Raw genomic sequence first — 129,606 nt, 5'->3', positions numbered from 1 at the left:
CTGTTTTCTGCAGAAGCTTAAAAAACATGATGCGTTTCATTAGTCACGTCGCGACAGAGCCGATCATCTCGTGTTAGGAAGCAATCATGGAACATTACGCTAAACATCCGGCTGATACTGAATCACTCATCACATCTGTCACTATTTCAGGAATCTTCTGTCTTTATGGACTGATCTGGACTAATCTGAAAGTTTATGTAAGTCACTGGACTGCAGTCAATTACAGGACAACTTGAGACTCCTGATGAAACTGTAATAAAGTATCATGAGACTATTATTTCAATTGAATTATTCATTCTGAAGAAGCCTATTGGTGAACTTTGATTATTAGAAATATATCCAAATGTGTTTGTCACTGTAAAGTGATCAAATTTACCTATAGATAGAGTTGATAGGCCTTTTTTCAAAATATAATTTCAGAGTTACTTTATGCATTACTAACCCATCTTACATATAGACCACTTCGGATGACGTAAACAACGCTGGTTCAATGCTGATCCAGAAAAACCTTGTTATAGTTCTTAAACACTACACAAACATTTAAACAAAATATGAATATTTATAACAAATTGTGAAAATGAATATCGGTAAGATTTAATTATATTTAAGATAAAAAGTCTTTAAAAAAACCTAAACCGGAAGTGCTATGACCCAGTGATAACATCTTGCGGAGGTCTTTCAAAATAAATGTATTTAAAAGCATGCTTTAAATAAATTAAAAAATATATTTAAAACTATAAACAATGATAGCCCTACAGATGTTGACGTGATAGTTCACACAAGAATGAAAATTCTGTCATCATTTACTCACCATCTTGTCATTTCAGACTATTATGACTTTCTTTCTTCCGCAAAACACAAAAGAAGATATTTTGAAGAAAGCTGGTTACCGAACAGCACTGGCTCCCATTCATTTCTATAGTGTGGACACAAAATCAAAGTGGGTGGGTGCCGGTAACATTCTTCAAAATATCTTCTTTTGTGTTCTGCAGAAGAAAAAACGAAAGTTAAAAGGAGTTAAAACACCCTAAAAAAATGCTGGGTTGTTTCAACTCACGATTGGGTCAAATATTGATTTTGATATTCTATGGTCATTTAAACAAGTGCTTGGGTTTGCCCATATTTTCACTTTTAGATGATCCTTTAAAACGACTTGAGTCAAAGCTTTCGGTCAATAGGTCTAACCAATAAGAAAAGTGCTGTTAAATTCATTATAACCAGCATGTAGATTCTTTATAAAAAGGGTTATGTTACAAAATTGATCTTACCCATCAGTTTTCATCTCAGTTGATAAAATGAACCTTATTCACTCATTCACTGAAAGAAGGGGTCCACCTCTCTCTGAGTAGTCTCCTGAAAACAGGACAGGTATAGGAGAGAGAGAGAGAGAGAGAGAGAGAGGTTCATTAGTGTTTGGAATGTTTTTTAATTGGCTCTGGCTGTATGTTGGACTGTATAATGTGATCTGATGGTCTCATGTGCCCTGGAGATGGTCTGAGGGGGCAGGAAGCTGTCACTGGATGATATGAGGACACCAGCTTTGATGGAGACCTCATAGAGACCTGCCGTTCACACACCGAATACAGAGCAACCTCATCTCTTATTTCTGAAACATTAATAATGGTTAATACTATTTGTTAATTTGTTGAAGATTCAACAGCATTCAAGGCTTTATTGAACCAGTGTGTAAATTAATAGAAATTGAATATGTCTGCCATTGAAAAATAAAACAGATTTTTTGCACAAAATGAAAATAAATAAAGCTAAATACTAAGAAAGGTCGAAATTAAATATAAATGAAACATTATAACATGGAAAGATTACATATAAGCAGCTCAACTGATAGAATCAAACAGATGTCAAATCGTCAAACAATGGCAATAGCTTTTAAGTTTTTGAGTGACACAACAATTGACCATTACAGCCTTTTTGTCTTCTATTTGTTTTTAATTACAGTGTAAAAAACATGCAGTGCTATCATACATTACATTATTATTTTAATAAGTCATTCAATTTGCATAATATCTGACTCATGACAAGACCTCCAATAGACAGTTTCACAGGCATGGACTGCTGTTTACTTCTGTGTTTGTTTATCGGTCTGGCTAGTATCTAATAATGTAACTATTTATATTTAATTTAAGTTAATATTCACTTATATTATGATTATACTGTGTATTAAATGTTGAATGTTCATTTTATTAAATACATCGTTGCAGTGTCCCTTTAAATAAACATATGCATCATTGATATCTAGCGGTAGAGCTTGGTATCGCAGTCTAAATTCAAAATATTTGCGAGGCAAGTTTAGCCAAATAACAGTACTTAATTACAAATAATCTACAGACACTTTGCGAATGTGTACTGGGAGTTAAGGGCAGTTCACGAACGCTTGCATGCGCAGTAACTTTTGTTTATGTTGTTGCTTTGAAACTGTCTACTATTTTTGCAATATGCATACTCTGCACAGTATGCGACCCAATGCATTTGCCAAAGGTTGCATTGTACAATAGACCAAACTGAACAATGCACTCACCTTTCTTCCAAAACATCCTGTGTACGACAGTACAGCATGCTAGAAATTGTTTGCAAATGTAAGATAAAAGTCATCTGCATGCAGGAAATGATATTGTATGTAGTGTGCAGTATGCCGTATAATGCAAGTCTGACATTCTTGGTCTGTTTTCTTTTTTTAATGGTGTCCTCTCCTGCTTTGTCTCTCCACCGAGGGTGAGCGCATGTTTTCGTGGGCATATGCAGACAGGTCCTAAAAGAGATGTACTATTATGAGCGGAGAAGTGCTCCGGCCACCACACCACACCCACCCCGAGCCCTGCAGGACTCATAAAAGAGACGCTCTGTGCTATTAAAGGGATAGTTCACCCAAAAAAAAAACATTTTGACATTATTTACACACCCTCGTGTCTTTCCAAACCCACAGAATCTCATGTGTTCCTCTGTTGAACATGAAAGGAGACGTTGGGCAGAATGTTAGAGATCTGATGACTCCATTCCCCATTCACTTCCATTGTATGGGAAACAGCAGCATTAACATTTTGTTCAATTTCATTTCTTGTGTTTCATGGATTCATATGTGTAAGACCATTTTGACAATCTATTTTGGCTGAACTATTACTTTAAAAGTAATCTTGGCCAACAAGCTTTTTCACACCTAATTTGTGTGAGGCGATTCACAAAACGTTTAAGTATTAGGTTTGTCAGATTCCTACCCAGAAAGCCTTTTTTGGACCCAATGAGCATCTGAAAGCCCGGCGTGTGAGATTTATACCTAAGAAAAGCACACCACATTGACACTGGTGACATTGTCTAACGAACGCACACTCATAATGATGGCAGGAAGGATTCAGTGCGAGAGGATTTTAGGTCTGGAGCAGGTGAGATGAAAGAGAGGTCTGTCTAACGTGTGTTATCAGCGCTGAGGAAAGATGGGAAAGATTTGTCTCTGTTAAAGGGACACGCGGCTCCTTTATTAAAGCCATTTATCACCCTTTGAATATTCTCATTTAATGGGCTCTCGGCCCTAATTACACAACTTTGTCAACAGAGGAACACAAGCGGACGGAGCAGAGCATCTCCCAGCTGCAAAACCTCCTGTCCTCCATTCACACACCTCTTTCATTCCCACAGGCTCTCTCTCTCTCTCTCTCTCTCTCTCTCTCTCTCTCTCTCTCTCTCTCTCTCTCTCTCTGGTGTCAAACAGGCGGCATTTTTTCACGTTGTTATGATTAATTCAGATCTTTATGTGCATGTGTGTATGTAATTTGCGTCAATTTAATTTCAGATCTTTTATTCTCAGTTTAGATTTTGTAATGTTTAAAAGCATCTCATCTCATCTCAAAAACTAAATACACAATATATTAACAATCTTATTTAATATAAATGTTGCTGGCATTGAAAGCAATGGTTAACCCCAAAAATGAATTTACTCACCCTCGTGCCACTGCAGATGTTTATGACTTCCTTTCTTTAGATGAACGTAACGTTTTTTATCTATACATATAAAGAGTTAATTTGCAATTTTACAATGCATTAAGTAATAATTAATTCATTAAGTAATAATAACAAAAGAAATACAGCAAACTAACACAATTAAACATGGTAACATAATTGAGTTTCTTAAAATATTTTTTAAAATATTTATTGAAATACACAATCAATATAAAATCATGACATTTGGATACATTTGATGGATTTATTCTTTTTGGAGATTCAACGTTTTGGGACCTAAATATGTATGAAAATGACAGGTATTTGTATTCAATTTTATAGTTTTGTTCAATTGAAGAAAAAAAATGTATATACAGTATGCTGATAACTTTTAATACAAAATCGTTGATTTATTGATTTATCAGTTCAGATAATCCGTAATAAAAAACGTCATTAAAAGGACTTCCTATGGATGACATCCCAAACCCATCTTACTTTTCATGGGACCCACATATTATTTAATATTTTACTTTATATCTAACCAGTTGTGAAAAGTCTGAGGTGGATTAGTGTTTGATTTACAGGTCATCTGTTATTGTGGGTCAAGTAATGTTCATGTGTGTGGCTTACGGCTGTCAGGGGGCTTTGAGGGTCTCTCGCTCACGGGCGTCCTGTGACAGCTCTTATTGTGTTTGCTGTCTAATTAAACCACTTAACAAGCTGACCTGAATGAAGCCTGCGCTGTAAAGAGTTTCCAAAGAGCTGAATAAGACCCACCAAAGCCGTTTGTTAGGCAATTACATGACACAAGAACAGACAAATACATTCACACGGAGAAGAAAATATTGGATTTGTTCTCTTTTTTAATTGCATGCATATTTTTTTAATTGAAAATCACACATGATATTTTAAACATTAACACCTCAGAGCGTTTTCCTAAAACAAAAAGATAAACTGTGATGTTTACTTAAAATTATTGTTTGACCAACAACTAAAATGAGTTAAATCATTCCAAACCTGCATCACTTTCTTATAGATATCTGAAAGAATGTTGGTAACCAAAACAACACAAACCCTCACTGACGTCCATTGTGTAGACACAAAACCACTGAGACATTTCTCAAAATGTCTTCTTTTGTGTTCCACAGAAGGTTTGAATGACATGAGGGTGAATAAATGATGACTGAATTCTGATTCCTTCAACTTTCATGCTTGTCTCTAGTTTCTCCTGGGGAAAAAGCCTTGAGTTTCATTCCAAATTTCAGGGATGTCTTAAACAATGATCCCATTCGCCATTGTTGTCAATCTGAACTCAACAACTGACTAATCTCTTTCAATTTTGAAAACATGTTGACAAAGATAACAGCAATAAATTCTGTTGAGAAACACAAAGCCTAATGTCCACATCAAACACAATCCTGTCTAAACCTCACGATACACAAACACACACACACACGCACACACGCACACACACACACACACACTGATTGTTACTGTTACTAGCAGTCATCACGTGTTATAAATGTGGATCCTTAAACTGTGTTTGAACAGTCGATCTGAGAGCCGTAAAGATCAGCTCCTGTGATGTCTGCAGCACAGGCGTTTACTTTATTTACCCGCCACGCACGCACACACACACACACACACACACACACGCACACTGATTGTTACTGTTACTAGCAGTCATCACGTGTTATAAATGTGGATCCTTAAACTGTGTTTGAACAGTCGATCTGAGAGCCGTAAAGATCAGCTCCTGTGATGTCTGCAGCACAGGCGTTTACTTTATTTACCCGCCACGCACGCACACACACACACACACACACGCACGCACACACACACACACACACACACACACACACACACACACGTGATATGAGACCATTTAGCACTGAGTAACAGCCAGTCATTTCTTTCACTTGAGACTTTAGTGTAACTTAAGTGTCTGGAAAGATTCCCCGGCGTGTGATGTACAAGTTCTACTTGTGTGTTTGTGTGTGTGTGTTAGCGCTATGTTCTGAGTACAGTTATTAACTCCTATTTAGAGACAAAACACAACACTGCTCCACTCCGCTTCAGCTCAATGCTGATTGGATAACGTGACCACAGAGAATGAATCAAATAGATTGATTAGAAATACACTTTATGCCTCCCTGAGCAATATCGAGATGTGAAGAATCAAAGATCTTGTTAACCTGGTGGTTAAACAGTGTTGGGGCCACACAGAGAAACTACGATTTTTAAACTAACGTGTCAATAATGACCGTTCGTCTCTTAAGCGGCTAATGAACCGGATTCATCTCATCCTGTGCGTGCGTGTGTGTGTTTCTTTCCATTGAGGACACAAAGATACAGTAAATGTGTGTTAATGAAAAGAATATAAATCATATCAAATCATCATTTGTCTAAATATAACTGCAATAGCAGATGATGTCCAACAGAGGCCAGCCTCTCTGTTTCACTGCAAATGAGGGTTACACATAGCACTATATTTAAATCAATGTTCATTTTTTTTAGTTTATTTGCACATAGTATGTTGTTAACATCTGCAGTATTGTACACAGTTACATATATTTACAATACAGGATGCTCAGGCAAAAAACAATAGAATACGCTTAAAATAGGTAAAAATAAAAGAATCACATACTGAACATCAAATAATCCCAAAGTGGAGACAATCAGCCGAAGTGTGATTTGTATAGGAAATATAATAGAAATCATCTATTAATGGTATTATTGTTAATTATATTATTCTTATTTATATTGTCACAATCAAAAATTTACATGTATTGTATATTATATTTTTATATCCATATATAGTTTTTTGTTTAATTCAGTAATCTCATTTTTTAGGGTATGCATATCTGAACATATAGGGCAAAATATATTAGACATTTAAGTCAGTTAAAATGTCAAATCTTAAAATACAAAGTAAAAATGAGCATAATATTACAATGGTACATAACATCTCAAAATAAGAAGTGTCCCACAGTGTGTTTTAAATCTGCATTATATCTAGTTTACATTTTCATTTTGCATGACCTATTTGAATAGGATTTAAGAGCTATAAACAAGTATACATAAATTCAAGCCAATGTTGCTGAACTGATCTCACTGATTTTCACCTAACATCTCTAAGATGTCATTTTCAGTATTGGCAGTAGATGGCAGGATCCATACATTGATTGAATGTGGTCATCTCATGTGAGAGCATGTGTCATTCTTACCAGCACACACACAGATCCTCCTAAACCTTTATGTGAAAGATTCTCTCATTTCTTTGGGTTCCTCACATCAGAATGTGCTTTCTAATAAAGTCTGAACTGAGCATCCGGAAAATAGAACCAATCATTTTTATTACGCAACAGCATTTGAGCCCTGCAACCTTTACAAATCTAAATTATGTGTTGTTATTAAAGTTAGCATACTTGAAATTTATTATCAAATTACTCAATAAATAGGATGCATAATATGACAGAAATGAAGAGCTGAAGTTGAAGCCACAGTCATGCATTGCTTAGAGGAAGCTTACATAAAAACATTATAATTTTGATTGATTTCAACAATAGTTCTGATCATTTTAACTGATTTCTGTAATTTTTTAAACAGAAGGGTTGAAAACGACACGCACAGCTAATGGCAGAAAACATCACAGAATGTTTAAAATCAACTGTTAATATTTAATGATGTTTGTGCTGTTGCTTTCCAACAACAGTGATGTCACTTCCAGGAAAATGACGTCATTGAGAAACTAAAGAATAATAGAAGCGAACTGTGATACTGAGGACGTAGATTGGATACAGATAAAAACAGATATTTTTGGTAACATTTTGATTCATTTTGAGAAAAATATTACGACACCGGACATTTTTTATTAAATAAAATTATATAAGTAAAAAGCAAAAAAAACAGAATAAATATTTTTCATATTAAGCACATCTGCTTATTATTAACAATTTCCGATTTTTAAGACTGTAAGATCAATGTTTTGTCTAATTTATCAAGATATATGGGGCAATAAAAAACTAATGACTCATTAGAGAATTACAAACTAAATAAATAACAAACTTTTCATTTTAAATACTAAATAACGACCAGCCAGCAGTCACACTTTTTTAAGTTGCTTTCTCATTATGATAACATTATTTATTTAATTGTTTTTAATGAATACAAATATTTATTTAAGATTATTGTGTATAATATTGCTCTCACAGTTGTTGATTAAAGTCAATTGAGGTCACGCGTTACAGAGATTTTATCAATTACAGTGGTTCTATTTGAATGGATCTGTATAAAAGAGGAATTGTGTTTGAGTTTGATCTAAAAGTTTTAACAGCCACAGTATCTGATTCTTTATCTCTATACTGACTGACAGTCATTAGCTGTATTAGAAAACACGAAAAGCACAGAATCTGTTGGGTGTGTATTTATATTTTCTTATTTGAGAATGTACTGTATATGTTAAACAAACTTTCATGCGAGTATCACGCAGCCTTTGAGCTCAGAAATGCAAAGCACCATTTGTTTAACAATACCACCATGAGCCATAATGAGATATGGATGACGCACAGAAGACATTCTTCTTGACAGAGTATTGGCGCCATATTTGTCCAATGGGTCTACGCAGAATCACAGACAACAGCTTTACAACACTAGAGCTTCTGTTATATGCGCATTTAAACTAAAGAGGCTGGTTCTGAGGTAAAACTTACGAGACATGAGTGTTGTCTGAAACACAGGCGCCATTGAGTTTGGCAAAGGATTCTGGGTAACTCAGCTGGCTTTTAGGAAACATATGATGAGTGACATCGGGTTTTGTTGTTAAGAATGGCAGGGTTAGTTTTAGAGTAATATATATATATTATATATATATTATTGAGCTTATAGATGGTTTCAGCGGCTAGAACATTAACAATATGCGGTCAAAGACTTAACTTAAACAAAGAATTAATAACTGTTGAGTAGTTTTAATGTAACTTAACACAATTTATATAGAATAGAATATTAATATAAATTAAATATAAAATAAATTGTTACATTACAGCCAAACACAGACCGGAAGTTACCTTCGGGCCAGGCACATGTATCTAATAAAAATTACGACACAAAATTGCATTTCATTTATTCATAGTGTTTTTTTACATGATATTGAATATATGATTTTTTTGTTATACTTTGAAAACTTTATATGATATTTTTTCTTTATGTTAAATTATTTTTCTAAGCATCTTTTATCCATATAATGGTATTTGGAAAAAATGTCACAACATTTATATTAATATACATATATTAGTTTTAAAAAATTTAAAGCTACTCCTAAAAGAGTAAATATGAGGATCCGAATAGTTGAAAGTTAAATAGATAAACTGTGAAAAGATAAATGGTGAAAAAGTCTTTATATATATATATATATATATATATATATATATATATAAATAAATAAATAACCTAAAAAGGTATTTAAATAGAAAACGTTTGGTAAAGTGTTCAATTAATGCATCCTTTAAACATTCTAATCAGTATCAAAAGTGTAAAACAAGTAATTATCTTTCATAAGATATACAAATAAAATGCTCAGCATTGTGCTACATGCAAATATCTGAACGTATTTTTATTTGTCCAGTCTTTGCATATCTTAGTGTGTTGTGTCTGAGGTCTGCGCAAGTGTCCCTAACACACTGAAATATTGAAAAGCTTTTGTTTTGCCTAGTTAACCATGAGCTGGTGTGACACAAACTGTGAACAATGCCACGCTGCACGCACAGGACTCCTCAACTCTATTATTCATGACGGCAGGCCAGCAATCCAAACACACAGAGAACAGCTTCAGCGCTCATTTGAATTAAACAGTGAACCATCTGATTCACTGAACCAGTGCTTCCTAACATCTTTTGATACTAGTTTTAAAATGTTTTTTTTATATATTCTTAAATTCAAAGTGGGTTTTAAGAAATGCATAGACATAACGAATTGTGTGACGATTACTATTCATTAATTACGTTATTAATAACATATAATATTAATATTAAATTAATATTTACTGGCAATTTAATTTAGTGGCGTAACACAGAGGACAAACACTGACCTAAATATTTGACTACTTTTAGCCACATTAGTGTTTGATTGGATGTGCGGCCTTTGATGTCATCAAGAAATATTTCTTTGATTGTTGGAAGCCCTTCTATTTTATTTCTGAATTGAACATCATTATTGTTGCTCAATTGGTAAAGCATTGTGCTACCTGCGAAAAGGTCACGGGTTCAAATCCCAAATACACAAACGGATCAAATGTGTTCATGAATGTATGGAACTTTGGATTAAAAACAAATGCATGAATGTATTGAAAATGTTAAAGGGTAAGTTGCATTGAGCACTGTTTCTCAAACCATTTGCATAAAATAAATTTAAGAACATTTTTTTTTTAGAAGACCAGTGCAGTGCACAACCCCTGCTCCAGTGCTGACCTAACTTTTGGCTACGTGTAAACTCAATCCGACTGGCGTGCAAAGCCAGTGGAAGCGTGTTGAGGAAAGAGGGATATCAGCAAATAAACCCCCGGAACACCCGTATTGCGCACTTTCCCAGCCACTAAGCTAAGCCATGAATTATAAATGCCTCCTGAGAATTTTCTCCTTTCGTTTCTCCTTCCATCTTTCCTTTTTAAAAGACAGAAAGGATAGAAAAAAATCAACAATACACAGATAAAACAAACACATACCCTACAAGCCTATTTGGACTGTTTTGCTAAAGTGCGACAAGCGACGGAAACCGTATCGGGATCGTTTGTGTGGTTTCAAGATCGAGTAAGATTTGTTAGTATTTACACACACAGGCAAGGTGGCGACATAATAATTCTCAGTGATCGTCATCGTTTATTTAAAAATAACCAAAAAACTGTCTGTTTCCAAACAGCCCTATTAAAAGCCACAAAAACAATAAGACAAAAGTGCCACTAAATCGTGAACATAGTGAGTGTGCGGTGATGTAATGCGCACGCCTTAATGAATAAATTATGCGCCTGAAATTTCATCGTCATAGTAACTGCCCCATTTCTGTTGACGGTACATGCTGATGCAGGTCACAGATAAAACCTAAAACATCTACATAAACATCATCGACTGATTTACATTTGCATTTTTGATAGCAAAATAAGTAAGATGTATGTTTGTGTGTGAAAGAGAGAGAGAGAGAGAGAGAGAGAGAGAGAGAAAGGGGATTGGTTTGAGTTCTCATCCATGCGTAAGAGGCTGTGTGTGTCTCTAAAGGACATAAAACAAAGCGATGAGGAGCCCTGGGGCCTGTCGCTCGTAATTGCGCAGGTGGCATTTTAGCCATTCTCGCCACACGGGGGTCAATTTTTCCCCAGGTCACTGACAGTGACATCATCAAACCGCTATTAACTCCACAAACAATTTCAACTCCAACCAGAGCCCATATCGACAACAGACTGTATCAAACACATGCACATACGCAGGAAACTGGTCAAAATCTGCCCTCAATCTAAACCCTTCACCTTATACACCATCACACACACACACACACACACACACAGCCAGGACTCAGTAGAGTTATAAGAAACAAATGTCTTCCTTTGTAAAAAGAGAGAGAGTAAAAGAAGAGAAAATGGAGGAACATCTTTAATTTGTTTATTAAGTAAACTTTATACCGGAAACGTTTAAGAATCTTGAACTGGTGTAAAGTAGGCTCAGGTACACAATTCTCAGGTAAAAAAGAGTATTCATGGTTACTTCGTTTTCTGAAGGGAAAGTTTTCAAATATAAGCAGTTGTCGACTATTTGCCTTTTGTTTCAGTCTCAGAAAATTACATTTATTATAATTATTATTATGTTAATATTTGGAAACTGTATATCGGCCAATATACAGTATCTATTATCGGCTTCCAATGTTAAAGAAATAACGGGTATCGTTATCGCCCAAAATGTATATATATCGTGCATCCCTATTGAAATGCAATATAAAACACATTTACATTAACTTTGACTTCAGAGGTGTATTAAGACCTACATAATAAAGAATGATGTTTTTATTACCTTAGAATGTAATAAAATGTTTTTTGAACCTTATGATTTATTATCTAGTGCTGTATACACCGCTGGTCCCCTAACATGGAATTCAACATGTTGTTTCTACAGTAGCTCTAAACGGACAAACTGAGCGCATTTCGTAGACACGTTATCTCCTTCGGCAAAGAAGCGAAAACATGACAATATCTTAGTGCCCTGCCAGCTAGTGTAATTCTTCGAAAGCTAAGGGTGGAGTGAGCCATTGGATGCAATTCACAACCTCACCACTAGATGCCGCTATATTTCTCACACTGGACCGTTAATAAAAATCTATAGGCACACATATCCAACACAATCTTATGACAATTTTTTATTTTGCTATTTTACAAAGTGGATAATTTGTATGAATTCATACATTCACATTTTTGTACGTTTTAGTACAATCTGCTTTGCTGTCAGTAGGGTTGGGGCTCTATTATTGCTTTTTTATAATAATCGTTTGTACAATTCACGTCGAACATCATAATTTGTCGATGTAACCACCCTGTAAAGTAGTGATATATTTAAGGATTGTAATGATATGGTTGTGATGGAAGTCTGCTGTCTTACTTTAAAGATATCACCTAGTTTAAAATGGTTATATAATATAATTTAAACAATTCCTTTGTCAATTTTCAGTGCATATGATTTCATTTACTCTTAAAAACACAAAAACCATGAACAGCCAAGACATTTCTTCAGTGAGGCAAAACATTAGAAGCCACATTATTTAACCTGAAAGGGTTTTTATTGCTTATATTCCATCAAGCCCTCTTCATGGGAAACACTACTCATTGCTGTCTGTAAATCTCAAACACTTTTAATGGAAATCATTTTTGATTTCTCCCTTCTCCTTGTTATTGTAATGTGAGCCAAAAAATATGATAATAAAATAATATCACTATTAGGATCACACTAAAAAACTGTTTTACTACATCTAAAGCGAGACGTTTGTCACAGGTTCGAGAACGCTCTGTTCTGGTCTTACTGGGTGAACTGTTCTCTATTGACTTACAAGCGGGAGGCATGTGTCCGAGCGCACTGCACTATTTTCTGAAATAATAGCCAGCAGCCATGCAGCTAAATTATTAATGGGCACTATTCAATACAAACAGGTAGACACGCGGCCTCCGCAGTCGCTCTGCTTCACTCCGGACGGGTTTTATTTCACGCCTTGTGAAGTTCCCACCCACACCTGCGCGCGTCACAGCAAACGCCAATAGACGTTTAACATGATGGTTCGACATGATACTGGACCGGCAGGTGATTTTAACTAGGAGAGAAAAAGATACTGTGAGGATGAGAGTAATATGACATCACTGTTGCCATTACAAAAGAATGTAAAATATATCAAGAAATGTTATTAACTTGACCAGCAACAAGGCCCTTTTGAACTAAACAAATCCTCACAAATATACGTCAAATTCTTTAAGATTCAAAGGTTTAGTTTCCCTCTGCAGAATTGACAAAATCAGGCAACGCGCATTACAGTCAGATGAGATTATGGGGTTAAGGGCCGTACCATTACGTGATCAATAACAGGGTACACAGGGAGCGCGTATACTGACCCGCCCCTTATGGTGGAGAACACATATACCATCAACCTCTCGACCCCTCCGCCCGGCGCTCACCCTCTCCACATCCTCCTCATCTCGATCAATTAGCTGCTAAGTAAAGAGATCTGTGCTGTACCGCCCGGGCCTCACTGTAAGAGATATGCCCCCCACCCCGGTCCCATCCGCAGAGAGAAATGAAATACTCCCTCGGTTACTGCGGGCTGCTGTGAGATAGAGGGTCTAAATAAAGAGCGCTTACATCATCAGCCATGGCATCACCCGTCACCAGCAACACCGGAGGAGGCAGGCCTAAATCTCACAAATCACTCTGCCTGAAGACGGTGGCGGCAAGCAAGACGCCTGATAAACCATCACTTGATCATTGAAGCACATGAAAATAAAGGACAGTTCTTCATAAAAACAAGTATTCCTCTTCAGAAGATTTGAAATATAGCACAGAAATACTGTATTCTAAAACTTGTGAACAAACATCACAACATGACTTTTTAAACTCATAAGTAGTAGTGGAACCTTGAGAATTGTCACTCAGGCTCAGCTATGATGTGAGAAAACGTATCAAACAAAGATGGGATGATTTCAAAAATGTCACTGAAACCCACTGAAGTCCTTTAAGGCATTCTACAGCTCGACCCCAACAGATGTGGACGTGTCGTGTCCTCTTAGAGCCACATGACGATTCTCACTGAAGACAACAGACATAGATCTCAATCATTTATCCAACAGCAGTTCCTCAGTGATGGATTATTCCTCATTCTGTGACACCTGCAAATCCCTGAATCACTCCACAGCTCCATGTCAAGTTGAATTGTATTAAAGGGGCTAAAGTATTAGCTCACAATTTGAGGCTCTGGTGGGATGAAATTAAGACATTTATCAAGCAAAATAAAGCATGAGCATTTATTGCTCGTAATTGAAAAAACGATCAATAATATTTTTAAGTTATTTAGCAAAATTTGCTCAATTAAACCCAAAGACGGTTAAATTCAAATCTGGAAATACTGATAACTTTGGATGTCTTTGGTTCTACTCAGAATACACTTCTGAACCAATTAGATTTGATGATATCAATGTCTTGACATATTTATATTCACAAAGCGACATAGACACCTATTTCTTCTGTTAGTGTTCCTTTTTTCTGCTTTGTCTTCTTATGCCATGGAAGCCCATAAAACCGGGAAAGTTGTGAAATGTGGCACACATATGGAGGACAGTCTGAATTTGAGGTCTGCATTCGCAGGACCCGATAAGGATTTTTGCGGCGCGGGATAACATTTTTTGGATAAAAGACGATAGCAGTCAGTACCTCTGGTACTATGGACGGGATCAGGTCTTTGGACGGGCGCCCACTCCCGACATCCTTCTAACTGACCACATGCAGAACCTGATCTGAGGACTGTGTTATGCATGTGCAGCGCCTGGACCAATTCTTACTCTGTTTTAATTTCATTTGCACGGATTAAAGCCCCAGACAGAGAAGCGAACGTTCATGTCTTTTAGAGCAAAGACATTTCTTGCATGGATGTTCATTTTGCACAAAGGAGCTATAAGCCAACGAGATTGTTTATTCATATTTTGCTTATAGTTTGAATGAAAGAAGTTTTTTTTTTCTCTGTGACACTTTGTCTACTGTATTGATGATAAAAGATGACTGATATGTTTTTGTATAGGGTATTTTGTATTTGTTATGGAGAAATTTAAATGTGAGATCAAAATGTGAGACCTGGAAACGTGATGTAAAGTTAGGGGGATCCGTCGGGTCGGGACGAAAATCATTCTAAGCAGATAGCGGGTGAACACAATTTTCAGAGGGAGTGTGCGGGTGCTCATATTTTTTTTGCGGGCGCGGGACAAACCTCGAGTCTGAATTGTTACCATGGCGAATATGGAGTCTAAAACCCAAAGTCGATATCGCCACCAACAGTCCAAACTTCCACATACATTTTTGCCTAATACCTTTGAACCCTACATCCTAGAAACAAAATTATGTTTTCCTCTGAACCCTTGGCTAATGCCTATTTTGAAATTTGGTATCCAACATCTGGTATACACACTGCAGACAAAAATCTTTTGAATATTTTTGATAGGCCAATCCGTTCTTGTGTAGCGCGTCTACAACTGTAGAGCACGCCAAAAAAAGATTTTATGCTGTATCTTCACCACACTTTTGTGTATCGACATGAAACTTGGTACATGTCATCACAGTCATGACTTGACATATCATGCATAGTTTCGGCACAGCACCACCTACGGGTCCAGAAATATTAAAAATTTCTGTTTTTGCTTATAACTTTTGAAAAAATTTATCTTTAAACCATGAGAGTGATCTCATTTGATTCCTCAAGTCATGTCAAGATGAACGGATAGCTAATGTTCTTGGGTCTGTCATTATGGCTATCGCCCATTTGAAATTTTGTTGTAAAATGCAGTATTTTACGAGTGCAGTGGCGAACGAATCTTGGTATGGTTCAAAAATGTCAAGTACAGAGAGGAACTGTAAAGTTATATGCCTGTGTTTCCTAGTGGTCAAAAGATATAATAGAGTTTATTGCAATTCTAAAAACATGTGAAAAAGTCATCATAATATAAATGTATTTACATTAGTATATTTTTCGACCCAAGTCGAATATTTTTTTATCAAACTTATCCATCATACTTCTTGTCCGCCATATTGAATTACATACAAAACATACTTTTTGGAACTCCTCCTACAAATTTTGTCAGATTTGCATAAAATTTGTTATGTAGAATCAGGACACAGTAAGAGAGACAAAAAAGAGTTCTTGTATCTTGAGGTCATGTGGCTGTATCTTCACGACACTTTTGTGTTTAATTGACACAGAACTTGGTAGATGTTATCACAGTCATGACTTGAGGTAATGTTCACAGTTTTGGCCCAGTTCCACCTAGTGGTCCAGAGATATATATATTTTATTTTTGATTTATCTTTTGAAAACAATGATCTAAAATTATGAGACTGGACTCATTTGATGCAATCTATATTCAGTGTTCCTTGGTATTCCATTGTGGGCGTTACCCATTTGGAATTTTGTTGTAAAATGCAGTTTTTCACAAACACAATGGCGAATCACAACGAAACTTGGTAAGTTTCATCAAGGTACAGTTCTGAGACGACCTGAAAAGTTATATTCCAGCAGCCCCTAATGGTCAAGATATATAACGAAATTTTATAAAAATGTTATAACATATGAAAACATCAACATAATATTATTTGATTTACATGGGTATCTTTGCTCAAGCCGAGTAAGCAGAGTTGTCGAATTCCACAATATTTCCTGTCCGCCATATAGATTTTTTTTTAAAACATACTTTTTCAAACTCCTCCTACAAAATTTGTCAGATTAAGTATTTCTCTCAGGACCGTGGTTAGAGCTTCACCCCATGACTGCTGCTCGCAGCTATATTTAAATTTATCACTCTTATGGGATTTTGCTAAACTAACCTTAAAATTTAAATTGTTTTCTCGGACACACCTATCATTTCTTTTTAGAATTTAAGACATTAACTCACTGGAGTAATTAAGTACTTTATGATGCATGTATGTGCTTTTTCGAGCTTCAAAAAGTTACATAGACATAAAGTTGGCCATACATATAAAGTGTAAAAAAGTATTTGTTTGTGTTTTACTAAAGAAAAGAACTCATACTAATTTAATTTAACTAACCTTACATCTTATAAAGACAGATTTAACTTAAAGTGATATTTCACCCCAAAAAAATTCTGTCATCATTTATTCACCCTCTTGTCATTTCAAATCTGTCTGACTTTCTTTCTTCACCAGAGCACAAAAGAGATATTTTGAAAAATGCTGTCAACTGGCTCTCATTCACTTGCAATGGTATTGTGTCAATACAACGAAGTGAATGGGGGCCAGTGCTACTCAGTTACCAACTTTCTTCAAAATATCTTCTTTTGTGCTCTGCGGAAGAAAGAAAGTCATAAAGGTTTGAAATGAGGTTTGTAAATTATGACAGAATTTGGTTGAACTATGACTTAATGAATAATCCATTTATATTTCATTAGTCATTATAGTTCCTTAAAATAAGAGCACAAACAAAGTGAAGTATTCACCCTTAACACATTAGGTTTCAAAAGGAAACTACTAAAAAATATACAGCAGCGGAAAGAATTAAGAGAACATTACAGAAATCTTTTCAGTTTTTCTGAATTTACTATTTATAGAGTTTAAAAAGATAATTTCTGTTTCATACTGTAAACTACCTACAATATTTCTCCCAAATATAAAAAAATATTTTGGTTTGCATTTATTTGCAATTTAAACTGGTGAAACAAAAGATGCTCTGTTCTTTTCATATTCAGTTTTAAGCAAATACAACAGCAATATTTGTACATGTATTTTATGAAAAGTTCAAAATTATTTCATTATGTGATATATATTATATATCATATTTTTATGACTTTATGTTACTTCTGAGGTCTGATTTTGTTGAAATTCAACAGGCACTGGACTGGAAGGGCCACAATACATCGATAAATGCTGATTAAATGAACATTTGAAATGTACATATGAGGTCCATTTCAGCCAGCATAAATAAAAAATATATTTTTCATATTTACTTTAATCTCTTGATGGCTACATTTCATTCTCAAAAACCATAATGATGAACACGAAAATGTTACGGATGAATGATTTCCCTTAACATTATCATAGCCTACTCCACCCCCCCAATGAAATGCAAAACAAGCACTAAATCTGTCTACAATTCCATATGTCATATTATCCGCTCTATTAATTTAATGCGATACCCGTTTGCCCGATCTAAACGCTATAAAATTTCACAGGTCTGGATCGCATTGCCACGGGGATTCTCATAGCACACATCTGTTCCTACCTGCTCGACACCACGAGCCGTAATTAAGACACGCTCTGAGGTGCAATGCGCTGGTTTGTCTTACAAGCGTCCGGTGAGAGTCTGAAGGACTAGTGCGGCCCTGCTCTGGGGCTGCTGGTCCTGGCCCCGGGCCACAACTCCTCACAGCAGTATAATCAGATTTGGGCCGGTGAGATGCTGAATGAGCCTCTCAGGGACGGTTGGCTGTTGCGGAGGGAGTGAAGGACCATAATCCTGCAGATTAATAGAGGGTTATATGATCAGAGAGTGAGTGTCAGCAGCAATCCGACTACCACGGCTTGCAAAGGAAATGTTGTTTTCCATAAATTAATTTTGTGAATTGACAGTTCTGCACCCAAGGTCCAGGTGGTTAGTAAAATTTCCATGTGATGTGCCCTGACACTCCTCCATCTGGACTGAATTATCATGAGCACTTATCGAATCACAGAATGACGGCTAGAAAGACTGAGCAAAATGTCAAGAGCAAAAGTGTTGACAACATTACAGACGGTTAGGATGTTGACTGTGTACTGCAGAGTACAAACATTAAAAACACAACAGCCAGCTGTGGCCTAGAAATGGACCAGATGACACTACCAAACACAGCCTAGAAAATGAAAACATTTTCTTAATTTATTCATGTCATTCCAAAACTCTGTGACTTATTTTCTTCTGCAGAACACGGATTGCATTTGACATATTGCCATAAAACCACTGAGACATTTCTCAAAAAATCTTCTTTCATGTTTTACAGAAGAAAGAGTCATATGCACGTTTTATGTGAATAAATAACAGATTTTTATTTTATTTTGAACTGTCTCTTTAAGATTAGGTCACATATGCTTTATTGACTGAGCTCGAACCGTACTGACCTGCGGTTTTATACGTTTCTGGTGCCTCTCTCTCTCTCTTCTCTCTCTCTCTCTCTCTCTCTCTCTCTCTCTATACATCTTTATAATGATGCTGACTTCATTAGCAAGTCTTATCAAAGATGCAGAATACAGACTCTTTCTTGATATGTATTTTGTTTACCCAATGGAGAAATCCCAGCCTGATTTCCTTGGTTATTACAATTTGTTAAGTCGAAAAGCATAACTGCAAACACATTATCACTGAACTGCTTTACTGAATTAACAATTAACATTAACTGCTGATACAAATTTGTTAGGATAACCACAATTCCACAGCAAAATATATGCAACTGTGTGCATGTAGGTACAATGGCTATATAATGCCATAATTATATTATATATAATTGTAACTTCCGGTAGACCTCCGCAGAGATTCAATAACCGTTAAGTAGTTTTCATTTAATTCAATCTAATAAATAAATATAAAAAAATGATATACATTAAATTTAAAATAAATTGCTATATTACAAGACACTAGCCATCCCAATATCCAAACACAGACCGGAAGTTTATTTCGTGCCAGGCGTGCGTGTCCGATGAAACCGTCCATTGCATGGGGATCTCAACTCTGTTGACTCCAAGGCCCCCCACTGTATTCAACAATATTCCAAGCTCCCCCTCCCGCTCGAAATTTCTACCCAATAAAATATTGCAGAGCTTCAAATTAACTGAAAAGGGGTTTATTTAATATAAAAATTGACAAATAATAAGAAACATCTTGGTTTTTAGATGTTTTAAAATGTATTGCAATTCACATTTTGTTTCATTTAAACTTAGTAGTCATCCTGAGGCCCCCTTGGAATCATGGCCCCCCTGTGGAGAACCACTGGTCTATTTGCATCACATCCTCTTCATCAACTCCAACACAAACCGAGGAAACGCTCTGGAAAAACCTCACTGCAACTTAAGTTCTGCAATAAAGTTCTGACAAAGTTACTCTAAAACTGTAGACAAGCTTTAATTTGAAAAAGTTTAAAGTGGTCATCTAGCAGGACAACTATGATATTGTATCATTTTAATGTTGTAGTAATCGTTTCTTTCTTGAGTGTGACGGCATCAGACATGAACAGACATGAACAGATGCATTTACCTAAGTACACCGAATTATAGTAAGAATAATATAATGCATTTAAAACTTTCACTGAAAATTTAGCTATAAAAGATGAAAAATGTTGCACAGGGACTTAAATCGTTTCATTTTGAAGCAGTTAATAAACACAACCTGTCTAAATGAATTTACAAAAAAGAATTTCACTAGAATAAAAATATAAGACAATTTCACTTGGCTCTTAAGCGCAATGTGATGAGAAAAGTCTGTTTCTACTGGTTGGATAAACTATTTTCACTTGAAAAGCCATTTGTTTAAAAAACACTGAGCGAATAACACACTACGGAAAAATGTGCAGTAGAAGAATTCATTCATTTAATTTTTTCTCATAATTTACTCACACTCATGGCATTCCTGATATTTAAGACGCCTAATTTACAACAAATTATTATTTAGAAAAAAAAAATACAATTATTATTGTTATTATTATATCATATCACAACTAGTCACAACATATAACCTATATAAATATATATATATATATATATTAGTGCCTTTATGTATTTGTTGTGGTACATGCTTTGCTAAGTAAGCTCAAAATATTATTTGTTTTCTCATACATATATCATTTCGCCTCAGATTTATTAATCCACTGAAATCTTTGACAATTATAAAAGAATTTGAGATAACCTATTACTTCAAAGGGATAGTTCATCCAAAAATAACATCCCGCCATCATCCTGTCAACATTCAACCACGTTTCTTCTGTGGAACACAAGAGTGAATATTTTGAGAAATGTCTCACTGGTTTTGTGTCCATACAATGCAAGTCAACTGGGTCCAGTGTTGTTTGGTTACCAACATTCTTCAAAATATCTTTTTGTGTGTTCGCCAGATGAAAGAAAGTCAAACATATATGGAAATGACATGAAAGTGAGTAAACAATAAAAAAAATCATTTTGGGGGTAAACTATCTTTTTATCTGGCTTTTGATATGGCATTACAACACTGTGGCACAGATGGCTAAAGACACTTTTTCATTCCAAAGCCTTGATTTTAATTTCAACATCCATGTGCAGGCCACGCGCATGGGGTCTCATCTAACATCCACGAGCTGCCTGGAGGCCACAGATTCTGATCGGACGAATTCATATCTCTCTTGGATATTGCCAGAGAGGCTGGAGTATTAACCCACTCAAGGGTATAACGCATGAATCAAAGTTAAAACAAAACAAAGAAAATGACACATTTTTCCAATTCTCCAAGTGAAATTCCGGTCTCGAGTCCATTCTGTTTGTTTAATATGAGAACGGTTACAGGATCCCAGAGGCTCATTAAAGGCGGCGAGTTAACAGATGAGAATGCAGAGTGATAGATTTCTGCAGCGATAATGGAAATCTCTCAGAACAAAGGCTGCTTATTAATGAATGTTCCTCTGATAGCATGAGCATTTGAAACAGAAAGCGTGAACTGTGCATGTAATTGTGGCAGACTGGGAAATTAATGCCTCTGAGATATAAAACAAGCAAGTGTGAGTTATTAGATTAATCATACAGAGAGGAAAAACGCTGGTGAGAGATTGTGGGTTTGTAGATATTCTATGCTGAGGCGTTCACAAAGAAAGAAAGTGAATATCTGATGAAAAATACTGTTTCTTGTGCAAATATTTGAAGTTTTAAAAATTCCCTGAACACAGTATAATAATAATTAGGATGATTGATTCTGGTTTATATGTCAAAATTGAAATGGAACGACAATTGAGAGTGTTGCATTGTGGGATACAGGGGAATTTCCTTGGTTATAAAGTAATATAACACTGTGCATACACATACCATATTCTAACAACAAAGCGATTATGAAAAATACAATCAATAAATATCACCTCTCTACCGCCATCTCTGTTTAATTGATAGAATTGCAGGTGATATTACCAGTAATATTTACATTTAATGACAATAAACGGACATTTCCCCACAAAATGGCACTTTCAGCTCGACTTAAAATCATTATTATATGATTAACATCCTAAAACGTGGTAAGAAGACAGTGAACATTGATATTTAAAGGGATAGTTCACCCAAAAATATTATTTTATTATTTTTCACACATTCGTGTCATTTTAAACCTGAATAACTTTCTTTGCTATGCAGAATAAAAAAGAAGATATTTTAAAGAACGTTGATAACCAAACAACCTTGGACCCCATTGACTTCCATTGTGTGTTCCACAAAATAAAGAGGTTTTGGACCACATGACTGTGAATAAATGAATACTTTATTATTTCAGTGATCTATCCTTTTAATGCATTTGCTCAATAACTGATTTATATTTTTAATTCAAAAAGTTACAGATTGCAGCCTTAAAATGTCAAGTTTGTTCATTCTGATCATTCAGTTGATTCAACACTACTCTACTTCGACTGAAACACACTTTGCAGTTTTCCTGGGCTGCTATTAGCACATCAGCACAAGGTCAGGACTCTATGTGTATCAGCTCATGGTAGACACCACTGCCCTTACCAGACTGATACACATCTCAAGGACCCGCCTTCGCCCCAGCCGACCGCCAGATCGATAACGTGAAAGAGAGACAGCATTTAAATGACCCGTTAGAAGACTGGATTTCCTGTGGATATGCCAGAAACAGCAGGGAAAAGACAGAAGAGAAAGAAGCGATTGCAAGAATAAAAGGGCAGGAAGAAAAAACGCTGTTGGTGTGATTATCTGCAGATTACAGACGTCAGTGGATATCTCTCATAAAGGGATACATGCAGGGGGTCTCACTTTATGTGACGGCAACTTGGGTGGATATACAGGCTGGAAAGTTAATTCTATTCAGGAATCATAAAATAGTTTTGGTACTGCATGATGATCTGTTGATACAGACACATTTGTATCACTACTAATATTGTGTATATAATTGTGCACAGTGTATATCACTTTTTATATTTGGTTACATTCGGGCAATTCCGTGAAAATGTCAAGTTTTTCCCAAAGTTTTTTACTAAACTAACAGCACAGATATCAACATTTGGTACAGTAGTTCAAATACCCATGTGAGGTCTCTTCGTATGATTTGAAAAGCATTTGTTTGTTTTTAGTGCTTGATTTTTCATAGTCAGGTAAGTGCCATTTTCAGGATTGTCACATCCATAACGCTACATATTCCTCATAAATGGGCACATTTTGGGCAAAACTTTGCCACAAATGGGCAAAGAAAGTAAATTTTTTTATATTCTATGAAGAGACATCCCTTCTCCATTTCAGGTTTTTGCATATTAAATCAGAAATCCTACAAAGTTGGTCATCTCCCAAAAATGTGTCCGTTTTGGTCAATTTTCCTTTTAGATAACTTGTGTGATATTTTTCTGATGTTTAGACTCTATCAAGAAGGGTTTAGTAAAATATAAACCGATGGTTCAGTACATTGGTAACAAATAAGTGATTTTATTTCATATCCATAATGCTGGAATTGCTCATTTGTGGGACAATGTCTTGTAGAGAAACGATGACACTTAATTAATTTGCATAATGAGATGTAAGTTAGTTAACATTTTTGTGTTATATATTTTGTTGAGCATCCGAAGATACATATGAACAAAAGAAATAAATTAAATTACTGTTATGGACTGGAACAAAGCTCTAATACTAAGTGTTACGTTTCTGTGCATAACTCTTCAACAACCCCCGACAAACTCACAAAATCCAACATAAGACCCTGACAACAACCTGAAAATCACTCACAACAACCAGAGAACAATCCACAGCGCCCAACCCTCTGAGTACCCCCCACAAGACCCTGCGATGCATCCACAACCCCCTGACAACCACCACCAACATTCCTTGCGTGTAAGCCTCTGAAAACCATCTACAACACCCTGACAACCAAAAACAACCCCCTCAACACCCTCGCAACCCCCCAACAACAACCGCACAACAAGCCTCTGACAACATAAACAATACACTGACAATCATTCACAAACCACTGACAACCACCAATGCAAGCCCCGGATATCATCAACAACATCCTGACAAATACAATCCCAACAGCCCCCTCACAAACACCCCCAACAACCACTGACAACCACCAATGCAAGCCCCTGACATCATCAACAACATCCTGACAACCATCCACAACCCCCTGACAACCACCAACAACAACCACATACAAGTCCCTGAAAATCATCAACAAAACCCAGACAAATTCAATCCACACAACCCCCTCACAAACACCCCCAACAACCACCAACAACAACAGCCGCACCCAAGCCAATGACATCATTAACAGGACAGTGACAACCATCCAGAACCCCCTTACAACCACCAACAACAACAGCCGCACCCAAGCCAATAACATCATTAACAGGACAGTGACAACCATCCACAACCCCCTTACAACCACCAACAACAACCGCATGCAGGATCCCTTGAAGATCACCAACAACACCCAGACAACCATAAACAACCCCCATAACACCCTCACAAACACTTAAGGGTTCTCCTGGCTCAAAATGATGTGGAGGTGGTGCCCTCCTGATCTTGTACATGCATGCATGTGTAGGCCTTGGATTAACCAAACACTTTACAAACAACATTGTAGCAAGATTCAAAGTAGGGAAGGAAGGAGGCGGGAACCGGCAACCATTTAAACATTTAATCTAACAAAATCAAAAGTAAAATGACAGTCGGACGCCCCTCATGGTTGACAAATAAAACATAAATACAAATACAAACGTAAAACATGTTCGGGTCCGGTCCTCTCTCTTCGACGGTCCGGTCGCTCGTTCTCTTATATGCTCCCGATATCCTAAGTGATTCGAGACCGGTGCGCGCACAGCTGGCGCTCTTTAACAATTACTCACCGGTCTCGAACCACGGTCTCGCCCCGCCTACTCCACTGCAAACATATACAAGTTAAAAAGATTAGATGAAAATGACAATTAGTCAGCAGTTTCAATAAATGAGCAAAGCTCATTCACATCCCGTGTTCTCTTGTAGTTCTCTGAGCTTTAAATGAATCACTGTTCTCTTATATTTGCTAGTGAATGAATAGTTTCAACTGTTCAAACAAATCGGTTCAAAGGAGTGAACTCGCTGTGTAGGATACAGTATAACGCTGATTCAACGAGCCGACTGCACAGCTCACAATAATGTACAGCAGGTTCATTTAAAGAGCACGTTGCCCGCGATCCCATTTTTCAACCTTTAGTTAGAGTGTAATGTTGCAATTAGAGCATAAATAATATCTGCAAAATTGTAAAGCTCAAAGTTCAGTGCCAAGCAGATTATTGTCTTTAGCAGAATTTGCTTTTCAAGGACTACATAGCACGGCTGGATCGGACTACAGCCCTCTACTTCCCCGGTACATGATGTCACCATTCTGAGTGCCTTTAATAACCTCTGCCCAAAGGAATATGTGGAGATGGTGGTCTAGTGGGTTAAACCACTGAACTGGTAAATCAAAGGTTGCTGATTCGATCCCAGCAGCCACCACCAGTGTGTCCTTGAGCAAGACACTTTACTCCATGTTGCTCCAGGGGGATTGTCCCTGTAATAAGTGCACTGTAAGTCGCTTTGGATAAAAAAATCTGCCAAATGACTAAATGTAAATGAATACGGCATACAATGGGCGAGGTCTTCCTTAGAGAAGAGGAAGAGCCCCTGGAGTAGTGTTCGGTTATCAGAGCTCTTAAACATTTGACTGAGCTACGCACTAAACTACTTTCACTTTCATCACAGTCCTACAGCTGGTAATAATAATTCAGCATTCTAAGATAACCAATGGTCAAATAACAGCTTCCATGACTTTAACATCGCCTGTGAAAGCTGTTCTGTGCAATACACTGATATTGGGTGTGTGTTCTTACCTCTTAAACACTTCTATGAAACGTCCTTTGAAGACCTGCTTGCAAATGTCTCCGGGTCAATCTGCTTGTTTTATTACCCAACTCGGGTCCAATATAAAAAGGCAAAACTAACGCTTCTGTTGTAAGTGTTAATTAATATAACTGGTCTGACACCATTCGGTCCGGTGTCATTCCCCTCGCTATATTAGGGGGGAAAAAATTGTTCACTAACACAGATTGACGTTTGCTCATTCACTAATAGACCTCCGTTACACTTCGATCGGGCAACATGTTTTTAACTAATAAAGTGAAGTTGACGCCATTGTTACCGTTTATTGCTAAAAGCCAAAGTTTATGAATACACGTGAAAGGGGCACAGACCAATCACAACAGACTGAGAAGCAGAAGCCAATCACGAAAGACCTGGTCAGCTTTACCAATCAGACAGTACGTAAGGAGGGACTTTATATAGACCGGAAGAAATACAGTTGTTTTGTGAGAAATGGGACAATAGACTTGAAGTATGTGAAATATAAAGCGTTTTTTTATTAGACACATGAACATCCATGGTTAAACATCCAAAAAACATAATCAAAGCCTCTAATACAGTCAAAGACTTGGTCCTTTAAGGAACCTTTCAAGAAATTGAACATACAGCTAATACAACGCCTAATAGCTCTTGTACTGCGACTCTTCAGTCCATTACTAGTGTTGATAACGAAACCACAACCTCCACCCGCAGTGCCCTGACAACCCCCCCCAGATGAACCTTATAAAAAGCTTCTAAACAATGTTTAAGTTACAGTTACACAGATATGAGATGACAAACTTCTCTGTTGCCCATTACATTAATGCAACACAGATTCACCATATCTGATACTGTTCTGGCCACACAGCACACAACGGGCAGTGTGATTAGTTCTTTACAGACAGCATGAACAAGACACTTGCCAGAGGCAGAGAGTGTGTGAGAGAGAGATGGACATGTTTTTTCTGCATTTTACTCTGGAAACATCTGGAAAATTGCCCCCAGGAAAGCCAAATGTCGTTCACAGCCATATGCTTACATCTTCACAATACAGGTATCCGTCCCCATGTTTTGTATGCGTGCATTGTGGGATTTACAGTTATTAGTGTTTAGCATCCAAAGAACGTAGCACATTCATAAGTGAGAAAACTCTTTCAAATGAATCTGTCATGTTCAGCCTTGAGCTCAGTGCGAGTCACTCCGCTGTCTCTTTAACAGCCCATTCATGTCCAGTGTTCTTCTCTCTTACAACATTACTGAATCAATAGCTTGAGATGTAGCTCCTGTAGTGCTTTTGTTTCAAACTGAGGCCTGTTACGGGAAGCAGGCTAGGCTGTCGTTGTATAAAAAGCCTGACGCTTTAAAAAGTCGCTCTTATCCCACTGCTAATAAACTGCAGGTGGAGGTATTGTGTGTACTATATGTTATTCAATGAGCAATAAGATTGAAAGATAGCGAATGAAAATGCTCACGATTCACAAATTGTTTTTCTAAAAAAGGTCTCTGTTATCTTTCACAATAGTTGTCAAAGAATCTGTGCTTAACTTTGCAAAGATACCAAAGTATCTTTTACTAAGAATTTATATATGTTTATATATATATATATTTATATGTTAAGATATGCAATTGAGCTTTTGCTGAATCATAGAATAATTTTAATTGAACGTGAATTAGAAACATTGTACATTTTGTTGAATTATATTACAAAATTACACATTATAACTTTAAGAGATTGTTTATTTATTAACTATATATTTGACTTTTTATTTAGATAGTATAAAGTTTGTTTTTTAATAAAAAATAGGCCAATACATTGTTGCGTTTCTATTTTACACCTCTACATTTACCTCAACAAATGTCTCTTAAAATGGTCTATTTTTAGTTTTCCTAAGGAATTCAAGTAGCCACATCTGAGACACCATATTAAATATATTGAATGATACGGAGCTTTGAAAGAGCGACCTCTCAACATAACATTTCCCCCCGGCGAGCTGTAATATATCTCAACAGGACAGAATTTCATCAAACGCTACCATTTCCTCACCGCGTGGAAGAAAAATCCCTTTCCTTGGACAGCTCAAATACACAAATCCCATGATTCAAGTAGTTAACAAGCAATCAATAACCAATCTCACTGTGACTGAGCTCTTCTATTGTGTTTAAATGGGACATTAACATTGTCACCTACATCTCAATATTCGCTGTCATCCTGCAACGTCATACAACACGAGAAAGGTTAGAGACCGACAGGAGACATCATTTCCAGGTCGTGACCTTCGGCGATATCAATAGGGCATGTTTGATTTAGTCTTCTTTAGTGGCTTTGTGCATCTGCTTTAAACGCTCTTAAAGTGGATTAGAAATGAACACACTTGACGCTAATTGCTTGTTGAAAATCCTCCTAGATACAAGTCCATTCGTCCTCTAAATCCACAGCTATGGCCAACATTTATATGGATAACAGATCAAGTAGCTGAAAAACATTTTAAATATATTAAATGATGAAGAAGCACCATCCAAAATGCTTTTTATGATATTGAGAAAAACAATATAACATTTTATGAATGTTATTTTTTGTTCATCACAATAACTTAATTTGATTCTTGTACAACCAAATGATTAGAAATGCAGCACACAAGTTATCTTAACTTTTTATGATGCTATTTTTGCGTGACATCTCCTCTATAAAGAAAGCAAGGATGCTCTTCAAAGATTCATCCTCGGTGTTCACCGAAGACAGCAAAATGAACTATTCCTTAAAGACCCGGCTGATGGATGCAGCTGAAGAGGCTAATAGAAACATATCGACAAGAAAACGTTGTGCTTATCTCGCTCCTGCTGTACGGCCGCAGCCAACAGTCCCAAAAGCAGATGGGAGACACTTTAGGGAGTGAAGAGGGGGGAGAAAGATGTGCGGTTACAAATGAACAGTTTTATAGCTTTATTGCTGCTAATTCACAGGGCATTAATACTCTTGGGAAAAGGGCAGCAGGCCAGTCTCCAGATGCAGCGCTGATCAATGGGACGCTCTGAAAATGATTAACTTTCACAAAGCAGGTGTCTGAAATTTGCTCATCTTAGTTTTCTTCACAATGTAGTCGTCCCGAGTGGAGCTTGAGCAGAACAACAAGAAAATTGTCAAATCTTTATTGTCACAGTTCATTTACTCATTAGTATATAATTGCGTATTCTGGCTGAGCATTATGTTAGTGGCTTAAGGTTATGGGTTCGATTCCCAGTGAACACAAATGCTAATAATAATAATTTGAATGGACTGTAAATCGCTTTGGATGAAAGTGTCAAATGCTTAAGTGTTCATTAAAGAGTTTGCTCATTTAAAAAGGACAAATGTTGTCATTATTTATTTGCCCTCATGTGATATAAACCCTAAATGGCTTTCTTTGTTCAGTTATTTTAACCAAATAAAAATGGTGTTTGGTGTTTTTTGTTTACAGCATGGTGACTGCCTCTTCAAACTTAAAACGACTCAACGAGACAAGTGCTGAATATTCCAGATTCCAGACATACAAACAGGTTTGGCAAAAAGCAGACTAAAATATAACCACATTTCTATGAAAGTTTGACCAGTTCCTTTCTGTACCTAAAGTGTGGTTTTAGGCCATTTTCTTTTCTTAAATGTGTTATAACCAGAACATAACAAACGCACAATGAGCAGATGACCAAACCAAAATATTGGATTCGTTTTTTTACCAAACCCACCGTCAGGACACCTGGAATATACAGAACCGACTGTTGAAACATAAAGGCAGTCATTATTCAATTATATTGTAAACAAAAGCTTTTTAACAAATCTCTGTTTTGGTTTCAAAGAAGAAAGTATGGTTCTGAGTGACATGAGAGTTAATATAATGACACATTTTTGCTTCTGGCCAAACTGTTGCTTCAAGGACCAAATTTGTTAACAATAAAAAGCATTTTTGATACTTGTGGTACAGACAAAAGGGGCAAAAGACAATAAGCCTAAATGTAAAAATAACCTGATATCTATTGGTAATTGATTTGATGAGAGAGGCTGAACATTTTAAGTGAATCATAATGTCACCCAAAAGCAAAGCGATTTCAGATGCGGAGGAAGTCAACTACGATACAAAATGTGCCTTAAAACTATCGTTTTAATTTTATCGATTCCGATTCTGCTTATTGATTCTGCTTCTTATCGATTCCCAGTTCCGTTTCCACACTTAAGTAAAACATTTAGATATCAACCTGTATGCATTTAGCCTGCATATTGACTGGTTTTGTGTATATATACAAGCAACCATGTTTTGTCTGATTTATTACAATTTGTATGACCATAGCTTAGCTACAAAATGGTTAAACTATAGTAAATATAATGAAACGATTGTCAATTTGTGACTCCTGTGCTTTTTCACAAGTTAACACATGCACATTTCTGAAAAATATGCATGCAGGAATTAATAAAAGGAATTGAAATATTAGTTTCAAGTATCCTATTCCTATCCATTCTGATCTGATTCCTCGCCTTTCGATTACGATTCTCAATCGATTTCGGCATTCGATACCAAACCCTACTTAAAAGAGTAAAACTTTAACTGTTACTAATTAGTATAATATACAGATGTGTAAGAGCATAAAGCAAACAGTACAATAGCAGATTGTGTAATGGACACTCCAGTGGACACTTCCCTCCGTCTCAGTCTGTTTGTTAATTAAAATGTACGCGTGTGTGTACGTGTGTGTTTGGGAGGGTGGCATTACTCATCCATGACATCACCCAATTGATCATGATGTAGGACTCAATCTCAGCAGGGAAACCTGTGATGTAGGAGTCAGCAGGTTATCAGCAGGAGGCCTGCACCTTGTCTTTATCGAGGTGAAGGTGTTGCTTCGGGGCAGAGCTGGAGGAGGGGTGGCGGTTAGCCTGCCCTCGACCCGTCCCAAAACACAATCAATGAATGCTTTAACTCAAAGGGGAACATTCACCTGGCGGTTAATATCGTTTTCCTACAATCTCCGGTTCCCAGTGGAACCATCGCGAGGCACGTGAAGAGCATTACTTGTATAAACCCGTCGTGTTGTCAAACATACGAAAATGTGATAGGGTAATAAACTCATGACTATTTCAACATGTGCTGCTAATATACGTAGCGTTAACTGCTACTTTTGGCAGCTGTTAAAGTCTTGTGTAATTCTGGACTCATTGTGGAATGGGCTTTTAACGTTGACTCGGTAAGTGACCCTTATTATGAGAAAGACTCGGGATCGGACAGTACGACGAGCTCTGAGGTCTCTGAAGGGAAAGCAGGCAGTATTGCGGTATTATTGCTGAACTCTGATAGCGGCTTCTCAGCACTGGCTCGGCCTTTATTGACCCATTACTCAGTGGCCCTATCACTGGACAGTAACGGCCCGGTCAATGAATGAGGAAATGGTGAACATTCGGCAGCGTAACTACGGTTTTACTTCACATTGATGAGAACTGAAATATAGTTTGGCAAGCGTTTTGTGTTTTACAATCACAAATATAACTAACCCCTACATTTCTGTTCACTTTGTTACCTTTAATGGCGATTCCTGTAAAGACAGAACAGGACATGTTATAACAGACCCAGACTCAAACCTGCGTCGGCAGCTTGAACTCTGCATCTCTTCTGACAACTCCAAGGCCACTGGTGTCTAAAAACCAACAAAGTCTTTTATTTATGTATTACTATAAACTTGAAATGAAATCAAAATGATGAAAATGACATATAGACTAAATAGGAAATGGCAGAGATTGTGTTTCTGTTATTTCTATTTACTTTGTTTATTAAACCGATAAAACGCTGTGATCATTTACGGTGTTCCAAAGATATGAAGTTATTTATATATATTTGTTAAACACAAAAAATATATTTTGAAGAATGTTTGGAATCAATCAGTTCTGGGGCACCATTGACTACCACAGTAGTGTTTTCCTTCTATTATAGTCAATGATGCGCCAGAATTCTGTGGTTACATCTACTTCCAATATCTTTCTTTATCTATGCAATTTATATAAGTTTTAAAAAACATCTGTGTGAGCAAATATTGACAACATTTTTATTTTTGTGTGAACTATTCTTTTAATATTTGTTTAGAATGAGGATAAATGTCACAATCTCTCCATGTTGGCATCTACCTAATTTGGATAAAGTCACAGCCATGGGATCTCAAAAAACAAATGATATATTGTTTTCATTTTAAAATTTCATGAGCTTTGTTCTGCCATCTAAACTGTGAGGGATTATACAGCTGGACGCATCTTCTGTTTTCATCATTTTTTATTTCGCCACATTAAGGACCCCACCAAAACACACCTGTGATCAGTTTTTGGGTCTTGACCCACTAGTTGAAGATCTGCTACGCTAGGACCTACGGTTTGGACAACTTTGGCTTAACTCTCCCATCCTCTAAACCAGAGGTTATAAAACTATGGCCTGGGGACCTCCATTGGGCCTTAAGTAAGTTCTAAGTGGTCCCCAGATAATTTTTGTAAAAGTTGTAAAATTCTACTCGAGATTGATTCATTTATACCCAAGCAGACAACATGAAGTACAACTTCTAATCACCTCCTAAAATCTGTGACAAATATGCATCATTAAAATGCTAAGGGGCATATTTAAGGATGTTGGTTCTATCCTCACCATGTCAATGACTAAAACTCCACCAGTCTGTCCTTCTGTAGCACACCACCTCTCAGGACTGACATTACAGCTGTCATCTTCCTCTGCATGGGATCGCTCGCAATTTACCACGGTCCGTGGGATCTAGTTACCCGTACCCGCCTGGACACATTCAGCGGCGTAGAGTGGGGGAGGTTCCGAGACAAAGCCCAATGAGTAACATTCAAAAGAGGGAAACTGGACCCTGGCGGGCTGCGATATCAGAGTGTTGTGTTGAAATAATTAGCCTGCTTAACGCGCCATCTGGGCCCTCCTTCGCTGGCAGCCGACGGGTGCCAGATGCCACCTGGCTAATTTTGCCGCAGCGGTAGCGTCGGAACTGACAAACTCCACCGCGGGTGCTACGTCGCCTCTCGGCTGGGCCCTAAATACTGCAGTGAAACTCAGAAACTCTCCCTGAAGCCGTGGAGACGGCACATTATGCTTGGAGCACTTCATTATCCGAGAGCTTAGACACACTAAACAGCACCACAGGAAGTGGACGGCCACTGTCAACAATGCCATTATCTTTAAAGTGCATTAAACTTCAACAAACCCGCTGTAAATTGTAAATCTTTCATTTGGGAATTCGTGTTCCTTCGCAAATTAGCATCCTAAAAGTAACGACTCATTAACGAATTTCAGTAAAACAACTTCACTTAGTTTCGCTGTAGGCCGGCAAGACAGCTAAAGTTTGGTACATCCGAAGTGCCCTCGCTTATCCACGAGACGTAATTACGCAAACAAATCCACCGGCACGCGAACTTCCTCGGTTATCAAGGAAAAACAGGTTCCCTGTAATGCAACCGTTCCGGGTCTTTTAGCACCGACAATGACAACGGCTAGAAATATTTGTTCGACTGCAACCGGCCTGCTTGGTAACTTGATAAGGGTCTGAATTTACTTGATGAGGTAAAAAGTTCCTGAGCTCAGCAGCCTAAGCTGACGGTCCCCAGAGAGGCGCTGAGAAACCGTATCTGCCCTGTAGGAGCTTCCCTTTGGTAAGCACTTCTTATCGGGAGGCCATCACGACTGGCCGATAGCACTGGGTAATATCCAGTAACAGCAGTCTTATGTGAGATCCAATACGTGGATCAATCCTGGGGCCAGAGAGCTCTCATTATCCTCCGGAGGATTTCTTATCCTCGCATCCGGGCACAAAACATCACATAGTAGGATTTTACGAACTAACACAGAAGCAAACCTTTTGGTTTCTGAGAATAATAATATTACTGTTTAGGTATTGTGAACTAGGACACTACGAAAAACACAATTGCCATCTTTTGAAAACCTTTGCTTCTAGATGGCATTGAGATTTAATGGAGAGAAATTTGAGACTTTTAAGACTTTCTTTCTTAAGACCTCAGCAATCTCATGCGTGTCTCAATAGATCTCCTGTGCGATACAAAACTCAAAGATTTTAATATAAACTCCAATATTCTTTCAATTTTCATTTAGTTTATTTATACTCTCCACCTTAATTTTACAGCTCTATACACTAACTGCATATCAACAAATTATTTAGATGTGTCTATTTTATTCTAAGGAAAAATTCAGGTCATTGTTGATACAAAAATGAAACTCTATTTATTCCTATGAGTTATAAAATCTTGACCCCTGAGCATGACAATTCTCCTCTGGGTAAAGACATCAGGTCTCATGCATGTTTACTGTAGGACCTAATAGTAGTTCGGAGAGTAAACTCATAATGCGACATACTCAGTTGAGTGGCTTTACAATGCAGTGGTGCAAGAAACGTGTAATCATGCGTGCGTGTCTGAGCCATCGTAGCAAGACACAAGAGATGGAGAAAAAATCCAAGAAACAGAGGTTTGAGAAAGAGAGACCGGTAGGGATAAAGACAGAGACACTGGGAGAGAAGTGGGATTCTGGAACTCCTTTGGGGATCCCAGTTTGCTGCTGCACATTTTCCCATGTGACCAAAGAAATGAATAACGACTGATTGTCATTCTTACACTTGTTTCCACGGCAGCGACTTATTCTAATTCGTGCTGAACAAGCGGCAAAAACAAATAATCCATAATGAAGGCACAATTTACAAAACATGCACGACAAATATTCAAGTGAGATTTCCAGCAAGAAAAAAAATTCAAACTAAATATCTTACTTTTATATATTTTGTAAAAGTTTTACAGTATGATAATAACCTGTTTGCATAATAAAAATGTGATTTATACTTCATGCCATTGTACTTGATATATAATTGTCTTTTCACATAAAGCATGTCAGTTTCATCTTCGAACAATAATGTACTATAGATCATTTATTATTATGACTGAAAAGATTTTTGATAACCGTGAATTTGAATATATCTGAAATTGTTTCAGTCAAAGCAGTCATTAGAGTCATCAAATTCTGTGGCCTTAGATGTAACCGTTCATTATGTTATACTCCATCAAATCATTTTTCTTTAAGATTCTGATGAACCCCATACTTTCGAAACAGTTTAAATAAACGTAAAAACATCCAAATCAAGCAACAAACACACAGACGCAAAGCAGCTTCATAAAGCTCTGAGCAAAAGTTTGTCCACTGCAGTTCAGGAGAGTCATTATCCAGGACAGAAGAATCGGCACGCGCCGCACACTTATCACACCAATTACAGTTTTAAAAGCCATCTCCCACGTCTACAAAGAAAATTGTACAAACACCAAACTAAAGTCCAGCTGGGCAGCTGCACTCCGGTAAAACCCGTTTGTGTCTCTTACCTCCCGAGAGAAACTGACGTCTGGGGGGAAGGTCAGGACCTTTCGGCGCGCAAACGGTCGTAGATCTCTTTGGCTCCGGGGCATCGGACCGTCGTAGGCCACTGAGCCGGTAGAAGATAAATCAGAGGGTCGGGACACAGGAGCCGAGATGAGCTCCGTGCAGGGGCGAGAGAGGAGTGCCCGAGCCGGGCCGGGCGGACGGCTTCTACTGCGTCTCCCGGAATGAAAGCAATCCCTGGGACAGAATGGGTAATGAGATCTCGGCTCCTGAGATTTTAGCTTTCTTAATCATGTTCATAATTAATTCAAGAACATTGATAATTTCATTACATTCTTTTTGTCTTATCAATAAATGATGTGCCTGCACTTTTGGTCTTGTGTACGGGCGAGGGAGAGAGAGAGAGACGGAGAGAGAGGGAGATGCTGAGAGTAATACAGTACCACCGGCAAGCCGAGATGAATACGATACAAACAGCAAAGTGGTAATTATAATCTTTGACCAGGCCACCGGCAGCACAATATGAAGTCAAGCAGGCACTAATAATTAATAAGTTCTTATGTCGAGAGTGTGTGTTTGATTACAGGAGGCGTGTTCTCTGCGTGCCCACGCGCCTGCCATGCGGCCGCAATTAAAAATGATTGGTTCTGACTTTTCTCAGTTTGGGGGTTTTGTGTTTATGAACGCAGTTACATTACATTTTCAATTGACGGGTTCGACAGATCACATCGTTGACTGATAGATCCTGGTGCCCTCATGAAATTCAATATAAAGATCCAGAAAAAAAACTTTATTTGGTTGCTCTTTCATAGCTCACAAGATTTTATGAAGTTCTGTGATTCATTCAAGTATCAACTTGGTTTTAGATGTTTTTCCTACAATTACTTTGGAGGAATAAAAAAGAGGCAAATTAGCAATTGTTCAAATGCAAAAAAATTGTCAATTAATCTATATTGGTTAAAATTATCTTTATGTAGTTAAATTTGATGGGAAATGTTTGACTTCATATTGAGATCTCCAATAATATTGATTTGTGATTACAGACTTGACAAATCTGTGCTTAGTTTGAGATATTGTTGACATCTCTTCTGGAACTCTTCCTCCCACCAGAAATGTCTGATATGACATAAATTTCTTTCCATTTAATCTCACTGATGCCTGGTTGAAATACGTAAAGGAGACGGAGATCTCATCAGCGATTTTTCTTATAAGGAGGAAGTGATGTCAAAAGAAAGAGATAATAATAAAGAACGCTCTGGTTTAGCAAAAGTTAATGAGGTTTTATTCATATTTAATGGATCACTGTGACAAATTTCACCAGGCATGTACCTGTTTTACACAAGAGAATAAGTTATTCTAAAAATAGAACTACATCATGAAGTGAGATTTTATAACTTGGTTTTATTGACATGAATAAGGCGTTTGAACAGTTATCCTTAAACGAGTGAAAGAGATTGAGACAGAAGGCTTGACTACAGTAATTTGACGGATGAGACTGACCCCGTTTATTGGGCAGTGAATGATAAGTCTCAGTGGGGGGGTTAATCTGATAACAAGAATGGCAGAAATATCTCGTAGGGAACTAAACGCAATCACTCAGAGTCTGGTCAGCGTTCGGACCGGACACTATGATTGATACTGTACATACACGCCATCCGTCCCTCTACAGGACCCAAACCGCTAACATTTACTACAGCACTGTAACACAACATTACATCATTAAACACCAGCAAAAATCTTCCAAAGCGCAACACGCGGGTGAACATAAAATAGTTGAGATGGAAATGTATTTACAGTCTTATTTACACATGTCCCATAAGATATACCTGCTCGCGAGCCGTATTAACACCGGAGGCAAAAAGTACAAAATTTATCAAGGTCATTTCGACACATAACTTTATATAGGTTGAGCATACAAAGTTTTTTTGCATTTCACCCAGCGTCACATATTAATCATGTTGTACGTGATGTGTGCCAATCTCATCTTTTCTCTGACGTAAATGTCGGCCCTACCCACGATGCCTAGCTGTGCTTCTTAGGGGCCAGTGGATGATAATATTTCCATAATAATCCACCCTCGGTTCCCAGGGCCCCTAGAGAGAGAATACTAGAAGAAGGGTCTCTCTCAGGCTGAGTGGAGCCTCATCTGCACCATGAAGGGGGGGGGGGTGTAGAACGAGAGTATCGTGCGGCTGAACCAGCCTGTAGGCAATGCAATAAAATCACTGCACGCTGCTCCGCTCTGCACCGCGTCGCATAGCCCACCACTAAAACAGCACCCGCGGAGGCATATAAATATGAGAGAAAGAGAGAGAGGGAGGAAGTGGGTGGTGGCACAGCTAGAGAATAGACTTTGATACTTATAATTGGAGTGGCTTCCTTTCTCTCTCTCCATTATGAAGTGCATGTATTCATTTTGCATATGGCCCGTGGCAGAGCAACCACACTTGAATCAGGGACTGTTCACACAGGACGTGGTCTTACGTTCTGTTTGCACGATTTTTGATATTGTATATCGTTTGTATCCCACTATATTTATATTTTTTATATTCATCTCAATTTTAAAACCATAATAGATTTGTTAATAACTTAAATGGTGTTTCATGCATTCTGACTGATTTACAATGTTAAACATGCATGCTTCTCATGCTTTACAGGGTCAGCTTGTCAAAGAATGAATTGGACGTATGACGTAGTATTTCTTGATACACTCCCCCAGCACTACAACTTGTTTCAGAAAGTTTTTTATAAGTCTGGATCACTGTTTCTTAACAGGGTTCCTATTCTTTTTATTGGGCAATTCTCCCGGAAAAGCACGGCAAGGCGAAAGAAATAGCCCGTCCACTCACCAACCGATGAGCGAGACCCACTTACCATTAAGATTGGCTGCGTGGGCTTGTGGGCCTGTAGCTGCAGCTCGTTACTCTCGAAATAGTGAAGCTTAGGCGTGTCTGATTGTTCATGGCATTTCAGTGATGGATGTTAAATAAACGGTGGATATAGAGCTGGATTTGCAGATCGTTTGAAACTGATAGATGAAGCGGTCCCAGCACTAAAAGATGCCAGACATGAACCGGATGAGGTAAGTAAAACTAAGTCATATCTGTGTTTTCTTGGCAATACGCCTATTTCACAAAATGGCGACAGAGAACGGAAGTAGGGGAAAACTTTTTCCGGCCACACTGCTGCCATTGCCATTCATTCAGTTTGTTTTCTCACAGGCATTCATTTTATTCACCAAAAACAAAAGTAGCATATGTTGTCCGATTTATTTACTGGGTGTTGTAAAAAAACATAACAAAAACACAGTTTTTTGAGCGATTTATGTATTATCAAAGTCTGATATATGTTAGACAAATCAGCATAAAGGGAGCGCTACATGCATAACTTCTTCTGGTTTCTGGAACTAATCTGTGTAGTGAACAGAGCTAGAGCATTGACCGGACAAGCGTTTAACATACTTCCGGTTTTTACATGTCACGTTATGAAATAAGGCGCGTAGATGCATAATGTAAACAACACAAACTTATTGTGAATCAAAAGTTATGCAGGGATAATGCGATGATGTAGGGTACTGTATGCTCGTGACTTAGTTCCCCCCCCCCCGCACAACGCCAGGTGGTCGTATTTTTCTGGAAATAATCGTACAGCTGTATCTATTTGAAAAAAAAAATTAACCAAATACTCTTTAAATATACAAAGTATGCCATAATACTCTATAGGTACTCAAGATTAATATGAGATTGGACAAAACTGTGTGTATTATGGAAATTTTAATAACTTGTTGATAATTAAAATATTTTTAAAATGCAAACAAATACAATAAACTATTACCGTGTATTACACATTTTGAATTTAGTTAAGGACAACATACATAACACAAACTGAAGACATCTCTGTGTTATTTATGGGACAACACATTTTGTGTTAGTTTTTAACTCAACTTGTGTTGTCCCTTTCAATTATGTCACGCAAAATCATCACAAATGTGCACAAACAATGTGCTGTTACAATACTGTGTTGTCAAAGTTGGCAAGCACTTTTTAATACATTTTATTGGTTAGATATTTGCAAAACCCAGTGACAAACATAAACGTTGACTAAAAATAATGATTTATGAGAGAAAATAAAAATCACGAAATATGAAGACATGAAAGCAGTGATATATTTTGCTGTTAGGCTATAGGCTGTAACAAAACAAACAAAAATTGTGAAAAGCATTATAGAAATAAATTTGAATTAGAACTAAATAAACCCGACCAATACCACAAAAAACGACATTTCTTATCAAACAATGTTTGCACTTTCTGAGGAATCATCCTACGAGTGGCTCGCTTATGACTGTCACAAGTATAGGAGGAAATATTCCAACGTCTGAAAAATCACACACATCACCTTTATTGCACGACCCCTACAGGCCTTTTGTCTTCTTTGCGCGCCTTCTAACAGTTATTACCCAGCTGCCGTGAGCTTCAATCCACGAAACGTAAAGGACCGGATACCATTCCGACTTTTAGAGGGCAGGGTTGTGAAAGGGCAACGAGCGCGCGGCTGCGTGGTGGAGGGGGCATCTGGAGCTCTGCGGAGTTGCTCGACTGCAGAGAGAGAGCTGGGGCTTAGGAAAGACCCCCGCGGACACCGGGGGCCCCTCATCTCCATGACATGCTCTCTCACACCGCGGCGATCGCGGTCAGGGGCCGCGCTAATCAATACATGAAGTCTGCGGGAGGGCGGAGGAAAGTGTCTTAATATGCTTGAGATGTGCTCATATCGCTCCGTTTAGCCGGTGAGGCAAAAGCCATTGCCATGACACTGGTGTGTGTGTGTCTGTGGGATCAGGTGGGCGGGAGAAAGAGAGCAAGAGAAAGAGAGAGAGAGGGCAGGCTAATTAATGTAAGCATTTGTCAGTGATTAAGCTTTAAACAGTAAAGGTCAGCCGAACAGCGGAGCAAGGCCCGTCCCACCACCCTGCTCTTAGGGCAGTCTAAACCTTTCCTGGCTAAATGGTAAATATGCCATTTCACAATGGGGGAGCATGGGACACATGTAGGCCCGACACACGGGTCATTGGCTCTCCACCCTCCATTACCCAGCCAAGGCAAATGTGCCGATCTGTGTCATTTAGGGGATGATAAATAAGGCCTCCGACGAGATCAATAGACGCCGGAGTCCTCAACCAACTGTGATTAATTGACTGTCACCAATTAATGAGGGAAAGATTACAAACCATTGTCTGAAGCATATGTGGGCAAAATACGATCTTTAGAGCGATGGGAGGGGGAGCAGAACTGAATATAATTTGAACCGCAGCTGTACATTTTCTAAAGAATATGTGAATATTCGCTCATGCTAAGCTGAACATGTGAAAAGCGGTTGATAGTACTGTGTGTAGTGGTTAAGATGTGAGGTGAAGTTGTTTTTAGCATGTTGCTTTTTGGTTGGAATGATGTTTTGACTGAGTAAAAGTTTCAACTCATCAATGAAAGTCTATGGGATTTATCTGGTCCGTATTATTATTTGCCAGGAAATAAAATGAACACAAGTACATGCATTTGGCAGACGGTTTTATCTAAAGCATTTAAGGCATAGTTTTTTATCAGTACCGTAGGTGAATGAAAGTTACTTGTGTTAACATGGCTTAGTTTAAGTATAAGCAATAGTAATAGTAATCATAATTCTTTAAATTCATAATTCTCACTGAATTGAAATATAAAGTCAAACATTAATCATGACTTAAATTGCTTGAACAGTAGTTTATTCACAAATGAAAATTCACAGACTCACCCTCCAGCTGTTCCAAACCTGTATACCTTTTGATTTTCTGTTAAACACAAAGAAAGCTATTTAGAGGAGATTTTGTTACAAAAAAATTCTGTGGCATTATTGACATCCATTGTAAAAACAATACCACTACGGACGTCAATGGTGCCCCAGAACTGTTTGGCTTCCTTCATTCATCCAAATATCTTCTTCTGTGTTCAATAAAACTAAGAAATGTATACAGGTTTGAAACAACTTGAGGGTGAGTACATGATGATGAAATTTTCATTTTGTGGGCGAACTATCCCTTTAAATGCACAATATGTTATCCTGTAGCTCAGTTTGTAGCAATGTGCTAGGTTGTGGGTTTGCTGTATACTATACATACAAGGAAGATGCATACTTATAAAAATGTATGCTTTGAATGCACTGTGAGTAGCTTTGGATAAGTGTATACCAAATGTGCAAACTTCATATTGAAATCTATGCTGTTTTCTAAAAATAGAAGACATGATGCTACTTTTTTATTTTTGGCTCATCAGTGATTCAATGCTTTTTGTAGATTCATGTGATGATGAGGTGTTCAGTCCACTGTGTGAATCATTTCACGTGGGACTTTATGATGACATGGACATGGCTTGTTGGCACAGCCTAGTTTAACTTACGAAAACAGTCAGCAGCAAGCGATTTTGTGCGTGCATTGTGTACGCTTATCTCCATTAAAGAAGGCAAAATGGATGTGGGGGCGTTTAAAATTAGAAAACGAGGCAGATTTATATCATAACTGTATGTAAAAGCACACTCAGCAGTATTTTCCCTGCTCACACTCACCACTAATGCATATGTTGTGTCTAATTTTGAGTCTCGGGCCGAAAGCTAGAGGCCTACAGGTAGACTATTCGTAGTCTAGACAAAGTCGAGTCTCCGTTGGGTGTGTTGACATGAAAGACTTGCAACAAATGACAGTAATGTAGTCGCAGTACCAATAGTCTGCTTGATGCAATCAATGTACAACATTGTTTTGCATCAGTTCGATGCTAATGAAGTTATGTCACAAGCGCCCGGCCGCTGGCTCTGCCATGGGATAATAAACCCATCATTTGCAATGACCAATGAATTATGAGATCTAATAAAAATGAATAAAAAAAACTAACCGTCTACATTATTGTGATACAATTATTGAAACAAATGGCAGATCCTAAACTGAAAGAAGAGAAAGGACTAATGCAATCTGTTTTTTTACACATTGACATATGCATGTTGGCACATTAAAAAATCTTACAAAAAATATAACAACAAAAACGAGTTTACTATTTATTGAGTCTGACAAGTATTCATACACCATGGTGGTTTGTGGTGTCCTGCTATTAAAATGATCATTTAAATTAAAATAAATGAAAGTAACTTGCTTTATAAGAACTAACAATTATAATCATAATCGAATTATTTAAACAAGAGTAGCCACGAATTTACTATTATCTAACTGAAGGAACAATTATTTTTTGTACGAACTATTTCACGTGAATAAAACCATGGTGATAAGGGTTTATAACTACTGCAATACAGTAACAACTACAATATTTTCACCTTGACTTGTTTTAGTGAGATTACAAATGAAGTTTATTGAAATTAACACGCGTCTTCGACCTCAGCTGCGCAACGCTGAGGGCTCGATCTTTCCCACCAAAGTCCCGCGAGAAGACAACAGCTTTCAAATCGCTCTCGCGGTGCTTTGATGTCATACCCCGATTGGTTAGCGCAGTGCCGCAGGAAGTCGACTTTCGTACTCCGCGCTTGCCGTAGTCTCGTGCTATTGTGTCTGCTGGAGGGAGTTTTGTATCATGGAGTTTCACATCTGATGCCTTTATTTATTTTAGAGCTAAACCATGTCTCATCCATTTCAAAACGTGACTCTTTCTCTGACTCTACCGATTTCCTGCCAGATATGCCTAGGAAAGGTAACGAGCTTTCATTTTAAAACGCGTTTGTTGCATGTTGCATCTCAGACTTGATCTGAAATGAATGTCTAAAGTTAGTGTTTGGTCGTTTTATTAGTCAATGATCGATATAAGCCTGCAAGAGGCTGCATATGCTTATTAAAGTAAATAAGAGAAAGTTCGTTTTTAAGAGTGCAAGCTCAAGATCTCCCTCTTAAGTACTACTATATTTGTGTAAACATGACGTAACTAAGGGCGCACGTTAAGTTAATACGTTAAGTTTACCATTTTTTAATATTTCATAATAAAACACTAATAAAATTTAGAAAATAAAGATTTAGTTTCAATTATATTCTATGAAAGTAAACATTACTTTCTGCTTGGCAGCCATACGCTTTATGATTAGCATTGCCCTGATAAAAACCTAATGGTTCCTTTACCACTATGGATTATTCGCTGGTTAGCATTACAACCTTTACAGAATTCCTATATGTTGTGTGTTTTCGGTCTTATTCCCGTAGGATTTAATGGTGTTCCATTGGTTCTCCCAGACATCACCCCAATACAAACAAACACCAGTAGAGAACATAATTATAGTTTCCATTAAAACCAATACCACTCCCATTGTAACCAACAAATATTTTTCTACTGTTCACTGAATTGTAATAATGTCATCATGGCATGGCATTTACCTGTTGCTTTGCTCTATTGCATCAAAGGTGCGTCATCCGGTCATTTGTTGCAACAACCACGTGTTCTGCAACACCTGCATTAAAGTTTGGCTGGAGAAGAACAGCCAGTGCCCGACCTGCAGAGTGGCCATCACAGCAGAAAACCCCTGCAGAGAAATCATTGGTAATAAAACGTCAATTGTACATTTTTACATTTTACATTATACTTAGGAATATAACAATACTGTGGTTTTGCAAATCTGTGACTTGGGTTGTTTTACTATTTGACATCTAGGATTAAACTGTCGGATGTAAAGAGAGTGAATATTAATTGTGTGTGTATGTTTGCGCTTACAGGGGCAACAGCTGATAGTGAGTCCAGCGAGAGCCGCTCTGTAAAGAGACGCCTCAGAAGGACCCGAGGAGAGCTGCTTTTCCGGGAATATGAGGTACTTGGACTTAGAAAAATGGTTTGATAAAAGCAGTTTTCTTTGATGTGTTTCAATAAACCGGAAGTTAGGGTTGGGCATATCGAGTGCATTTTCATTGAATAGTCTTTAGTTTAGCCTCGCTCATAAAAAAACATGTTCAGACTGGCAAACTTCCAGTGTATGTATACTATGCAAGCTAGACAAATACTTTGTATACACAGACAGAACACTCAGGTGATCTACAGCACTTGGCAAAATACTGTATGTAGTACAAGCAAAACATGTGAAGAAACTCTGCAATTCTAAAGAACATTCTATTGGACAGTAATGTGTATGTTGCCATGTGAACAAGTTCTCAGTATTCGGGCCAATTTCTCTGGAAGAGCAAGACCAAGCAAACATCTGAAAAAAATACTGTCCACTTTCTGCAGTACACTGGAATATAGATGACCTCAACCAAAAGTTACAAACTCAAAAGCTGAATCAAGTTTAAAATGTCTCAACTCATGTCTATATAAAAGACACCAGCTGAGGAGGTTATGAATCATGTGTCCGACAGGATGAAATCGAATCCCTTCTGAAGGAGAACGAGGATTTGAAAAGCCAAGCCTTGAGCCTTGAGATGCAACTCAAGACAGCTCTGGAACCAGCCTCCGTCTCAGTTCCTCAGACTGAAACCAGCAGCGCTGTTGACCCGAGTGTTCTCGAAGAGTCGGCCAATAAGCTTAGAGCTGCCAATGACCTCTACTGGAAGGTCAACCAGGATCTCGACAGACTAAAAGAGGTACGATTGTGTGTTCTTTTTAAAATGATACTAGGAATTAACTTGGGTCAAGATGTTCAAAAACAAACTCCTATATGGCATAAAGGCAGATTAAATATAATTAATAGAACTATGCATGGGTTTACTTTTTTATTAACGAAATATGCAAATGTATTATTTGTATCACTAGCTTTAATTAAGTTGTTCTATGTAAATACACCTGTTTAATCTCTTCGTATTCAATGACTTTATAGATAAACATTGAAACTTTGATTTGTGGTCCCAGAGTTTCTCTGTACTGTACATAAAGTTTCCCACAACCCAGAAAGTGCAGGAAATAGTGTTATTTGTGTTTTGTGCACAACACAGACTTTATGAGTTCCCTGAAAATACAAAGATAACCGTTCTGAAAGCAACCTGCTTCTTTCCCCCAGGCTAACAAGACTCTACGGTCACAGAATTTTGACCTAATCCAAGAAAATATGCGTTTGAAAGCCGAAGTTGACAGCAGATCTCCACAAAAGTAAGTACTCCGTATGTGATGCGCTACGTAAGATTTCGAGGTGCTCAGAATCTTCCTCTTCATACTGTTTATGAATAGATGCATGTTTTCAAGGGGCTTGTTTGTGTTCTCCATTGAGATTTGGCAGGTATACTGTTGCAGCCCTGGAAGCTAAAATCCACCAGTATGAGCGGGACGTAGCCCAGCTGAGGAGAGCTCTAGAGCGCAGCGATAAGTACATCGAAGAACTCGAATCCCAAAACCAGAGGGACGGACCTCAATCTGAAGAGGCCGTGCACTCCAGCACTGCGTTTGGGGAAACGGAAGATGGAGGAGTTGAAAGAATTACCCTGATGCGGAGGAGCTTGAGTCAAATGGAAGAGACTTCTGTTTATACAGATCTGGACCAAGAGCCTACACAGCTCCCCAACAACCACTCTCGCCTCCTGACAACATCCGATGTGAGCCAAAGGGTGGATATTTTAGAAGGGCCCTTGACTCCTCAGAAGGATGTTACGGTTCCCTCTACTCCTTCCTCGGCTCTCAGATCTCTGAGCTTAAAGAGTCCTGGTGTTTGCAGTGACAGGAAGTTGGGTCTCAAGCCTCTCACGTACCTGAGAAGACTCAGCTTTGACGATTGTCAGACCTCAACCAGCTCAGTCAACCAAAACCCGAGAACCTTCCAAGTGAGCACAGGTGCTTCTTTCGATCAGAAACCCTCTGTGAACTCTGACAATGAGGCCTCCTGTATGGGCTGGATGGACGGCACACCTGAGCTTCCTCAGCCGGATGAAAACGGAGAGAAGTTCAAGCAGTCTGAAAACACATCTTTGGCCGAGGACCTGACGGGAAACAGCGAAGCTTGCATGGATGCGGCATATCTGAACAAGATCTCTGAGTTGGATTCTATGATGGCTGATGGTGAGAGCTCCAGCGGTCAGGTCTCTCATCTTCCCATAGCATCCTCTTCATCATGCTCGCCAGCCTTTGATGCCACACAAATACCAGAGCTGGATTTCTGTAGCAACCTCTTAGCTGATCCCGGAACGGCAAGAGAGAACCAGGCCACATCAACGACGCAGGAGAACAACTGTGATGCCGCTAACACTTCTGAGGAAAAAGTTTCATTTGTTGATTTTGCAGAACATCCCGGGCAGTCCACCAAACGCAAGTGTCCCACAGGATCGGATATCTCCAGCCCCTCCAAACTTTCAAAACTAAGTTAGAAGCAGAAACATTGCAGATATTTTCTTGACCACCGCTGTTCTCTCTGGACTTTCTTACAGATTTACCTTGCTGTTCATTATTGCGACAGCAGTCCTTAACATCTGTATGCCGAGGAAGGTGCTAATATCAAACATTCCTTCTTATGAATTGAGTCCATATATTTTTGCATTGAAGAGATCTCATTCATTGTATTTGAACTGTAAAAACAATAAATTCAATCACAGCAACCAGTTTGAAATGAAATGTTTTTTTAATTTTATGCTAGTGCTTTTTTTTAAATATAATACAGTATACAAATGTGCATACTGTACCTACACAGTCATAATTTTAAATGAACTTCATGGTTTTTGTCACCACAACAATCACAGTGCTTTTATTATTAGTCTCTCTGTTTAGTGGAGGTTTATCTTGTCATGACTAAACAAATCCAAAGTCTCTTTAAGAATGAATTAATCCTACTGTATTAACACTACATTAGCTCCAAGTAGAAAAGGGTTGGCCAATGAAAAATTCAAACAGTGATTAGAGTTTAGGGAAATATATATGATAGTTAAAGCTGTGTAATAACTCGCAGCGTGACATCAAGACTCCAAAAAGACATCAGTGATGTTTGAATACTCTTCTTATAAGCTAAAATATTTGCAGTACTTATATCTTTCAATCAGTAGGCTAAAATGTATTATTAGATATGACACAAGTCTTTTGATAAGCCTGAACTATCAATTTAATGTTGATTAATTTTTTTGTAAATTATTGGATTAAATATTTTGGTACATATATATATATTTTTTTATTAAATACAGGATTTTTAGATATGTAATGTTTTGGTACATATTTTCTTTTGATATGTCTAAAATGAAGAAAGGCCTTAATGTACAATTTTTCATATCAACCATTTTTAGAAATGAAAGGAATAAGCAGTTGTCTTATGTGACAAAAAAATGTAAAGATGTATTGTATAATTTTTACAGTATTTAAATTGACCTGTACTCAAATATTTATTCTATTCATTTAGAATTGGTTTATCCATACAATTTTCAACAAATGAATTGTATTCATATATTAATGAATATTTAAAAAACTACGTCTCTGATCATGTTAAAGGCTTCCGTTCTATTTAAGGTTTAAATAAGCACAACCAATAAATAAATAAAACAAAATTCATAAGCATTAAACAGCCACTTTACGAATTTTACAAAGCCTCACAAACCCGTCAGTGCAGCACGCATGCGCGCTGAATCCACAGGTGTGGACGCCTCCCTCTCTCGGCGGGCAAAACACGAGATGAGACGAGGACAGAAAGAGGGAGAGGCAAAGACGAGAAAGAATTCAATCGGGCTCGTCTCGCGAGAATAGGCGAGGCTGCCGGACGAGATGTGAGGGACTCAGGTGTAAGAGCGCTCCTCATCCGCGCACAGCGCAGCAAAACAGACTCAGACGCACTACAGGCATCTCCGCTTTACCATCAAGCAGCCGGCGACTCCAGCATCCGCCTGACTGCTCGAAGACAGGGAACAAGAGGACAGGAAACCGGATCATTGTATATTTGTTTTTGTTTTGTATTTTGCAAGCCTTTCGTGCACTTTATACGGACGGGATCACTCGCAAAGATGATGTCCATGAACAGCAAACAGCATCATTTCGCCATGCATCCCACCTTACCTGAGCACAAGTACACAACTCTACACTCCAGCACGGAGGCGATCAGGAGAGCATGTCTACAAACTCCACAGGTAAACGAGCAGCAAACTTCTCTCGTTCTCGCCCGGGTTCTCCTCCGCGCGCCAGGAGCGCGTAATAATAAGGAGCGCTGCGAGGCACATACTGCCTTAATGTTTTTTTTTATGTATTCCACGGCAATCATCCGCACGTCTGTGATCTTTACTAAAGCCATGCTCACTGAAGGCATAGACTTCGCCCGTTTAAGTATTAATTTTATGACTGGAAGCTTCTAAAAAGGGATATTCTGTGTGTTATGTGTTAACACTATTCCCCAGCTGACATATCTCCTTTCTTTTCTCTCTCTCTTTCCCCGACTGCAGCTACAGAGCAACATCTTCGCCAGTTTGGACGAGACGCTTCTGGCCCGCGCCGAGGCTCTGGCGGCCGTAGACATGGCTGTGTCCCAGAGCAAGAGTCACCCGTTCAAGCCCGACGCCACGTACCACACTATGAACACCGTGCCATGCTCGTCCTCCTCCACCGTGCCCCTCGCCCACCACCACCACCATCATCATCATCACCACCACCAGAACCTCGAGCCGCCCGACCTCATGGACCATATCACCTCCCCGTCGCTGGCCCTGATGCCCAGCGCGCACGAAGGAGCCGGCGGAGGCGGCGGTGGGGGCGGCGGTGGTGGTCTGATCTCCACTTCGGCCCACACGCACTCTCACATGCACGGTTTGACCCACCTGTCTCATCAGGCTGCTATGAACATGAACTCGCCGCTCACCCACCACGGCCTCTTACCGGGCCACCACGGCGGTGCGCATCAGGGCGCACCGGGACTCTGTAACAACGGACTGTCCTCCATAAACGACTCGGACACGGACCCGAGGGAGCTGGAGGCGTTCGCGGAACGCTTCAAACAGAGGAGGATCAAACTCGGTGTGACTCAGGCGGACGTGGGGGGTGCGCTGGCGAACCTCAAGATCCCGGGCGTGGGCTCGCTGAGCCAAAGTACCATTTGTCGGTTCGAGTCTCTAACTCTGTCTCACAACAACATGATCGCGCTCAAACCGATCCTTCAGGCGTGGTTGGAGGAGGCCGAGGGCGCGCAGCGAGAAAAAATGAACAAACCCGACATTTTCAACGGGAACGAGAAGAAGCGCAAGCGGACCTCCATAGCGGCTCCGGAGAAACGATCTCTGGAGGCTTATTTTGCTGTTCAGCCTCGACCGTCTTCGGAGAAAATCGCGGCTATAGCTGAAAAATTGGACCTCAAAAAGAACGTGGTGCGAGTATGGTTTTGCAACCAAAGACAAAAACAAAAGAGGTTGAAATTTTCTGCAGCCCACTGATGGACTACTTCTAAAAAAAACACTGAGTTGGACTGACTTTTTGGGGACCAAGGAACATCGCTTTGACAGTGCTAGTTTTCAAATCCGTGTGCTCACGACAAATATGATTATTACAGTTTTATTTCAGAACTCACGTGCTCTCTTTCTTTTCACTGTACTGGTGAATGTAAAGTATGCAAATAACAGGTAATCCATATGAACTACATTTCAGTTGTTCAATGCTTTCTATCGTCACTATAAAAATATCATTGTTAAATGAGCTAAATCGAGCTTTGTTTTAGCCAGATTTGTTTCAACAATGACGTTTATTTCAAATGATGAAAATAGCCATTTATGGATTACCTCATAGTTTAATTCTATACTAATTTATTTATTTATTATTTATGAATTTATTTATTTTCAGCATATTTGTGTATTTATTCATGCGTAATAGGGAACTGCTCTATTTTTGATTATTAAATGTGTTAAAAGCAGACCCAGTTTATCACAGTCTTACTGATAATGTTATCGTTCAGTGTTTCAAATGTTTGCTCTTATTAATACGGAATTTAAAAGCAGAAAGGAAACGAAAGTATTCGAAAGTCCCTTTTAATTGATGAGACATTAAGGTGGCAGCCACCGCTCGTATTTCTTGAAATTGCACTGAAATTTGATGTTATTTAGATTGGTTAGATATATCACATGCTTTTGTATATATATAAATATACGTACAAATGACACTTGCTCACCGTGCAAAACTCAATTTTCCCAACATTTATTTTGATTTTGTGGAAAATCTGAATTCTTCCTCCGGCGTTAACTTTTCCTTTGAAAATGTTAGTGGCGGATATTAGTTCACTCGCATGATTAAGATAATTATACTTGCAAAGAAATTGTCCTACAATATGAGTTCGTTGGTTTGTATACTTTGGTTTGCAGTGCAAACATTCTATGCATCGAAAGAAAAAAAATACCAAGCACTACATAGAGTATCTACTGGTAGACCTTTGTGGATGGTGTAAGTCACTGTTTAATACCTGTGTTCACATAAAAACACAACGTTGTTTGTCGTGTTAATTGTTCGGGAAAAAAGAAGCTGTGTAAGTAATGATTTAATTTTGTGCACAAGTATGTTTACAAACAGCGGACACGTGCGCATCGCGAGACGTCTCACTCTTGTCATACCTGTGCACCTGTCCAACAGTCTGCTGTCTTACCATCTGAACATCCAAACTTTTCTCCATTCTGTAAGCCAAATCCAGCTGCAGGGGCTCAAGTCCCGGCAAATCTTCTAAATAAACGATGGAAAACCAAAGTCAAGGCTGTCATTGGGGTGTTTCGGATGAAAATCTCATTCAACAGCATGGATAGACAGACCTTCAATTATCAGGCCTATTTGACACATATTCAGCCACTGTATCCACACAGTTGTAGTCTAATTTAGTTACAGGTACACATCACGGAAAATATTGAAAGTAAATTTTATACTGAAATTAATTATTTGAACATTTTTATAACTATCCCTTTGTTCTTTTTTTAAAATAGCACTCAGTGCACAATACAATTCGTAATATGTACATTAGTTTCCTATTACGTGGCAAAATTAAAAGGCCATACTGAAATGAAATACCCTTCTCCCAAAAGAATACTATGGGGTCACACTCGGGTAAATTTAATGGTGCAAAATGTAAGCCTCCCTTGTTTTCTGAGAGAGAAATTGACCTAATAAACTTTGTTCCCGGAGATCCATAAACCTTTTCTTTCCTTTATTTTTCTTACAAACGCGAACGTTTGATATGCAATCATTACTAGAGAAGGCATACATTATTTATACATTATTTCCCATCATTTTTATGTTCTGCAATCCAGACTATACAGACTTGTCTTTCACCATCACATTTCGTATTTTAACTGATCTCTAAATAAAATCAGTATTTGGTTTCACGAAATATTTATTAAACGCATGTATTAATAAATAATATATGCTTATTTATTAGCTGCATAATAATAATAATAATAATAATCAACACATTTTCATAACTGTCATGCCATTTTCTGCCTTATTCTACTTGAGCATTAATTTTAAATACCCTTACTACGGTTTATTAAATAATTCATGCTCTGTGGTTCGGAAAATTAATAAACGAAATACAACAAGACACTAATTAAAAACCTCAGTAATTGTTATCGGCGCCTAATGGGATCTTTCGTGTCAAACAAATGGTATTTTGGCCATGTACGTGTCTGCTAAATGAGGTAACATAAGAATTACATTACTACTCCACCTAAATGTAATTTTGAATTCAAAATCTCTCTGACTTCGAAGAGCATAACATCCGTCCCAGAACCACAAGATAGGATCAAACTCACGATAAACATTTGATGAAGGTTGAGACCAGGCCGTCTCCAAACAACAGTGCAAACGTATGTTTAAAAAACAAGAAGTCGTTTGATACGACCTAACACTAAAGAAAGGTTCCTAATTTGTCTAATAAGTTTGTTTATTCATAAAGAACAACGACATTGCAAGTCTTTCGCGGTGTAAAATTGAGGAGAAAATATAAGAGGAAGGGGTGGGAGGTTTACATTTTGCTGCCTTTAAAAAAGATATGTTATATGTAGGTGATGCAATATTAATCGCGCTTTGCTGATATAAAATGCAATATTTTCAGACAGCTATCGGGGTTTTTCAGGGAAGCGCTTGATGAAAGCAGGTCGCAGCTGCAGTGCTACTGGAGAAAGACACATTTATTGTTTCTGTTTGGCTTTTGGCAACGAAGACAGCAACGCGGTTGCGTGAGTATATGGACATTTTCTTCATAGTAAAAATGAATGCTATCATTTGACTGGCACTTTTTTAATTCAATCGTCCAGTCAAAATTCGATGCTCTCTTAAATTCGACAGCTTTTTAAGCAAGTGCTATTTTTATTTTTCGTTTCCAGCTTTAGTTTAGAATAAGACAAGGCGGCAATCCCCAACGTTCGCTACATTAAACATATGCTTTACTAAAATTTTGTCGTGTGATTTATTTTCTAACAGCAGCAACCTTAATTGTAGTATTTTTTATTTGACTGTTATTTGATTTTTTATTTGACACGGTGACTTTTGGAGACTTGATAGTCAACAAAAAAAGAGGCTGCTGTATGTTTTGTAAATTAATCCAAAATAACTCAATAATCCTAATGTGGTAACATTTAAATAACTGGCTATGTTAAAATTGACGATATAATTTTACTGCATCGATACAAATTCGTAAATCAGAAAAACTATATAAAACGAATAACTGCCCGTATTCACTTTTACACAGCGCCTAAAGCTGTAGTCATTATCTTTTAGTTTTGAAATTGTCCACTAATTCCTTTTGGTCTGTCAATGCTCTCTTATGTTTTGCAAAAATCTGTTTTTTATATTCATAAAAAACTGAGCGATAAACTACATTCTGGCTGCATTTTCCGAAAAGCGAGGACGCGCGCACGCACCATATTTCAGCACCACGAACAGCTCCCTCGCAGATTGAAGAATAATGCATTATTGAGAGTCTATATCAAACAGCTCTAGGGTGCTGCTGTCTTTCTGCCTGCTCTAAAGCCTCTAATATGTTAATGGCCGGAGGGGATGCCGCAGGTACAGATCCCAGCTGCTTCATGAGCCATATGTCAGCCGGTTTGCCTCGTGGATCTATTAATCAAGAGATGCTTCATCAACACAACTCAACAGCATCCCACCCTCAAAGTTCAGCAAACAACAAAAAACAACATGGAGCCCGTTTCAAGCAAAACACAAACGGATTTGAAAGAGAAAAGGCAAACGATGGGTATCAGTTAAATATGTAAGACGTCAACAGCCGTTTCTGATGCGCTTTATGCAGCAAATGCACGTATAAACAGAAACGTGTGTCTTTCTGCTCAAATTACGAACATCCTCGTTGTGATCACGTACGTTTGATAGGACGAAAAAAGTTTGAAATAAAAAGATTCCAAATGAATACGTTTATACGAATATGTTTTTTTAACAGGAAAAATGAACTCCAAGTGAACTCATAGCCGAGCGTTGGCCTTTTAGGATTTGTGTGTAATACAATTTCAATCCACCGAATTAAATAAGATTACACATTTTTTCGTCAATATTGCTGTTATTCACACGCTGCCACCTAGTTATTGCAGAACGAGTAATTGCAATATTATTTTACGCTATATACTGTAATTTTATGATTATAATTATTTCTAAAATGAACAGATTTATAGATATATTTAGTAATTATATGAGCATGCAATTTCTTGTAGGCTACTTAAAAATCGAATTTATACAAAAGTGTATTATTATTATGTATGCATTTTAATGGGCGGTATTAGTCATTTGGCCACCAGCATCCAATGCATTGTGGTTGATGGGAAACACGTGCAGCACACGTGCAGCCAGGGCAATTCACGGCTCTATATTGGTTATAACAATGTCAATGAAGGATGGCCTGTGGACGGAAATGTCAGACAGGGGGTTGGAGAGCGAATCCTCGGGATCTGTGTTCATTTCCAACTTGTATTTATTCAGTGATCTTCCAGCGTCGAGAGGTTCCCGGCTGTTGACACAACGGCATATTTCAATCACAAGGGGTTCAGAGTCAGACCAAAAACCTATTTGTTTAATAAATCCATCATTTAAGTAGAAAAATATTTGATAAGGAAGGTTGACCCCCTCCCGCTTCCCAACCCAGAGCGTTCACCGCTGTGGCAGCAAGGAACGAAATGGAGGTTAAAGTATTTATGCAGATCAAAACATGCTCTGCTCTCTGCATTTATCTGTGCATCAAATGCTGCTCTATCAGAGACACCTTGACTCCAAAAGCAAATGCAGCCTTCAAGAACAAACTGACAGAAATTAAAGAGCCAGCAAGCTCTTTCTGCCAAACAATATCCTGCTCCGGGTTGAAGCTTGTGTGAATTGTGAGGTATTCTGAGTCTCTCATTGGATCGTTAGAGGAGCTGTCAGTCTGTTTCTTTATGAAGGGCCGTATAAATGTCAAGTGCCTTCTCTCATCCTGTCTCTTTAACGCTCTCGTGGCCCCGGGCCTTGCACTTTTTGACCTTCTATTGAACACTCTCGCCCCTCATCATTATCCTCATTTTGCCTCCGGAGTTCATCGTTTGTTCCCGAAATCCCTCTTCACCACAGCGTGGAGATATTTACAAACCAACTCTGGCTGACACTATTTCCAAATGGGCCCTTTAAATGGAGTTTTGTTGCCCAAAGAATCCATGTAAAAGTTTTTCTTTTTGGTATGACAAGATCGTTTTTTAACAATGTGGAACATCTGTAAATAAATAAGAGTTATGGATTTTCACATTTCACGTGGATTTTATTCCCCATCATGCTTCAAGGCATTGCAGTAAACAGCCTTCAGAGAAAACACATAAACAAACAGCATGGTTCTTTATCAATGGTTTCTCATTAACAGCGATGAGATTAAATGAAGACTTTTACTTCTCCTATTAGATTTTTATCCTGCAAAAACGTCAAAATTGCAACTTTTAACTCTTTCAAGACCAAAATTTCCAAGTTAAATGATCCATGTACTCACTCATTTTAATATTAAATGACACATTTTATCGCTACTCTTGTAATGTGAACTTTTGACTCATTTGTGTCTGTTTAATTCCTCCTCTGGAATTTTAGCAGAAAAGTGTCCTAAATAATAAAATAACTGCATCTTAATGAAGAAATCACATACAATTGAAAGATCTGACTTTAGATTCTAATACCAATGCATCAAAATTAACCAGCCACCATCGGCCGTTGAGTGACAGCGAACATCTCCGCTAAGGTCCTCCACAGATCTTTACATGGGAAAAATAGGAAGCTGATCATTTATCCCAATGAATGGCTTATCGATCACAGATGTCTGCGCGTAGAGGTAAAGATAGCTCTAATGCGATACATTATGCATGAAACACATCCCAAACAAGATCTGACAGCATGGGCCAACACTGTGTCACTATAAACTCATCCAGTCGTCACATTTCAATCTGGATAAGCGTGATCTAGCGACGGACGCATGGATACATTCATCAGCTCTAGTCTATAGTCGAAGTTTGAAACTTTGTGTGCATGCTAACGGTTTAAAGGCTGTGTGTGTATCGCAGACTGTGTGTGTGTATAGATAATGAGAGAGCCGTCCTGGGCCACCCCTGTGCTCACCACCACACCATCAAATATTCATCAGTGTTGATTAAACAAGACACCGGCCCCAGATCTAGTGGCTCTAGAATGCCAAACCATATACAAAAAGGACGAATGAAATGGGATGGAGTGTCCTGCAGTCTGAGGTCATCGGCAGCGCCCGGATGTGACGTCAGAAATTTCAAACCTTCTGAAGTCGTGTGTTAAATCTGTATTAGACCATAATTTAAGTTGTTTTTCATTGGTAGAATCTAATGAAATACAAAAATTGTGAGTCAATGGCATATATGAGAATGTGAGCAAATGTCACTGATGTGAAATAAATAACACACTGTCTTAAAGGGACAGTTCAACCAAATTAAGAAGTCTGTCATCATTGTTTCACTCTCATGTTCCTCAAAACCAGAATCTAACTATTTCGATAAATAGAGTCATATAGGTTTGGAATAACATGAGGGTGAATAATGACGAAATAGTTTCTTTAAGAATAACCCAGTGGGCGAGAGGATCAGGCCGATTACAGCGATGAACTTGACAGGACAGGAATCGTGAAATAGACGGGTAGAGAAAATGAATTGAAGGAAGAAGAGAGGAGAAAAGAGGAGAAGAGAGGTCGGTCACTCCCGAGCACATTAAATATTTCATGAGATGTGTGGTTCAGCAGAGACAGGAAAGAGCATGGTCAGAGAGGTTAGCCCAACTCATTTACAGCACCGGGACAGAGAGAGAGATGATTTAGATGTGTGTTTGGAGTATTGTCACCGAGTTGCTTCCTCTTACGTTACAAAATAATATTTAAAGGAACAGTTCACCCAAAAATTATTGTCATCATTTACACACCCTTGACTTGTCACAAATCTGTATAAATTTCTTTGTTCCGCTGAACACAGAGAAAGATATTAGGAAGGATGTTTGTAAACAAACAGTTCTTGGCCACCATTGACTACCATAGTAGGAAAAATTACAATGGTGGTCAAAAGTGCCTCAAAACGGTTTGCTTCATTCTTCAAAATATCTTCTTTTGTGTTCAACAGAACAAAGACATTTTTCCTACTCTGGAATTCTATCAAATATCTTTCACTATATTCATTAGAATAAAGACATTTGTACAGGACCATCTTGAGGGTGAGTAAACAATGACAGAATTTTCATTTTTGGATGAACTGTTCCTTTAGGGAATCATCTTAAATCATAGCCAACAGAAGACAGAGTGTTTGTAAAATCACGTATGAATAACTACAAGTATTAAAGCGTGTTTTGTGCCTTTTGCCCTGTAAGCAATCACCTAGCAATGCCCTAGCAACCAAAAAAGGACCACTCAAATTACTCTAGCAATGCCATGATAACCACACATAGATTAGAATCCGAATAGGAAAGCGTGACTTATATTTTCTTATAAAAATGCAAAAGTCTAGTTTGAATCAGTGAGTTGAACTCTGTGACATCACTCATCAGTTTGTGCATAAATTCATATTCCGTGCATGAATTATTAAATGATATTTTAAATATTTGGTTGGTTATTAAAGAAGAACGTTATGAATAATTGACGACGTCGCCAATGCCCGGGACTGAATAACAGTGTTTGTTTTTGATCTGTGACAGTTTGTGTGTCAGCGCAATTCTACTGAATTGACCTACGAAAATGTTGCCATACTGTAACTGCTATGAATTCATATTCAAAATAAAAACAGTTTTTATTAAAACAGAATTAATGGATTTCCTTTCTCAATGAATACTGCTTATTGTGTGTCTGTAATGTAATATATAAATTTGCATTTATACTGTCAATATTTAGGCTAATAAATATCTTTCCTGTGTCTTATTATGAAAGAAAATTCACTAGTTTGGCTTCAAAAATCTGTAAACGTGTGCTCATATCCTGCTGCCAGACTGAAATATCATCCATTAGATCCAGTTACACACTTCTTAGGTGTGGACACACACACACACACACACGATCATGCTCTTGATATAATCGGATACATTCCTTGTCCAGTTGAACAAACACAAAGTTAAACACACATTAGTTGTGACAAACCCCTCAGACTGAACGTGTGAATAACATTTTGAGTTAAATATAGCATAATTTCCATTGGACTCCTCCGTTCCACTGAGGCAGGAATCAACCAGAGCAGTTGCAAAACCCTGAAACACTCACTAAAGTTCATTCCCAGTCATTTTCCTCTCGTCTTATCAGCCCGTCATCCTGACAGACCGTCATTGATTAGCATGTCGGTTCTGTGTCTGCCTGAGACGGCCGCAGGTCATCAGGAGTGAGTTCTGTCTCTAACCAGAGCCCACCAGGGAAACCTTGAGCCCCCTTATGTTTGAGAGTGACAGGTGAGGCCGGAGCCCCGGCGAGCTGGATATGCCCTCACGCTCCCCTATCGCTGGCCGACCTGATCAAGCTGTCAGGGTGAGGGCAGGAAATGAAGGTGAATGAGAGGTCAGATCGACAGGAACAACATCATCATTGCTCTGTCTGACTCAACTAACCAAATCTCTGACACACGCCTGAACAGATTCGCTAAACACATGAACATTATCTAAACTGGGTATTTTAGGTTTAAATTTACGATTATTAGAAAAAAGCAATACCCGTCCCTAAATATAACCTCACTGGCATAAAAGAAAATCATGCGAATTAGCCACCTTGTAAAGTTACGAATTCCTGTGAGATTGTGCTGGCAAATCTATTGATATTGATGAGGATGGAAACATCAAATTATTGTCTTTGGTCATCAGATCAGACCTAAAACGCGGTCATGATAGCTAAAGTTGAATATCAACAAGCATATTCCTTTAAAATTTTGCATTCAATGAAGAGTCTTTGAGCACCACTTAAAACTCATTCACCTGACTGTCATCATCCTCTCTCTGTCCATTATCCAGAGCTCAAACAGAGAAACCACTATTGATGTATGTCTTGATTGCTCTGATTGAGTGCGGTGCTGCGTCGTCTGTCTAAATTTACACAAGCCCTCCATATCACCCCCCTGACCCCCCCCACCTCTAGGGGACAGAATCCACACCGCCGCACGTCAAAACCATCCCCATCCGACATCATACACTTTTACCCCACTTATTGACCATTAAATGACTATAGAGGGAGAAGGTGGGGGGGCGAGGAATGCCACTGAATTATTTAGAGTGAAAACACAGAGAAAATCAATGGGGACAAAATCTGATATTAACTGCAAATTAAACAAAGACAGCTTCAGTCCCCGGTATGATTGCGGGACTGCATCTGGGTGTGTGTGTATCAGGTGGTCCTCAATAGTTAATAATAGGATAAATTGTCAAATATATCAACATTAAAGTGTATTAACATTTTTATTAAAACCAATTAAAAAAAAACCTGATAAACAGGTGTTTTGCATCACATCTGTTACTATATTGTGATATTTTGCATGTCTGGAATCTCATATTGGCCAATGAGCATCCAGCACATAAACTATATAATGAGTAATAAATAATTGAGCATGGCACGGTTTGAGTCATCAGATGCTGCGATGTAATTGACCAATAAAATCTGTGCAGTGATGGTCAATTAACCAGTCAAACAGTATGACTCAGCATAAAATGGAAACTTTATTACCCCTCGATTAATACAAATGTGCTCACGGACTCTCCATCTCCCCGCGCTCTCAGTTTATCATCAGGTAATGAGTATTTTCATTAACTCCGGCCAGAGATGAGCCTTGATCCTTTCATTTTCCCACCACGAGTTCTTAATACAGCGTTGCCTCCGTAATTAATATGATTTATGCGTGGCTAGCCTAATGAACTGTGATGTGGGATTTCTCTCTCTCTCTCTTGCTCTCTTTCTCCAATTCAATTTCTCTTTTCATAACTATGCTATCTTTAACATTGATCATCTTGTAGACAACTATCAAAACTCTTAATGCACCGCTCCAAAACTATTTACATAGTATGGTATCTCCACTGTGTTTTTCACAATATATTTTTGGATTCAGATCTTGGTAGATAAACAAGATCTAAGTATAAGTATATATACTTATACTTTTAAGTATAATGGGTTTAAGCTAGGTTGGGGCTTCATGCATTGTTTTTTTAATAATCATGTCTCTGCTGTACAGAAACCTTGTATCTCCATATTTTGTGAGTTTTGAGAATATCTAACTAAGTGTTTAAAAGTGCTTGTTCGTTTGATAAATTGATTCATTTAACCATTTCCTTGCATTTGGACATGCACGGTTTCAGACGGATGATGACGATATGTTTGTGTGACAATTACACTCAGTCAGGTTTAGTATTCAGTGTTGTTGACTGCAAAATGTCACCATGATGCCTTAACATCTGTGTAACCCAGACATTAAGTTCAACTTTGCGGCCCAAGCCATCAAACCGACATTATAAGAAAAGGATCATGAATTCAGAGCAGCAATATACATTTTTTGATTTTGATCATAAAGAATTTTTGTAGGTTGACTTGGATGATTTGTACAGTAGAAACAGGTAATGTTCGATTTTTCGTGAGGACTTAAAATGCTGGAAAAGAGAAGACGCGTTTGTATTACTGTCACTTAATATTTTGCAACTCCAGGCATACTCTCAAAGTATGATAATATGTTCAGAGGAGAGTGATTTTGCTCCCCTGATATCAATAACATAATCCATTTCTCCCTTGCAACAAACCAAATGTCTCATGCTTTTGAGAGGAACGGGTGACCAGTCAATATAATCAAACATTAGCCTCACTCGTTTGCAGTTGACTGAGATTGAAACAAAGATACATCCATATATTCTGAAAGGTTGGATCAATCCGCCGCGCGCCTGAGCCGATCCGGATGCTCTGGACCTCTGTGCGCATTGCTGAAGAATCCGATACGGAGCACAGATCAAGCGCAAATGCTTCTCCAGCACTACAAAGTTGTACCGAGCCCAGCGGGAGGCGAGAACTGTGTACATAAATGACTTTTATCATTAATAACGGCCCATTGATTATTGTTGAGCTGTTTAAAGGTGAGATGCGCAAGTTTATAGAACAGCGGGGGAGCGGACGCGCGCGGGCGCGCACACATAAAGCGCGCGTTTCTTTTCCAAGGTGCGATTTACATTTTGGAAAGTGCACAGATTCCCCTGGGAGAGTGTATCATTTTCAGTCAATGCTGACCCTGAACTTTCATTTTGCCAAAGGAAGGCAAAACGATCCGCGAGCGCCTCTTTTATGCGCGTGAAAGAGAGAGACAGAGAGAGAGAGACAGACGGGGGAGAAATGTCACAGCATATGAAACATTGCTTAGAACTTCTGCTCAAACAAAATGTACGAATTGAAGCTTCTTTAATTTAAATAACACAAAAGACTGGTGGAAACACAGCACAAGTCTTCACTTTTATGGAAATGGCTCTCATATTAAAATATCTGATGTGCAACTGGTGGGTTTACACAAAACAAAGCTTTCATGTTCTGGCCTACCTCTCTATGGCACGACAATTTCTCCATTCCCCAACACACACAAACAGATGCACACTGCCTCCAGCTAAGACTTCTCTTAGGCAGCTAAAAAATGTGTATCTTTTGTCATAAAGGTCTTTGTCAGCACAATGTGTGCAGCAAGCTGGCAGAATGGCTCACGTTTTGCCCGAGCTGACTGGAAGCTCTGCACATCAGCGCGCGAGCCAACAAACCTCTTGACACAAATCGGCCTCAAAAAACCCCCGGCGCTCACATCATCTCGCGCACTAGGACTCCTCCTTTAGCACCGCTTTGCCTGAAAGCACCAAATAAACGCCTGCGTGTTCACAAAGAGAAACAGCACACCATTACAGCAGGCATCAAATGCGCTGCTACAGAACAAAACAAACACATGGTGTTGTTCCATAGCTCAAAACAGACTGAAAACAGCAGCATCATCTTCTTAAACACAAATCAGTCCCACTATGTAAGGATAACGCTGCTGAATAAGCCTACTGCAAAAATGCCTTTTTTCAGAGGTGAAAAGACTGGGTTGTATATAAATAATAGTTAAAATGATCCACAGTATAGAGAATGTGAAGATGACATCACGCTCTGCGTTTTATGTAGCAGGTCCGGCTGCTCCGCCATCTTGGGAGGCTCATGCTCCGCTGTTATTATTGTTTTTATATGTACCGTTGCTTGTTTTGTTTGATATATGGAGACATCAAAAGTGAAACTACCAGGGCCTTTCCCAGAATGACTCCGCTTAATGGTTTTGTAGTTTAATACAGCAAGACCGACCTATCATAGTTATAACACTTTATCAAACAAAACACTCCATTGAACGCAATAGCAGCCTGCCTCCCAACATGGCGGAACATTCAACACGGCGTGACGTCGATTGACAAGCTCTATACAAAAATCTAACAAATATTACAAAATAAAACCGGATGTGACTGACTAAACAGTAGATATCTGCATCAGACAGTATCAAATAGTGCTTCAATATCACAGTATTGTTTTTGGGTTTTTCCAATTTAGTGCAATGATAATTTTGTTATTTTATTTTAAGACATGTCCAAACATTTATTGCACTTTCGTGTTTAATGTCTAAAAACCTGTCTAACCGCATTGTGCCAGATGTTCAAATAAATTTCAATTATTTCAAAAAAATGTTCAATAAACAACAAAGAAAAGAAAATCAGAGGAAATGGAAGAAGAAAAAGAAGAACAGAACAAACCAAAAGAGAGAAAGAGATTGAGAGAGAGAGAGAGAGGCTATAAGAGACAGGAAAACTGCCCCTTTGCACAAAACTACAGCAGAGAAAAACAAGCACAGCAGACCCATATAGATAATGGTAGATGGCACATTAAAGTGAGGTAAATGAGCAGCAGTGGCCAAAGCACAACTGCAGACAGCAACCCCATTTAAAAACACCATCCACTGCACGCCTGCATAAATTATTGACGATAATTATCACAGGGTGGGTTACTGTGTGCGATAACAATCCATTCTGAAGCCGAGGAAGGAACGCGGCTTTGAACTGAAATGTCACTGGAGTGTTTCTGACGCTCTGTGCTGTAGTGTGCAGAGCTTCAGAGCCATGGGACCGGTTTTAAAATCACCCACTGGAATAAAAACAGTTTCATATATTCATAGCTTTGTGTTTACCAATGACAGACCGACAGACAAATAGAAAGATAGACAGATCTATATATCTATATATATATATATAGATATATAGATAGATAGATAGATAGATAGATAGATAGAAAAAAGAGAGACAGACAGACGATAAAAAAGAGAGACAGTCACGCAGATAAATGGAAGGATTTACAGACACACAGACGGAAAGATAGATAGGAAGACAGACATATACATGGAAGGCTAGACAGAAAGACAGACTGATAAATGGGAGGATAGATGGAGATATAGATTGACAGAAAGACCGACAAACAGGTAAATGGAATGATAGACAGACAGAAAAATAAATTAAAGGATGGATAGACCGACACATAAATGAAAACAATAATAATACATATTACATTATATCCTATAGACAGACAGACAGATAAATGAAAGGATAGACTGATAGACGGACAGACAGACAGACAGACAGACAGACAGACGGAAGGATAGAGAGACTGACATACAGACAGACAGATGAAAGGATAGACAGACAGCCAGACAGATAAATAAAAGGATAGACAGACAGATGGGTAGACAACTGGAACCTGGGTAGCTTTCCTGTAGCTCAGTGGTAAGAGCATTGCTTTAACAATGCAATGTATAGGATAAAGCAATGTAAGTCGCTTTGGATAAAAGCGTCTGCTAAATGCCTAAATGTAAATGTAAGGATAGATAGACAGACATATGAAAGGATAGATAGACAGATAGACAGACAAGTGTAAACAATATAAACACATATTAACTTTATATCCTATAGATAAATAGACATACAGACAGACAGATAAATGAAAGTTTAGACAGACAGACAGAAAACATATTATGAATAGATAATGCATCCTATTTAACAGATATCTATAGATCTATACTCAATAAACAAGAGGCTACCTACTATCCTTTCTGTATGTTTGTTTTTAGGTGTATGTGTGTGTGTGGTGGGGGGTGATCCGGGGTCTCTGGCCGCGGGGCATAAAGAAGCCACGTATCATTAAGAGCAGGCCAGTGCTGGGCTGGAGGGGTTGTGGGTGAGGAGGGGTTAGATGCCAGGAGTGTGTATTGATCAGCTCGGATCTCCTGTCACACACACAGTAAGGACAGCCTGCTGATCTGAGCAGTCTACCAGAGACAGCACACACACACACGTCACACAAGTCAAACACACACACCTGATGAATCCTCTTGGTCTGTGTGCAATGTCAGAAAGCTTTACAGATGGAAATAAAGAAGGAGCTGATATGAGGCGTTCAGAAGAGAGGCTGCCAGGAATGAAGCGCACACAACTGACAGATGCTTGTTATGTTTTCTCTTACATTTCTTTCTTGACCCCGTGAACCGGATTCCCTCCATTGCGGGCGTGAACTTTTCAGCAGGGCATATATTAAAGTTGTATTGTAACAAATGAAAATGACAAAAAGTTATCAATTATGCTGTGCTAAGTTGTGTTAATAGGCTGAGTGGCGTTCTTAAAGGTAGAGTTGGTAAGAATTTTGCAAGAATACTTACAATATCTCAAATGTTTCCAACTGCTTTTGAATTCTGAGAAAATCAGCATTCTAAACAGTGGACCGGGGCCATTTAGTCGCCTGTCAATGGCATCATATCCGCGTTACCGTCTTCACTGACGTAGCGACCGCATGACACTGTCATAGACAGATGCGTAAGTAGTTTGTACCATCGGTCCATCCAGCATTATTGCAAATGATGTGGGTAGGTTGAAAATAACTTTTACTATGATTGATTGGAACACTTAAAACTTTGCAGTGTGATCACAACATCGAATTGAAGAATTACTGTAACATCCATCCACAATTTAGTTTTAAACCTTACATCAAACGCAACGTTTATAAAACTTGATTACTTTACCTCTTCCGCCAACATGATTTCTCGTTCCCGTCTTATTGATGTATCAGCGGTACCATCAGCGGTGGTGTTGAAGACAACATATCCCATCATTCCACGCTTCTACACAGCATCAACGCGATTGTTGTTGTTTTGATTGTGTGACCTCTAGCGGCGATTTCTACAAACTGTACCTTTAATGACTTCAAAATTTTGTCATACCAACATTCTTAAAAATATCTTATTCTGTGTTGTACAGGAGAAAGAAAATCATACAGGTTTTAAATGACGAGAGGGTGAGTAAATGATAACAGAATTGACATTTTTGGGTAAACTTTCCCTTAAAGACCACTTTCCAAACATGCAAAGGTCACACATCCATAACGTCTTGAATTCACCTCTCAACAAACTCTCTCTCTCTCACACACACCTTTCCCACATTATTTCTTTTTGTCCAACTCGCTCTTCTCTTCTATACATAGACGCACACACAGTGTATGTGGCGTCTGTCTGTTTCTCTCCCCCACAGAAGCGGTTGTGACATCGCTGTGGAGAGGAACAGATTGGGAAGCTTGTTGAACTGGTGTGTGTGTCACATCGGGCTGTTTAGGAATTCAGATGAGTATAGAAAGAATCGCTACTGTGCACAATTACACACCGAGGAGTGTGTGAGGTACGACAACAGCTCACTTCTGCATCATTTACAGCAATCAGAACACACGTCACTCTGGAGGCAGCAATAGGAGAAACATAACTCTATTCTAGAGATACACCACTGGTTTTCTGCTAAACAGACGCGTGTGGGTGAATATAAGTGTGTAAAATAGAATTTAAGTCTCCTGCCTAGTCCATACTTACTAACATAACATACAAAATCAGTACTCAAGATACAAAAGTAATGTTTCTAAGAGTAGTATGGTATACTGTTGGGATTTCATAGGGTTGCTTTAAATTTCATCTCTAAAAGAAAAGTATAAATATGGTTTTATTTCAATCTAATTGTGTTTTAGTTTAAGTAAATTGATCACATTGCTTTATGGGATACAACCACCTGACTTTAAATGAATGGTGTTGGCTTTGTGTGCAGCACTGGATGTTTCTATCTATTGTAATAGTTGTGTATGAGTCTCTTAATTGTCCTCAATGTAAAAAGAGGAATCTCAACATCATACAGTTACTGCTGGACATGAGTCAAATATCCAGAAATGCTGAAAAAGCAAAGATTGTGGAGGACCTGGATGATTGTTTTGAAGATAATTGAACAGTCTAATGACTCATGACAAACAAGAAACCCTTAAACAACTATGAATAAACATAAAAACTGTCATTGATGGTTTAGGTAACATCATACAGTATTAAGAATCAGGGGTATGTAAACTTTTGCCCTGGGATATTTTTATTATTCTTTAGTGTGAACATAATGTTAACATTTCTTTAGTGAAATAACTTGCTCAGGGCAGGACAAAAATAAAAATGAACTTTTATTTTCAAAAATCCTCTCATTTTTCCAAATGTTTCAGCTTTTCCAAATTCTGAAAGGGATATGTAAACTTTTGAGCACAATTTGAGCACAATACCTGTATCTTTATAGGTATTATTGTTGGTGTAAACTATAGGTGTCATACGGTATTGTCAATAACCGCAATATTAAAATCTAAATCCATGATTATCAATATTGTGTTAATACTACACATATGATAATTACTCTAAAAATCCAGCACCCATATAAAGTTTTGCCTTAAGAGCCCCAATAATAACAAACTCTTTCTCTAATCTACACCGGACGCGACAGGCGCTTGCAGCGCATCCAGTGTGGACAAAATTGAAAACTATAATGGGGTCTTATGCATTTCTAATGTCTTTTGTCGCGTCGCATCGTGCCTGTCGTGTCCGTTGTAGACACGGAGTTACACTTCAATTTCAAGTGCGATTTGTTGACCAACAAGGAGAAAACACAGAATAAAAAATTTGAAAGATAACTTTGACTGATACCATTATATGTTCATTAAAGAAATAGATAAATACCATGATAATATTGTCACCGCACGGTTATGGCCACGATAACCGTGAATCGGATATTGTTAGAGTCCTATTGGTTGACCTCTACTGCTTTTTTAAACGAAATAACTCCTTTTTATTAAAGTGTACATTACTACTTTTTAAAGGGTAGCTTGACTGTAGTTTAACTGCTTTAAATTGTCAGTGGCATGCAAACCACAAAAAAGTTGCATGCTAGTATGCGATTTCATAAATACCAAATGTTGTCTCACCCCATTATAAACAGACCGCAGGATGGTGTCACGCACTGCTGCCCAGTATGCATTTAATTGTTGGGAACATTTTCATTTCCGTATACAGTGTTTCCATTCCTCTTGAACAATCTCCACTCATGTAAAGCAAAAGAGAGAGAGGGAGAACCCATCTGGGCCGGGGCAGCTCTTATTTGCAGCATAAGCGTGCTGTCATCTCCCAGAAACACCCTCTCCAAATTGAATGTGGAGCTTCAGTGCTCGGAGGGGCCAGGGGACGGCAAACGGAGGGGGGGCATAATTGAGAGCAGAATTAGCAAAGCCTTAAATACGCCAGGCTGATATATCATTACCCATAAACTTGACCTCCAGTGACCGCTCCTCTCTCCCCTGGGGTCTGTTCTCCAGCGGGCCCCGAGAGGCAGACGGCCCCCGATCACGAGCGTGAACGACGGGTACACGAGGCCCTGCATGACTGATTTCATAAAGATCTCATCATCTATTCATCACATAGATCAAACAGCACGGCCTTCTCCAATTATGAGAAAACGCAATCGGGTACGCCATGAAGAGGATAGCTGTGCACAAATAATCATTTACAGGTCTAAACACACACACAGCCTTTGACACACCAGCCTATGAGCAACCATCTCATTACCAGCACAAAGTTCACTTTTTTATTAGATTGTACAAAGCCACAACTCTGAGATTAAGGGTGAAAATAAAAATATCCAACGCTACATTCCCGGAGATATTTGCAAAAGATACGCTATCGTGATCAACTTTGATCATTTACCCACACTTATCAAAGAAGATCATTACCACATTGTTCTCATAGGGTCAGACCCCACATTATTTCTAACTCTCATCTTTTCTACCTCCATCTCATTTGCCTGCCAATGGACAATTCACATCAATGAGACACACGACCCCTCCTCGTACCTACATTTCGGATACGCTCAGCCTGGCAAGTAATTAAAGCGACTGTCATTACCGGCGTCACATCTTCGACGCACAAACGTCAAACTTCCAAGAACCGGCAAGAAGTTCTGTCGGTCCACATCATTACAGCAGAAGTCACATGGACAGGTAACATTGATGGAGTCGCCGTTGAGGTTGTAATTTAAAAACACTTCAGAAGATGAATGATTTATTAATATCCAGTCCAAATGCAGACCTAAAACAATTACGCTCAGCGGGCTCCATGTCACTTAAACGAATGAAGAAGAAATAAATAGCCGCTATGAGATGTTTGATATACTGCCGCACATAATAACATTTCTGGATTTCCACAAAGTGGATGGGAATGAAATTAGAAGGTCTCTGGTGTCCCTAATGAAATGTTCAGTCAGCTGACTAGGACGGTAATGGATTGCAGCGTCGCACGGACATGATAATGTGCTTTTCAAACTTCAAGAGCACAATCGATGAGAAATATAAGAGAAAAACATTCACTTTACGTCAGATGAATGAAGGAAACGTGAACTTGATTCCAATATGAGGAGAAAAAGAGTAACTTTATCATTTCATTCCGAAAACTTAATTACGAACGTCTATGATGTCTGATAAATGATGGGAATAGATTAATCACCAGATATTACGTTCAATTTAAAAGAATTGTGTGAGGTATTTGCAGTTTTTCTAGTATTTATAATCCAAATTCTATGAAAGGTTTTTTTCAGTGCAACTAGAATCAATGGTGCAGAAGCGCTGGATAATCAGAATTGTTTATGATAATTTAATGGTGGGAATGGCTGGGTTTGTCCATATTTGACCCGACCACTTTGACATGAGCCTTTTGTTGGATGTAAGTATTTAAAAGCTTGCACATTCTTGCAATTTCACTGTAACCCTCCACTGTAATATCTCAATATATTTATGCAGAATGAATAATAAGTTTCTATGCATCTTAAAGGGATAGTTAACGCAAATATGTAAATTATTTCATGATTTACTCTCTGTCATGTCATTCTTAACCTGTATGACAGAACACAACAGAAGATATTTTGAAGAACATTGGCAACCAAACAACATTGACACCCATTGACCTCCATTGTATGGACATAAAACCACAGAGAAATTTCTCAAAATACCTTCTTCTGTGTTCCACAGAAAAAAAGAGTCCCGTACAGGATTTAAACAACATGATGGTAAATGGAAGATGGTTCAATGATGTGTAATTGTTGTTTTTGTTGTGTAATTATTGAAATTCTTCTACTCATCTTGGCCTGGACAGTGAAAGAGATTTTTAATCACAGAGAGGCACTCCTGGTTAAATAAAGGTTCAATAAAAATAAATGATTAAAGAATTTGTATTTTCGGGGTTGAACTATTTTTTAAAACTATTTTGAATGTGAACTATTTTCACAGTTTGTTTTAAAAACTTTTATTCTTATTTTTTCTAATCTGTCTTTGTTTGTATTATAGCTCTAACATGCATGTTCTCTATTGGCTGTGGCCAGATGGACCATGGAAGATGTTTGGCAATGTTGACATATAATACGGCCTGCCACAATAGGGCCAATAAAGTGTTTTCCCAAGGGCCCAAAATTAAAGCATTATTCCACACACAAGAGTCACAATACGAGACAGACCGGCGGGAATGAATGAAACCCGATGACACAACATCCTGCAATAAAAGGAAGTTAAACAAATGATGGTTTAATATTCATGGGCAAACTGTTCAGCCTTCAGTTTAATGAACTTTAAAAGAATGAGATGCTTACTGGAACGCTCCGGAAAAAGAGCTCTCAATCTTGCGTGTTCTCGCTACAACATGTTACGTCTCTAATTCCATTGTCACTCCGACTGGGTTTTGTGGGGGTCATTAAGGGGCGAGAAGGAGGGGTCAGATAATCTGTGAATAATGTCGAGGGCGTGTGTGTGTGCGTCAGACACGGGGTGGGGGGGACTCCTGGCAGCTTCATCAATATTTTATTTGCCACTCACACAAATGAAACACCCGCCACCCAGAACAAGGGGAACCTTCTGACACTTCAAAGAGAACCCCTATGGGTGGTTCTTCTCTTGAAGCGGGGCAGCTCCGGGTCCCAAACCCGCCCCCTTCTCAGCTGGGGGCAGCCTGGGCCTCATTAACCCTTAAACAGGCCTAGTGTGAGACACACTCTTCCAGTCTAATTACCCCTGCACGTTTGGCATACACCACAGTCATACCCTGAGATGGGAAAAGAGGGGGCGAAAGACGAGCACGTGCCTTAATTGAAAAAACAGATCACACCTCTTTGCTCTAATTAGTCAGCGAGAAACACCCCTTGCTAATGTACCAGCACGAGGCAGAGGGTTAAGAGTGTGCGTGTAGCCGGGTAGAGCCAAATCTACAATTTAAGAATTGCCCTTTAGGATTCATGAGAGTAAACTTGAATTGAATAAGCCACGCCCCCTTAGAATGAACTGGAATGATGGGAGTTGGAATTTAGTGAACTGCAAATTCAACAGCCACACAGAGGAATTTCATTAGTCCAACATGTGACAAAACAAATTAATTACCAGATTAATGATGCATACGTAAGATTAAATCATTTGCCCGTTTAATTAATTTCCAGGGAACATATATTTTTAATGATAACAATGTTTTCTTTAAACTAAGCTCGAAAAAAAATTAAATTCAATAAATTCAATTTCTACAGCTGACAATTCAAATGTTAAGTGTTAAGATCTTTAAATTCTGGAAATACTCCATATGTTACGAATATGTTCATATGCAGGAGAAAGTCAAACTTAGAAAATCTATAAAAAAATGTCAGGTTCTTTTTAACCCAGTATTAGGTCAAAAAGGGACCGACCCAGTTGTTGAGTTAATTTAACCCAGAAAATAGCTTATCTTTGACACAGCAATGGGTTAAAAAACACCAATATTCTGAATTGAAACAAGCCTACGTAGGTTTACTTACAACCAAATGGTTGATTTTTTCATTTTTAACCCAATGATGGGTTGAAAATAACCCAGGCTTTTTTTCTCCGAAAATTAACTTAAGTTGTTAAGTTAAAATGTTCTTTAAAAATTTCAAGTAACCCTTTACAATAAGGTTCTATTTATTGAAAGTATCGCATAAGCTATCACAAACAAACAATATATTTTTACAGCATTTATTAATGCTGTAAAGGTTAGGATTGTTTTTAATTCCGTATTTTGACTCAACTCGGAGTGAAATATAATTTTGAATAAGAAATAAAGTTTTTTTTTCTGCGATCTGATTGGATGTATTAAAACAGCCGTTTTATTTTGACACAGAACTGACAGGAGACTGGCAGTTAAAGGGGAGGAGTTAACAGATGGTCCGCCCAAGTCGTCTAACATACCTCATTTAAGATGGATAGTCAATACAGCAAGTTCATTTTCAGATTCTAATTTAAGATTATGACGGCATGCATGGATTTTAAAAAGAGAAGGACCCAAATTGATAAGCTATTTACAATAAATGTTTCAATATTTCATGAAAAATTTGCATTGTCATTTTTAATTTCACTGGGACTTTAATATAAATACAACTGTTAAGCGTTTGTTCATGTTAGTTTAACACGCATTAGCTACTGTTACAAATTTTGAAAGTAAAAATGTATGATAATGTTGATAATAACATTATGAATGGAACTGATGGGAATCAGAAAGCAGGTTATAAAGTGAGTGTGTACGTGGGTCTATGTAAATTTGTGCTCGTGTGCGTGCGTGTGTGTGTTGGATTGATATTCCCTTGAAACGGACAAGCAGGTTTAATTGATGCAAGCAGCAAATTGAGTGCCATTTACACAAACTCACGCGATGCTCTGTTAGCGCACTTCTACTGTTTCTAATTGCTCTGTAAATTAATTAGACTAATCAGACGAACCCCACGGAGCACGGCAGCAGATTAAAAGAATTAAACAAACAGGGGACTGTTAATACACACCGAACCCTGAGGAACCCAACTGTCAGATGATCCCACTAATAACATTTCTCTTCACGACCACAGACGTTTTCTTTGAGATCCATGCCAACATCTTAAGAACCATTGGTCAATGTGCTGTGACCAGTTACTATCCCATGAGAGCGAGAAGTGATGATGCTATATTGAAAAAGATGTGAGAATACAATCTCATAACAATTTGTAAGTATTTTACAAGGTAGCTGATTTGGTCTCATTTGTGTGTTTTACTACGATATTTTTCAATCAAACAATTCACGATGTACGAACGTTCACAAACTCATCACCTCATCAAACAATTACGATTTCCTGTGAGATCAGGTTGGCCGTGTGACAAGTGTTAAACATACCGCAAGCAACCACATAGAAATGCTTTCAGAAACATTTAGAACACCTTAGCGACTACATAGCAACCCCTCGCAACCACACCCTGCTATTTAATTTCATAGAAAAATGTGTTAATTGTTGGGTGGTTTTAAACTAATTGTTTTAAATGACAGCCATATTGGAATTTATATTTGGTCAAAATCTAAACCAATGACACTCTTCACCAAATGTTTCAGCTAAAATTTGATAAAATTTTTGCGTTTGTACTGGAAATGCACCGATACTAAATTTCTCCACCGATACTGATTATTCAGAGTGATATCTGCCAATGCAGATTCTCAATATTAAATTCATATTTCTTTACTTTCTGAATGTTATTGATTCATATAATGACTATTAATATTGAGCATCAAACTGATGGTGTTTCTTAACGTTTTCCATATACAGAGCACAAATCCATTTTAATTGACAGGATATATCTGCCCTGATCATTGGCTGTTTTTAAACTATCGACCGATCCTGATTATTGGCCGATATATCGGTGCATCTTCTCTAGTATATACATAGGCCTAATAAAAAAGCAATATTCAAGATTTTCAATCCTTGATTTAAACGTATAGAGAAGAACAGGGCCGTATAATTCAATGAGTAAATTTGAAAGCATAATCGCTGATGCATACTCATTTTTCCTGTATGAATATTTGATGTGCCAGATTACAGCAGTAAGAAGTTCTCATCTGAATTCAAAGGAAAGCAGACGGCTTTGTTCTTCCTCTCCAGGTTATTAACCGGCAAACATCACGCCGCACCTCTGTCAGGACTGATTTACAGACCTCCTCACAAGGTGAGCTACAGAACGCTCGAAACGCAGACGGCCCGGAGGACGACAACACTCCTCCCTGTGAGAATGGCTTGGTCTTTTGAGACAATGGTGTCCAGTGTCGCGCAATCTGAGAAGTTACCCTGGCTAATTAAAGGTGGACCACAACATTCGACCCAGGACAGACACCTTGGAAATCGTACAATACTTCCCACCTTAAATCCCAGGAGGGTGGGGCTCTATATTACCCGATCATCTGTATTGATCAACCACAAGCAGAATATGGCAAAGGACAAAAAATCACTACGATGATACTTAACACGGCTCCAACATTCTTGTATAGCATCTAATTATTATGGCATCAGAAAACACATGATCGCGTTAGTTTTGAAGAAGAAGAATCAATAGAGTTTGCAGTGGGCCAGTGTGAACTGTCAGTTAATAATACATGAACCGGGCTATCTGAGCCGACCGGTGTCTACCTTCCCCACGTGACTTTAAATACAGAAGTCAACCTGAACCTGAATCCACCATTCAATATTCTTAGCCAATCAGCATACCCGAGGACGGCTTCAAAGGACTGCAACTGACGAAGAGTCGAGAAAAAGAAGAGCTCACTATTGGTGTTGTTGAACACAATTAAAGGGATAGTTTACCCAACAATAAAAATGATCAGAGATGCACAGATACAAAATTTCTCCACCGATACGATAAGATATCTGCGATACAAAATTAGTATTTCTTAACTCTCTGAATGTTATTAATTCATAAAATAACTATTAATATTGAACATCAAACTGGTGATGATTATAACAGTTTTCTATAAACAGAGCACAAATTCATTGGTGATAGTGTGAATATTTGCTTTTTTTAAAAGATACAGATTATTGGCCGATACATCGGTTTATCATTCATATCATATTTTGTTTTTCATTCCATTTAAGAGCATTATTATTAAATATTAAACTATTTCTTAAAAAGGCTTTTGAGACATGTTAGAGGGGATTCACCAGATTCCTAGACCTGGCATTGAATGCTTTGGTATTATGAATAATAAAACATAAATTATTGCTTATCAGGAATGAGTCTTTACAGATGGGTAGTTTACAAAAAGACCGTACATAATTATATTTATTTTATACTCTTATTATGTATGTTTAGAATATAAACTACCATAAGAGAATTCTTGTTATGTCACAACATAAGACACGTGAGCGGTTTATTTGTCAACTGACCCCATGCTTCTGATGCTAAAAAAACTGTCCATCTTTAACTATATTACAAGTAACTGGAGACGATACATTTTTGTACTCCACACAGGTCATAAATGATTGGAATCGGCTGGAAATTGTAAACGTGATTGTGCTTTTTATCCAGAAAAACCTCAGCAACCATGTTCACTTATATATGTGTAAAGACAGTCTTGATCTCTGCAATAGGAAGCCAGTGTTGGCATCCGATGTGGCATCTTTGAGTGTCTATTTGTCACCAAAGTTCCATTGCCTTTTCGTTTCAAGTCGTGTAATTCTCGAATAATACATTTCAGCATGTGTCTGTATGATGATTAAATCACGTGTGTGTGTGTAGGTGTGTTGTGGGTCTGCGGGTGTAAGAAACTAGTCCAGTCACAGCTGCTGCTCTCCGCCGGAGCTGGAATGAATAGATTATGAGCAGTAATTAGACGTACATGGAAATCAATGCACTTATGGCACAGAGCTGGAGGCTATGAGAGCAGATGAGAGACTCTACAGCAGGGGCCCTCACAGCCCCTGAGACAGCACTGACAGGACCCTAACCACACGAGAGGCTCACTAATGCTAATTTACACTTGCCGTTTACATGTACAGATTCACACATTTTCGTTTCTCATAATCTAAAGGTCTCTCACCCAAACCGGAAGTGTCAGTGTTCAGGATGTGTTTTTGCTTTGAAAAACGTAAGGTTAGTGTTAATGAAATGTAATTCAAATTACTGTCAGAATGAACACGTGTGAGATTGTTGATGGTTTGACTGTTCAAGTTCAAGTTCAAGTGGCTTTTATTGTCATTTCAACAATATAGAGCACAGAGTGAAACGAAACAACGTTCTCCCAGGACCAACGAGCAATACATAAAACAAAATCACACAGACTACATTAAGTGAACATGTGCAGATCTGTGCAAGCACAACATTGTAAAGTATGTTGTTGTACTGCTGTCTTCACATATGTACACATATAAAATGGGATCTATAATATCGCACAACCAAGATGGTTTCGGTTTGTATTCGACAATAGAGATTGATGTGTTATTGTGTTAATGACTAGTGGGATTCCAAGAAAAGCAAAGTCACAAATGAGATCTCATTAATAAAGCAACTAATTCTCTTAAGCATCAAAGATATTAAATGAACAGCAAATAGAGAAACTTGCTTAAGACTTCTCTGTCTCAGATATTATTTTCTCCTGACACAGATCTCACAAATGTCTCCATTAGAGTTTCTGAAGAGATCTCAATGTCACAAACTGAGCTCAGATTGGCCAAAGAGATTGAAAACCCCTGAGCTATGAAGAAGCTACATCTGAGTATTAAAAGTTTTCTCTTGGTCATCAAGTGAATCATTTCAATCTTTTAAAAGCGCTCATCATTTTTTAAATGTTTAGGTATCTTGACTTTGCTTGTTTTGCGTTTGCAATCACATGTCATCTTGGCACATGGCATCTCTAAAAACCTGTGTAAGTGTGTCTGGTCTATTAGCTCAATAAAGATATGACAAGTTGTCCCGTTACAGTTAAGTCCACCATTTTACACAAAAACAGCTACACTGTCACTTGTGGAGAATAGCGTGAATGCATGGTACTGCATGCAAGCATTTGTGTGTGTGTGTATATGAAGGGGTCTATGGGGGTCTCTCCACCCTCTTCCCCCTGGAGTCACACACTTCCTCTGTCTCAGTGTACGGCCGTGGGCGGAACCTGTCTGTGATCCCGGCAATAATGAACATATGGGTCTGTCTGTGATCATACAGCACGGTTTAATCACAGCACTGCCCACACAATCACACACACACACACAATTGAAGAAAAAACAAACAATACACAGGTCTTAAAGGAAATCCTAATGTGGAGCAAAAAAGTCTCTTTCGGAAACGGATACAGGTAAGATTTAAGGAAGTGTTTATTTTTAATAAATGGTATGTTGGATGGTGTCAAACACAGCAGCTGTATAGTTTAACTGCAGCTATACATGATGATGTCATCACTAATGATGATGTCACCATTGCAAAATCACTGGAAAATATTAAAACTTTAATCTTGAAGTTTGGAGATAACAAAAACAGGTACACCCAACACTGCATCCCAAGCGGGTGAGATACAATTGATAAAACGAATAAAAAAACTATAATCAGTCAATTTTGTTGCCAACACTAAAAGCAAAAATGTTGTGAGACGCAGCACAGTAGCAGATCTAAAATTTTATTGCAAGCACTAAAAATAGTATAAAATGAAATATTTTAAAGACATCATATGATCCGATACGAAATGAAATAATGGAGCAGGATTATGTTGTAAGGACGTGGGACAGCTCTTATTAGACATTGTTTGTGTAGACCGAACTGAGGACGAATCTCATCCATTTCTGTCTGATTTCAGTCCTGGATAATGCTCAATTACACCGCGAAACCCTGGACAAATTTACACAGAAAATGGTTTTGAATGCTTTTAATCTTCCATGGGGTAAAAACGAGAGTCTGTTTGAACAATGAATCGGACAGATCTCATTTAAAATGTAATGAAGACGTGACCCGCCCCTCCACCCTGTGATCTATGAGCTCATTAGGCAGAGGTAGAGCAGTTATCCCGAGATCTATGTGTGCTTAGATGTGTATAACTGAGTATTTTGGGGGCGAATGGTAATCATAATGCATATACAGATTTATCACTAGCAGACTTTTGACACGGACAGCTGATTGCTGGAATTCTGAGAGCCTCTTATATATAATGATCAAACCCACATGGGATCTGACTGTATGGGAAATTCAACAGAAAAAATTAAATTGAAATGTGAGATCCAAACTAGTTAAAATATGTAATAAATGAAAAACAAAAATGTTAGGGGTTGTAAAAACTTTGTGAAAGGGGGTTGTTCAAAAACTGTAAACAAATGAACTGTGGTTTTATTATAGTAAAATTACAAACAAAAAACATAACCGGGTTTTCGGCAGATTGAATACCATTTGAATAACAAAATCCCCTTTTAGTCTAGTCTAGTCTTTTCTGTTCGGTTACGGTCTAGTTTAGTCTAGTCTAGCCTTAATCTAGTCTTTTCTGTTTTGGCCTGGTCTGGTCTAGTCTAATTTATCCAATCTTACTTTTAGTATATTATAATCCCATCTAAGGCGGAATGTTTTTCTATTCTATTCTAGTCTAGTCTGTTCTGGTCTAGTCAAGTCTAATCTTTTCTGGTCTGGTCTAGTCTAGTCTAGTCTTTTATGTTATATTACAACCTTTTCTGTTTTGTTCTGGTCTAGTCTAGTCTATTTTAATCCAACCATAGTTTTAGTACAGAATAAACCCAGCTATGAGGGAACGTTCTTTCAACTTTGGTAAACATTCCCTAAACGTTCTCTCAAAGTTTTAATAAAGCCAAAAAAAATTATAGACGGAAATGCAGTACAAACAAACGCTTCCCTCTGGCAGAACATACAGATTTCCCATGTGTACATAACATCGATTCACAAATTATTTTGTAACAGTATCTGTCCGTTTGTTTAAGAAATGTTTATCTTAATTGTTTGTTTGGCTATTTTTGTTATATATTGTTTGTTATTATTTGTCTTCTATTTGCAGCAACATGTAATCCACGAAAATGTTCTTTTCGAGGACAATAAAGTATACTACTACTACAGTGACGTATTATGTTTTAATACCTTAGAATGAGCAATTTATATCTATATAAACCGCAAAGTTGTTTCTACAGAAGCCCTAAACAGACAAACTGCTCCTTCGGCAAAGAAGCGTAAACGTGACGACATCTTTGTTCCGTATCAGTCACAGAAGTGCTTTGAGAGGGAGGGGTGGAGCGAGCCGTTGGTTGCAATACGCAACCTCACCACCGCTACATAACATACAGTTCTATCACATAAATCATAATAATACAATATATTTGTAAAACTATTCCACTACGACTTTAAATCAAATCCAAGACCTTTCATTCAAACCTACATTATAACACCAACCTTATATTCTGTAGGTTTGTGTTTTTATACACGTAAACCTTATATTTGTGCATGTTCTTGAAGTAACACTCTACTCCTAAAGACATTTTTAGGGTTAACAGCATGCCATTAGGATGAAGATGAAAGCAGGTTTGGTTTGGTTTGTGGTTCAGGGGGCCGCTCAGCTGTGGTTGTGACAGGATTTAGATGTGCTGTTGATAATGCGTTCAGATCTGAATGAAGACAGGGAGACTTGGGCTCCGCTGCACCTCTGCACAACTGTTTGTTTCCTTTTTGTTTTTTTGTTTTGTTTTCCGCCTGCTGAACGACATCAAAGGGAAAGCTCTCTCTCCCTCTCTCTCACAAACCTTTGGCATCTTCTCGTGCTACTGTTCTCTGTGTCTCTGTCAGCAGTGCTGCTAAAGAGAGAGAGAGAGAGAGAGAGAGAAAAGGTGACAGGGCCATGAAAGGAAGATATTTTAACGTACTGAAACCATCCGAGCTGTTGCATTTGCGTGCCTGTGCTCTGAAACACTAGCTTTTTCATTGTTCCTCTCCCAATACGACTTTGAAGTCAACAGGAGACGATTACCACCTTTATCAGAAGCGTTGCGGCCAAAGTGTTTCTCTGCTCTCATCTTCTGTTTTGTTCGTCTAAACTGAGCTTCTCCAGGGCTTTGTTTAACACAGACACATGTCGGGGTGAATGAATTAAACACACAAACACCAAAGATAACTGGTTTTGACAGGAGCAAAAACGAATGGAGGTTCATTCAGATAAACACATTACATCACAGCAAGGAAATAAACACAGGCAATGTGCATACACTCTCACAAACTCACATGCACACTGACATAAGCTTTTAGTCAAAGGTTTGGGTATACATATAGAATTCAGAGACCATTTCAAAATTATTTTACATTTTTTGAATGAAAAATGAATTTAGTATTTTTGTTTGTTTCATTCTGTGAACCACTAACAATATTTCTCCCAAATTTAAAATAAAAATATTGTTTCTATTTGAAAAAAGTAATACTGGAGATATAACTGGAGTGGTCAAAATAACAGAAAAGAGGATCTGTGTTTTTACAGGACCTCATATACTAGAAAGAAAACAAGTTAATATTCACTTTTAAACAATACAACGGTAATATTTGTACATGTATTCAGGAAAAGTCTTTTTTTTTTATTTTGTCGGAATTCAACGAAAACACTTGACTAGTAAATGACCACAATACATCTAGATATTATATTACATAACAAAATTCTCTATAATTTTGTCAGTGGCTGTATATTGATCATACTTATTTCACGCATTTCAGAATAACATGAGCATCAAAACTACAAAATAACAATGGAAATATGTAGTGAATTTTTTTTATAATTTGTTTTTATAGTTTTGTGTGTGTTCACTCAAAAAAAACTGTCTATGACTATTTTCAGAGTTGGGTCAAAAAGAGACAAACCCAGCCGTTGGATTAAATTGACCAGAAATTGTCTCTAATTTGACCCAACAAGGGGTTAAAACAACCCAGCATGGGTTCCACCTCCATCCAATTTCCTAAAATAACATTTTCCTGTGGGATAACACTCACTTCTAAATAGCACATGCTGATTTTTCTTGTATAGTATGGGAAACGGTATGCATCCTTAAAATAATAAAATTGAAATTTATGTTAAAGAAAACTAGAAAACATGTCATGAATAAACTTTTTTTTAAACTAATTAAGTGCATGTGTCAGGGGTTTAACCTCAAGGACTGTTCACAACATCAAGGATGACTAGATGACCTAATGATAACCCTATTAGTGTCTATGATAATGTCATGCTTACTTTAAAGTGTGTAATGCAGAATAACATTTTAGACATTTGAACCCGTTAAATTCAAATGGATTTTGATTGGCTGTTAATGTTTTGTTGTTCAAAAAATGTAATTAAATAATTTTTAATGGGATCCCGTTTTTTCTTCTTTACTATTACAGTTCTAATGTGGACATTGCTTTTCTCTTAAATTTAACCATTTCTGAAATGTTACGCCTGGCTGCATTTATGGGTCTGTATGAAATAACAAATTATTTTAACTTTATTTTATATTAATATTTTAGTTTATATTAATTGTAATAAAATAATATACAAGGCTCTTCAGTGACTGTTGGTCTTGATTCTTTGCGGAGGTCTACCGGCAGTTTGGGTCACATAACATTTGTTTACGTTCTTGCTGTTAAAACCGTCTATAGTTATCGTCCTTAGTTTGAGCCGTCTTGGTTGAAAACAGCAGTTTCTGTGGCAGTTTTAAATGCTTCAGAATTGAGAAATTCATGAGAAATTAGGAAATGGAGAAGAAAGCGAAGAATGGATACAGAAAAAAACAAACCAGGATTAAGAGCCCACCCAATAAAAGACAAGAAATGGACACACTGAAATATAGTACCAACCGAAAGCCTCACAGGCCAAAGCGGAAAATGGATGCTAAGAGACATGGAGGGAGATTCGCAGGGTAAAAAGCCTGCTTCAATTAGCATCGTAAAATAAAATACTTTGTAAAAGGAAATAAATGGTGTAGCGAGAGGAAGATTCATGCTCAGAAATAAACTGCTGCTGTTGAATTTTTAATTGGAGAGGTCCTAATTACGGTCATCAGACCTCACTGCTAAACACATTCCACTTCTCTCTCTCTCTCTCTCTCTCCCTCGCAGTGGTGGAGGAGTCCGGGTGTACGCTTCCATTTCATTAATATTTGATGAAAATGGCTTCGGCTGCCTCAGCTGCGCACTACGGCCCAGAATGCAGCATCCATTACGCATACCGCTGTCTTACGGCCGCGCACATTAGCCGGATGACAGGAGCGTGTGCGAGTGTGTGTGGTTCCGTCTCGTCAAATGGTCCTGTCGATTGATGCTACTCGCTGGTGGAAAAACACTTGGGTGTGAGCCATAATTGAACTGACACCAATAATGAAACCAGATAGTGTCTGAGAGCCTCCAGCAATATGCTAAAGATATTGATGCTCCTAATAATTCCTGGGGACTGGGACAGGATAAGTCGTAACAGAGGAACCCTTTACAAAATAGCAGCTTTAAATTACATCCCGCGCCAAGTTGCGAAAACTCCACATCGCTCAGGGCTGACAGTGAGAGGGGAGGTTTTTCTGAGCTGCTATGGTGAAGATGTGTCAAATCGAGCTTTGTTTTTGGTTGAATAATTGGGGGAAACAGATAACAATATGAGATGTTTCAGGGAACTAAAACGCAAATATTCTCATGTTGAGTAAACGTTGTGACGATGCTTAACTGTTTTCTTTTGCCTAAAATATTGTTGTGTTTTGTAGCCCAGAGAAAAGTTTTAATGCTCAGATATTACTCTTTTATAGTTCAGGAGATAGATGAGTTCTCTGTTGGGTTTCATTTAAATAAAAACATATGTATAAATGTATCTATAAACTGCTGTATATGGTGCTGTCAAATCGATTAATCACAATTAATCGATCAAACAAGTTTACTGAAATATATATTAATATAATAAACATTATATAAATATAAATACACATATTTCTTAAATATAACATGTTTATGTATTTAAATATACAAATAATTTACAAGACGCACGTATATTTTATAAACCCAAATACTTATTTTGTAATCGATTAGTGACGATTAATCGATTTACACGGAGTATAAACTTGGTCTACAGCATAATTAATTTCTATAAACAATTGTTTAGTAGATTTTTAATCTCAACACACAATAAAGGCAAAGTTTGAATATTCTGATTGACACATCAGATGTGATATACTGAGTGCACCTGTTGCCTATGACAACTTCCAGTTTACTGAAGAGGAAGGTGTTTTCATAAAAAAGCACGACACGGACAACTGGGACCACTGAACTGGTGAACATCTAAAGACTGAATGCATTTCCCACAAAATCTACATCTCTCCAGACGAAAAAAGCCCTGCTGCAGGAGACACATCTCTGCCACGACTGTCCCAATTCAACTTACCAAACAACCTTCCTACTTTCAAAAAGCCACCGCGTTCTCTCCCTCTCCCTTTCTCTTCTGTGCCCCCAAGGGCCTTCCACTTATTACCCATGATGCTTCGAGAGAGCACACTGAACCCCCCTACCCCCGTACCCTAATCTCAGACATGAAAGGAAGCTCGCGGGCCAGGCTGAGATGATTCTACTGCTCACAGGGGAATAGCAGGAAAGAAAACGAGAGCGAGGGAGACAAGCAAGAGATTTAATAATGACCAGCTCAACCTCGTCACTTCCAGCTGAAGGGTTCAGACCCAGGGGAGAGTCTGCTGTGCCTGAGGGGGTCGGGGGCAGCTGAGGGGACTTGGGGCCCTCGAGTCGCAGGGTGATTTACAGAGCCAACGCATGTCAGGGGTCGCGGTTCTGACACGAGATGTGGGTGTAAAACAGACGTGGGCTGTGTGGAACACTGAACGAAATATTATCACCACAGAGTTGGTGACCCTACGGAAGGGCCTTGTGCTTTTATGTTAAAAATAGTCCCCATCCAAAGAAATGTACAAAAGTGATTTTATGTCCATAAAAAGCACATTAAATGTAAGTAAAATATCTATTTTATCGTTTCAGCTAAGTTTTTGGAGACTAAAATGTCAAAATATGGTTGAAATAATGTTATGTTGTCATTCAGTGGAACATGAATATGCATGTACAAATTCAAACAACATGCTTATTCTGACTTGTAAATATTAAAATATAATACATTTCAGTGCACTTTAAATGAGCAAAGCATTCTAATTGACAATTGGGCAAAACCTAGTATAAAAAAATATATATATATTCTTTTTTTTACAACTAATTAGCATTTGGGGTGAAAGTAATGATTCTATTAATATGTCATAAATAGATTTTTGTTGTAGTTATGCCTGAAAAGATTGTTACACTGAATGACATTTTAGTGCGCGACTTCTTTAAATCAGGGAAAAATGTATGATATATAATGATATATATTATATTTAACGAAAACATTAAAATAAATTAACAACAATAATTTAAAGCAGTATTACACTTATTGTTTTTATGCTTAAACCCTTTTCGTCTTTGATCCAGAAGCATATCAACAGAAGGTAAGTTCAAACTATATAGAACTGTTCAACGATTAATCGCATCCAGAATAAAAGTTGCGTTTACCAAATATATGTCTGTGTACTGTGTATATTAATTATGCATTTGTAAACACATAAAATATAAAAAAGGAAGAAACGTTTATATTAACAGTGCACAGACATATTATATAAACACAAACTTTTCTGGATGAGATTAATCACGATTAAACAGCCCTAAAACTAAATATAATATACATTTACCGACAAAACAAGTGCTAAACAGTATGCATGCCGAAATGTCCTTGTGCTATTTTTCCTGTTAGAAGATGGTTCTGTCAGTCTTGTGAATATTGCAAAAGCGGGGCATACTGTACACAACGTGAAAAGTGTGTAAAAATATGTAGCAAAAAAATGTATAAGCAACCTTGTGTGACAGCATCTCATCTGCGTGAAAATGTGAAGTTTTTCTGTGCCGGCGTCTAATAGAGTCAGACAGGGGGAAGTAAGGGAGAGTGGACCTGTCATCTCCAATCCAAAATCACCTTATTAACATCAAACTTTTATAGTGTGCTCTGAAATTCTGCCATGAAGTCTCTGCTCTCTCCACCCATTCTGTCCTCACACATTCTAAAATGGAGCACATCTACATCTGAAGTTACTAAATGCTGATATACTGAAGTCTCTAATCTATGTACCAAAAACCTTGAAAACTATACATTTGCATTTCCTAAGGAGAATATTAATGTATTAAGGTAGAAAAAGCATGGTAAACATGGTGAATTACGTTACAGGAAGACCTGAACAGTCACAATTCAGAGTACAAAAAACCCTGTAATAACTATATAAATATAACAATGATGTAATCACTGTAATCACTTATTCAACATTAATCATCTTACGTTTATAAGAAAACAAAAATAAGTAGCATTATTAAAATGAAAACGATCTATATTGTATTGCTTTGTAGTAGCACTGTATAGTATTTATGTAAGATATGTAGAAGTATTATACAGTAAGTGGTGCAAGTGGAATGAATTACTGAAATGTTTCTATTTTACTAAGAAATGAGTAGTTAAGAATACAATTGTCTTCAACAAGTTCAGTTGCTTACACTTCATTCCCAGCAGATCTGCTAAACCTTGTTGGAAATGCATGAAACATGAACTGACTTTACTGTCCTCCATAAGGGAAGCTGCAATATCTGTCAGGGGAACACACGCAACACAATAACTTCAAAGCAAATTAAAACTACACAACACAATGCTAAATGCACCCAACGCACAACAGCAAAACCCAAAATGGTTTTTATCTTGAAGCGGTGGGTTTTATTCCAATTCTAAACTGTTACAAATTTTGCCGCCGTGAGGTCACACGCTTGCGTTATGACATCATCGCCGCATTCGCATATTCATTTAGATGTCAATAATTTAACACTCAGCCTGCAATTTTGAATCTGTTTACTAGAGGTCGGTAACCTGAACTCATTTACTCCGTCTGGATGTGATTGTTTGACTTTGGGGGAGGGAGGTGAGTTTTAATCTGAATCTAATTTCTAGATTCAATCTGCATTCAATGTCACATCAAAGATTGATTTAATATCAACATTTCATTTCAAATAAATGGATGATTTCTTTTTTAGTAACACGGTTATTGTTGAATATCTAGATATTTCTATAGCATCTAATTAATAACAGTAATCAGTTTTCCCTGGTTTTGATTGAATATCATTTATTTATTTTGTAATATATTTGTATATCCAGTACTTAACACAGTACAAAGTATTTTTGATATATATTTTAAGTATAATATATACTTAAAATATATATACTTTTAAGCGGAGCACTATATGGCGTAAAAGATTATGAACAATCCCTTCATAAATATTTTTTTTATTTTGTGACGTCCTTATTTAAAATGCTACATCTGCCTTTTTTTTTTAACACCATTTCATTGAGAAAAACAACACAAAGCTCTGAGACTGCGGCCTGCTCAACACAATGACACGCTCAGGCAGGTATGAAGCAATCTACACGCACGCGCGCCCGTCCACACGGGTCATAACACTGTAAGAGAACACCAGTGAGTCTGAATCAAACTTTCTAGAGCGTGCAATCAGCCCCTTACCAACCCCACCCTCTCTCTCTATCGCTTGCATGCTCGTTCGCCCGCCTCAACGTGCCGCACGCGTGCTGACACACAACACCATCACCCTTCGCTGGAAAAAGCCACAGAACAGATGACCGCACTTACTGTGTATCAGGCGTCCCGTGAAGAAGTTCTTTCGCTGAATTTAACCCCCTCCCCTCCACCAACACCCCTCTCCCCCCGCCTCTCTTATATTCCGCCTCTCCATCTCGGGCACGTTCCACTCGGTAAGGAAAAAAGCCGGCGGGACCGCAGCGGTGCCCAGGCACGGCTCTGGAGCATCAGCCCCGGCTTCCACTGCTTTTGGGTGGGAGGAAGTCGTGTAACTCCTGCACAGAATCACACTCTCTCTTGCACACATGGATGCTGCCCGTGTTGCTCTGCATCTGGTTGCCAAAGCAAAGCACAATCAATACGGAAGGGGAGCGGTATTTTATGATTGGAGAAGTTGTTGTGTTTTTGGTGGTGAAATTCATTATTTAGTAACTGAACCTTCAGCTATTCAGTATCATTTATTCATAAAGTCCCTTTTTGCCAGAAGGAAATGGATACAGCAGGAGAGATGGGGAGAGGGAGAGAGCGAGAGAACGAAAGAAGGAAAGACAAGCGGAAAGAGAGAAACCGTGGGGAAGAAAACAAGGAGTGAGGCTTGGATTGATGATATTGATCACGAGCCATCTTGAAACGAATGAGGGGTGGTTGGTTATTTTTGCTGTGATTGACAGATTCGCATGTCTTGGAGGAGAAGGAGGCCTTGAACATGAGAGGCTTTGTGTGGCGAGGAGCGTGCGCAGATTTTGATGCTAGCTGCTTTAAAATCCATTGCAACAATCTAAGAAAGAGCCCCGAAGGCACTCAACTCCATCTCACGAGTTGTAGTTTTTTAAATGTGTCAGAATGCAATGCAAGTATGTAAATATAGTGTGCATCAGTTAAATTGGCCTTATGTTCAAATATGGTTTGATAGAAATACATTTTAGGTCATTTAATGCCATAGTGACGCAGATAAATGTACAAGAAGGTGTACCTGTGTTAGGTGTGTCAACAAGTTGTACATCGCATGACATCACTGTCTAAAAGGGACAGTTCACCCAAAAATAAAAATAAATTGTCTTCATTTACTTACTCTTGAGTTGTTCCCAATTTATATACATTTCTTTGTTCTGATGAACACAGAAAAAGATATTTGGAAGAATGCTTGAAACCAAACAGTTTTTGGCCACCGTTGATTACCATAGTAGAAAAAATGACAATGGTTACCAAAAGTACCACAGAGCTGTTTCCTCATCCTTCAAAACATCTTCCATCTTCTAAAACAACAGAACAAAGACATTTCGAAAAACAATTTTTACTATGCTATTCAATGGTGGCCAAGAACTGTTTTGTTAAACGCATTCTTCCAAATATCTTTCTCTGTGTTCATCAGAACTTTATGAAGATATGGAACAACTTGAGGGTGAGTAAATGAATTCAGAACTTTCATTTTAAGAGTGACCTTTTCCTTTAACTGATCAACTAGCATGTCCAATTCCTGCTGCATTCTCAGTATTGCCACAAGGGGCGCTGTGGCGTTTCTTAATGTAAACAGGTGCTATAACTTATTAAGGTGACTTCACATTTTGTTTTGTCTTTCAAGATCAGGAAAAAAACTGCACATCCATATGAAATAATTGGTTGGGCTGTGACCTCTGACACATACATTTTTATGATATTAACGGGATCGTTCACCCAGAATAAAAAAAATCTTTAATCATTTACGCACTCATGTCATTCCAAACCTGTATGACTTTCTTTCTTCTGCAGAACACAAAATATATTTTGAAGCCAAATTATGTTAACCAAACAACACTGGGCTGTATTGACTTCCACTGCATGGACAGTAATAACAACATAAATATTTCATGAAAAATCTTCTTTTGTGTTTCACAGAGAAGTCAAATACAGGTTTTGAACAACAAAAGCGTGAATAAATTATGGAAGAATTTACATTTTTGGATAACTATCCCTTTAAACATATTTTTTTCTAAGAACGTATGCTAATCAGCTAACTGAGCTAATATAAAGTTATCCTCAAAAAACGAAATTTTTTGATAGAAAAATCATAACAAAAACATGTTAATGTGAATACAATATAGGCATGTATCCAGTTAAAACTGAAAATCTAGATTAAAAACTAAAATGCGACAACACGCATCATATCACATCTTTATTCACAGCAAGATGTCGCACAACCCAATTCTGCACGGCAAACGGTGTCCAATTCTCAGCCACTCGCTCGCATTCGAATAAAATAAAGTAATCTGAAATATCTGGCCCCCTTTGAATTATTTAGATTCGACTTACTGCGACACCAGCGGCGCAGATTGGTAGAATCAATCTACGTCAGTCGGAGAGGAATGAGTTTCACCTGTAGCTGCTGCGTGGCCTTTGGCTTCCCAGCTCCCATTGACTTCCTGAGACTTCCTCTTCCAGACAGGACATTATTCTTCTGTTCAAAAGCCATTTATTTCTAGGCTCTGGACAGCTTCTTGCCTCACCTCCCGAGGAGGTGCACGTTAGCGGCATTTGTCTGCATCTATATAGCAAGAAAATTACGTTGATGTGGGTCCTCAAACTATCTTCGAATGCGTTATACTTAAAAGAAAACACTTACAAAGATGATCACATCTGTCGATGAGCATCAGATCATGAAAGGTCGGAAGTGAGTATTCTCACGAGAGCAGGAAATTGCATCAGGATGCGTGTGTACAGGGAACAGATGCTAAATGTATTGATTTCCATGGACTACACAGTAATGTTTCTGGCCCTCTGAGATGGTGATCATTCTGTGGCTGCCTATTTGAAATCTTCACGTCCTCTTGAGGAAAATATCGATACTTTAGAAGAAAATATGGTATTATAAACTTGCAAACCTTAAACTGAAGTGTGGGGTAAAGCAAAAGCTCGCTTCCCGAGAGGCCATGTGTTAAAGTAATTTTACCATGGGTAAGCTGTGCCTTTGTAGGCAAAAACAAGCACAAAATAATTGACTTATACATTACACACTATTTTTAAAGCTGGTCCGCTATTATGATCTCTCCGAAGAACCTGGTTAACCGAGGAAGGTTTGGCGGTTCACAAAAAGGATTTGTTTAACAGGGAATGGTTGAAGTAGGGCAGTCATTTTAATATTTCATTAACTGCGAATCACGCACGGGCACACACGCAACATAAACAACAGTCCTAAAAGAATTTCTAGAATTACAAATAAGCTAGCACATCTCCATTCAAACTCTAAGTGTGTGTGAATGTGAAATGAAGGAGTGCCACATAAAATTTCCCCTCGTGTGTATCACTCTGACATACTTCCCTTCACACTCCGAGCCGAGCAATGAAACACACGTAAGGATGACAGCCGACCTCATCTTCATCTCCGCTCCAATACGGGCGGATCGAAGAACAGGAGACGGAAAATTAACAGACACGCTCGTATTAGCGTTTCCCAAGACCTTGCTTGTCTGTTTTAACACTCTTCGTTGGTGATGTCACAGCTGTCTGAAGGTCCTCGCAGTATAACAGCAAAGCTGTGCGGTGATAGAGATGAATTAAAGCTTAAAGAAAACAATAACAAGCATTGAAAACTGAATACTTAAAGCATGTCCTGCAAGCAGCAACACAAACAGGCCGTTGGACTGCATTTTGTTTGTCAAGCACATCTATGAATGTGATCTTTTAAGAAAAGAAAAATGAAAAAATTATTAAGACTCAGAAGAAATGATCAGTCCAAAAGTTTTGTCCCATATAACAAATTGAAGTGCATTATGGGACGTGGCAGTATGAGGGACAGGAAATGGACTGAACAACTCTGAATGCCCATTAGCGAATATTTCTCCCATAAACTTTTAAAGTGACTTTTTTTCATAGTCTACCATCTCGCAGAGCAATCACAATCAGAGACGTTATCAATTATTGAATTATGAGTTAACTGTAATCTCATAGTCTGAGGTCTTCTCACTGGTACCAATTTATCTACGCAATTAATCAGTTTTAAGGGACAAATGTTGCCTCTAATGGAAAGATTAATACCCGTGTAATATATAACAGATAGACGTGTGACGCCACCCGAAAATACCTGAGCGAACGATACCGCAAAGTGGTTCTTTAAAAATGCTCTTACTTTGGGATCATTCATAACAACCTGCATATTCCTCCAACACCAGACAAGCCCATTTGAGTTGATGAATGATTATTGTTTTATGAAAGCAAAACGTATTGATCTGAAATTGTCCGAGTCGTTCAGATGAATAAGTACACAGTCGAAAGCAGACCGACATCTTTGATGTTGTTTCACCTGAGGACATGTTGGCACCCGTTGGGGTGTTGTATGATGTCATGATGATGTCACCAATCGAACAGTACATTTGATGTTCTGTTTAAAGAGAGAAGACAAAATATAGTGAGTTTTATGCAAAAATACTCTCGATGTAAGACATTGTTATAATACATCTAATGATTTACTTACATGATTAACAAATTGAAAAATCTAGATATAAAGTAGATATATCTGGATTTATGCAACAAAACCTGAAATTTGGTTTACATGACTATTCATTCTTTCTCTCTGAATCCTACAAGCGACCCGTTACCATTTTTACACATGAGGTTAAAACATTAGCCTACAACTTTGATAACAGATGTGAATGATTTAAGAATATTTACATTTTTAAATTTGAATCTTTCTAAAACATATTCATGGGTGTTCTATAGAATTTACATAAACAATTGAGATACACTTTTGCTCGTATGAACTTTTTCCTTCTTTTTCTTAACTTTCCTATATCTGACCATACAGAATTTTTCCCCAAGGAAGCCAAGACTGATGTGGTTTCAAACGTCTTTCAGGCAGTAGTGAATGTAAGAAAACCTGTCAAGTGAATCTGGAGACAAATGAGTCAGTTGTCAATCAAACCTCCGAAGCTCTTGCCAGTCAAATGTCTGTCGTTTCTGCACCTGTGATCAAAGACACGTCCCCTGCCATCATTACTGGAAACAACGTTCGCTATACACAGTGTGTGTGTGCGCAGTAAAGACACGAGTACTCACATACTCATGTCTTTATTGCGATTACAATGCAAATATTCAGTTAACACAAGGAACACTTCATATCACTCGGCCGGCATGCTGTTTTTTCAGCTTCTGACTTTCTGAGCTTCACTGTATTTCATTTGTTGATTTCAGTTGGGTCTTAATAAAGCAATAGCAGAGGAAGTTAGCCTGGCAGCTGAGTTTAACTTGAACACGTCTAACGGTTGGTTGGCCTGTGACCTCTGGCACTCTCCTCTGAGAATGCTTTTTCTGCGCCGCTGAACAGCAAGAAGATTTGGTTTATGTGTTGATGTAGCAAATGAATATAAATCAGGCATCTCCTACAGTATCAATCTGACTAGACACATTTTTCTAAACTTTTAACATACCTATATGTGACCCTGGACCACAAAACCAGTCATGTAGCATGGGTATATTTGTAGCAATACATTTTAGGGGTCAACATTATCAATTTTCCTTGCCAAAAATCATTTGTATGTTAGGTAAAGATCCTGTGCCACGAAGATATTTTGTAAATTTCCTACCGTAAAAATATAAAAACTTTGTTTTGTGAGTGGATGCCACAAAATAGCGAACATACATGGCAAGAAACACACCTGTCAGTTTAATCTACTCTCCAATACGTCATTACAGCAGTAAGCCCATTAGAGAGTGTTAAAACAAACCTGATTTTTCTTAGCAGCGGCATGCTACAGCGGCTTTGATGGACAGCTTTAAAGGCTATTTTCTCAATATTTTGAATTTCTTGCACCCTCACATTCCAGATTTTCAAATAGTTATAGCTCGGCCAAATATTGTCCTTTCCTAACAAACCATACATCAATGGAAAGTGTATTTATTCAGCTTTAAGGTGATGTATAAGCCTTAATTTTGACAAATTGAGGATGACGTGTGTAACATTTGCTGCAACTTCAAATAAATATTACGGGTGCTAAAACCCCACATTCAACATTCACATTTATTATGACCTCAAAACACCTTAACCATAGTATATGACTTACATTTCGAATAAAAAATTTTACATTACATTTTTACAAATTGCATTGTTTTTAAAGAAACTAGTACTAGTCAGTATTGGACTTGCACAGGTTTGTTGCTCCAAATCTTTAAAGAATATTGAGTTTTGTTGGAGGCATGTTTTTTATTATGTTATCATATTTTTGTTGTTATGTTTCTTGGGTGTTCGCTGCCTGTATTTTTTGAGTTTTTTTATTGCTCAATCAATACAACCCAACTGCAGTTTGAGTGATATTACTTACAGTAGAATGCACAGTAAAAAACATTGTTTTTCCAAACGCACTCTTCATATGGTGTACTAATTTGTGTCAACACACAATAGTGTTGTTTTCCCAAAGGTCTATTTCATATAACAGAAACAAATAAAACTCATCCCCAAAATGAACAAAAGCTGTGGTTGGCATCTTAACGTGTTGGTCATATGGTAAGCGTGTGGATCTCGCCCAGAACGGGCTGCCATGTGAATCAGACTCTATGCTACAAGTCCGGCTTTGTAAGACTAGCTACTCCTCAGCACATGCGTGTGTGTTCACATGCGTGTGAGTGACAAACCAGTGTAGCCTCCTGTGAATTAACCGTGATTACAGGCCCGACGGCCACCTCTCTCTCTCTCTCTCCCTCTCACCCAGTGCTTCAGGGCTGTGGGACACTCATAAAGATGGCATCATCTCTTATTGCAGCCTGTCATTGTGTGTGTCTGTCAATAGTATGATTAATACAGCCGAGGGACAAGAGGGAGCGCTCAGAGCCACACTCTTCTTGCTAGTATACAGGCTGCCAATCAAACGCAGGAAGACAGAGAGGAAATGAGGTGAGCGAGAGGAGGGAGAGAGGCAGGACGTCTGGCCGCAGGTGGGCTCTGCTTTTCCTGTGGGGTCAGTGGTTATGGGGTAAAGTGTCCCATGCCTGTGTCTCTCTCGACTACATTGACAGTTTGAGGTTCATACAGGCAAAGAAATCTCACTGTGCTGTCACACTTGTTGACCATGTGAGCTGGTGTAATTGGTGTACGTGGGTCAGGTTTTACCTACACAGTCCCCACAAGAACTAACACTAAACACCTTAGATATGAGAAGCATTATCTTCAGAAAATATATACATCTAGCAATCATTTTACAGTAGTAACAATAACTGTATTATGTAATACTATAAATATGCTGTACATTTTAAACATACTGTACGTCAGAAAAAACAGGCTCGGTTGGCCGCATGGGCATCCAAAGTCACAATAAACTGTAACTGAGTGTAAAAGAGAGAGGGAAAGAGTGTGTCTTGAGGCGGCTGTCTGTGTAAGAGAAACTCTGATATGCGTATTATAGAACAGAGGTTTTCTCTTCACAGCTTAGAGAGAGAACAGCGGTATTCCCAGAGAGACTGATTAACCCGAGCCTGTCAAGAGTATGAAGGGGAAATGACGGGGGTCTCGCTGGGCCGCGTGTTACCAAACAAGGTGAAGGGCCACTGGCTATCCAGAGGCTCCACATACAGGATGCAGTTCCCCAGTAACAGGAAGTCCACAGTTAAACCCTTTTTCAGCACTAGATTGATACACATCAATATATACAATATATTGATATAATTCCAAATGACATCTATAGAGCTCATAGTTTGTTAATGGGAGGCTGTAATTCTCCCAAAGATACAAGTCATACTATCATTTATTCACCATCATGTCGTTCACAACCTTTATACGACTCTTTCTTCTGTGGAAGAAAAAAAAAGATATTTTGAAAAATGGCTCAGTGGTTTTGTTTCCATACAATGGAAGTCATATTTTGTATATTTAGCAATGCTCCCCAAAATATCATTTTTAGTGTTCCGCAGAAAAAAGTCATAAAGGTTATGTTTTTATTACTTTAGAATGAGCTATTTCTATCTACATCACAGCGGGTCCCCTTGCATGGAATTCGCCTTGTTGTTTCTTAAGTAGCCCTAAACAGACTGCTCAACAGAGCGTGTTGTGTAAATATGTTATCTCCTTCGACAAAGAAGTATCCTAGATGACATCCTAGTTCTGTGTCAGCCACCGTAATGCTTCGATAGTGAGGGGTGGGGTGAGCCGTTGGTTGCAACTTGCAACCTGACCACAAGATGCAATTAAATTTCCTACACTGGACTTTTAACGTTGATGTTTTCAACCTCTTACACAAAAGTAAACAAATGGTATATTTTTAAATCTTAGAAACTCAGCTTTCTCACTAGTCCCATAAGTTCCACATTTATGTTACATGAAACAACATAATAAGGTCTAAATTTGCTCAAATCTTCTAAAATCAAACAATATTTCATTTCATATTTTGTCTGCACCAATATGTACCAGAATTTAAAGATGAGGTAACACATAACACATAATCTCATATTAATCTTGAATACCTACATAGTATTACTTTGTATCTCCGAAGAGTATTTAGTTTGATCAAATTTATAAAAGACAGATACACGATTATTTCTGGAAAAAGAAGAGCTGCTGGAGGCGGGCAGGGGGGATGGAACTACAGCACAAGCACACAATACATCATCACAGTATCCCTTTATGTTGTTTACATTATACACGTAAGTGCCAACAAAACACAGACATAAGACTTAGTTTGATTAAGCATGTGCGGTTCATGTCTGGCATCTTTTAGGGCTGGGACCACGGCATCTATCAATTTAAAACAATCTCCAAATCCAACGTTATATCAACCGTTTATATAACATTCATCACCTAAATGCAGTGCGCAAACAAACAAAGCTAAACTTCAGTCAGGCGAGGCATTGACGGGCGTGCTCTTTCTCAAGCTGACTGGTTGGCGAGTGGGCCTGCTCTTTCTCTCACGACCGCAGGTGCTCTTTTGCTCGGTAAATCCATGTTAGAAAAAAACTCAGAAACCTGTACCAACCCTGGCGGAGTGAATCGACCACAGAAATACTACATCATACATTCAACTAGTTTTTTGACAAGTTGACCTTGTTAAGTTTGAGAAGCGAGCACGTTTAACAGTGTAAAGCAGTCAGAATGCATTAAATAGCTTGTTACCCCACCTTTAAGAGGTTAAAAACTGTGTTATACTGTCATTGTTAATATTTTAGTGTTTTAAAAGTTTGAGGTAAAAATATACATAAATAATAGTTTAACTTATAATTTGAGAAAACATATTACACAACATGATGTCACTAATTGTGATTACTCACTTTATTTGATCCAAATGTGGTTGATCATGAACTGAACAGTGGGAATTCAGACCAGAATTGAGGCAGATGATTGGAGGAGATGGACTGAAAATAAGGAGAAATTCAAAACATCAGCCAAAAGTCTTGTATGGGTATAGGAAGTGATTACATTTTAAAAAAGTAAGCACAATTGGAAAATAATACATGGATTAACTGTGGACTATAAAACAGAGAACATTGAATTAACATTAAAAAGGGTCAATTTGGGTAACCCATAAAGGCAGGGTATAACTAGAACTTTGTGAATGATGGGCAATGAATCTCAAAACCAGACCGTGAAATGTCTGTAACTGCTACAATGACCCACAAGGGCAAAGCGACTTAAATGGAAACCCAAACCTTCCAGACGTTCAACCGCCACTGAAAAAAAACACTTTCAACCCAAAAATAGCACGGCGTGTCAGCAAAGCCCACGCATCTGCACTGGAGACCTGTGATGGTGATCCACTCCAGCCACGGGCCTCCTGTAACCAAGAGACTTACTAGAAAGCCATCAGATACAGAGTAAAGCATTTACCCTAAGAGGTGGACAAAACACTGCTCAAGAGACAGACAACATCGCTATCCGAGCATCATCGTGCCTTCTCCAGCGTTCCGGACCAATGGATCTTCATTAGAAATGATATGTTCCATCAGCAGCGTTTAAAATCAACTCGCTGGACCAGCTCAGGCCAAATCCCACCCCCATTGACTTTAATTATTTATACGTTTATAGCGCTGATTTTGGGCTTTCTCCTCGCTCCCCAGCGTGTGCTTGTAAGAGGGGTGTATTTGTCTGTTTTTTGGCGCTCGCTGTGGTAGGCAACGCGGCCTGCAGAGTGTCAAAATCGTGTGCGATGTCTCCAGAGAGGTGTCCTCAGCATTTACTGCATCCAAACATCTGATTTCTTTTGCTTTGAGCATTAACGTGTGTGTATGACACCACCATATTCGACCAGAGCTCAGCAATGCTCTTACTATACAACCTCCACTGTAAGCTCCATCACAGTCAATGGGTTTCTGCTTTAGTCAAAAATGGACACATACTGCATCAATCCCGACTGACACATGAATAAATGTCTACATGTTGTGCATGCATGCAAATAATAAACATCTAGCCTAAAGGATGTAAATGACATGCTTTTCAACAGAAAATCTTTATTGAGAATGCAAACGTTAACTCACCAACGTATTTTTAGAGTGGAGGGATGTTTTAAAATTCAATACTTGATAGACTTAATGTAATGGACTAACAGACAGAAAGCCGTTTTCAACTTTACTAAGGTGTAATGCTGCACTCTACTGGTCCATGCATGATAAATGTTTTTATTGTCCGCTACTGAGAAGTACAGGCAAAAATAGCAGAAAATAAACACTGATATTTACCTTTTATGAGCTGTGAAGCAAGAATATTGATAGTGATTTAAAATCTGATTTTTAGAGAAAGGATTTTCATGAATGTTTCAAACATCATTGTGGCTGGTCGGTCTTGGCTAGAGATTGTACCCTATAGTGATAAAGTCTTTGTCTCTGCCTCCCTCTTGTGCTCAAACATGAAACACACAGATATACAGGCATAACAATTCACTTGTATTTGGCCATTTGACAGCTATATTTATCAATAAATACTATGTAACATAAACATTTGAGCTATTTTGTCCCATATATCGTTATATGTATTGTTACAAATATATTGGTATTATGATTGCATAAAACTGTGAATTTTATGTATGCTCTGACATTTATTGCAAGCGAGAGAAAAAGGACATTGTTTAACAAAATATGAAAATTCCCACTTTCCTGTTGTTTAGTTATTTTACTTGTTTTTCTGTGGAATACAAAAAGAAAAACATTTGATGTAACTAATTTCCATATCAGCATAACTCACCACGATTACACATGCAGCCCTCTCCTAAAAAGTAAAGATGTCTAAAAAGGTTATTTTTCAGGCTGTTACATCAACAGAACCTTTTGATTCCACAAGTAAGAAGCAAAAACGGTTCTTCTATGGCATCACTGCAATGAACTCTCATTAGCACATTTATGTTTAAGAGTGTAGTCTGATGAATTACATGTAAAAGTGAAAAACATATACTAAGTGTTTTTATAGATATCAAGAGTCGCTCAGCTGGTAGTTCTATGTTAGTAACACCAAGGACACGGGATCAATTCCCACACGAAAACAAGCATAGGCAATTCCATGCAAATGTCAACTTTAAGATAATAAAGTTTTTACCTAAACGTGCTGATGGCTCAGATGCCAATATTTGGTTGTTTAAATACCCATGTGAAGTCTCTCTTAAGGTAAAAAATGTTTTATCCAAAGGTGAATTGTCACATCCATAACAGAACTGCCACATTCAAACGGCCCATATTCCTAATAATCTGGCACATTAAAATAGAAATAAAATAACGTTTTATATTATCTTCCCTGAGGAGCCTTTCGTTCTCCATTCTCAATGTTTGGTTTGTACATTTTAATTCATAGAATTATGTCTATTAAAAAGGTGTGTCCTTTTTTGTAACATCCATAACTGTATATTTCCCTTCTTTAAAATAAAAAAATCTTCTCCATAGACATTTTTTATTTAGATATTTTTCTGATATCTCCACTCTATCATCAAATATAAACAGATTATTTAATTATTGCTTATAAATACATTCTCTGAGAATTTCAGTTAAACTCAAATTTTAACATCCACAAGGCATTGCCCACATACTAATAAAATGTCTGCTTAATGCATAAATGCACACGATATTCTCGTAAATCACATTATGCTTACAAACAAGAGTAGAATATACAAGAGTAAAAGAATAGGAAGTCCAAACACTGGGATTACAGAGTGCACAAGGTGAATATTGACACTCGATCAATGTTCAATAATCCGCTTGACAGAGTGCAGGTGGATTTTATCGGATCCCAGACTGTTGCCACTTTAATGGGCACATTGAGAATGTAATACCCCATGAGGGGCAAATGTCAATCTCGCTTCCAGGAGCACAAGATGGTTTATCAAAACGAAAGATAAAACATGCTGGTTCATAAAAAAAAAGGCAAGAGCAACTATTAACTATCACATACGCTCAAAAACAAATGTCAAGACACAGATACACATCTGCAACAACAAGCTTTGCCTATAGGTGCGTTTCCACTCTTGGTACAGTATTAGCTCTATTGACTTGCCTAATGGGAGCCAAAGGTCCCATCCCAAAGGAGTCTCCCACTAATGGGAAAGTATTGAGTGCTGTCGAAGAGGATGCGTTGACTTCATATGGCAGGCGCAGCACTAAAGCTCTTTAGCACTGTGACAGGATTTTTAACCATAAGAAGGATTAGAGCGTTAGTTTATGAAAGCTCTTTAATGAGGGTGAATGGTGACTGTAGAGACGGAAACATCTCAGGAGAGTCCGGAGTCCTGCAGAGTATTAGATCCTTTTTAATTCTTCTGGCTTAATTACATTCACAATTTGTTAAATCTGCATTTTTAATTCATTGAATTTTGTTAGTAACATTTACTTAGTTACTATTAGGGCTGCACAATATTGAAGAAAATTCATTGTTCAATAACTATGTAAAGTGACGAAAAAAATATTCAATTCTATTTGATTTGTATAGCGCTTTTTAAAATGTTTAGTGTGGCAAAGCAGCTTTACATACATCATAATTTAAAAAATAATAATAATGGTAGAGAGGGAAAAACTAAAGACTTTTTAGAATGTATTTGTTAAAGAGACGGTTCACCCAAAAATGAAAATTCTGTTATCTTTTAATGACCCTCAGGTTGCTCCAAACCTGTATATAATGCTTTTTGTCTGCTACACACAAAGGTATATATTTGGAAGAAAGCCAGTAACCAATTTACCGTAGGGAAAATAAATACTTGACACAAGTATTTATAATTTTTGAGTGAACTACACTGTAGGTACAGCGGGGAAAATAAGTATTTGACACATTAGCATTTTTATCAGTAAGGGGGTGTAGCCCCTTATATAGCCATCAAGCCAAATATCGAATTCATACAAAGAAATCAGAACATTTAAGTATACAAGTTCAGTCATAATAAATAAAGTGAAATGACACAGGGAATAAGTATTGAACACATAACAAGGTGACAAGGTGCAAAATGGCATAAAAAGCCAGGAGATCACCTGAAATCTGTCAGTATTGAGAGAGAAACCCTGCCCCCTATCAGTACTAATTGATATCAGCTGCTTTAGTCCTAATTGATGGCCTATAAAGGCTTCTCATTGCCTAGGAGGCACACAGGAAAGACTTCATGATGGGTAAAAGCAAAGAACTCTCTGTAGATCTTCGTTATCTTATCGTTGAAAAGCATTTTGATGGGAATGGTTAAAGGTGCATCACCATAAACCGGCAACAATCAGGTGCTCCACATAAGATCCCTGTCAGAGGAGTCCAAAGAATAATCAGGAGAGTTCTCCAAGAGACAAGAACCACTTGGGCAGAACTTCAGGAAGGCCTTGCATCAGCAGGTACTGTTGTTTCAAAGAAAACTATAAGCTGAACCGCCATTGGCATCCATGCATGTTCACCACACAAGACTCCATTGCTGAACAAAAAGCATGTTGAGGCTTGGTTAAAGTTTGCGAAAGAGCATGTGGAGAAGCCTGTGGATTATTGGGAGACTATAGTATGGTCAGATGAAAGCAAAATGTAACCCAGTCAATCCCCTGACCTAAATCCCATAGAAAATCTATGGAGAGAACTGAAGGTCAAAGTTCATAAAAGAGGCACAAGGAACCTTCAAGATTTAAAGACCATTTGTGTGGAAGAATGGGCCAGAATCACTCCTGAGCAAAGCAGACGCGCTCCATACAAGAGGCGTCTAGAAGCTGTAACCTTTATGTATTATGACTGTACTTGTATACTTAAATGTTCTGATTTCTTTGTATGAATTCAATATGGTTGATGGCTACATCTGGTGGAAAGTTTGTGTCAATAGCCCACTTAGAAATCCCCTTACTGATAAAATGCTGATGTGTCAAATACTTATTTTCCCCGCTGTCTGTTAACGCGCATGCAAGTTGTTTATTTATGGATAAAGCAAAGTCGTCAGTCTCCCAGTGAGTAAGCCAGTGGCAATGGTGGCAGGGAACACAAACTATATAGGTTAAAAAACTTGGGAGCAGGAGCGTCGATTGGGTAAGGCACGGGCTGCCGGCTGTCTTGTCAGGTCAGGTCAATGGGGGTGGTGGTCTAGTGGGTTAAACCACTGAACTGGTAAATCAAAGGTTGCTGGTTCGATCCCAGCAGCCACCACCAGTGTGTCCTTGAGCAAGACACTTTACTCCATGTTGCTCCAGGGGGATTGTCCCTGTAATAAGTGCACTGTAAGTTGCTTTGGATAAAAGCGTCTGCCAAATGACTAAATGTAAATGTAATATATAGTTTTGAGTCTGCCGTGGAAACAAGTTTGAATCAGCCGAACTCATTCTTCAAAGATAATTTACATTTTTGGTGAACTAATCCTTTAATAAGGGACCATTTATACATTATATATACATTAGCTCTATTCTAATAATTCTAATTCTAATAATTTTGCAATATTTTGCAGCCTTAGTTACTTTAATAGAATATTTTTTAAGTATAAATAATTAAATAAATAATATTTATTTAATTTTCAATACTGCAGTTTTATATATAAAACGTTCTGAACTTTTCAACAATATTTCCTATTTTCTGCCCTTTTATTGAATGCTGACCTTAACTTGCTCTATACCTTTAAGAATGGATGGATTGATGTAGCCTCCATCAGTTTCTCATTTTAAAATAATCTTTTTGTCATTTATCCTCCAGCATACATCCGGGCCGTTCATCTTTATTTTGGCAGTGAAGACACCTCAGCGCACAGGTCACGGCCCTAGACAACAGGTGGATGACTATGATAACACAGACATCCTCAGAGGCAAAGCACTTGAGAAAGGGCAGGAGAGAAAACAACCGTGCATAGGAGAAAGAGTTCAGCGCAGCCAGTCTCCTGTTTCTATCTGTCGCTTTATATCGTTCTTGTGCAGGACGTCAGTGAAACTGCGACGCGGGTGGTGCCAGGCGGCACAATGGAGCCATGGCAAACTGATAAGCTCAGAAGCCATTATGTGAGGGGTTGTGGGGCTGCACTAGAGAAACACAAAGACCACGTTTATACCCGCTTCAGTGATAAGACAAGTCACATCAAACGGACGAGGCTCAGTGTTTGGTTTGCATACTGTTCAGGTGACTGGGGCTTCCTTGACAAACCATAGAGAAGGAATTTTTAAACCTATAAAATTTTAACATCAAAAACAGATTTCAGAAAAAATCTTTAGCTTTATTATTTCATGCATTGTGAACCAAGCTTGTACACAATACAACCTTGTTTGAATAATGAAAGCTAGTTTTTCAATGTGAACATTGCACTTGACATGTCATGTATGCAAAACATATATATCATTGCCGAATTATGCTGTTTATTATGGAATTTGACATATTTCCCATAGTTAGATTTGAATTATTTTACAGTTTTGATGGGTGTATTATTACTATAAAATGTGACCCAAAATATGAAAACTTTTAAATGGTTATTATACCTTATTGGGGCCACTTTATGTTCAGACACCAAATAGCACTTCCAGTTCAGTATGTTTAAAAACAGAATTAAAAAGGACGACTTTGGAAGGATTTTCGAAAACTTTGGAAAAGGTGAACGAAGGTTAATTGAGTTACAAATCTCTTCTTGTTCTCACCTGGCCGTTTTGGAGGACGGGCTCAAGGTGAGCTTGTGTTCTTCTTGTGTGCTCAGCGGTTTGAGTGACTTTGTTTTGGTCTGTTTTTTCTGCTTTTTCCCTGAGCTGGCAGGTTTTAGATGAAGACCCCCCATTCCGCATGCCAGCCGTTTAAAGAGTATTTACTCTGCGCCATATGGCGGACGATGCAGCTTGCCCCACTCCTTAATGTCACAGTCAGTGATTAGCATGTTGGGCTACCCAAAGAGAAGAGAGAAGGTGTGTGTGTTAATATTAATCATCGTGGTTCATCTGCGACCAGCGGAGGAATGGCAGGATGCCACGTTTTCTGCTCGGGCGGCTGCGTAATGACTCGGCCTTTACCTGCACATCATGATCGCACATAATTGCTGACCGGCTGACCCATCTGATGTGACCAAAAAAAAAAAACACAGGTCGATAAACCCAGAATAATGCCACAAAGACGGACAAAAAAGGAGGCAGCTGTTAGATGTTCCTGTATCTCAGTTCATAGACTGTTGTGTTAGCAGCACAAATATCAAAAGTTTAAACCAATGGATGCAATTTTGTAAAAACATTATCAAAAATGCATCAAAATGTAAATTTAAGTGATGTAATGTTTCTTTTGAAAGATTTTTTGTCCCTTTTCAGTGATGCTTTCAGCATATTTCTTTCGCTCAAAGATTTCGCAATGTTGCCTCTACAAATTAAAAGTACTGAAAGCCATTAATGTTTTTTTTGTATAAGTAAAAAAGTGATACTATCTGAAAGATATGAGTGAAATTGACCTGAGACTTCACATCTGCCTCTGTGCCAAGATAAGATGTGTTTATTATAAATATCACGGTAAACTACCAATACTACTATGCTTAATTTTCATAGGGAACTAATCAGAAATGCCTTTCAAATGGCAATAATTTACCAATTGTAACAAAAAGAAGGTTCATATATTAAACATAGCAATATATAAAACAAATATCAGTAATATTTTAAACATTCTCTTCATTCATCCACCCATGCAGGTAAAGTACATATTTTTTTGGGTATTAAAGCCACACTTAGTGACATTAAAAGCGGCTCCATATTTAATACACTGTATAGGCTATATTCTCTCCAATATTGATTTTTGTGGATGACACTATTCAATTACCTTTCATTTATTAGTTATTTTCTTCAGATGTGTCAAGAACTGTAGTAAAAGCTGTTATTTTAAAGTTTAGAGGTTTATTACACGCCAAGGACTTGTACAATCGTACTTACATACCTTTGGTAATGGTTGATTGTGTCCTCTAATGGTCTGTCGAAGCAGCCGAGTGGACGGAGCACGGGTCGAAGCCGAAGGTCCTGCAAAATATAAATGATTAAGAATTACTGTTATTTGAGTCAATTCTACTACTTGTATGCATAAATCATATGTATATAATATAAAGAATGTTTTCATGTTAGCTCTGACTGCGTGTTCAGACCAAACGCGACTTGCGCGAATGAATCGCGCTATTCGCGCGGAGTCGTCTAATCACCTCACTACCAGAGCAAGCTCCTGATTGGTTAACGCGGCGCGAGACGAGACAACGGAGACGGGAGCCCTCGGAGCGACCGGAAAGAGAGAGGGAAAAATATATATAGTCCGGTTCCACGACATGCTGGTCCTCAACCAGTCGGGGTACTCTCCAGTCGGCAGCACAGGTCGCCGTTCCACCGAGGCTTTGACGGTGGCCGCACTGTGCACTTCCGTTTTCCCAGAGCCACCGCTTCGAACTCTCCGGCACCGCGAGGCCCCTCGGCGGCGAGGACTCTCCGACAGCACGTCTCTCCTTCCTCCCGGGTTTCGGCACCAATGTAGAAAGATTCAAAGTAGGGAAGGAAGGAGACGGGAACCGGCAGACATTTAAATAAACATTTAATCAAATAAAATCAAAAGTAAAAAGACAGCCGGCCGCCCCTCACGGTCGACGGCCGGCCAATACAACATAAATACAAACATAAACATGTTCGGGCCCGGTCCTTTCTCTCGACGGTCCGGTCGCTCGTTCTCTTATATGCTCCCGATATCCTACGTAATTCGAGACCAGTGCGCGCACAGCTGCCGCTCATTAACAATTAATCACCGGTCTCGAACCACGGTCTCGCCCCGCCTACTCCACTACATGCTTCTCGCTTAAAAACACGCAAAAAATGTAACTGATAAAAATTGCCCTCTTCCGCATAATGTTGTGTTCAGACCAAACGCGAATGGCGCGAATGAATCGCGCTATTCGCTTGTAGTTGGACGCTTGAACATTTTGAGTTTACTCGCTTCATTCGCGCGTCAAATTCGCTTCATTCGCGCGTCAAATTCACTTCATTGCAGTCGCGAATTCGCGTCATGGGAGGGGCTTCTGCCAGGCGGCTCCGGTCCCATATATATATATTGCTTAAATTGTGTAAAGATCGTTTTTGACAACTTGCCAGATTGTCCGACCTCCTCACTCACTTTCTTCCAAGCAAGATCCTTTTTATTTCTGTTTAGATAAAAGTAAGATGTATCGTACAGCTCCAGGTTTGCACATACAGCAACGATGATTTTGTCCTCCATTGTCGTTTGGGATTTCTGCCCCCCTCGCAACATCGTAATCACCTGACTGCCAGAGCAAGCTCCTGATTGGTTAACGCGGCGCGAATTTTCGCCAAAGTTCAGATTTTTCAACTCGCGCGAATCGCGCTAAACGCTCAATTCGCGCAATTCGCGTCATTCGCGCAATTCGCGCCATTCGCGTCATTCCCGCAATTCGCGTCATTCGCGCCATTCGCGCTGACTCATTCGCGCCGCAAGTAGGTCTATCGCGTCTTTGCATTGACTTAACATGTAAATCACTCGCGCTTGACGCGCCATTCGCGTTTGGTCTGAACACAACATAAGTAACCAATGATGAAATTTAAAAGCCAATTAGCTTTAAGCAATTCTTCGCGTCGTCAACACTGCGACCAGCGCGACAGGTGGAGCGAGGATTATTTATACATCTGCCGAAATGGACGTAAGGTGAGTGGAGTTGTGTGAGTATTTGTTTAGATATGGGGCTCTCCATTCATTTGTAAATGTTTATACTGGCTGGAGTCTGTTAAATTGATGCGTTCGAAGAGCGATAGGTAAGATTCTACATTTACATTTAGTCATTTAGTAGACGCTTTTATCCAAAGCGACTTACAGGTGGGGTAATTAATGGAAGCATTTGGGACAGCATAAGGACCACAAAAATAAAAAAAACAAGACTGGTCTCATATAACCTAACACAGTGTACAGAGCTAAGTTAGATTTTTAAATTTTATATATTTTTTATAAAGAGTAGAGAAGAAATAGAAGTCAGAACTAATCAGTCGATCAGGTGTTGAGGGAAGATGTGCGCATTGTTGTCAATATGTGCTGAGGTCTTTATGGGAAAATTAGGATTTTTAGCCGGCAAATATGGGTGTTTTTTTATTTTAAAAAATAAGAAAGTAATATATAGGTGATATGGCAGATCCTCGTTACATTTGTGAGCACTTCGTTAAACCAAAACAACTCCATGGGTTATTTATTTATTCTATTGCTCAAAGAACAAAATAACATGTCTACATCAATAATCACAAAAAGTACAATTGTAATTATCAGTGGAATAAAAAAATAAAGGAGAGAAAAAATATATACAACCTTGAATACATGAAGTAAATTCACAGTTTTAACTCGATGGGTTATACGACCGGAAATTAGCAGATTCTGACGTCACAAAAGCTCACCGGCGCCATCTTGTGCAACTAGCCCACTATGCTCTATTACTCTATAAGTTTATACATTAATAATGCATTTGAAGTATCTTGTATAGTTACAGTATTTGTATAGTTCAGTAGCATGATGATTATATGAGAGGCCCAAAGTCTGCAGTTCTAGAATCTATGTTCGCCAGTGTGTTACATTTATAGAATTGTGACACATGCTAAAGCTTTATTGCTTTATATGCTTTAATATGGCATCTAAATTCGATTAAGTTTTAAAACTGTTGTATTCTTTTCTTCTTATATTGTAATGTAGAAGTCATGTGATTCTTGATCAAAGATGGCAGCCTCCGTCTGATTTAGATCAAAGCACACCTTATGAAGAAACAATGTGAACTGTTTGCACTTTACTCTGTTTTTATTTTTTATTTAAATTTTGAATTTTTATGCTTAAATTACATTTATGCATTACCAGACTGCGGTTACTACGATTAATAGCATTGCTGTGTTAAGACAAAGCAGTTGTTATGACCATCTATGGTGTAACTTAGCTTATAGCTTTGCAACCATGGCAAATGTATTTGGGCACTCCTTAATAAACTTGAAGTCATTTATTTTGCTGAAGGATGTAAGAGAATCTGTAAGCTCGTATTCACTTTCCTATTTATACATACGCACATGGTCATCCTTCAAAACATATCATGTAAAGAATTTAATTTATACGGACGTCATTGTTGACTACACATTCCATTAGCTCTCCATTGTTGAAGCAATTGAGATATCATTTGTAATTTTCTTTCTTATAGGTGTTCCAGTAAAGATAAATACTAATTATATACCCATATAAGCTGTGTTGGGTAAAAAATTCAAGTGTCAGCTTGAGGAGGAAATGGATATCTTATCTTAAAGTGTGATGTGTTTCTGGTATTAGCATGTTAAAGCTTTACTCTTTTGCATGTGTAAATTGCTTCATTAAGAGTGAATTAATTAATGGCTGTGTGGCAAGTTAAAGTGTGGTTAGTGATAGAGTTTATCATGCTTAACTAAACACGAACACAGGAATGCTGTATTCCTTCATTAAACTGTGTTTGAAATGAAAAGACATCAAATAAGACAATGCACTGCTTATTACTCACTCAGAGTACCTCGTAATTATTGATGATTGTCCTAGAACTGCAATTAAAGGGACCGCTTCAGGATGGTAACCGAGTGCTGTTGCCATCCCCCTTTTTGCTAGCGCATGTAAATCGCAGATGAAAGATTAAGATAAAAGAACAAGCAAGCGCAGGAAAGAAGATAAAGACAAGCTGAGGGGGACGATAATGTGTATCAATGCAATGCGTAAAAAATGATATACAGTACGTGTAGTTTAAAGAGGCTCCTTTGTGACATTCCACAAAAAAACATCTTGACTCAATATCCATATAGACATTTCAAAGCAACAGCATTAAGCGCAGAAGTTGTCGTTGAGACTTTAAAGCGCTTTTCTAAATCTACTGTATTTTGGGCGGAAATTAGTCTAATGATTGGCAGGAGCTAGCTGGCAAAAGCTACCATGTTTACAGATGGCTTATTTACAGATTCCAACGTGGACAGGTTGCATGTCCTGGGTTTCTAGGAACCATAAACAAGTCTACACTAGGTAGTCATGCACAACCCAGACTGCATTTTACAAGGCTTTACTTGCAACAAAGTTATACTTTGTGCCAACAACAACAATGTGCTTTGTGCTGCAATAGGCTATTGGCAGTCAAGAAACCGTTGAAATTCAATTGTGTGCAATATTAACTGTCTTTGTACTGTGTAGTATAGTAGCATGTTATTCCAAAAATACTGTTGTTTTACAGTCAATAATCTCTGTTCTGTGTCTTGTATGATATCATGTCTTAGACTGGTAACTTACAGGATGTCCATAATTAACACTTCCGAACTGTACTGGTTAAACAGAGTCATGTTTTTCTGTTATAATGTTTTATTTGATTATCATCATTATAATGTTGTCATCTTGCTTTGTCCTCACACATAATTTGCTTTGATTTGCTCTCGCGCGGCAATATAAAGCCTGAGGTCTTTCCCCCGGGATTTGAGCCTCTTAATAAGATACAACCAAGGCCTCAGTTTCTCTGATGGTGTCATCTCCATAATTAGAATTCTCATTATTTGTACGCCGACAGAACCGAATCTACAGTTGCTATAAGATCAAATGCATCAAACTGCTAGATCATATTTAGATACAGAATCAAGACAATCTTGTTTGAATGTTTCCTGCTTGATTTGTGAATGCACAGAGCTGCGATGACGATGATACCTGTTGATATCAGATAGTAATTTTGTGTGTCTTATTGTACCTGATGTTATATTTAGATTGTCTATTACATGAGGGTGAGCAAACAATTACAGAATTTTCATTTTTGAGTAAACTATCCATTTAAAACAAAAATGTGATGATATTGCTTTTAAGACCAATGGACTAGTTTATAATGACATTTAATTGAATATTGTTGCGGTGTCTGTCTACTTGTTGACTTGTTTTGATTGTGGAAACCATGTCGTGTGTGTGGAAGCAATCCGTGTGTCTGAATTCACTGTGCATGGGTATTCTCCAGGTGAGGCTTTTCAGCTCACTTTAGTAAGAAACTGAACATTGAATTAAAATAATCGAGCCACCCTATCTCCTGATCCATTATTACCATGGCGATATGATATACAGCATTTGCGAACACGTGGCAGTTAGGTCCCAATTATCTCAGCGTGACCTTGCCACTGTCATAGTAGCAGACATGTTCTTTTACTGCATGAGGCAGAGAGCACAAAGTTTACAAACTTGAGAAAATGAGAAATGTTTTTTTTTACATTACATTATATTTTGTTTAACCGTTGACCTTTGCAGATATTTTTGACAGGTAAACAAGATAGTTAATATTTGATTGTGTCATCTACACAGTTTCAGTTTAAGATGAGTTTGCCATGAATGGGATCGTGTAACTTCGGTCATTCTCTGCTAAAGAGACTGTTCACCCAAATTCTGTGATTTACTTACCCTCAAATCTATATACATTTCTTTGTTCTGATGAATATATTTCCTGTAGCTCAGTGGTTAGAGCAACGCCAAGGTCATGGGATTGCACATACTTGGGATTGCATACTTGCACATACATGCCAAGGTCATGCGATCACATTATTGAACAAACTTGGAAACAAAAACAAATGTGTTGTATAATGCAATGTAATGAAAGTAGCTTTAAAAGCGTCTCTGTCTGCCAAATGCATAAATTTACTTTAACATTTATGAATGCTTGTAACCAAACAGTTCTTGGTCACCATTGATTACCATAGCACCCAGAATTGTTTGCTTTCCTAGCTTCTTCAAAATATCTTCTTTTGTATTTAACATAAAGAAATGTATAAAGCAATTTTCCGATTATGGTAGGCAGTGGTGGCCAAGAACTGTTTGGTGACAAGCAATCTTCCAAATATCTTTCTCTGTCTTCTACAGAACATAAACATTTATACAGATTTGAAACAACTTGAGGGGTAGTAAATGAAGACAGAATTTTCAAGTTTGGGTGAACTGTTCCTTTATGGGAAAAAATAAAGCATATAGTTTAGAAGCAAGCTGGTTAATATATCTCTCTTTCACCTGTTGGTAAGAACTCTTTCTCCAGGGTGCAGCCATATTAATTGAATACCACAGTGACTATTACCAAAACCACTTTACATGCGAAAATGAGAATCTCTACTTCCACATAAAAATAACGGAATCCAGCCGTGTTGTTGATTGATCCGCATGTGTGTGGTTGCATTTTGTGTAGATATTGATGAGTATAGTAAATCTATTTGAATGCTTTTCACAATGTCTCTGTGTTGTCTATACAGTAAAGATCAGAGATCTATGGAAAACAAGAAAACATACACTGAAAATGCTTTGACAATTTACATTGTTTTTAAGGCAATGACCCCCCTTGGTTTATTAATTATAAAAATGTAATGGGACGCTATTGGTGGAAGATGCCATGTTCAGATAAAAAATCTATCTAGATGTGTTCTTTCTGGTACTCAAACCCAGAGCCTCGGTATTGTAAAAAAAAAAAGATTATGAATAAACATTTTTTTATTATCATAACAGTATATATTGCAGTATATATGTTTTTTCTTCTTTACCATCAGTAGATGGCAGTCTAACACTGCCGCACAAATATCTCTCAATCTCTCTCTCACCCCCCCCTCGCTCACCCTGCCTCTCTCTTTCTTTCTGTTTGCTTAGGGAGGTGGGACACTAGAGATTCATTAAATGTAACTACTACCTGGGCTTAGTGCACAGGGCTCAAATGAAGTGGCACTAATATGGGGATTACATCAACAAATCCACCTTAGCTTCTCTGCCATCGTCTTCTCACAGGTGAAGATGGAGCGAGGAAGACTCCGACGGCGGGTACCATCTTCCGCACCACTCGTCACCTTTAATGAGAAACTAGCGTATTTTATTTTCTGTGTCTTGTACATTGTCACGACATTTACATTGAAGTGGAAACTTGTGAAATGAAACTTTTTCTTTTGACAAACTAAATCTAATCTAAAGAATATCTGAAGGGTTCTTTAAAGAGGCCACTCTTATATTAAACTAAACAAAGCACTATTCACAGCAATATGAAGGAGGGGTTATGGATGGTGATGCTCTATTAGGTAATACGTTGAGTTTATGCAGGAATGCTTTTGAAAGCAATAGTGACTTCTGCGTTAGCTTTAGAAAACGGTCTGAACGTTAATAAGTGAAACATGAAAGCTCGTCCTTGTGTTGTAAAAGGAATTTTTGGAGTTGTCATTGATTGACCCATTCTGAAAATGGGAGATACTGTGTTTTAAAATACAAAATAAAAATTTGTAATGAGGAAAACATAACCAAAATACAAAAGTGTTGTGAATGAAAGCAGCCTAGCGCAAATTACTGATAAACAAGCATACCTCCCACTTGTGCGACATGAACAACACTAAATCGCTGTTATTTAAGCCTTACACAATGGATTATTTGAAGTTATTTGTACAAATTTGAAATTAGTACAAAATTCTAAAAAATTGGCATTTCTACACTAGCGGCCAATCAAGAGTAACCTATTGTGTTGTTTGCTGAAATGTTATCGTAGATGTGGCCAGTTCGGTTGTGTAGGGATTTTATGTTTTTCTCGTCTGGTTTTTGATGTTACAGTTCTTTCACAGGGAGGATAATTTGTAGTATTTTTCTCCAGGTCCAGAGTGATCAGTCATGTGGCATTTGCGGCTTGAGTGATTGGCCGAAAAAGACTTCAGAACTGGATGCCCACAAAGCAAAGATGGCAAAACGTAGGTTGTGTAATTCCGAGGGACTGCTTGTGAGATGGATGGGAATCCTGATGGATGGCTCTCTCCAAGTGTTATTGACTCAATTGGATGCATGTATCGATTCGTCTTATCAAAGGGAATTCCACAAATATAGGCATCTGAATTATTGACGGACATGAAACGCATTCCCCTAAGGCACGTGAACTTTCCCAATGTTGAATGAATCTTCAGCTCGGCACAGCGAAAGGTAACAGAATAGGAATACAGTGGTCCTGAGATGCTATTTTTAACTTGACGTGTCATCTTAGAAAAATAGTGCTTTGTAGCATAATGCTCAAAATGGTACGAGGTTGTAAAAGACGCTGTAAAGGTGTAAAAAATACAAAGTGCATCACTTACCTCTGATGTCATTCCAAACCTTTGTTATTTTCCTCTTTTCTTGAAACTCAAAGAGGCTTTTTTTCCATACAAAATAAAAGAGAGAACAGGGGGGGAGTTGATGATGTCAGAATTGTCATTTACGGGTGAACTGCCCCTTTAAGGGGAGAAGAACACAAGGAGACCTCATCATATGGGAAGAAAACATGGTTTGATATAATGAACCTGTGACAGGGCCCAGAATTGAACATCAGAATATTTGCTGCATATATGTTATCCTTAGACACCTGCCTGTATCATTATTCATACATTTTAGACACAATAACACAACGACAGGCGTGAGCCTGTTTTCCCGTTTGTGAAGAGGAAACAGGCGTCAACCACAACCTGAGCTTTCAAGGATAGAGGTATATGACAGTTCTGATCTTACAGCCGTATTCCTTTGACACTTCATTAATGTACATAAATTAACGGTCGCACGTTCTGGGCTTTTCGGCTCAGCCGACAGGAAATGTTGATGACAAACAGGCATCTGTGGAGCCTGTAACGCGGGGCCTAATGGAACACATCGATCTCTGTTGCCACACTCGTATCAATTATCTGAGAATTTTCAAAGGAAATGAGAACTACTGTCTCAATCAGAATGGCTTTATATACCTTAAGATCAGAGAACTGTTAAATATCAGCACATTTCTTGCCTTCACAAGGAATCATTTTGGCTGGATGAGATTACAGGAAAGCAGGCACAGAATGGCTCTTGCAGAAAAACCTGGTGCTGGTGTGTAATATTTATGTAAACGCCCGAAAGAAGAAATTGCTGTCATAGTGTCTTTTCGTACCCAAAACTTTGCTGGGTTTATTTAATTTACTGCAGTATGTACATTCTATCTTCTTCAAGGCTATGTTTACTTTGATCCAATGAAATTAATAAAGCATTTTACTGTTACATTCTGTCCACAACCGTTATTTGGTTGCTTTCAGTTATTCATTTAGTAAAAGCCTTTCTTTAAAAGCATGCTGCAATACATGCAAAAACTTTCATAACTGGTTAAAACGAAAACATTTCATTGCTCAGGTGCTGCTCTTTCAGAATCTCTGGAAGGTTTTTAAAGGGGTCATATGACAGGGCTAAAACAAATATAATCGTTTGTTTTAGATGTGATGCAATGTTTTAGATGTAATGCAATACACAATTTAAGGTTCAAAAACGCTGTATTTTTCACATTACGTGCATGTTTGTATTTCCACTTTGCACCGCCTCTCCGAAATGTGCGGATCTGAAAAGCGAGGTGTATAATTGGCCAGTTAACCAGTGCGTAGGGATTTGTCGAACATTGCATGCGTGTGATGGAAATGTAACACCCTTTACCATATTTGGAACATGACAGGTTCGCCCACCTTACTTAAGTATACATTTGGGTGGTCTTTGTCAAATCATACCATGAACTGACGTGGATTTGTGAGGCATATCAGGCAGGTCTGGGTGAGCATTCGCTTTTAGACAGAATCCATCTTTTGTTCCGCAATTGTTTTTGCAATTGAATGCGTCTAATACATGCATGGGCAACTTATAACACACCAAAGACACAGAAAAACACGTATTCACGCCATATGACCCCTTTAAGAGTGGAAATGGTTGTGCATGGGTCCTCAGATTAAATAATTGCATTCTCTGAAACCTCCAAGCCAAGGTAAAAAAAGTGTATTATAATAGGCCTGTATGAAATTTATTTATGTGCACTAATTTTGTAATTAAGTACTTAAAGCTATTTTTTGTATAATAAGAATTCTGAGACACCATGAATAGAAGGATAAAAGTAGAATGTTTAGTACAAATTCATGCACGACCATGCACTTAAAGTAGAGAAAAAAGTGCTTTACCTTTTCTTTAAATTCTTTAGTATTTTTTACTCTAGCATTCCTTTTTAGAAATCCACAACCTGCTAACATCTTTGTTTATTTTCTTGATGTCCTGACAACACTGACATTACAAAACATAACAAAAACACACATGCTTTGTTTATAAAATACAGATGGAAAAATAAGTTTCTTCATGTTAAAGGGACAGTTCTGTTATCATTTACTCACCCTCGAGTTGTTCTAAATCTGTATAAATTCTAATAAAGACAGAGAAAGATATTTGGAAGAATGCTTGTAACCAAACAGTTCTTCTACCTTTGCGTTTAACAGAACAAAATTTAAAAAACAATTGTTCCTACTATGTTAGTCAACGGTGACCAAGAACTGTTTGGTTAAAAGCATTCTTCCAAATATCTTTCGGTGTTCATTAGACATTTTGCCCCTAAAGTGATGTACAGTAAACGGATCATGCTAACCTCTCAAACCTTGACCCTTTGGAAACCTCACATGATAAAGGCGTTTTAAGGCCCAGTTTATTTGCCATCTTCTCAACTCTCCACAAGTTCACATGTGGAAATGCAGAAGGCAAAAATCACATTGAGATCCCTCGGCTTGGGGCTGATGGATTATTGAAGCCCGTTCAGACACTTTGGGGCTTCATGTGAAACGTGGGAGGTTAATAAGCAAATAAATTTCGGATTCATCATGCAAATTTGGTCGTCGTGACCGTAGCTCAATTTTCAAATAGACACCTCCCTCTGTCTCTCTTTCTTTGTGTTTCTGTACCGGGCCGGTGCAGAGTAAAGCGTGTGACGGAATCTTGACTAATTCTGCAGTTTTTAGACTGTGGTTTTCTCCTTAACAGGCCTTAACTTTACCATTCTCTCCTGTTCTGCTTGTCTACACTTTCCAAGCACACATTAAGGCTCCTTTCCAAACCCTAGTGAGCAGCCTTGCTGTCTATGTTTGTGACATGCTGGAAGGAACCTCCAATTTGAAATGTTCAAAGCAAGCAACAGAAATAATGTCTCACCTGACTCAAAATTGATTGAAAAAAAGTTGAAAGTTATGTATATAGTTTAAATTATTAAACCTGCTTCTAATAATCCTTATTGTTTAAGTATGATTTTTTAGTATTTAAATATTTATCATTCATTTTTATTTTTTTAATTAATTTAAATGTATATTATATATATAATATTTTATAGTTTATATATTCCTGTAGTTTATATAAATTATATAAACTTAAAATAATATAAGTAATAACAAATAATTCATGTCATGTCACCTGTTTCTGGATGCCATACAATACAAGAACAAGCCTGCTTGGATCATATCCATATCTCTAGACCAGAGGTCCTCAAACTTTTCAGATCAATTACCACCTTTCATAAAATTATTTATTCCAAGTACACTTAATGAAAATCACATGAATAAACACTTAAATTACTAGTAGAGCTGTAAATCTTTCTCTTTACACCTCATCCTCAAATTCTAATGTATTATTAATACCACAAACACTAGTTGCCAGCTGTTTTCAAAAGAAAGAACATGTTTTTTTCATGTTTTCAAGTTAGTCAGCAGCAATTGTTGACACAAAACTTGTCAAAAAAATGGAGGACTCACAAGCGCATGTCAGCGAGCTGCCCGTTACGTGGCTGAGTTACAGTGACCAATGATAAATAAACAATAGTTCATACAACTATTTTAAAATTTGACATAGGCTGAGATGTATTCCGTATTTATAAATCATGTAGGCCTATTAAACATTTGAAATTGTATTTAAAACACCATATTTAAATGAATATATAGAGTTTAATACGTTCTGTCGTGTCACCTCATGTATCTCTGGGGTCTCTTTAAGTACCACTAGTGGTACGTGTACCAAAGTTTGAGAACCACTGCTCTGGACAACCTACACAGCTAAGTTTAGTATTTTTTTGCTGATAAAGATTTGACCATGAAGGTCATTTTCACCTTCGATGTGAATACTAGCCCAATAAACAGCTCACAAAAGAACCGTTTTCCCACCATGCGGCCTGTGTTGTCCTTGTCACATTATGTTCTTGCTCTGTCGCACTGAATGTTCTCTCTTGATGTGTTTCTTGCACAGTTTAACATTCGAACGCAAGAGATTGTCCAATCTTAGCAAGCAGACATTGTTTCAAAAAAATCGATTTCGCCACTATTTGGTAGAGGATTAATCTTGTCGAATGAAATGAGCCCAAACAAAACGCAAATAGAGTATTGCATATTTCAAAGTGATTATCGCCCGTGTTCAGCTGCGAAAGGGTAATTGCGATCTTGATTGCACCCCTCTGTGCCGTCCTCTTTCTCCGTTAACCTTTGACCCTGGCGATATTTTCCCCCCTACGTGCGTCTCCATCTCGGGCCTCTTCAAAAGATAATGTATTCTGATTTCCGACAAGGTGATAACAAAATCACCTGACATTTTGTAGATTTATTGCTGTATTTTCTTATTATCGGCAAAGGAATATAGGCAAATGCTTCTCCATAAATCATTTTGAAAGAGAGATGCCTGGGTTACTTTATTGTCTTGGGCTTGTTATTTTTCTTGGGCTGTTCTTTTTTTTCCGATTGGGAAAGAAATTGCAGCCTCATTCAGACAGACTGAAATGAAGAAGAGGCATTTTGGTCCATGTGGCGCATGTCTCTCACGAGCACACGTCGATGGAGATTTTTTTGCGCTCAATACTGATTATTGCTCGTTGGCTCTGACGGTTGCCGCCCACATTTTGTAATATTTGTTCTTTCTATTGAGGATGCAGGGTTTTCCAGACAGATGCTGAGCCGCCCCGTCTTTCATCTTCTGCCAATTTTCACTCTTCCGTCACATATGTTCTCCACAGAACCGAGTAAAGCGGAACACCATGAGCGGTTGAAGCCTGTTTTTCATGTGATATTGAACAAGAGCATCTTCAGAGGTTAAACTGGTTACGTGTTATATTCAGTCTCTATGTGGAAATGCATAAATGGATGTTGACTGCACATCGCGTGACCTTTCGAGATGCCCCCAGACTACCTTGGAGAGGACATGCCTGTAAATATTTATGGCTTGTTGATTCCATAGAAGGTCGTGACATGGAGCTCTGCTTCATCTTGTAGACAAATATGTACTTCCTCCCCAGAGCCCAAGAGCAGATTTATTTTAGAGTGCGTCCTGCTTTAGCTACAAATGGGGTGAATATTTTGCGCATGCCGTAAAGAATCCCAAAGTACCTTATTCCTCTCAAGGAGAATGACTTGACTAATATCTGCACCATCTTTAGAGGGAGTACTGTGGCAGAAACATGGTTTGCTGAGTGAACTGTATCAGATGGACGTTCTTTGATATGAAGCAGAATTTATTTGCAAATATTAAGAAAGTTGTCAATTTTTTTATAAGCTTTTCACTGAAATTGGCGTGTGGTCTCTTTGATATAGGAATAGTTCACCCCAAAAATAAATTCTCTCATTTACATTTACTCACCCTCATGCCATCACAGATACATGACTTTTTAGACCATTTCTTCTGTGGAACACAAAAGAAGATATTTTGAAGAATGCTGGTGATTTCTACGGTATGGGCACATAACCACTGAGGAGTCAATGAGTGCCACCGCTTCAGGACTTCAGTAAAGGGGGCAATTCTCACTATTAACTTGTTGTTAGAAGCGTCCCTATTATTGGCGTATTGGCTGTTTATTAGTACTTATAAAGCACATATTCTGCATGAGCATACTCTACATCCCTGATCCTACCCAATACCTAAACCTAACTACTACCTTACTAACTATTAATAAGCAACAAATTAAGGGGTTATTGTGGGGAAAGTCGTAGTTAATGGATTGTTAACAGCGAGAATTGCCCCCTATACTGAAGTTTGACCAAAAAGTCACACAGGTTTGAAATGACAAGAGGGTTAAATAACACTTTACTTAAAGATTTTATGTATAATGCATTATAAAGGTTTCTTAAAGGGTATGATGCATTATAATTGTTCGTAATGTGTGTTGTAATATATAACATTTTATTCCAAAGATTTATTATCATATTAAAAATGCAAAGTTTAACAATGAATTGATAAGTGTTAACAGGTATTAATGACAATGCATTATAACGTGCAAGGCATAGTCACTAAATAATACATAAAACTAATTTTTCCTTAAAGCATGTATGCATAATGCATTATAAGTGTTGTAAAGGGTGAATTAAATGTCATTTTAGTTGAACTATACCTTTATCAATTATACAAGTCCAAAATTCTTCAAAATGCACATGCAGTACATCCATCGAGTAATCCATCAATCCAAATGACTCCTTTGTGGTAGCACTGGAAATATCTTCTAAAGAAGAACACGGATGTGTGTGAGAATGCAATTAATGCAGTTTATTGAGCTTAATAAAGAAAATCAAAACCCGGAAGTGCTAAATTCAAATATGGCAACATGACACTGACTTTAGATCTTGGTTTTCACATGTCTAGTTGTAAACATGATATTTTATCTACGTATTTTGGATTGAAGATTTGTTAATGTGCTCAAAATATGTTTTTTTTTTCTTTTACAAACCTATTGTTTCTCTTTGGAAGAGTTTTATTAGCCCACTAGAGTTGTTAGCATTTATTTATTTAAGACGATGGATGTATGTGCTTTTTTTGAATATATATATAGTAATGGATCTTTTAAAAAATACAAATATAAAATTCTTCATCTAGTATGGCATATGGGGTAGTAAATAAAAAGAGAGATTTTTCATTTTTGTGTGAACTATTCACCTGAGGTGAAAGGGTACCAGGCTCTAGTTTAATGTTTTAACTTCTTGGCAATTTTTATTCACATCTATTTACTACCACTTTGAGAATGATGTAAATAAACATGAGTCATGACTTCAGTAAAATTCTCTGCAACAATAATTGTTTTTAAAAGAGGGGGTTTTGTTGATGGTGGAGCGAGACACTAAACTCAGTGTTTTCTACGGTGCTGCCCATTCTGAAAACTGGTTTTGCTTTTGGGTCTTACAGCGCAGACTTTCAAAAGCTACACGAGTCCCATTATCATGGCCTAATGGAAAGAGGCTGACAAAGATATCAATGATAGAGCCAAATGACTCCCTTGCTGTCTCTAAACTTACTTTCGAGTGACCTTCCCTCAGAGGACGTGGAGTTTTAGACTTGATATTATGTTTTAATTCCCACAGCAATTAATCATGACGCAATACACCTGACTTGAAATATTCAGGGATCACTGACTTGGGAAAGTGTGTGTAAAGGTAACCGAATTTGTTGGAAATAAGCCATGATGTTATGGGGTGTTTTTTGCTATTTTGAAATGCATCCAGGCCACTGTTGTGACTACAATGGAAGAACATTATAATGAAGAATATGAATTAATTGTTATTGGTCGAGTACATTTTAATGGTCTGTTAGCCTACTGTTGCTCAAACTTAGTGCTAGGGTTTCAACAAACACTGACTAAAACTATAGCACGTAACTGTTTAATGTTTGTGAATATTACCATAAAGGGGTCATTTGACGCTGCTAAAACAAATATTATTGTTTGCTTTGGATGTAATACAATGTGTATACACGATTTAAGGTTAAAAACGCTGTATTATCCACATACCGTGCATGTTTGTTTCTTCTCTTTGCTACGCCTCTCTGACACACGCTGATATTTTACTAAGCACATCGCTCTGAAAAGCGAGGTGTGCTATGATTGGCCAGTTCACTAGTTTGTAATGATTGGTCGAACACTTCACGAAATTGTAACGCCTCTTACAATATTTGGAAAATGAGGTTCCAAAGCATTTGTACTGACAGGTACGCCAACCTTCCTTATGTATACATTTGGGCGGTCTTAGTCAAATCGTGTTACCAAGTGACGTAGATTCGCCAGGGTGTGGTTACACATGGTGTTTCAGGCAGGTCTGGGTGAGCATTCGCTTTAAGATAGAATGCATCTTTTGTTCCGCCACTTAAATTTTTGCATTTTTACATGTATAATACATGCATGGGCAACTTATAACACACCAAAGACAAAGAAAAACACGTATTTCTGGCGAATCGCCCCTTTAAATCATTTGGGGTGAGAGGTGTACTTCTGACTGACTGGAGTTTCACAGAAAAAATTGGAGACTTCGACAAATAAGCCTACACAAAAAAAACTTTGAAACCACACAGTGACTAAAACCCCTAACAACAACTGCATAGCAACACCCTGGCAACCGTCTAAAGCATCATGGTGACGTCTTTTTCTCTCATGTTTTCTTATTTGTAAGTAAGAAATGATCAAGCCTGTTGCAAAGGTACAATTCTTTTGAGTAAAGCATAAAAACAGCCTTCGTGTGTACGCGTCGTCGTGTTTCTGGTCGTACTGTATCACAAACGGCGAACAGTAATTCACTTTTCCACTCATTTGAGGCTGTGTGTGTTTATGCAGCTCAAGGGCATTGGTTTGTACCAGACAGCAGATTATTATTTACTACACTGAGTCAGGGAGGACCTAATCTAATTAGCAAATTCCCCCTTTCCTCCTCCTCGCTTCAAGGAGAGAATCATCTTTCCCTTTTTTCCTTCCCTTTCGTCGAAGCAGCAGACGCGTCCCGGGAAAGAAGAGCCGCGAAAGGCGCAATAAAAATGCATCCGTCTCCATTAAAGAGCGCGGGGAGGAGAGAGGGCGCTTACAGATACTGTGTCTTGGCCAGTCACTCGTGGAAACAGATTGCAGAGCAGGCGGCATCATTACTTTGTGTGTTAAAAACACATTAGGTGCCAATAAGGTGCCTGCGTACTTGAATGAAAATACCTGGAGATTAGAATATGCAGATGAGAGCCGGAGAGGCGACAGTGGAGATCTGTTCGCAGCTTTGCGGTTTGCAATTAAATGGGATTGTGTCATTTTTCTGTGCTTTATAGTCAACGTTATATTATTGTAGATTGTGTAATTATCTGACATTAGCATCCAGGCAAGGAATGACACATTTTGCTTATTGTTTGTTAAGTGGTTTTGTTTCAAACTCTGCATATACCAGACTGCAATGAAGTAAAATGGAACACACAAGTTGTTGTTGCTCAGTGAATGCTACTTTGGAGACCTACTGAAACTTTTGTCTCGGGTGTTTCTCCTAACGTTCACTTTAAGGTGCTGTTTGTAATTTTTGGGACGATCTATTGACAGAAATGCAATATAATATACATAACTTCAGAGGTGTATAAATGCCATTGCTGGTGCTTGAAAGACCTTTTTTTGAAAGTGCTTTGGTTACTATGATATGCCGTGCGTGAAAAAACTGATAACCAGCACTGAGACGGCGGAAAAGAACTCAAGCTGCGTTTTCAAAAAACGTGGCGTTTCGGGTGGAAACAATTGAGGAAACACGCCGTAGACACAGCCACTAAAGCTGCAAAATCGAAAGCGAAACTTAACTTGCGCTCCCCTGCACAACAATATCTGCAAATAATTAAATATTCCATCTCCCATAATGTATTATAAATTATGTACGACATGACAATTATGTACGAAAGTTCCAAAACAATTGCGTTACATGACAAAAATCCTGTCTGTTCCCCAGTGTTGGCAGTTTTCCAATTTAGTTACTAGATTTACCGTATTTTCAAAAAGCACCTAGCAACATTTTTTTTCTATATTCTACATTTATTTGGCAACTTTTGAAAAGTGACTCAAAAAATAAAACCAAGCACTTTCTCTCAAAATTACACAAAACAATGAAATTATCTTTCACACACTCAGACACGTAAATGTTGCGGTGCAAAAGTCTATAGACAAGTGGTTCCCAAACCAGTCCTGGAGGACCTTAGTACTGCACATTTTGGATGTTCCTATCATATTTATGTTTCCATCAAGTTTTGCAATCTAAGTCGCTTTGGATAAAACCGTCGGCCAAAATGTCACATCCAATTCAGGTCTTTTAGTCTCTACTAATGAACTGATGAGTTGGCTCAAGTTTGTCAGCTGAGGGACACACATTGTGCAGTACTGGGGTCCACCAGGAAGGATATGGAAACGGTCACTTTTCTCAGGCGAAAGAACATCTGCTTTTGATCTTTAGGAGCTGTAAGGCTGTGAGCTGTCACCGTGTCTAGCTAAATGGAGAAGAGCTTTAAAGTATACAGTATGTTTAAAGATACATTAAGGTGTAATAATTCTAATGTGATTGTCTGCCATCTACTGCTAATAAATATAACTCTACAGTTAACATTACATATGAATCAATGAATGAATAAATACTTAAATGGACAGAAGTGCTGTATTTTGATTTGTGTGACAGTTAATGGCCACTATGTTGTCTAGGGAACAACGGCCACTTCCGTTTCCTGGTAGTATGTCCCAGTGCGTGTATATTTTTTTGCTACAAACTAAATGTAACTACTTTTCTATAAAAAAAACATAGTACATACTTTTAGTGCATAGTATAAGTAGGAAATTGGGAGCAGCAAATGTGTATTTTCTCACTTTTGCAAACTTACGTATTGATGTCATCAATGTTGTAATGTTTTCTTCTTTCACATTACAAAGTGAAAATGGTTTCGAATGTATCTAGTGCATTTTCGAAAAGCTCAGTTTTCGTTGACAGAGAGAAAAAGTGCATTAGTGTGCATAGGGTCATAGTTTGTGATTTATTTTACATTGTATTGTATCAGATCATTATTGTTATTCTTGATGAAGTTTTAGTTACTGTTTAAACACCAGCAGATATTTGAAAACACTGAATACTTGAGCATTTAAGAAACTGAAGTAAACAAAAACATTTTCAAATGCATATGTATGTGTAATGAAATCATGAGCATGTATTCCACTTAGTACTGTGCAAGCTACTGAGCTTTCATTGAATTTCTAGTTGTCTAGTACTGTATATGTTTTCTATTACTATCTCTATTTTTAATTGCCAACATTATCGGATTTGTTCGATATATTTTATTATTACAGTGAACTGTTTTTTTTTATTTACTCCCACAAGTATTACAAACACTCTATATTGTAGTTTCCACATTTCTCTATTAATTTTAATTCTGGCATTTAGTTTTCTAACTTAAAGAACGATTTGGCAATAAATGCATGTAATAACAGCCGTTACCTCAGAGTTTTTATGGGTCACCCCTGGGGCTCAATAGGTGAGATACATAATAGATTACATTAAAGGGCCTCCTGGTTATGGTGCCCAGGACAGTGTTCTCAGCTGTACAGTAGGCACACTACATGGGGTCTTTGAGTCGAGCTTTTAACAATTGGTAAAAGCAGATCTTCTCCCTTATAAGCAAGAGGCAAATTACTCTCCAGCTGTTTGGCTCCATTCAACAGAAGGGAGAACTGAGGGAGGTATGGAGAAAGAAATAAAGAAGAGTGTGTGATAAACGGTGCGTAGTGTCACAAGTACTTCTGCTAATGGTTACTTATAACAGCAACAACCAAGATGGGAAATAATCAAAACAAATAATACCAGATGGATTTTGGAAATTGTGTGTTATAAAGCAGCGTTCTTGATCAAATACTATAGACACGTTTTAACATGACATTTCATCAGATTGGAGATAGTCGAATCACCAGCGTCTCAATGTTGAGTACATCAAGCCCTTTGGTAGCGCACAAATTTATATAAAATGAGACACAGCTTAAGACTACATTGCCTTGCGCCATAAGTTAGATGATGTTAAACGGCCAATACAATTTTTGATCTTGCAGGATGTACAAATCCGCAATGCTTGCAATATCATGTTAGCGATGAAGTTATAAAACAGACACTTAAAGTTACAGTAATTCATGTGTCTAGTAAAAGGAGAGAAAGAAATGAGTGGGTGAATGTGGAGATGTAATCAGTTACTATTTCTTCGCTGAGCTTTGCTCCATAGTTTTCCAGTAAGACTTCATTAGTAATCCGTGGAGGTATTGATACCCGCTGCTACATTCAATTAGCTGGGATTTTTTTTTTTATTTGAGCCCGGTATGATTTCAATTTCAATTTGTGACAGTCTCCCACGGCCTTTTGGCTCTTTCTGTGTAAGCCACTGCTTGATATCGAAGAGTTTTTTTCTTTATTTCAGAAATGAGACTTGTGTGGTCAAGTTTGCTTCATACAGAATTCATTTGCCAGGCAATTGATCCCCAACAGCTCTATACAGTATGTTTAGTCAGTATATGCTTGTACATTTATAGAAGTTGAAATAATAATAAGATTAGTAGTGTTATAGTGTATTATTAAGACTATTCATAAATAAATAAAAAATTAGCTTCTCAAAATAAAAGTGTGTTTGTAGGTGTTTTGATATTTACTATTGATTCTGTGTAATCCCTGTGAAAGACATAAAAAATATGCTATTATTCGTTTTTATGTTTTTGTTAATGTTTATTATTGAACTCTCTTTTAGTGTTAAATAAAACTCAATGAAGTTTGCAACCATGCGAGGGAATTAGAAGGCGTACTTTAATCTCCAAAAGACAACCTCCCTTGGAAGTTAATCATATTTCATCGTTTATTATATTTCTTCTTTCCCATTGTCTGGTCTATTGTGACAGTGAGTGAGTCATGTTTGACTTGAACTTCGTTTGCCTCTCCGTCTGTCTCTTCATATTTTCTTAATATTCCATCATGCAATTACCTCGGGCATTACCTCAGTCCATTTTACATCACCGCGAGCCTTTGAATCTACAAGTGCTGTTGTTTACTTGCATTCACTCTTTCTTACTCTGGTCCTCCCTCCTTATATCCTGCCTCCTGTCTCTCTCTCCATCTCTCTTTGGCTTTATATCAATGATGGAATTTTCATGGAACAGTTATATTCCTTAACAGGGTTATCTGCAATCAACTCGGGGAGTAATGAAATCAGTTTTGTACAATTGGTAACTAGTGTGTGGCTGGGGATCTCATTTGGAACGGGAAGAGAACTCTCGTCGTATTGCCTGTCCCTAAAAGGGCCACATGTGGAGATATGAAAATGTCTCCTTATGACTTGGAGATTGAATTAGGTTGATTTTAATGGATTCATTATGTAGAGACATGACATGATGCATTAGTTGTCTTGGAGAGCGTTCATATGACACATCCAAGCGAGCTGTACTATGTGTCCTTTGGGCCTCACTTCCTGTTGCTGTTGTACGTGTTTGCGTGTTTTACGGTGACGTAGGGTTGGACGATATTGAAAAGACGCAATATATTTGCAATTACGTTTCCTAAAAAGGAAATCCTTCCTTCTATTGTGAATCATGGGTACATTAAAGGGATACAATATTTTACCCCAAAATGAAAAATCTTCATAAACAACTCCACTCTAATGATTTGATTCCCCTTTTATGAATCGATTCATATATCTGATTCTACTTTTTGTGTGTGTCAATATCTCCAACAATATCTCTGTAACTATTTTACGAGGTGGCTAATTTGTATGACTTCGTGGGAGCTTATTTATACGTCTAGATGCATGATACTAAATTTCTCCAGCAAAACCGATAGCCGATTAGTTGTAGTGATATCTGCCAATACCAATTCTGAAGATTAAATTCATGTTTCTTAACTTTCTGAATGTTATTCATATATTGAACATCAAAGTGGTGATGTTTCTAAATATGTTCTATATACAAAGCAAAAATTCATTACATTTTCCTGTTATTGTTTTAATGACTGGATATATTGGCCTTGATCATCGGCTGTTTTTGAACTATCGGGCAAAATTGAACTATAAAATGATTGGCCGATATATCCAGTAACTCCTCACTGCAGAACGCAACATCCAGGGGGCAAGGTTTGATCTAGATGCAAAGACAAACTTTATTTATCAACATATTTTTAATATTTCAAATATTTTATTAGATTTAGATTTAAGGTTAGGGTATTTTTAATAAAATATTTTATTAGGTTGAGGGTTTGGGTTAACAAATATTTAAAGGGGTCATATGGCACGTATAAGTGTATTTCTTTGTCTTTGGTGTGGTATAAGTTGCCCATTCATGTATTAAACACGTACAATTGCAAAAATGCAAGTTTCGGAACAAAAGATGCATTCTATCTAAAAGTGAATGCTCATCCAGACCTGCTCGAAACGTCTAGTGTAACTACACCCCCACAAATCTACGTCAGTTCGTGGTATGAATAAGACCTGCCAAATGTATACGCAAGTAAGTTGGGTATACCTGTCAATCACATTGCTTTAGAACATGATGTTTCAAATATGGTAAGAGGCGTTACACTTCCATCACACGCATGCAGTATTCGATCAATCACTACTCATTGGTTAACTGGCCAATCATAGCACACCTCGCATTTCAGAGCGGTGGGGCAAAACCGAGATACAAACTACAGCATTTTAAACCTTAAATCGTGTATACACATTGCCTTACATCTAAAACAAACGTTACTATTTGTTTTATCTGGGTCATATGACCCCTTCAACTGTGATCATTACTTACAGGCGCACACTAAATGATGACATTCATAAGAACAAATGTTGGCATTTGTCAACCATGAGTTGCAACTTACTCTCTAAATTGCGGCTAAGTATATAAAGTGTGAGGAGTTGGATCTGGATCCAACCTTACCCCCTGGATCTTTCGTTCAGCTGTGAGGACCATCTTGATAAATTGGTGCATCTCTCCTTGGTACGATTTGCTCCATTATCCCTTTTTCAATACTAATTGTATGTTTTTTTATTCACATTGTCAAGTTCATACAAATTAGCCACTTCGTAAAATTACAGAAAAATAAAAATTCCTGTGAGATCATCATCGGTCATCAATCAAAAAAGTTATGTTTTAAATGTAAAGTGATTTAGTAAACACACAGATTAAAAGACAAATATTATTTCTTTATAATTTTATTTGAACGTGTCCTGGGCCTCATGCATCCCCCCGTATCCCCCCAAATCCTCTTTATGTCTAACAACAATAGTTCTTTAATACAGTCTAGGAGACGTTGTTAAGGAAAACTCTTTACAGTGCCGCTGAAGTTATAAAGTCATCCAAGACAAAACATTAGACGTGAATTCAGCTTTGGCCTAATCCTCCAAAGTATTAAATAATGATGTTTGAGATTTCAACATCCTCCAGTGGCAGCTCACAGCTCAAACTGTCTCAGTCAGTCACCGCACAGTACGACCGACGTGCTGAAGAGTCACCGCACAGTACGACCGACGTCCCAACTCTTTTCTTATACATTCATATTTGAGGGCAACTCATTTTACAAAGCTGGTGAGCAGTAGCTATGGTAACAAGAGAACAAAATAGGGAAGGAAGGGAATTTGAGAAGGTAAAGGGATGCTTTCCTTAGGTGGGCGGCAAGCTAGTCTGCGTCGCATCTAATGGTGGTGTGCCGTAAGGACGCTTGTCTTTTTAGCATAAATATGCAATTGTAGCTGGGGGTGGTGGAGTCGGTGTACGACACAGATGTCATCCGTCGATGACGATGGTAAAGGTTCAGTTAGTAGGTGGATGGAGATGGCGGAGTATTGAGAGTGAAAGTGTGTTTCAGGAACTTAATTAACCGCAGAATTAGCTAATTACGAGTCTTGGTCGCTGTTGCGTATGCGTGAAGTAGCTCCGCTCTGTTTAATGGGCTCAGCACTACACGCGTACCGTTGACTTTTCCACCTGTGACTTCATTACCCTGTAAAATGCAGAAGCTTGTTGCCCTTTCTTCCATGTTTTAGGGCGAGCAAAGCAACAGCCTACATGACTCAGAGGGAATAATGAGTTTATCAGGTTTCTCTTCGGGCCTTCGATTTAAATCTTCCATCCTACCTGAAGATTAATGTCTAGTGTTTTGAGGTTCTAGTTCCTGTCCTGATGAAGCGTGATGGTGCATCATTCTTGTTGCCAGAGAAGCCCGTGGCCTTCTTGAACTGAATGTGTATGAGTGTGCATGTACATTTAAGGAAAATTGACTGCAATCGTTTCTTCAGGCGTCTTTACTAACTAGGAGAGTTTTCGATCCATCCTTCGTCAACAAAGAAATCAATGGATTCTTTTTTTTTTTTTTTAGTTGAGGAAAAAAATGAAATAGTATGTTGTTGAATTTTTGGAGTTATACAAATGATTTGTGAATAGATACGTTTTTAAATAAGAATTCTTTATGCATCTGTGTGGCCGTTCTCGCGTGGCAGATCATGCAGTAATGTCCCTGTGGCGGGAGCTCATGGTCTGGGTTTTAATTGCCAGGTCTGGACTGAAGTGCTGTTAGTGATCAGGGCCCTCAGGTGGGATGCTTTAAGTGTTGCATTCAGCATGTCTGGGCCTGCACACAGATGGGCCCTACACTTAAGGATATGCCTCTTGATAGAGAACTTAACTTAATGAAATTCAGTACACATCATTTTAATGGCCTGCTGCACTCATAAACCGGTGAGCGGTGACGCTGTGATAAGCGGAGCAAGGAACTGATTTTAGGGCAGATTCTGGACTAGGAAAAGTTGTCTGCGCTTTGAAATGAATATACATTTTGAAGTTGACAACCCATAAGGAAAAATCGCAGATGAAATATCTTTAATATCTCAGTTATTTCTCTGAGACATCAGTGAGTTTAAATAGAGGGCAGATGGAAACTTTTGCTTAAAGGCATACTTAAGCCAAGAAACAAAATTTCCCCATGATTTACTCACCCTCAGGGCATCCTAACTGAATATGACTTTCTGCTTGAAGAAAAATGCAGTCGGAGTTATAATACCACGTATCGTTTTTCTTCCAAGCGATAGAAGGGGAGTGAATGGGGGCAAGATTTTGAAGCTGCAAAAGTACATCCATCGATCAATGAACTGCTCGACACGGCTCCGTGGTCTTAACAAAGGTCTTCTGAAGCGAATCGATGCGTTTGTTTAAGAGCAATATCCAAATTTGACAATGCTATTAACAGTAATGTCTACCTTCCGTTATCTGTCGGCTGCGCATGAACCAGAAGCTTGTTTTTCCGGCAAGTGATGGTGACGAAAGCTCCCACACAGCGGAGACGGCATCCTTTTGGAACATAACGTTCGTCACCGGAACTTACCTGCGCCATTATCGGAAAAACAAGCCTCTGGTTCATGCGCAGCAGAGAATAACGGAAGTTTAACATTATCAATACTTGCCGTGTTTTCAAGACTTCTTGAAAACATGTTTGAATATTGCAAATCTCAGAAGGGAAGAAAGAACAGTTACATGCATATGCCTTGAATTTTTTTAATGAAATTTTAGCTGTTGAGATGTGGTCACGTACAGTTGCCGCTCCCATCGTCAAAGCATCGTCATGACACCATGTGACCGAATTTTCGCAAAACTCGGCTAAGGAAGTTTACCCCAGAACAGACAGCAGCCGAGACCACATTACAGAAAAAATCTGAGTGCTTCCAATCTTGATCTGATAGCTTTGCCATTTTTTTATCGTTAACATTTCGTTTTTTGGCGCAACATGTGGAATTGTATATCAAATCATTTGTTATAAATTACGCTAATACATAGTAATGTATAAATCTGAATTTTCTCCTACACTTAATATAAAAAAAACCTTTCTTGCTGGTAAAGGAAAGGAAATCTCATCCTTGTTTTATTGTCAAAACGCTGCTCAATGAGTCAATAAGTAGGTTTAATGATCATACAGGCTGATTTCTAAATGTTTTACTTTGAAATCGAATCGATAAGAAGCAGAATCGATAAGCAAAATCAATCAATACCAACCCTAATGAGAAGTCCATCAAATCTACGAAAAGATGAAAGATCAACCTCTGGGAATTAAGTACATTTATTCATAAAATTGTACAAATGTAACCATGACATTGAGTGAATGATGGTACATAACTATAGTATCCTGTTCAGTTCTTCATATTAATTCACTTCATATGTCACCGACAGTGTTCTTCTTGCATTACTTGACAGGTGCTGATGTACTAATTGAATAACAACTTGATAATGAATTTCATTAACAGCTAACTAACAGATTTGATGGTGTCAGTGGAGGATGTCACTGGCCTATATAAAAGGAATTGGGCATGTGACACATTCTGCTCTTAGAACCATACACAAAAACTAAGAAAATATTTCATCCATTTCAGGAAAATACCAATTAAAACTATTTTCAGATATAGACACTAAAAATAACAAACATATACAGAGACAGCAGTGTGCAGTTGCCTCTTTAGTCTTTCTTGTCTAGCAGAAGAAAGTAGATTAAAGCTACTCTCGTGATTCCCATTACCAGGGTATTACTTCAACCTTTTCTCTAGGTTTGCCATATCATTAACATTTTAGCATTTGCCAGTTGGTTTTAAATAAAATATCATTACATCCGTAGTCAAAATATGTCTGTAGAAAAGGGCAGCGCTTGTCAAGGTTGCCAGACATTTAAAAAAACCACAACAAAAGAAATTCGGCACAAAAAACTGTTTTATATGCTTATAACATGATTCAATCAATCCCTCTGAGAGACTCTCGACCTTTATTAGAAATTAATGTTCAACCTATCTGCAACTGGCAA

General features: G+C 38.0%; 2 protein-coding genes and 1 long non-coding RNA gene across 3 annotated transcripts; 2 read left to right on the top strand and 1 right to left on the bottom strand.

The window, feature by feature from the left end:
• Window positions 1-35,724: 35,724 nt before the first annotated feature.
• LOC130424723 (uncharacterized) lies at window positions 35,725-88,405 on the bottom strand. Its single transcript, XR_008906970.1, has 3 exons — window positions 88,244-88,405; window positions 44,073-44,218; window positions 35,725-35,920 (listed from the first exon to the last, which is right to left on the bottom strand). It is a non-coding gene; the product is annotated as an uncharacterized LOC130424723 (long non-coding RNA).
• Window positions 43,259-47,178, top strand: obi1 (ORC ubiquitin ligase 1). Its single transcript, XM_056750612.1, has 6 exons — window positions 43,259-43,401; window positions 44,100-44,235; window positions 44,409-44,500; window positions 45,042-45,266; window positions 45,680-45,768; window positions 45,887-47,178. Exons 1-6 carry the CDS (start codon window positions 43,330-43,332, stop codon window positions 46,971-46,973), a joined length of 1,701 nt encoding a protein of 566 aa, XP_056606590.1. The 5' UTR covers window positions 43,259-43,329; the 3' UTR covers window positions 46,974-47,178.
• Window positions 48,507-50,341, top strand: pou4f1 (POU class 4 homeobox 1). The gene is made up of 2 exons (XM_056750613.1): window positions 48,507-48,707; window positions 49,017-50,341. Exons 1-2 carry the CDS (start codon window positions 48,585-48,587, stop codon window positions 49,995-49,997), a joined length of 1,104 nt encoding a protein of 367 aa, XP_056606591.1. The 5' UTR covers window positions 48,507-48,584; the 3' UTR covers window positions 49,998-50,341.
• Window positions 88,406-129,606: the final 41,201 nt, after the last annotated feature.

Source organism: Triplophysa dalaica, chromosome 6 (assembly GCF_015846415.1).
Source record: "Triplophysa dalaica isolate WHDGS20190420 chromosome 6, ASM1584641v1, whole genome shotgun sequence".
Lineage (NCBI taxonomy): Eukaryota > Metazoa > Chordata > Actinopteri > Cypriniformes > Nemacheilidae > Triplophysa > Triplophysa dalaica.
This window is presented reverse-complemented; position numbering and strand designations above follow the sequence as displayed.

Excerpts from the sequence above, each read along its gene's own strand:
- obi1 (XM_056750612.1), top strand. The coding sequence starts at position 43,330 with ATGTCTCATCCATTTCAAAACGTGACTCTTTCTCTGACTCTACCGATT. Across the intron at positions 44,501-45,041 it reads TGCTTTTCCGGGAATATGAG|GATGAAATCGAATCCCTTCT; the intron begins GTACTTGGACTT and ends TGTGTCCGACAG. Across the intron at positions 45,267-45,679 it reads ATCTCGACAGACTAAAAGAG|GCTAACAAGACTCTACGGTC; the intron begins GTACGATTGTGT and ends TCTTTCCCCCAG.
- pou4f1 (XM_056750613.1), top strand. The coding sequence starts at position 48,585 with ATGATGTCCATGAACAGCAAACAGCATCATTTCGCCATGCATCCCACC. Across the intron at positions 48,708-49,016 it reads CATGTCTACAAACTCCACAG|CTACAGAGCAACATCTTCGC; the intron begins GTAAACGAGCAG and ends CCCCGACTGCAG.